This window comes from Lathamus discolor, chromosome W, assembly GCF_037157495.1.
Source record: "Lathamus discolor isolate bLatDis1 chromosome W, bLatDis1.hap1, whole genome shotgun sequence".
NCBI lineage: Eukaryota > Metazoa > Chordata > Aves > Psittaciformes > Psittacidae > Lathamus > Lathamus discolor.
The window spans coordinates 1,243,971-1,387,733 of NC_088908.1; the positions used below are offsets into that span (position 1 = coordinate 1,243,971).

General features: G+C 48.7%; 2 protein-coding genes, 1 long non-coding RNA gene and 1 pseudogene across 5 annotated transcripts; 1 reads left to right on the forward strand and 3 right to left on the reverse strand.

The window, feature by feature from the left end:
* Positions 1–8,245: 8,245 nt before the first annotated feature.
* On the reverse strand, positions 8,246–28,231 carry LOC136004251 (uncharacterized). 2 transcript variants are annotated; one of them, XR_010608332.1, is made up of 3 exons: positions 27,377–28,231; positions 11,301–12,570; positions 8,246–10,344 (listed from the first exon to the last, which is right to left on the reverse strand). It is a non-coding gene; the product is annotated as an uncharacterized LOC136004251 (long non-coding RNA). The 2 variants fall into 2 exon arrangements; XR_010608331.1 differs by having other exon boundaries at positions 10,733–12,570.
* LOC136004248 (E3 ubiquitin-protein ligase ZNRF1-like) lies at positions 27,364–61,317 on the forward strand. 2 transcript variants are annotated; one of them, XM_065660576.1, is made up of 5 exons: positions 27,364–28,270; positions 58,700–58,795; positions 59,353–59,458; positions 59,563–59,653; positions 60,352–61,317. In XM_065660576.1, the coding sequence occupies exons 1-4, from the start codon at positions 27,844–27,846 to the stop codon at positions 59,618–59,620; spliced, it is 687 nt and encodes a 228-aa protein (XP_065516648.1). In that variant the 5' UTR covers positions 27,364–27,843; the 3' UTR covers positions 59,621–59,653; positions 60,352–61,317. The 2 variants fall into 2 exon arrangements, with proteins under 2 accessions (XP_065516648.1, XP_065516647.1); XM_065660575.1 differs by lacking the exon at positions 60,352–61,317 and adding an exon at positions 60,048–60,164 and having other exon boundaries at positions 27,366–28,270.
* Positions 61,318–62,126: 809 nt separating this feature from the next.
* LOC136004427 (probable D-lactate dehydrogenase, mitochondrial) lies at positions 62,127–63,533 on the reverse strand. The gene is given in 4 exon segments (XM_065660914.1): positions 62,127–62,543; positions 62,545–62,687; positions 63,091–63,251; positions 63,322–63,533. Coding segments are annotated over 4 exon segments (933 nt in total).
* A 3,349-nt stretch (positions 63,534–66,882) lies between these two features.
* LOC136004428 (breast cancer anti-estrogen resistance protein 1-like) lies at positions 66,883–78,432 on the reverse strand (annotated as a pseudogene).
* Positions 78,433–143,763: the final 65,331 nt, after the last annotated feature.

Here is a 143,763-nt window from a genome sequence, read left to right on the forward strand (position 1 = left end):
AGGTTTGTGGTTGGGTTTAAACCACGACAGAAACATGTGCTGCAATTAAGCAAGCCAAGCAGTTAAAGCCTCTTTGGTATGGAGGACAATGGCTGAAGTACAAATATGGGGAGGCCTGGCAGATTGACTACATCACACTCCCACCAACCCGCCAAGGCAAGTGCCATGTGCTTACCATGGTGGAAGAAACCACCAGATGGCTGGAAACATACGCTGTGCCCCACACCACTGCCCGGAACACTATCCTGGGCCTTGAGAAACAAGTCTTGTGGTGACATGGCACCCCTGGGAGAGCTGAGTCAGACAATGGGACTCATTTCTGAAACAATAGACGCTTGGGCCAAAGAGCATGGCATTGAGTGGGTATATCACATCCCCTACCATGCACCAGCCTCTGGGAAAATCAGACGGTACAACGGGCTGTTAAAAACCACACTGAGAGCAATGGGTGGTGGGACTTTCAGACATTGGGATACACATTTACCAAAAGCCACCTGGTTGGTCAACACCAAGGGATCTGCCAACAGGGCAAAAGATGAAAATAAAGGTGCTCCTCTGGAGTACTGCTTTAGCAAAGCACTCTGGTACACGTCTTAATTCTCTTCTCAGCTGTCCTGAACCCAGGATAAGCAGTTTTCGATTGGTCAGGGAAAAGGGGAAGCAAACAGATGAAAGCTCTTGTTCCAGTCTATCCACTACAGCCTGAAAAAGCAGAAAGGGTTATAGCACCGGCCACACCACCATGATAATCCTTCTGAGTCAGACCCAGAGTGTGAAACAAGCGTAGCAATAGGTCTGAGTCTACTGTTTGGATCCACTGTATTGAGCCATGCCTAGTATAGCATGCTCTATGGGAAAAATACCTACCAGATCATTTGTAGTGCAGTAAGGAAAGACAAATCAATGTTATCTCTGAATAGCAGCCTTTCAGAGAAGAAGAAATACATTGTTATTAAAAAGGAACTATGCAGAATCAGGACATCACCCTTTTTAGACAGATGAGATATGCCATCTAAGTAAGACAATAATACCATTGCAGAGTTCCCACTTAAATTCCCTTAAGTTAATTACTTTTACAAGCCTATTGACAATCTACATGCTCAGTGATGTTGCCTCTGTGATCCACCAAACAGGACACTCCTTGATCTATTAAAAAAAAAAAAAAAGGAAAGAAAAATAATACAGTGGCTGCAGCTCCTGAATTTAACTTAAAAACAAAAAAAAACCCAAACCCCCCAAAAACCAAAAAAAAACCCCCACCAAAACCCAAAACATCCTCAAAGAAACTTGCATCTCTAGCTTTAAAATCTGCTGACAAAGAAACCCTCAAGGCTTTAGTTTGGCTTTCAGTAAGTCCAAACACTTGAAAATATTTCAGGAATGAGAAATACTTTGTGTGCCAGTGTCTGAAGAAAGCAAGCACAGCGACCTGAAGGATTATAAACCCTATTGCTCAATAATCATCTTTCCTAATAATCACATTGATCCCGTGCTATCAACAGGACTTGATGTAGGAAAAATGCTAGTTTGACAAACCTTTATTTAGAAAACTGAGAATATTATATCATCATTAAGTCATACTTGGACCCCCATTAGCCACCTGACCTTGTACAGTACTATATTTTGGCTGGAAGTGAGACTGATTCAAAATTCAACACAATTATTTATTGAACCATTTATAACTTGCTGGAAGCTGAAAATTACTATAAAGGAAAATCCTCATCAAATTCATTTTTATTAGGCTCTTGCAGGAACTGATTGCTGGTACTAAACCATTTTAGTCTAAAAAAAAAAAAAGTAAAAATCACAGCTAACACAAGCTGAAAGCTGTGTGGGGATTGGAAAAGCAGCATACATGGACAGGTCCCCACTATAAATCACAGCCATCCCTATGCAGACAGTAAGGCCAAAACCATCACCTTCGGAAGTAAAAGAGGAAGGCAGTTTTGACAGCCTTTCCAATGGAAGTGGGAAACAGTTACTTATCAGTTGAGGATGCTCCCCCCAGGAATCTTGCGAGAGGAGCAGTGCAGTGCCTTCCTCCATGGAGTACTGAGATTACACACACTCTTTTTAACCCTGGAAAGACTATGTTGAAATACTTGCCCAGTTCTGGTGTGCCCTGCTCAGAAGCATGCTGAAAGCTGCAGCCATAATGATGCAGAAAGCATGCCTGACAGCCAGACACTGAAGTTCAGTGCAGACAGTTTTTCCAGTGATAGATACATGGCTTGACATGATTACATCAAAGACTTGTTCCTGTGCAAATACTGAAGGGCTCATCAGTCTAAAGGGAGATCTGTGGCAATAATAATCCAGATGGGTTCAGGTACTGAGCAAGGGTAGCACTAAGGGAATAGGCAGGGAAACATTTTACCAGTTCTCCAATGACAAGCTGGAATCTTTACACTGGAAAACTTGAAAAACTAGACAGACATCTCTAGAAAGATCTATTCTAATTCAAACAACAATTAACTCAGGGCATCCTGCAACAGAATCATACAGGCCTGACTAGGTTAATAATACAGATCTCTTTGCCTCAGCTTATCATAGAATCACAGACTGGTTTGGATTGGAAGGAACCTTTAAAGCTCATCTAGTTCCAACCCCCTGCCATGGGCAGGGACACCTTCCACTAGATCAGGCTATTCCAACCCCTGTCCAACCTGGCCTTTATAAGGTCATTACTTTCTACATAACAAATAAAACACCATTATTTGAAAGCAGCTGTGTTAGCGTAAGAATAAACACATAACCACCGGAATGGTTATATGAGGTGCTTTATTGCAGTGCTGGGAAACCAGGGGCATGGCCCAAATCTGGCTTCGACCTCATCACATCGTGTTCGCAATTTATACACTAAAAATTTGGTCACTAATACATATTCAACACGGATTACATCATTAACTAATACATATGCATCAAGGATTACCACATCAGTCTATTATGACATCAGCCTCTTCTGCGCTTGCGCAGCCCCCTCTGGTGGTCACATTGATGAAGGAGTCTTCTTCGGATGAAGTAAGAAGTCTTCCTCACCTTGTCCTTTTCACCTTTCTGTTCTTTGGATATATCCCAACCATTGTGTGGATGCCAGCATTCTCTTATTCTCACTTGACTGCCCTTGGTGTGTCCATAATTTCTGCTTCGATAGACTTTCACAATACTTTCTTAAATCCACCCATATACCCTTCACCATATATGGTTATGTTAGCTCTTGCCACCAAGCCTACCATTGTATCAGGTGTTGCAATTGCACCCCAATCAGGGGATCTCCCTGTCCTCGTTGAACTGCAATTGCCTCTTGACAGGTTTTCTCCCAAAATATGTTCCATGACAACAACTGTGAAGGGGTGAGGATTAATTTCACAATACTTTTAATATAACAGTAATTCTGTTCCCCAACTATATGACAACATTTGCCTAGTGGGTTCAGACTGAATGCCTGTAGAAGAAACCGTTTGCCTTAACTGAGATAGCAATTTCCAATTTAGTGGAGACATTTTAGTATTTATTGCCTGACCTTGAGTGTTAATCTGGTACTTAACAGGAAAGGCGAGAATCTTTTTCTGCAATGCCTGCGAACAATCAAAATTATTGTTTGACAGAGTCTCTCTCTGAATAGATTTCCAATCTATCACTTGGATTTGCATTTGTCTACCTGTGCTCTGCAACTTTATCTCTTTTCTAAAGTTGTTTACCCTGTTTTGCACGGCTACAAACAGCAGCCTGCTCAGCAGCAGCTACAGCTGCCTGCCTGCTTCAGCAGCAACCATAAATATCTGTCAGTAACCGCACTTTTGTATTAACTCTTTCTTGCCTGAAATGTTAAACCAGTATCTGTTAAAAACTTTTACATGAACATAATAACAAAAAAAATACATAGAACACCATCTGCCCTCATCACACACACACACATACGTATGCATATGGGATCACACAAGCACACTTCACACAACTATAATATTTGACACACAAAATCCAGACAATCATTACTTGCTCTACAAAGTTCCACATACAGAACGTGGCACAAGGACCCTGTGAAGACTCTCAGGAAACCAGCTCCAAGAAGCATCATCGCAGTGCGAGGTGGCAGGCTCAGCCCTAGCGAGCGTCCCCGCAGAGGCTCTGCCTCCCCCACATCGCATGAGGCTTGGGCTTTTATACTGACCAAAATGCGCACTCATTCTGACACAGGTGGCCAGCCTATGTCAGAAGTGGACAGCAATATCTATAAAGGTTTCCAAGCATCAATAGAATCATAGACATATTTGCCAACTTCTAGTACATGAGTATCACAGACAGACTGTATCACATGAGTTGTATATGGGACCCCAAGTCCACGGTCCGCCACAGTCCACTCGATATCTCTGATAAGGGCATACGAGAGATTTTTCCACCGCGGGTCTTGATCCAGCACATATATTACAGGGAAAGCACACAATACATCTGCATCCCCCACCCATCTTGTTTCTCCCTTTACAGCTGCCCATTTATCATGAGGATCTGGGGGATATAAATCAGGCTTCTTTTCCGGCTCCATGTCAAAAGGATCATCCAGGTCAGCATCAGAATTAACAGGCGTCAGAATCTCAGGAGCAGCAACAGCAGTCTGATGAGCACGCACAGGTTCCTTCTTGGGGTCAATAGGGTCCGGGTCAAAAAGACTGTCTTCATCTCTGTCTTCAGTCTTTGCAGCCGCGGCGGCAACTGGCAGAGGCTCAGGGGTGGCCAGTTTTCACGACCATGGTATTGTCACCGTTCAAGCGAAAACAAGTATCACGTCGGGGTCACCATTTGTCGTGAAAGGAAGACTTGGACGACTCAATATGAGTTAACAGCAAGCTTCGTTTATTGAGCTTCTACCTTCGGTTAATATAACAGTAAATATGCAAATACTAGGCACTTGATTGGTTCTGGCACAAATAAGGCATTGCGTAAGCTCTACATTTTTGTAGCTACACCATGCACCCCCCCACCATCCTCTTTCTCATGCACTTATCGCTTAGTGTCCTTGGCTGTGATTGGTCATAGTATGTTGCTGTTTGCCGGTGTCCTTCAGTTCCTTATTATCTGGTGTGAGAAGTCTGCACCATGTTCTACACAGATGTCTTGTTTCAGCTCGTTGATGGGAACGTGACCTTTTTCGACAAGCCAATCCCCCACACTTCTCTTGTTATTTTCTCTTATTGTTATCATTGGTGGTAGCAGTAGTGGTTTGTGTTATACCTTAGTTACTGGGCTATTCTTATCTCAACCCATGGGAGTTACATTCTCTCGATTCTCCTCCCCATCCCTCCGGGAGTGGGGAGGGTCAGGGGGAGGGAAGGAAAGAAAGAGGGAGAAAGAGAAACAAGGGGGGGAGTGAGTGAACGAGCTTTTGTGGTTGGGTTTAAACCATGACAGTTGCAAAGCCTTATAGGCATTTTCTCCACATAACCAATACCACCCTTTCTCTTCAGGAACATTCCAATAACCAGTTAAAGGTTTTCAAAGGTGCAGTTGCATTGACCAGCTGCAATATGGATAATTTCCTACTGACATGTTGATTAAGAGTTTTGTTAGTGGTTACACATTTAACTTCTGACATATTTGAGGATTGTATCCTTAAAACCTGTAAATTTGTATGGCCCTTGTTGGTCTAAAGAGGATCTCTCCATAATCTATTCCAATTTGTCTTAAAGGGGATAGGGAGGCCAATTAAAGGAATACCCAATCTCTCTCCTGATTTAGGTAGCTGAGTACAGATCCAACAATCACTCTTGTTTAAGACATTAGTAACATTTTGTTTCAATCTCAGATACAGATTTTGATTCCATGCTTCTACACCTATTATTATACAAGTCCAAATTATGATTGATGTAGTCTCATATGTGTGGGTCCTGAAGACTTGACGTGCCGTACTTCTTCTCGGTTCTGATGTGTTTCTAGTTCTTGAATAATGTATCCAAGTAGGTTATTCCTTTATCTTCACTGCTGTAAAGGTGGTCAATATTATCTGGTACGTTCCGCTCCACTTCTCCTATAGAGGATCTCCTGAAAAATTCTTAACATAAACCCAGTCTCTGGATCTAGAAGGGTGAGTCGGATAATTCACGCCTCTCGCTCTTGTCCCCAGTATTCTCTTATTTCTTCTAATTGTTTTCCCAGATTGACCAGAAACTGTTGGAGATAGCCTTCTCCCACTTCCAGAAGACTTTCTCCTTTAAACTGGGATTGATATGGTCTTCCATATAAAATTTTACATGGCCTAGCCTCTTCTTTCGACCAAGGTTTAGTTCGAATCCTTAATAGAGCCAGTGGTAAAGCTTGGTACCAATATTAATTCATTTCCTGACATATTTTATCAGTCTGTTCTTTGATCAAATGAACCATCTTTTCTACTTGCCCGCTGGCCTGAGGACTTGGTAAACCCAGGACAAACATGAAGTTACCAATCAATTTCTAATTTTTTGCTAATTTCTTGTAACTGTTTTGGGCTAAAGTGCGAGCCTCGGTCAGAAGAAATTGCCTCTGGTACTCCAAAACAAGGTATTATATCGTTTAATAATGTTTTAATTACTTGTCTTGCATTATTTATTCCACAAGGGAATGCTTCTGAAAAAGTATCTGTCAATACCAACAAATATCGATAACCTCTTTTCTAGGTAATTCAGAAAAATCTATTTGCCACTGTTGTCCCAGATAATTCACTTTTCCAATTGTCCCTACCTGATTCCTGTTTTCAGTCTTAGGGTTATTTTTCAGACATAGGTGACATTGTTTTGTCACTAATTGCACTATGGTACAGAATTTTCATCATATGATCTGTTTGTTTAAATGTTTATACAAGGCATTACTTCCCCAGTGTGTTTTATGTTCTTCTTGTATCAACTTCCATAATTGATTATAGGGGATTGTGAGGTATACAGGAATGATTCGTGTCAGCAACTTAGGAGTTTTTGTCACCATTGCACTTTATGGGGAATCGGAACCCCTTGTGACCATTGTGCCTTGTGTGGGACCTATAGGAATGATCATGATTATGATAAATGTTCCTGTCAATACAATGATGAGAAGGAGGAAGAAACAAAGGAATAATCCCTCTTACTCAACCATTTTGTTTTTCAAAAGGTGCTTTGTTTAACTGCTTGAATGCTTTAAGGGGGTTATGTAACTAAGATATAAGATACATCCTGTTACAGGATAAGTAACCAGAGAAGGAATGGAATTTATGGTGCTAAGATGGTGGTTAATCGCATGTGAAAGACATCTCCCCGTTAATGTATTACCAAGAAGTTCAGCAAGGTCTTCACCGGAGAAAGACCCCAGCAACAAGAAAAGAATAATGGAAAGGGGCCACGTCGGCATCCGGGTACAGAAGAAGGGATTGGCTGAGACCCCAGATCAAGAAGTATAAGAGACTAGACCCCAAAGACCCCGGTGTGCATCTCTGGTGGAGCGGAGTCTCCCCGGCGCACCCAGTGCTGCTTGCTATTGGCTCTCGATATTAATCAATTGTAATATAATCAATTGTAATAAAATAATTGAATCAGATCATGGCTAAGATGAAATTTTTATGACAAAATTGGTGACCCCGATGTGATCTCTGTGGCTGCTCGGGACTATAACTCTTATGAGGGGAGCCCCACAACTTGTGGCTCGGGAGTAGTAGTCCCAGACAGTCTCGTGAGATCAACGAACAGAGAGGCAATAACCAAGGAATTTGAGCTCCCGGAAAACTGCAGTATAAAATACCCGTAATTCTTGTGCACGAAGATCTGGACGAGAACAACGGACTCTGAGTATCGTTCGGTTGGGTGGGGTGCCGGTGTGTGTGTGTATGAATGGCATATATGGGAAGTTTTCCTCTATCTGGGATCTGACTACCCAGTTAAGAGACGGTATGTGGAAGTGAATGAACTGAGACACAGGCTGAGTAACGTGAATCTATGGAAATACGGTCCAGGATACAGAAGACCTGTGAAGCGAGTGTGGACCTCTTCTAGGCACGTTTCCAATCTCCCGCGAGGGACTTGGCCGCTGAAGGAGGGAAGTGATATTGGTTGATTGAAAGGAGACAACACCCGGCGGGGAAATGGGTCAGAGTAGGAGTCGTAACTCTCACCCAGGAAGGGGCCCACGGAGAGGTCCCAGGAATAAGGCAGGGAGCGAACTACCAGAAATACCCCCAGACAGTCCCTTGTATTAGCATAAGAATAAACACATGGTTATATGAGGTGCTTTATTGCAGCGCTGGGAAACCAGGGGCACGCGCCCAAATCTGGCTTCGACCTCGTCACATCGCGTTCGCAATTTATACACTAAAAATTTGGTCACTAATACATATTCAACACGGATTACATCATTAACTAATACATATGCATCAAGGATTACCACATCAGTCTATTATGACATCAGCCTCTTCTGCGCTTGCGCAGCCCCCTCTGGTGGTCGCATTGATGAAGTAAGGAGTCTTCCTCGGATGAAGTAAGAAGTCTTCCTCGCCTTGTCCTTTTCACCTTTCTGTTCTTTGGATATATCCCAACCATTGTGTGGACGCCAGCATTCTCTTATTCTCACTTGACTACCCTTGGTGTGTCCATAATTTCTGCTTCGATAGACTTTCACAATACTTTCTTAAATCCACCCATATACCCTTCACCATATATGGTTATGTTAGCTCTTGCCACCAAGCCTACCATTGTTAACATTGGTTACTGAATAACTACGGTACGAAACTACAAACAATAGGACAAGGGGCAATGGGTGTGAACTGGAGCATAGGAAGTTCCACGTTAACATCAGGAAGAACTTCTTTACTGTAAGAGTGACAGAGCACTGGAACAGGTTGCCCAGGGAGGTTGTGGAGTCTCCTACATTGGAGATATTCAAGGCCCGCCTGGACAAGTTCCTGTGTGATGTACTTTAGGTTACTCTGCTCTTGCAGGGGGGTTGGACTAGATGATCTTTTGAGGTCCCTTCCAACCCTTGGGATTCTGTGATTCTGTGAATACTGCCAAATTACAGTATTTCCAAAGCCACACTATTGATTTATTAATTTTTCAAATATAATAATTTCTACTATTTATATAGTTATCGTAAAAATCTCTCCCCTTTCTCTAACATTTCCCCCCTTTGAAAATACTTCACTCAACTTAAGTAAGTATTTTCATTCTCTTAGGTAGCTGTCTCCTGATAAGTAGGTGGAGGTGTAGGGTACTTCAGATGTTCCCTAGTTACTGCTCCTATGATTCGATGGGTCCATGCACTGTTTTGGGCTATTTCCTTTCGGATACAAAGATACATCAGATATAGCATGAAAAATACAATCAGTATCACAATTATAGTTTGCACGAGGTAATGGACCCATCCTGTGAGGTGAAGGCCCAAACTATCAAAGAGTGCTCCAATCCAATTTTGTTCAATATATTCTCTTTCTTTTTCCGCTTCTTGTTCAACTTTAGTCAATTGGGAAATATTGTATTCTATGTCCGCAGTTACATTAGGAATATGAATACAACAATGGTCTATTCTGTCTTTCAAATATTCACAAACACCATGTTCTTTAATCAGTAACATGTCCAATGCCATTCTGTTCTGCAAGGTCATTTTAGTCGTTGCTTGTAACTGCAAATTTATATCTCTGAATCCCATTTTTGTTATTATAGCTAATCTTTCTGTCTGACCAATCAGATCATAAATCATTTCTCTATTCCGATATGCTGCAAATTGAGCAAACAAGGATTCCATAGCCCATCCTACTTTAGTTCCTGTGGAGGGTTCCTGCCAAGTATGGCTTTCCATAGAGGATCTCATAGGGGCTTACTGACATTCCACTTCTGGGTTTTACTCTGATTCGTAACAGAGCTATAGGTAATGCTTGTGGCCATTTTATTCTGGCCTCTTGACATATTTTACTGATTTGTCTCTTTATTGTTTGATTCATCTTTTCTACCTGTCCACTAGATTGGGGCCTCCAGGGGTTATGTAAGTTCCATGATACCCCTAATAGTTTACTAACTTCTTGTACTATGGTTGCAACAAAATGTGGACCCCTATCTGACGATATCCCTAAAGGGACTCCAAATCGTGGAATGATTTCTCTAAGCAACCATTTCACCATTTCCTTTGCCTGATTGGTGTGACAGGGAAGGGCCTCTGGCCATCCAGAAAAGGTTTCAATCCCTACTAGCAGATATTTGTACCCTTGTACTTTTGGTAGTTCCGCAAAATCAACCTGCCAATAATCTCCTGGTTCCACTCTGTCACTGTCTCCCTGTAATGAGATGTCCAGAGCTGCTGCAGGTGAAGTTGTATTTATTGTCTTACACAGATGAAATACGCTCTACAGATCTGTATGCTCTAAAAAAAAAAAAAAAAAAAAAAGAACTGTCGTGGTTTAAACCCAACCACAAACCTCGTCCACTCACTCTCCCCAGTTCTTGCCCTCCCCCTGCTTCTGGAGGGACGAAGAGGAGAATCAAAAAAAAAATGCAACTGCCACGGGTTGAGATAAGAACAGCCCAGTAACTAAGGTATAACACAAATCACTGCTGCTACCACTAATAATAATAGTGCAAAAGGAAATAACAAGAGGAAAGAATACAACACCTCAACACCAGCCGACCGATAACTCGCCCCACTCCCCCCAGCAGAGCACCGACCGATACCTTCTCCAACCCTGCAGTCCCAACCCTTCCGGGTCCCTCCAAGTTACATCCTGGGCATGACGTGCTGTGGTATGGAATACCTCTTTGGTCAGTTTGGGTCAGGTGTCCTGTCTCTACTTCCTCCCGGCCTCCCCTCCTCCCTGGCAGAGCAGGAGGCTCAGAAAGTCCTTGGCCAGACCAAACATTCGAGCAGCAACTGAAAACATCGGCGTTATCACCACTGTTCCAAGGCTAAAAGATCAAAACACAGCACTGTACTAGCTCCTAAGAAGGAGAAAAATGACTGCTGCTGCTCAAAACCAGGACACACTCCTATCCTAATTCTTCCCATCTTAACTTGTCTTTTTACTACTGGATTATTTTTAAGCAGATTTCACATTTTGACCCCACTGCTTTTGCCATAGTTAACATCTGTGTGGAAATTATTCCTCGCCTTAAATAAGTTACCAATGCTTCTGCACCCCAATGACATTTCTGGTGTTCAGTTTGTAGGATTTTTCGCATTATTGCTGGTGGTACTATTACCTGTCCAGTTGTTGTTGTATACCACCCTTCAGAATTCTTTTGAGCCTTCAAAAGTCCTGCCAGCTTTTCATCTTCTTTTGAATAATTAGGATCTTGTGAAAGATAGGTATGGAGTGGGCTTACCTTGAGAAGTATCAGGGCCATCACGTTCCATACCTTTTGGGCAACTTGTCGAGCTGTCTGATCTGCCAGTGTATTTCTTTCCGATATCTTCGAAGTTCCTCCTTGGTGTGCTTTACAATGCATAAAGGCTACCTGTTTGGGTTTTTGTACAGCAATTATCAGTTTTAATATTTCTTCTTGATATTTTATATTAGTCCCTTGTGAAGACAACAGTCCTCGTTCTTGCCACAATGCTCCGTGTATATGTACTACACCAAACGCATACTTTGAATCAGTCCATACATTCACCTTTTTACTGTAGCTCAGTTCCAACGCTCTTGAAAGAGCTATCAGCTCTGCCTGTTGAGCTGACGTCCCAGGAGGCAATGCTTTTGCTTCAATTACCTTTTGTTGCATTGTCACAGCATATCCTGCATACCGTGTCCCGTTCTCCACAAAGCTGCTTCCATCTGTGAAAAGTTCCCAGACTGGCTGCTCAAGAGGTACATCTTTTAAGTCCATTCTGGTTGCATATGTATGCTCGATGACCTCTATACAGTTATGTTCAAGAGTTCCTTCCTCTAGGTCAGTTCCTAGAAAAGCTGCGGATCCAGTTGTTTTGAAAAATATCCTACTGGTCTTTTCCAGCTTCCAATTTTCTGCGTTAGTACTCCCAATGCCAATCTCTGTCTCTCATGGACAAATAACTGAAAGTCCTTTAACGCCTCCTTCAGTCTTTTAAAGGCCTCTTTCTGTGGTTTGTCCCAAACAAAAGCATGTGATTTTTGGGCTTCATACAGGGGTTTAGCAATGAGTCCATAATTCATTATCCACAACCTGCACCATCCTGCCATGCCCAAAAATGTCCTTAGCTCATGTAAATTCCGTGGTTATGGAATGGCACAGATTGCCTCTATGCGATTTATTCCCAGCTTTCGCTGTCCTTGTGAAATTTCACATCCTAGATACAACACAGTTGTACATGCAGTTTGTGCCTTTTCTTTCGAGACTTTATAATCATTCAGGCCTAGCTGGTTCAGGTTTTCAATAGTCACTTTTATGCATAATTTCTGTTCTGTCGCAATAAAGATGTCATCTACGTATTGCAATAGGAGATATTGTGATCTTGGTACCCGTACCTTTCCTTGAGTAGTCCATGTCTCCAGTTCCTTAGCCAATTGATTCCCAAAAAGGGTTGGACTGTTTTTGAATACTTGTGGTAGTCTGGTCCACATTAGTTGTGGTTTTCGTCCGCTCTGTGGATTCTTCCCATTCAAATGCAAACAGTTTCCTGCAATTTTTATCAAGAGGAATGCAGAAGAAGGCATCTTTTAAATCAATCACTGTAAACCATTTATATTTTTCCTTCACAGATGTTAACAGTGTATAAGGATTTGCTACTACTGGGTGGATATCTTTTGTTATTTCATTTATTGCCCTCAGATCCTGTACTAACCTATATGCACCATTTGGTTTTCTTACTGGAAAAATTAGTGTGTTATATTCTGATTCACATTCTTCCAAAATTCGATATTTCAAAAATTTCTCAATTATTTTTATAATTCCAAATCTTGCCTCTAGCTTCAGTGGATATTGTTTAACTCTTACTGGCCTAACCCCATCTTTTAGTTCCACTGTTACTGTCCTGCTTTTGATTCGGGGACTTGCATTATTAATTCACCATTCTCAAAAATAATCCTTGCATCTAACTTAGCTAATAAGTCCCGTCCTAAAAGGGGAATGGGGCATTCAGGTACATATAGAAATTCGTGTGTTAATTCCTTCCCTCTAAATCGCAGATCTAGGGGCTGCAAGAATGGCCGTATTTCCTCCTTCCCTGTGGCTCCCACAATTGTTGTAGTTCTTTCCCCTAACCCCCATGTAAATCATTTAAAACTGAATATGTAACCCCTGTGTCTATTAAAAATTTTCTAACACTTGGGGTTAATGATTAAATATTGGGGCTCTTGGCCATCCCAAGAAGGAAAGAGTAAGGAGAAAATGGTCCATTAGTGTATGGAAGTGTTGACTAAAGAGGAAATTCGGCCTGATCATTTGTACTGGCCAATATTTGGATCTTTTGATGATTGTATTTGCCAGGCTTTAAATTTATATGTTAATGGCAAAGAACCTTTCAGTCAAGAGGAAAGTGATTATGCTGCATTATGGAAAGGATCAACTATAATGGTTTTGTTATTTCCCTTAAAAGAAAAGAAAGGAAAGGTAAAAAAAACCCTAAATAAACCATCATGGGAGCCATTAGATAATTTACCACCCCCTTATCAAGGGCAAGACTCGGGAAGTAATAGAGAAGGCATTTACCCTCCGATACCACCCGACCCTGCTCTGTCGCTCCCCCATCCTCCCCTCCCTCCAGTCGCACCAGGAACAAGATAAGAACACAAAAAGGTGATAATCCTCAGAAGAATGTGGAGGAAAGAGAAACCTTATTCCCCCTCCAAGAGGTTCCGATGGGAGGGAATATAAGAGGAATCGGATTTGTAGCAGTACCCCTGAACACCGTCGATGTAAGATCCTTTAAAAAGGAAATGGGTCTGTTGTTAGATGACCCTCTGGGGGTTTCTGAACGATTGGACCAGTTCCTAGGTCCTAATATTTATACATAGGAAGAGATTGCTGTCACTGGCAACAAGCAGCACATTCACATTCAGGGTTAAGAAGGGGTTAAACCAGAAGTGCTGTTGCAGAGGCAGGCATCTGTAACCCCTGCAGAGCAGGGTGAGCAGCTGTGAGAGAGAGGGAAAAAAAAAAAACAAAACACCAAAAAAACCCACAACAAAACAAACGGAAAACCAAGGGGGAAAGGAGGGGAGCTCACGCAGTTCCTGTGATTGAGCATGAGATGGGTGCTGGGGCAGGCAAACAGGTGGGAACAGACATGTTGACAGACGGGACTGAGGGGTTGTTGAATAAATGTGGACGGGAGTGAAGGAGGAAGCATGGGGAGTGTATAGGAATCGGGAACAGGTAGAAAAGAAAAAGGTGGGTCGTGCTACAGCCACGGCTGCGGTGGTTGCTTTGAAACTGGTGGAGGACGAACGTCGGGCAGAAGTGGGGGAGTGGCCTCCTCTTCTGTGGAACCGGATCGGTGTGTGTGCTATGAGGAGTTTGGACGCTGGGAGTGAGACTGCCCTGGTGGGGGGAGTGCCATGGGGTGGCTCCGGTGACTGAATTGGAAAGTCGTGACTGAACCTGGGGACACCAAGCTAACTATCAAGAAAATTTAAGCAAGTAACTGAGAGAATTCATATTGACTCCTGTAGATATGATATGGGAAAAGCAGGTACAACTGAAATCATTTCAGTAAATAATAGAATAAGGGCCAATACCAGTCCATGTCCTATTTGCAAACATTGCAACCTATATATTAGGGCCAGGTGTCCCAATTGTTCAAAATATATTATTACTCGTAGAGGAGACCAGGAACAATTTTTAAGGAATCAATTGCAGTTCTTTTACATTTGGTGTGAAACTACAACCTCATTAGAACAGTTGTTGTGGGTCAAATATTATTGCCATAATAGCCAACTGGAAATATACCTCTGACTTACCAGAGAGGGCAAGACCGGAGGGAATTGGTGCAGCAGCTGGAAAGGTCTGCCGAGGGCTGCAACCCCTGGGGCTGTGACTGCTGAGCACTATGATCCTGACTGGACCTCTTTTGGTTTTGGTTCTGATAGGAACCACCTGGGAAATCACCGTGGCCTCTAGGGACATTCACAACTGTAGTGAATGTATCACTACAACCAGACGAGGGAGGATAACCTCTCAAACACTGATCTATCACACCGTGTATGAATGCAAAGGAACAATAATCAGTAACTGTATACACAACTGTCCTGGGTTCAGCAGTAGCAGTTATTTTTCTCCTTCTTAGTAGCTAGTGTAGTGCTGTGTTTTGATTTTTTTGGCCTGGGAACAGTGCTGATAACGCTGATGTTTTCAGTTGCTGCTCAAATGTTTGGTCTGGCCAAGGACTTTCTGAGCCTCATGCTCTGCCAGGGAGGAGGGGAGGCCAGGAAGAAGCAGAGACAGGACACCTGACCCAAACTGACCAAAGAGGTATTCCATACCACAGCACGTCATGCCCAGGAGGTAACTGGGAGTTACCCGGAAGGGCTGGGGGACTGCAGGGTTGGACAAGGTATCGGTCGGTGCTCAGCTGGGGGGAGTGGGGCGAGTTATTGGTCGGCTGGTGTTGAGGTGTTGTATTCTTTCCTCTTGTTATTTCTTTTATCATTATTATTATTGGTGGTAGCAGTAGTGATTTGTGTGATACCTTAGTTACTAAACTGTTCTTATCTCAACCCGTGGGAGTTGCATTCTTTTCGATTCTCCTCTCTGTCCCTCCGGGAGTAGGGGGAGGGCAAGAAGGGTGGGAGTGAATAGAGCGACTGTGTGATTTATGGATGACTTTTGTTTAAACCACAACAACAACCAAACTCAATACGGACTTTGTAGAGGAGGGGAAAATAAAACAGTATGTTTCAATCCAAAAGAACTCCCTTATCAATATTGGATAGAGTTGCAAACAGGGGGAGCTGCTGTAAATTGGAAACCTGAATTGAGCATACCCCTCGGTAGTAATAATAAGGTCCCTAACCTCTATTCTTCTGTATCTGTGATTTTTCATGTCTGTAAAGCAATTAACAGAGATCTGGATACCGGAGGATGTGGAGATATAGGATGGAGAAGATATTATGGAAATCTAGCCAAATATATTTGTATGACGAACGGAAACCCCGGTTGCACCCCCCAATTGGGAGGCCACCTTTGTGGATATGGATGGGACTGTGTATGTTGGGCTACCACAAATTGAGGTTATGAATATCATTGTCCTGAATTGGAAACCTTTATTCAAAATGTCCCAGTAAAGCCAGATTGTGGACCACACGAATGTACCCTACTCAATCTAACTATCATGAATATTGGAAAATGGAAAAATAAGAAAATTAAGGAATTTGGAATTAAAATATGGGCTACAGGAAAGGATCCAGGAGCTATAGTCCAAACTAAAATTATGGAAAGTGTTAAGGAATCAATACAACATCATTTTTTATTCAACTCATTTTATCATGAAATGGAAACAGTAGTCCAATATGAAATTCCCACTGTTGCTAAAAATCTCTTTGTAAAATATAGCTAAATCATTGAATGTAACCAACTGCTATGTTTGTGGGGGAACTAACCAGGGAGAGAGATGGCCCTGGGAAGCAATGGAGAGTAACATAAGCGATCCTGTAATCTGGAGAAATCAAGAAGGAAATAATAGAAGGCAGCAATGGATCTTACAAACAAATATAATTGCAAAAAAGTTGTTGGCAAATTTTAGAAAATGATGGCAAACCAGTAGGAAATTTGCTTTGTGAAGGAGGTTATATATGGAACAGAACAAAGAAAGACTGGAAAAATGGGGAGGTCCTATAGAAATGAATCACTGGACTAATGGAACTAATATACCAAACGGATGGCCCACTCCAGATGGACATTATTAGATCTGTGGTAAAGTAGCCTTTGCATTTTTACCTAAAAATTGGACAGGATCATGTGTATTGGGAACAATCAGACCTAGTTTCTTTTTTATTACCTATAAGCCGAGGAGAATGTTTGGGAGTCCAATTATACACAGAAACAGATGAACTAAGGAAATGATATAAAAGGGAACTGCAAATTGGTAACTGGAAGGACAATGAGTGGCCACCCGAACGAATAATCTCTTACTATGATCCGACAACTTGGGCAGAAGACAGGTCCTGAGGATACCGGACCCCTATATATATGCTGAATAGGATCATAAGATTACAAGCTGTAGTAGAAATAGTAGTAAATAAAACAAAAGATGCATTAGGATTAATTGCGAAGCAAAATACCAAGATGAGAACTACAATATATCAGAAGAGATGAAAAAGACAGCTCATGTTCCAGTCCAAACATGGAATGAAATCAATTTTGGAGGACTAGAATCTTGGAGACAATTTTTAACGGGGATTGGATTACTAAAGTTGGTACAGTGGTGTTGGGAATATTCGAGGGATTGTTAATTATTCCTTGTATAATTCCATGTTTTACCAAACTTATACATACGGTTGTACAAAATATGCAATTAACCGCCGTACCTTTAGAAGCAGAATTAGTGAATAAGGGAGGAACTCACTCATTAATGATACTAAAGACCAAAGCAACTCCAATAGAATCCACGGCTCGAAAAGCGGTTACTAGATTAGAAGCCAAAACACGAATCAATGTTACAAGAAAACAAAGGGGGGAATTGTGAGGTATACAGGAATGATTCGTGTCAGCAGCTTAGGAGTTCTTGTCACCATTGCACTTTATGGGGAATCGGAACCCCTTGTGACTATTGTACCCTGTGTGGGGTGTATAGGAATGATCATGATTATGATAAATGTTCCCATCAATACAATGATGAGAGAGAAGAAGATACCAAGGAATAATCCCTCTTACTCAACCGCTTTGTTTTTTAAAGGGTGCTTTGTTTAACTGCTTGGAACCCCTTTGTTGTTTAAAGAGTGCTTTGATTAACTGCTTGAATGCCTTAAGGGGGTTATATAACTAAAGAGATAGATACATCCTGTTACAGGATAAGTAACCAGAGAAGGAATGGAATTTATGGGGCTAAGATGGTGGTTAGTTGCATGTGGAAGACATCTCCCCGTTAATGTATTACCAAGAAGTTCAGCAATGTCTTCACTGGTGAAAGACCCCAGCAACACGAAAAGAATAATGGAAAGGGGCCACGTCGGCATCCGGGTACAGAAGAAGGGATTGGCTGAGACCCCGGACCAAGAAGTATAAGAGACTGGACCCCAAAGACCCCGGTGTGCGTCTCTGGTGGAGCGGAGACTCCCTGGCACACCCAGTGCTGCTTGCTTATTGCCTCTCGATATTAATCAATTGCAATAAAATAATTGAATCAGATCGTGGCTAATACAAAATTTTTATAACAGAAGAGATTCTACAGGTACGTAGCAAACAAAAAACAGACTAGGGACAACATAGGCCCCCTGAGGAAGCTCTGGGGAGAACTGTCTACACAGGATGTGGAAAAGGCTGAGGTTCTGAATCACTTTTTTTCCTCGGTCTTCACTGGCAAAGGCTCTGACTGCACCACCCAAGTCTTAGAAGGTAGACGCAGGGACTGTGAGAATGAAGACCTTGGGCCCACTGTAGGAGAGGATCTGGTTCGAGACCATCTTAAAATTTAAACATGCACAAGTCCATGGGACCTGATGAAATCCATCCACGGGTCCTGAAGGAGCTGGCGAATGAAGTTGCTAAGCCACTGGCCATCATATTTGAAAAATCATGGCAGTCAGGTGAAGTTCCCGACGACTGGAAAAAGGGAACTATAACCCCCATTTTCAAGAAGGGGAAAATGGAAGACCCAGGGAATTACAAACCAGTTAGTATCACCTCTGTGCCTGGCAAAATCTTGGAGCACATTCTCCTGGAAGGCATGCTAAGGCACATGAAAAACAACAAGGTAGTTGGTGTCAGCCAGCATGGCTTCACTAAGGGGAAATCCTGCCTGACCAATTTGGTGGCCTTCTATGATGGGGCTACAGAATTGATGGACAAGGATAAAGCAGTTGATGTCATCTACCTGGACTTGTGCAAAGCGTTTGACACTGTCCCACACAACATCCTTGTCTCTAAATTGGAGAGATATCAATTTGATGGATGGACCACTCGGTGGATAAAGAACTGGCTGGATGGCCACATGCAAAGAGTTGTGGTCAATGGCTCAATGTCTGGCTGGAGACCAATAACAAGTGGTGTCCCTCAGGGATCGGTGTTGGGACCGGTCTTGTTTAACATCTTCGTCGCTGACATGGACAGTGGGATTGAGTGCGCCCTCAGCAAGTTTGCCGATGACACCAAGCTGTGTGGTTTGGTTGATACGCTGGAGGGAAGGAATGCAATTCAGAGGGACCTCGACACGCTTGTAAGGTGGGCTGATGCCAACCTTATGAAGTTCAAACATGCCAAATTTAAGGTCCTACATCTGGGTCGGAGAACTCCCAGGCACAGCTACAGGTTGGGCAAAGAAGAGATTCAGAGCAGCTCTGCAGAGAAGGACTTGAGGTTGCTGGTCGATGAGAAAATGAACATGAGCTGGCTGCAGTGTGCGCTCGCAGCCCAGAAAGCCAGCCGTATCCTGGGCTGCATCAAAAGGAGCGTGACCAGCAGGTTGAAGGAGGTGATCCTGCCCTTCTACTCTGCTCTTGTGAGACCTCACCTGGAGTATTGTGTGCAGTTCTGGTGTCCTCAACATAAAAAGGACATGGAACTGCTGGAACAAGTCCAGAGGAGGCCACGAGGATGATCAGGGGACTGGAGCACCTCCCATATGAAGATAGGCTGAGAAAGTTGGGGCTGTTCAGCCTGGAGAAGAGAAGGCTGCGTGGAGACCTAATAGCAGCCTTCCAGTACCTGAAGGGGGCCTATAGGGATGCTGGGGAGGGACTCTTCGTCAGGGACTGTCGTGACAGTACAAGGGGTAACAGGTTAAAACTTAAACAGGGGAAGTTTAAATTGGATCCAAGGAGGAAATTCTTTCCTGTTAGTTTGGTGAGACACTGGAATCGATTGCCCAGGGAAGTTGTGAGTGCTCCATCCCTGGCGGTGTTCAGGGCCAGTTTGGATGAAGCCTTGTGTGGGATGGTTTAGTGTGAGGTGTCCCTGCCCATGGCAGAGGGGTTGGAACTAGATGATCTTGAGGTCCTTTCCAACCCTAACTATTCTATGATTCTAAGGTCGTTGTAAGGAAAGGGTTAAATCGCAAGAAGTTCGTTGTAAGGAAAGGGTAAAGTTGCAGAGCAGGGGTAGACAAATGCGAATCCAGGTGATAGATTGGAAATCTATTCAGAGAGAGGCTCTGTCAAACAATGATTTTGATTGTTCGCAGGTGTTGCAGGAAAAGATTCTTGCCTTTCCTGTTAAGTACCAGATTAACCCTCAAGGTCAGGCAGTAAATGCTGAAATGTCTCCATTAAATTGGAAATTGCTATCTCAGTTAAGGCGAACTGTTTCTTCTACAGGCATTCAGTCTGAACCCACTAGGCAAATGTTGTCATATATTTGGGGAACAGATTTGCTCTTAATCGAGGATATTAAAAGTATTGTGAAATTAATCCTCACCCCTTCGCAGTTGTTATGGAACATGTATTGGCAGGAAGCCTGTCAAGAGGTGGTTGCAGTTCAACAAGACCAGGGAGATCCCCTGATTGGGGTGCAATTACAACACCTGATGGGAATTGGGCAGTTCTCCACTAAGGAGGCTCAAGTCCAGTTAGGTCCAGAATTGTTAAAAGAATCTATGAGACTAGCCTTATGAGCTCTATCACAGATTAAAGATACTAGTGCAGCTCCTGCCTCCATGAAAGTGACACAGAAAAAGGACGAGCCCTTCAGTACCTTTGTGGATAGGGTAGCTGATGCTATAAGGAAGTCAGGTACTCCAGAATACATGCATGGTATTTTACTGCGTCAGTGTGCAATACAGAACTGTAATGATGCTGTAAGGCAGATACTTGTTCAGTTACCTGCAAATGCCACTGTAGAAGAGATGTTAGAACGTATGACACGGGTACCTATGGGGCATCAGGCAATGTTGGTTGAGGCGGTAAAAGCAGTGGGAGAGGCAATTCAAAAAAAAAAAAAAAAAAAAGAGGAAAAAAAAAAAGTCAGTCGCAAGTATTAGCAGCCTTGGCACCTTTGCAAGCCACCGGTATGGTCAGGGGTCCTTGATGTTTTAGATGTGGTCAAAATGGGCACATGAGAAAAGATTGCCACAACTCGGTTTGGTGCCCTAATTGTCAAATGGACAACCATTGTGCTGCTACCTGTCGACGTAAACAGAACCGGTCGGGAAACTGGCAGCAGAGCGCCAAGACCCGTCGCAAAATGATCCCAAGCACGGGTCCCTCAGCCCCCATGCCTTAACGTGTGTACGCAGCAAGTCAAACTCCATTGCCTTGCAACCAGCCACCGCCGGCAGCCTCGGAATGGACTTGGCAACCGCAGTAGATACTACCTTATATGATAAGACCGTGTCATTGCTCTCTACCGGAATATATGGTCCTTTGACTTTAAATAATAAGCCTATAGGAGCCTTGTTACTGGGGAGATCATCATCCGCGTTGAAAGGACTATTCATTGTTCCAGGTGTCATCGATGCTAATTATATGGGTGAAATTAAGATTATGGCAAAAACTGACTATCCTCCTCTGCATATACCAAAAGGCACACATATAGCACAAGTTGTGCCTATTTCGCAGTTAATATCAGGAGCACATCAAACCGTTCGTGGCACCGGTGGTTTTGGATCTACTGGAGGACTCGCCCTATTTTCTCTATCGATGGCGACCCGCACAGAGATTTCAGCGATATTAACTTGGGGAAATCACTCGATAACTTTGACTGCATTGCTTGACTCTGGTGCTGATATTACCATAGTTTCTCTAAGTAAGTGGCCATCCGCTTGACCGTTAAAAGAAACATTCAGGCATAATAGATGTTCAAGAGCGGATTTCCTTAACATTGTATACGTTAAATTATTTATGTATCTTTGGTGATGAACAAACTCCAGCGGTTGTTAAGCACTTTGTACAAACAGAAGCACAAAAGATAAAGCTTTCTTTTAAGGTGTACTATCGAGATCCTAATACAGGGTTGTGGCAGGGACCGGCAGAAGTAATATATCTGGGCCGTGGTTACGCCTGTGTTTCTGCTCCCGCAGGACCCTGGTGGGTACCATCCAAGTGGCTAAGACCGGCTGCTGAGGAAGCTCCAGTGACGGTATCTCCGAGCTAGGGTATGGACCCTGACTCGCAGGCCCGGGAGGAGCGTCGCCTGCGCTGAGCACTACAGCCACTAATGGAAGAACTTAACTCCTTAATCAACACAGAGCTTTCGTTGAGCACAGTCGCCCTCCTAGATCCGGTCCATGGCCACAGACATATAGTGGTACAACCGAGACTGGAGATACAACAAGTGCTTCGACAACCCTGTAGTTTTTGTCATCAGTGTGACCCTACAGTAGAGTTCTATTGTGGTGGTTGTCAGTCTATAAGGTATCTTTGCCAAAGTTGGCTAAAACAAAAGGCCTTTTGTGTAGCTTGTCGGAACAAATTTTATCGCAAAAGTGACCCGCTTATAGCGCTTCGGAAATATTTAGCTGATTTTAGAAGTACAGATTTTGAATTACTCGAGTTATTTGAAAATCGAGGTTCGCTTCATAGAGCTGCATATACGTTTGCTTTACAAGCTGCTTCGCCGTGATAGGACTAATAATTATAGGGGGTTTGTTGCTTTGTTGTGCTTTGCAATGTTGTTCTGCTTGTTTACAATGACTCCTGACTCAGTCCTTATTCCTTCATAAAGAAAAAGGGGGAATTGTGGAGACATGGCTAACAGAGAAAGGCCACGTTCCCATCAACGAGCTGAAATAGAACATTTGTTTAGAGAATGGTGCAGACTTACTAGCACCAGATAATGAGGAACTGAGGGACATCTGGAGGGAAGCGCCATGCTCTGACCAATTACAGACAAGGACACTAACTAATAAACAAGATAAGCACATAAAAATAGAGGATATAAAAGTACACAGTTTAACCACAAAAATAATGAGCTTACGCAATGCCTTACTTATGCCAGAACCAATCAAGCGCCTAGTATTTGCATATTCATGTATTATCGTTGCTATATTAACCGGAGGTAGAAGCCCAATAAACAAATCACGCTTATGGATCACAGTGGTCGTGTCTTGATTCCTCCCTGTTGCAACACAATTTACTGAACATTTCTCCTCTGCCTCTAACTGCTTTTCCTCTTCCATTAGTCCCTCCACCAGTTTCTACTTGCCCCAAAGCAGCCACCATAGCCATGGCTATAGCACGACTCAGCTTTTTCTTCTCTACTTGTTCCCGATTCCTATATGCTCTCCATGCTTAACATTCTCAGGTCCTTCTGCTCTGTTGCCAGTGACAGCAACCCCTTCCTCCTTATCAGTAACAGATGGGGCAGATGCTGAGGGTGCTGCTCTCTGAGGTACCTGTGATACATAATCCTCCAACCTATCTTCCTGATTACTGTTTTTTAAGTTTAAACATCATTCCCCCAATATCACAACCTGAACAACATCTCTCCACCTTAGCTTTCTGTTTTTCCCTGTCCTTTTCCAAAGCCAAAATTAAGGGATCTGGTGGAGCTATTTTAATTTCACATTCCGTCTGCCACTCTGGGTGGTTTCTTAAAGTGAAAAACATATCTGCATACATCAATTCATTCCATTTTCCTTGTCAGCTTAAAAATAACATTAATTGCAACAATGTATTATAATTCAAAGTCCCATTTTTGGGTCATTTTTCCTGATCCTCTAAGGTATATAACGGCCACCACTGGTTATAATATTTCATTCAAGTCTTTTTATTTACCGAGACCCTGGGGGATCATCCTAATTCTTTCCAATAAGCCACACCCCAAAGGGCTCTTTTCTATTATTTCTCCACTCTGTAGATTTTCCGTTATTTTTCTTATACACGCTATACACACACACACTTACACAGGATCCCAAAAATTCCACTCGTTCACAATTTTTAAAACAAAGACAAAAACATATGCCAAGTATACAAATACTAATTAGCAGCATGATAAAAATAAAACCAGTTTGCCATTCATTAATTACTCAAGCACAGCATCAAATACTGGTTTTCAGAAATTGGGTCAGATACCAGAAAAATACAACTGCGTTCCAGCATGTGACATCTCCTATGCATCTCCTATGCTAGGAGGAGCTATCCCCCGTGTCTCCTGGTGCCGCAATAAAGAATACCTGCTTGTCAACTTAAACTTTGTTGGCAGGTTCCTGGAGATTTCTCCAAACCACCATTTCAGTTTGTTTTGGGGTAGAGATTTTGGAGAGAGCATGGTCTACAGGCAGAGCCCAAGCCTGGTACAGGATGATACAGCCAAGGTGTTTCAATTTCTCAAGCTCAGGTTTCTCAGCTGCAAAAAATGGTTGAGCAGACTACTAAGAAAAGCTCAAGGACAAACATGTAAATGAGTTAAGCTTGAAGCAGCAGCCTAGCAGCCACTGCAACTCTATGGTTTCATATGTGAGAGCAGGCAGGTCAGAAAGGTCACATCAGATTGAACCAAAAGGACCAAAATACCCGTGGTTAACCTCTCTATTAAGGTATAAACCTGCACAACAGTGAGATTGAAACCAACTACTGCAGAAGAGGATGGAAACATTTGTGTTCTCCCCTCTCACATACCAGTCATTGTGAATAAGCAATCAAATCAGGCCACATATCTCCTGAGCCAGATACAATCTGAATCTGTGACCTAGGAAGGCATACATACATGTGTATCATTACCTGTTTCCTGAGAGCAAATCTTCAACAGCAGACAAAACTGCTTCAACATTTCTTCCAGGAGGAAAACTGATATAAAGCTTTTTAGGTATAAAAGCAAAAGGCTTTGTGAGGTTACAGAGGGTAGGCTGGATGTAGCACAGAGGATTCGATGCCCCTATTTGTGATTGTGAACATGGGGTTGACATTGCTCCAGCACAAGAGGACAAACTAGAAGACAAGAGAGTTTGTAGACCTATTCTTCGCATTTTTCTGGGTTTCCTGCTGAAGTAGCTCATAGTTTACCCACCATATCCAGCTGTGCTGATATAAGGAAAGCAAGTGACTGGAAAACATAGGGTTAAAATACTTTTAGCCTAACTTAGGTCTCAGACAGAGAACAATGTAAGTCTGTGGTGAGATAACAGAATTTAGTGACCCTACTAACATGAGTGAATTATTTCTCCCCATCCTTCTACTTATCAGTTAGTTTGGAGACAGTGACTCCCAAACATCTGCTAGCTTCGGATAATCCTTGTCTACCCGTCCTGTTTTGCTTGCAATAAATTTTGTACGAAGGTCACGCTGTTCTAAAACTTTCTCAGCTATCAGAAAATTACAGATATGGCTGGTTTAAGCTAGTTTTGTGATTACTGAGGCATCCAACTGTGCCAAAGGTGACAAGTACATCATGAGGAAGACTGCTTACTTCATCTTGAAGACCCCAGCCCACATGAGGAAAACTACTTACTTCATCTGTCCCACACAACATCCTTGTCTCTAAATTGGAGAGATATCAATTTGATGGATGGACCACTCGGTGGATAAAGAACTGGCTGGATGGCCACATGCAAAGAGTTGTGGTCAATGGCTCAATGTCCGGCTGGAGATGAGTAACAAGTGGTGTCCCTCAGGGATAGGTGTTGGGACCGGTCCTGTTTAACATCTTTGTGGGTGACATGGACAGTGGGATTGAGTGCGCCCTCAGCAAGTTTGCCGATGACACCAAGCTGTGTGGCCCGGTTGATATGCTGCAGGGAAGGGATGCCGTCCAGAGGGACCTTGACACACTTGTGAGGTGGGCTGATGCCAACCTTATGAAGTTCAACCATGACAAGTGCAAGGTCCTACACCTGGGTCGGAGCAATCCCAGGCACAGCTACAGATTGGGCAAAGAAGAGATTCAGAGTGGCTCTGAGGAGAAGGACTTGGGGGTGCTGGTCGATGAGAAAAAGAACATGAGCCGGCTGCAGTGTGCGCTCGCAGCCCAGAAAGCCAGCCGTATCCTGGGCTGCATCAAAAGGAGCGTGACCAGCAGGGCGAAGGAGGTGATCCTGCCCTTCTACTCTGCTCTTGTGAGACCTCACCTGGAGCATTGTGTGCAGTTCTGGTGTCCTCAACATAAAAAGGACATGGAACTGCTGGAACAAGTCCAGAGGAGGGCCACGAGGATGATCAGGGGACTGGAGCACCTCCCGTATGAAGATAGGCTGAGGAAGTTGGGGCTGTTCAGCCTGGAGAAGAGAAGGCTGCGTGGAGACCTCATAGCAGCCTTCCAGTACCTGAAGGGGGCCTATAGGGATGCTGGGGAGGGACTCTTTGTCAGGGACTGTAGTGACAGGACAAGGGGTAAGGGGTTAAAACTGAAACAGGGGAAGTTTAGATTGGATCTAAGGAGGAAATTCTTTCCTGTGAGGGTGGTGAGACACTGTAATCAGTTGCCCAGGGAGGCTGTGAGTGCTCCATCCCTGGCAGTGTTCAAGGCCAGGTTGGATGAAGTCTTGGTTGGGATGGTTTAGTGTGAGGTGTCCCTGCCCATGGCAGGGGGGTTGGAACTCGATGATCTTGAGGTCCTTTCCAACCCTAACTATTCTATGATTCTATGATCTTGAAGACCTCCACCCAGGACCACTGGAGGGCAGCGCACAAGCGCCAAAAGGAGGAGACTTAGGATAATGAGTTCCTAGAACTAATTGTAATATCCCCACTGCTCTCTCGGGAACCTAATGAATATGCATGTTTGTGTGTAATAAATATCTGCTCGGTTAACCCCTCTGTGTGCAAGTTAAGAGGAAAGATCCCCCTTGCACCCAGCGCTGTAATAAACGTAACTGCTTTATAAGTCTATACTTTATAACTGTAGAGTCTGGTTTCGTGCTTCACTGCTGCTGGCGAAAGGCTCCGCAAGGGCAGGGGCAGGGGCAGGGGCGAGGGCAGGGCAGCAACCCCCAGCTACAACAGCTCCCCCAACCTAGGCATCTCAAAATTCCACCACCACATTCTGGGTGCTCCAGCACGCCACCATCTTGGGCCGCCCCGGTACAGGCGGGGCTCGCGGCAGTGCGCCTGCGTACAACTGTGCGCCACGCGGGGGATGACGGGAAATGTAGTCCTACTGCGCTCACTCCACACACATCCCCAGTCCCGGTGCGCTTGGTGGGACCTTATGGTGCGGGCGGCTCTCGCGCGGCTCGACTTCCTCAGAGCGCTTAGTTGCAGCGACTTTCGCGTGGTAACGGCCCCGCTGCAGGCCCGCGGAGTGAGTGAGGTCGAGGGCTGTGCTCCGCGGGGAAAAGCCCACCCGGGGCGCCATGTCTCTATGACCCGCGTGGCCGCAGCGGCGAGTGCCGGCATTGGCCGGCAGCAGCGTAGGGGTTAAAGGCGGGGGGCCGGGGGAGGAGGCGGGAGCATGCGTATTACCGGTCTCTATTGTCTCCGGCGCGGCGCCGAACAGCAAGGTGGCTGGTGGCGGTTAGCAGCGAGGCCGTGCCTAGCGGAGCGGGGCCCTGTGGCCCCGCTGCCACATGGGCAGCAGCTGATTGTCGCCCGGCTGCTTGGCCGCACCCCGGGCAGGAGCGAGGCGGGTGGAGCGACCTGGCTGGCGTCCACACACATCCCAACTTCCCTCGCCGTCTTGGTCTCCCCTTCTTCTACGCGGCCCCGGAGCCCTCGGCGGTCCTTGCCGGCAGTGACGGCGGCGGCCTCGGAGCGCCCTCGCCCCTGCGGGCTCGGCGCGGGGAGGATGTCTGGGGCGGGGATGGGTTTTCGCCCGTAGTTGCCCGTACCTTCCCTGCTTCCTTCCGCCCTTTCTCGCTTCCCGGGGGCGGTGCGGCCCCGTTCCTCACGGGGGGCTGTCTCTCGCCTTCCTCCGGCCCTGCGGTGCCCATATGGGGGGTAAGCAGAGCACGGCGGCCCGTTCGCGAGGCCCCTTCCCGGGGGTGTCGACGGATGACAGTGCCGTGCCACCGCCGGGAGGAGGGGGGGGGCCGTCCCCCTTCGGCCATTACCGGGCGGCCGGCGGCGGCGCCATGGGGCTGCGCAGCCGCTCAGTCAGCTCGGTGGCTGGTATGGGCATGGAGCCCGTGGCGGCTGGCGCCGTCCCCTTCGGGCTGTACTCGGCTGCGGCAGGGGAGGCCGAGCGGGCTCCGGGCGGCGGCGGTCCGGTCTCCGGCTCCACGTACGCCCATGGCAACGGTTACCAGGAAACGGGAGGCGGTCACCATAGAGACGGGATGCTGTACCTGGGCGCCAGGGCCTCGCTGGCCGACGCGCTGCCCCTCCACATCGCACCGCGGTGGTTCAGCTCGCACAGTGGTGAGTGCTGGCTCCCCGGAGTGTCCCTACGGCTTCCTTTCAATGGGTGCTTGGGTGTGGCAGTGGGCACATTTCGCCTGGGACCAGGGTGGGAGGGGGTCTGCCCCGTTTTGGCTGGCTGGTCAACGCCCCTTATGTTAAGCTTGAAGGAAGGACCCTCATCCCCTCCCTGGTGCTAGGGATGGTGTCTGTGTCAAGGTCGAGAGAGGAAGCTTTCTGGAAGGGAGGTGGCTTGGCTCCAGGATGTGAAGCAGTGGATATCCTACACATACATTCTCCCCACTTCGCCCTGGTGGAAAGTGGTCTGAGGGTGCTGTAGCTTGAGCACTGGGTTTTGAAGACCAGGCTGAGCTCCTCATGCTGCTTCTGAAGGTATTTGGGGGGTGCCAGTCAGGTATAGTGGTTCCCACACCTTAGAAGCTGGGAAAGGGGTAGAGAAAGCCTCTGAAAGTGAGGTGTAGGATTCCCCCCCCTTTATTTTCATCTGATAAAGGGCCAGGGTGAGGCCACAGTGGGTTTTCTCACTGAAGCCAGCTGGCACCGTTGTGGTGCTGTGGAGGAAGCATAGGAGGAACTGCCTGCCTCTTTAGTGGGGCTGGGGAGCTTGCAGGAAACATGTCAGGTCAAGGGAGTTGTAAGGTTGTCCCCATCTTCACCCTCCAGGCTGGACCCTTCCGTGGGTCCTGGTGTGTGGAGAAGGAACTCTGGCTGTGAGTAGGGCTGTGTCACTGACCTAGTTTTGGCTGGGTACAGGGAGCAAGATGGGAGGTCCTCCCTTTCCCTCCTTGCTACAAGGGAAGTAATTTTAGGGATGTCTCCTTGTGTTTCCTGGAATAGTCTGGGATTTCTCTCCCACCCATCCCCTTTGCAAACACTAAGTGTTCTCTTTGCATGACATGATCTGGGAATTTCATAATACCCCTTGGGACAATGCCTCATCAGTTGAAACTGAACCAGCGGACAAGAACAAAGTGCAAAATGAGGCTTGTGTGGGCCCATTTTCCTCCTTCCATCTTGGGATTTTCCCCCATTACCCAGTCTCCAGAGGCTGCTCTTCTCAGTTAGATGAAAGCTCTATGTCTTGCATTACATCCTCAATGGTAGAACACCCTGGGCCCTCTTCCTATTGGTCTGGATAAGCCGGGTTCTTGCAGTCCTTCCTGGCAGATGGAGAGTGCTGGCTGGCGTGTGAAATCAAGTGCTTCTGCAAACTTTCTTGCTCCGTGACCTTGTGCAGACTGTGCTGCCGCTCTGGGTTTTAAACACAGAAAGAAACTAAGGCACAGCATCATTCCAGGTATTTCACAAGCCTCTGTATGAACGAGTGCCATGGGGCCTTCTGCTGTGCCTGGTGCTGGAGGGAGGAGGGTTTTGTTACAGAAACACCCTGGAGCTAATCCACACGTAGAGGTAGTCCTTTTGAGAGTATCAGTTACATTAAATGATAGTTCTCAAGCTGCAGTGCTGAGAGGCAAAGACCTGCTCATAAAAATAAACCAGCTGCAAAATGGACTAAGCTTTTTCTGACAGCTTGAGTGAGTTAGTGCAGTGCTGTTAAGTTAAAGCCAGTGCCTTGGAAGATTGCAGCACAAGCTGTGGGAAGTGCTGCAGGAACTGAGTTTCTCTGCTGCCTCTTTTGAAGCCCTCTGAGAATGTTTGAGCTGTGCTGAAGCAGCAGTGAGAGCAGTTCAGTCTGTGCTGAAGCCTCTCTTGGTGGTGGTTCTTCCTCATTGCTAGCTAATAGTAAAAGGAGCAGAGGATGCTTAAAAACCATCCTGAAAACCATAGCAGCTGGTTAACCTATAGCAGGGCAGGCAGGAGCTACTTGCTTCTTCCCCCTTGTCTCCTCATCAATCTGCTCCTCTCATGGTGCTGAGCCACTCCGTTAGCCACTGGAAAATGTTGAAGCAGCAGCGCTCCAGTAAATGGAGAGGAGTTTTGACATTGCTGTGCCTGACTGTCCCTGCTCCTTTTGAAATATGACTCAAGGGTGGGAATGAGGGGGGTCACCAACACACTGAACCCACTCAGCAGGATGTGTGCCTGGGGATCCCTGGGGTCTGCCTGAATTGCTGTACTGCCTCAGGAGAGGAACCCCCCAAACTCTGTGACTTAACAGGTCTGGAGAGTGGATCCTTGCCCTGCCTGCCCCTTTTCTCCTGCCTCTACACAGGCTAGAGACTTGGACAGTGCCAGTGAGGAAGGTTGTGCACATAGGCTTGCGCTTCCAGGAGTACTTGGGTTTGGGAGTAGAGCCAGGAGCCTCAAAGTGCAGCTTAGGCTCTGTGGGGACCACAGTGGGACAGCAAGGAGCCCTGACTTAACAGCAGTGATAAAATGCTGCTGTTGCAGCAGCATGTTTGTGATAACAGGAGCATGCAGATAGGCTTGGCAACTTGCTGCTCCCTCTATCTGTGATGCTGGACCTATCAGCAGGGACCCTGAGGATTGAGATGGGGTGGGCTTGAGATCTTTTCCTTGGCTGGTCTTGACTCCTTTACCCCCTCTGCAGTTGAAGGCTTGCAGAAGAGCCAGGCTTGCCCAGAGAGGGAGAGAGAAGTGCTGGGAAGCCTGTGCAGGGGGAGGTTGTGAAGTGGTCCCCAGGACCAGCATGTGCTGCAGCATCACTGTAGGGAGCTGTGTGTCATGACAGTCAGCAAGAAGAGCCCACTGCTGAATCCTCCCGGCTCTGCCACAGCTGCTGGGGTGCAGGGACAGCAGGAGCAATTGTGTACTGATTGCCTTTGCCCTTCCAGGGTGAGGGAAGGAAAGCTGCTGCTCTTAGGAATGGCAAAGCCTAAATGTCTTTCAAATGGGGTGGGTGAAGGGGCTCTGACCTTTTTGGTAAAGCTTGTCCCTCCCTCTAAGGCAACAGCACATCCTTGGATAAGTGGATCCTGCTTCCTGATGGGGATTTTCCAAGGCGTGTCTGGATCCACGCAAGCAATGTAACTGCTCCAGCACCACCTGAAGCTGCTCTGGGATTTCCCTTTCTGCCCAGAGTTTGAGATCTGCTTCCTGCTTATGCAGGTGGAAGATGACAAAACCACTTTTGCAACTTTGGAGTTAGCTTGTAGTGCTTGACCCCATCTCTGTAGCTTCATGACCATTAGGACTTCTCAGGGAGTTTGCAGAAGCTGTAAATAGCTTTATCTGTAATTCCCCCTCATCACCCAAAGCCCTTGAGTGTTTGAAGCTTTAATAAATCCATATCTCTTCATATGCTGGCTAGCCCAGGGAAATGCCTAGCTCATCCTTATGTGCTGTGCCATCAAGAATGTTGCAAGCTTTCCATGCACTGACAAAACAAGCTGTTTGTCCTGGATGCTGGCAGCAGCAAGGTTAGGAGGTCTCCTTTGCCAAAGGAGCTGCTACTTTCTCAGCAGCAACTTTCCTGGAGCAGGAGGACCCCACCTGGAGAAGATCAAAGGGTAGCTGGTGCAGAGATGGTAGCCAGGCTGTTGAGTTGGGTCCTTCTCCAGGCAGCTTTAGAGAGTGAAACAAGCTGGAAGTGCTCTTTAATCTGGTTCTGGAGTAAGGGATGTGAAATAGGGATCACTTGTTGGAGGATGAGCTGAAAGTCTTGTGTAAATACCTGTGCTGGGCAGCCCTGGTTTCTGCCTGGCTGGGGAGAGGCATGTCTGTGGTGATCCCTTGTTGTTCTCTGCCAGCTTCAATCCTGAGCCTTTTCTCACTTGGCAATCCTCACTCCTGGGCTAGTCCTGCCATTGCAGTCTCCACCAAAACCAGAAGCCTTAATTCTAGCTGGCTAGTCAGTGAGTCCACTTTCAGCCCTGACTTTCCTGACACCAGCTTTTCAACGTGTAGAAATTGTATGTGCTTCCCTCCCCCCTTATGGGTGCTAGGCCAGGGGAAGGGCACCCCAAGGTCTGCAGGAACTTGTCATTATGAATCTATTTTTGCCAGTGGAAATTTCCAAAGGAGGCTGTCCTCAAGCTGTCTTTTTGTGTTTGGCACTAGTGACTGCCTGGCAGCTGGGTCGGGCACCCACAGCATTGCCAGGCCTGTGGATCATAGAATCATAGAGTGGTTAGGGTTGGAAAGTATCTTAAGGTTATCTAGTTCCAATCTCCTGCCACAGGCAGGGACACCTTCCACTAGACCAGGTTGCTCCAAGTCCTGTCCCACCTGGCCTTGAACACTGCCAGGGATGGAGCATACACAACTTCCTTGGGCAGCCTGTGCCAGGGCCTCACCACTCTCACTGTAAATAATTTCTTCCTTATATCTAACCTAAATTTCCCATTCAAGTCTGAATCCATCACCCCTTGTCCTATCATTATAGTCCCTGATGAAGAGTCACTTTCCAGCATCCTTGTAGGCCTCCTTCAGATACTGGAAGGCTGCTCTGAGGTCTCCACACAGCTTCTCTTCTCCAGGCTGAACAGACACAATTTTCTTAGCTTGTGAGGGATCTTTTGGAAGTGGTGCAGGATTTTCCTAGCCTGTTTTGAGGGATCATTTGGAAGTGGCTGTGATGACTCCTCAGGTTGGTGATATTCAGCTGTCTGACTCCTTGGGTCTGGAGGGGTTGCTCTTCTGCTTCAGCCTTCTCCGAGCTAGCTGCAGGGCAGCATACACCAGCGAGGTGGTGGAGTTGCTCTTTATGTGAGAGAACAACTAGAATGTATTGAGTTCTGCCCAGGGGCAGATGAGGATCAAGTGGAAAGTCTGTGGGTATGAATTAAGGGACTGGCTGGTACAGGTGATACAGTTGTGGGGGTCTATTATAGACCTCCTGATCAGGACGAAGGAGTTGATGAGGCTTTCTACAGGCAGCTGAAAGCAGCCTCACGACTACATGCCTTGGCCCTCATGGGGGATTTTAACTACCCCGATATTTGCTGGAAGACTCACACAGCCAGTCATTCACAGTCTAGGAGGTTCCTCCAGTGCATTGATGATAACTTAATGCAAATGGTGGACAAACCAACTAGGAGAGCAGCGCTGCTGGATCTAGTACTCACCAACAAGGAGGGTTTGGTTGAAGTGGCGATGGTCAATGGCAGCCTTGGCTGCAGTGACCATGAGATGGTGGAGTTTAGGATCCTGTGTGGGAGGATCAGAATACCTAGCAAGGCCAGAATTCTGGATTTCTGAAGGGCTAACTTTGGCCTCTTCATTCAATTGCTAAGGGAAGTTTCATGGGAAAGGGTATTAGGTGGTAAAGGGGCTCAAGATAGTTGGTCAGCATTTAAGGACCACTTCTTCCAAGCTCAGGATCAGAGTGTCCCAATGGGTAGGAAATCAAGTAAGGGATCTAGGAGACCGGCGTGGTTAAACAAGGAATTGCTGGGCAAACTCATGTGGAAAAAGAGAATCTATGGATTATGGAAGGAGGGGCTAACCACTTGGGAGGAATATAGGACAGTTGTTAGAGGATGTAGGGAGGCAATTAGGACAGCTAAGGCCTCCTTGAAAGTTAATCTTGCAAGTTGGGTTAAGGACAATAGAAAGGGCTTTTTCAAACACATAGCGGATAAAACTAACACAAGAGGCAATATAGGCCCACTGCTGAACGAAGTGGGTGCCCTGGAGACAGAGGATTTTAAGAAGGCAGAGGTGCTGAATGCCTTCTTTGCCTCTGTCTTTACTCCTGCAGACTCTCCCCGGAGGCCCAAGATTCCTGTAGCCCCAGAAGGAGTCAGGACAAAGGAGGAGTTTGCTTTGGTAGATGAGGATTGGGTTAGGGATCAGTTAAGCAGTCTGGACATCTGTAAATCGATGGGTCCGGATGGCATACACCCACGGGTGCTGAGGGAGCTGGCGGAGGTCATTGCTCGGCCACTCTCCATCATCTTTGGTAAGTCGTGGGAAACAGGAGAGGTGCCTGAGGATTGGCGGATGGCAAATGTCACACCAGTCTATAAGAAGGGCAAGAAGGAGGACCCAGGTAATTATAGACCGGTCAGCCTTACCTCCATCCCTGGAAAGGTGATGGAACAACTTATTCTTGACTCCATCACTAGGCATATCAAGGATGAGGGGGTCATTAAGAGCAGCCAACATGGTTTTATGAGGGGAAAGTCATGTATGACCAACCTTATAGCCTTCTATGAGGAAGTAACTAGGTGGGTGGATGATGGTAGAGCGGTAGATGTGGTTTTTCTTGATTTCAGTAGGGCATTTGATACTGTCTCCCACAGCATCCTCATAGATAAGCTAAGGAAGTGTGGGCTCGATGATCAGGTAGTGAGGTGGATCAAGAGCTGGTTGAAAGGAAGAAGGCAGAGAGTTGTGGTCAATGGCGCAGAATCTAGCTGGAGGTCTGTGACTAGTGGAGTTCCTCAGGGGTCAGTGCTGGGACCGGTGCTGTTTAATATTTTCATCAATGACCTGGATGAGGGAACTGAGTGCACCCTCAGCAAGTTTGCTGATGACACAAAACTGGGAGGAGTGGCTGACACACCAGAGGACTGTGCTGCCATTCAGCGAGACCTGGACAGGCTGGAGAGTTGGGCGGGGAGAAATTTGATGAAATTCAACAAGGGCAAGTGTAGAGTCTTGCACCTGGGGAAGAACAACCCCATGGACCAGTACAGGTTGGGGGGTGACCTGCTGGAAAGTAGCGAAGGGGAAAGGGACCTGGGGTCCTGGTGGATAGGAGGATGACCATGAGCCAGCAATGTGCTCTTGTGGCCAAAAAGGCCAATGGCATCCTAGGGTGTATTAGAAAGGGTGTGGTTAGTAGGTCAAGAGAGGTTCTCCTCCCCCTCTACTCAGCCTTGGTGAGGCCGCGTCTGGAATATTGCGTCCAGTTCTGGGCCCCTCTGTTCAAGAAGGACAGGGAATTGCTTGAAGGAGTCCAGCGCAGAGCCACAAAGATGATTAAGGGAGTGGAACATCTCCCTTATGAGGAGAGGCTGAGGGAGCTGGGTCTCTTTAGCTTGGAGGAGACTGAGGGGTGACCTCATCAATGTTTACAATTATGTAAAGGGTGAGTGTCAGGATGATGGAGCTAGGCTTTTTTCAGTGATGTCCAGTGACAGGACAAGGGGCAGTGGGTGTAAACTGGAGCATAGGAGGTTCCATGTGAACATCAGGAAAAACTTTTTTACTGTGAGAGTGCCAGAGCACTGGAACAGGTTGCCCAGGGGGGTTGTGGAGTCTCCTACGTTGGAGATATTCAAGGCCCGCCTGGACAAGTTCCTGTGTGATGTACTGTAGGTTACCCTGCTCTTGCAGGGGGGTTGGACTAGATGATCTTTTGAGGTCCCTTCCAACCCTTGGGATTCTGTGATTCTGTGATACACCCAGGGCAAGAGGCAGCAGCTACCTTGGAAGAACAAAGTACTGAATACCAGCAGATGGGAGACTGGAAGGCATATCAGGCCTGCAGCCTGATGAGGTTTAAGTGTGTCAACATTGGCATTGCGTGTGAGGAGCTGGCAGTGATTATCTCTGGTCTCTGTAGTGAGAGCTGTGCTGCCTTGACTCCAGTGCTATCCAAAATCTCTTTGCCTTGCCCAGGAGCCAGGCACTAATTGCTGTTCATGATAACAGCTTGGCTGGGCATGCTCTTAAGCTTGTGCTTAAATCAGCATAGGGGAGCTGGGTGCCCTCTTCCCCCTCCACACACGTGTGTTCCAGAGATGCTGAGTGGGATGCTCTCATGCTCCCTGGGCTGACCCACTTCCCAGGCAGGATTGTCTTCCCAGCCCATGATGTAAGTTTGTCCCATGCTGGTTTGTTTTGTTGTTTGTTCTGGTGACTGGAATAACTAAAAGCTTCTCTTGTTTATTAATGTGCTCTCAGGGCTCCTGTGCTCCCTCTCATTTGCTGGCTGGAGGATCAATCAGCTGTAGACATCTTTGGTGGAGGAGTGGTACCTAGGCTGGTGCTGGGCCAAGGGAGCTGTGGAGAGTTATGGGAAAATGCTGCTAAATGCTGAAAATTAATTTCAAGAGAAACGCAGGGAGGGAGAAAAAAAACCACTTTGGAGGGAGGGGGAGAAAAAAAAAGCCTTTTTTTTTCTCCCATGTAATCTCCCTATGACAAATCAGACAAGCAACAAAGAGATCTTTGAATGAATTCCCTCTGTAGGAACTGGTTCTGTGGCACCCCAGCCAGCCGGTGGGCAACCATGAGGCACGTCTCATTGCCTCTGCTGCTGGTACACCAGATGTGCTGAATACTTGGCTTTGAGTAAATGTGACCTGGCTTTTTCCTGGTTCCCTTGAAAATTGAAATCAGTGATAGGACAAGGGACAATGGATTCATACTTAAATGGGAGATTCAGGTTGGATATAAGGAAGTTCTTTACTGTGAGGGTGGTAAGCCACTCATACAGGTTGCCCAGAGAAGCTGTGGCTGCCCCATCCCCGGCAGTGTTCAAGGCCAGGTTGGACGGGGCTTGGAGCAACCTGGTCTAGTGGAAGGTGTCCCTGCCCGTGGCAGGGGGTTGGAACTGGGTGAGCTTTAAGGTCCCTTCCAACCCAAACCAGTCTGGGATTCTAAGATTTATACAAGTGATGCTGTAAAGCAGCAGGCCCTGATGCAGAGCATTTTGCCCTCCTGCTCTAGTACATCAGGACATCAGCTTCTGTCTGTGGAGGTAAACCCATTTTTTTCTTGCAGATAGAGCAGGAGTGGTTAAAGTTGGGCCTTGGATGTCTCACCTACACCAGTCCCACCAGGCAGGTTTCAAATGCAGGTGAACCCACTTGAGGTTTGGGTCTCCTCACCTGGGAATGCTCCTGTTTTCTCTTGCAGGTGCTGCTTTGGCCAAGCTCTTTGCCTTGGTGCTTTCTGGTGGGAGGCCATCAGGAGGTGCAGCTGCAGGAAACTCTGCTGGCCTGGGGCCTCTTCTCCTGCAGCTGCACAACATTTCCCATGGGCAGAGCCCAGCTATTGGTGGGTTTCCTGCCCTGCCAGGATGTGAGCAGAGGAGGGGAGTATGAGCAGGGATGGTGCTTTGCTGTTGGAGAGGCTGCAGTGCATCTCCGAGGTGGAGCTAACTCCTCTCCCCTCCTTCCCCACAGAGCTGAGCTGCTCCAGGTGGTGTCAGCAGCAGGTTGCAGGTTGGGGAAGTTCCTGGCTCTGTGCACTCATGCACACTCAGGCAGCTGTGGGCCTCCCATCAGCAGTGCAGAAATGAGACTGTGCACCTTGTGCAACAGTCTGGTGGTGCTTTGTAGAGGAGCAGAGAGATGCAGTGGAAATACTTACACTTTTGCTAGTTTTAACAGAAATTCCCCAGTGCTGTATATTCCTGGTGAGGCTGGGTTGAGTTATAGCCATGGTTCCTGAGAGACTGTCACCTACCAGGCACAGATATGGGGCTGGTCCTGGTGAGGGAAGCACAATGACACAGGTGAAGAATTGCTCTGAAAGCTGCTCAGACCTGTTTCCTGGCCCTAGCAGGTAGGACTGCGTGACAACAGTGGGTATTTTTAGAGGCCAGTTGCCTGGAATACAAGAGAAGGAAAGCAGCAGGCAGGCAGGAGAACTGAGTGATGCTTCCCCTGTCCTGCATCCCTGCCCAGCATTTTATTTTCTGGGGCTGCTGGCTTTAAGGAGTTTCCACATCCTCTGTGCCTCTTTACCTGTTGCTGCCTCAAAAGGCAGCTGGCTTCATTCTCCCCTTGACTTTCTCCATCGTTTCTCTGATTGTGGCTCAGTGGTAGTGCTGGGGGCACTACTCTTTGCATTGCAGCTTGGTGTGGTGGGTGTTTGGGGGATTGGATTTTTTGGGGAAGTCTTTGTCACCAGCGAGGGAAAACCCACAGTTCCTCCTGCAGCCAGGGTAATTGCAGTAATCCATTTGGGAGCTTTCCCTACATAGTGATGGAGCTGCATTTTGTCAGCAGTGCTGCAGGGAAATGGTTTTGCCTTTCAATCCATCCATCCATCCATCCAAGGCCTGTACATCTGTGGCTGGGGAAAATGAAGGGGGAGAGTTGATGGCTTAAATTGCTGTCTGCAGGGAGGTCGAGTCAGGCCGCAAAACTGACCTCAGTCCACACTGACGTCTGTTAAGCTCTTGAGCAGGATAGGGTGAGGCTGAGCACCCTGCCTGAGCTGCCTTGGCCTTCCAGGTTATACCTACCCAGATCTTGCTGCTTTGAGCTGTTGTCCATCTGCTTATTTATTGCAATGTTGATTTCATAGCCCTTGAAGTCTGCTGTTTGCCTGGATCTTACCCTTCCAAGGGTGGTTGTAGACACCTTTGACTTCTTTTTGCTTACCTTATGAAGCAGACAGCACCCTTGTGGCTGGTTCTGGGTGAGTATTTCATGGGGAGCTCTGCTTCCCAAGGCCCTGCACAGCTTTGGAAGTGGGGGTACACTGTGTTCCCCTGGGTGTTGCATTGGTGTTTTTTCTTTCTCCTGGGGAAGATAGAGCTTGAAATCCCACAGCTGGGATTTTTGTCATCTGCAGCCCCCCTGTTTCCTTCCTGCTCCCAACAGCCGCTGGCTATGGGACAGCTCAGCCCTTCCCGTGTTTGAGGGTGGCATGTGTTGAAGCGAAGGGGGGAGTCAGGAGCAGAAGAGATGGGACAGCCAGGCAGGGTTGTTCCTGCCTGTGGCATGGTGTGCAGCCCATCTTGCCTTGCTAACAGGATCTGGCATGGATGTATGTCTACGGCTGGAGAAGAGGAGCTCATGCTGACTGGCTGGGCAGTTTGGTGCTGTTGAGCATCCCTCCCCTCCTGTACCATGCACAGCAGAGGTGTGTGATCATCCTGCAGGTCTGCACCCCACCTTTTCCCTCCCTGCTGTCCTGGTAGCTGGGAGCATTCACTGGGCATACCTTAGCAATTCCAGACCCTCCTGTGGAGCAGGGAGATGCTCTTTGCCGTGCATCTCTTCCTACCATGCCAGGGGCAGCTGAGGTTAGGGTTTGCTCTGCAGTGTGCTCCCACCTAGGGCTTTTTCCCAATGGTGTCTTTCTGCAGAAAAAAACAGTGTTAACTGGCCACAGGCATTTCCCAGCCATGTGCTGCCTGTGGCTGTAGCTCTGTGTGCATTTTGTCTCTGCTGCCTGCTACTTAAAAATTGCCCTTTCTCTACCCTGAAAAGCAGTGCCTTGTGCTTCCTACACACCCCAGGGGCTGGGAGTCTTGCTGCCCAGGGAGGATGTGTCTCAGGAGCCAGATGGAATTGTTTCCTGGCAGGAGGGGGTACATGGGTGAGATCAGTGCTGTGCTCTGCTCCCTCTGTCAGCATCACAAAGCCGGGGCATGTCATCATGTCTCTCTGGAGTGTCCCTTCATCCTCCCCAGCAAGATCAGCTGAAGCTGAGGCATGATGGAGCCTTAGCAGCATCAAGACATGAGTGTTATGCTTTGGAAAAACCCAGGGTTCAGGAGGGAGGGAGCTAGGGAGCTGCTGTGTCACCCCACATCCTCGGATCCGGTTTGGTTTGGGAGTAGCTTAGGTCAGGCTTTTGCACTTGAGCCTTCTGGAAAGCAGGAGTTCCTCTGGCAGCTTGGCAGCAGATGGAGCCCACAGCAGGGACTCCATGGGTGCCTCCCAACGATGGTTTGGGAGTGACTCACACCTGGTCCCCATGTGACATTTCCTTGCTGCTGCTCCCTCCCAGCCAAAGCATCCCAACTCTCCCTTTCAGCTCTGCTTTCCAAGTCTTCACATCCCACTTTGCTGCTGGAAGATCCCCTGTGATCCTTCATTTGGACTCCCAGGACACCCCCCACCCCCCCATTGCCCTGTTGGCTCTGTGCATCTTGCAGATGCTGCTGCCTGCAGCAGGGTTTGTGGTTGGGCTTCCTCCTTTGTGCAATAAAGAGTCAGGAGGGAAGAAGCAGGTGCATAGGTAAGCCCTTTGGAAATTTCCAGGTGCCTACAGGATTTCTCTCCTCTTTGGGCAGTGAATTTGAAACCCAGAGCCTCCCTCAGGAGGTAGTGAATTAGTGCCTTGCTGCTCTTGTGTGCCATGAGATGGCCTCAGGCTGGTTTTGTGACTAGCAGGAGCCCTGAATGAGCTAGAAACTCAGTAAATTCAAGCCCTGCAGCCCCATGTCAGGAGTCTAAAGTGTTAATGCCTTTGCTGGGCTGTTGCCTGGGATCCCTCTGCTTAACTTTGCTTTTCTCTGGGATGCTAAAATTAGCTTTGGGCTATACTTCCTTATGAAGCCTGTTCCCAGCAACCGGGGGTGTATTTCTGCAGTGAAGTAGGACTGGCAGGCAGGGTGAGGTTGCCTTTCTCATCCAGGTCTGGAGGAACTGATTCTGCAGCATAGACTGGGCTATAGGAGGGAGATGCTCCCTACCTGTAGCATAGGTACCTGTCCTGGGTTCAGCTGTCCACACTACAGGCCATGCTGGAGGTGTCTTGTATGGCTTTGGTGTGTCCATCTGCTGAGGCTCAATGGCTTTGGGTGCTCTGGAGAAGATGTCCCTGTGGGGTTCCCTCACTTGTGTCTCCTGCCCCTTTCCAACTCTCTGGCTTTCCTCAGCCCCAGTATTGCAATCTGTTCTCCTTCTTCCTGTCCTTCCCCCCCCCCCCCCCCCCCCCATGCCCATAAGAAACCAGCTGCCTAAAAAAAATACAATATAGTAAAATATCTCTGCCTCCTGGCTTGCAGCAAGGCAACCCTAGGCTGCTGCAACATGATGCCACCCAGCCCCTCCACTCATGTCCTGCATCCCTTCGGCCCCGCATCCCAGCTGGAGCACTGATGACTTTTCTTTGCTGCTGCATCTGCTTTTTGTGGCTTGAGTTGGGTGGGAGGGGGCAGAGGCATCTCCAAAGCCTCAAGTGTTAGGGTGGTGCTAATCGCCCATGGCATGTCCCTGCTGCCCTTGGCTGGTGTGTGGCCAACCTAGTGGCAAACACCTGCAGCACAGGGACTTTGCCAGGAGCCACTGCAAGTCAGGGACAGCTTTTCTTAGACACTGCAAAACCTTGCCTTGCAAAGAAGCAGCTTCTTTTTGGGGTGCTACTTCACATTACAAACATTTATTTTCTCCTGGCTCAGCAAGGTGGACTGACTCCGTCAGCAAGGAAATGGTAGGGTGGGACAGGGATGGACCATTGCCAAGGCCCACTTAGCTTCTTTCCAAGCTCTGCCATCCAGGGATGTCCCATCCCAGCCACGTCCTTGGTGCCTGGCTGATCATCTGGGGCTGGCTCACTAGCATCATGCAGCCCTGTCTCCCTTCCATCCCCAGGAAGGTGGGATGTTTGTTTCCACCCTGGAGCCATCCTTTATGCTCTCCCACCTCCCTGCAGCCTTGAATTGGGAGAAAGGACACTCATAGGGGCCTTTTTCAGAGCTGGCAAATGAGGCTGCTTAAGTGCTTTTCTCCTTCCTGCCTATGTGTCCCTGCTCATGTCAACTCTTGTGCTGTGCAATAGCCCAGCACTGTCACTACATTCACCCAGTGCCCTGGGCCGCAGAGCCATGTTGGGCTTTGGCTCCTGCATCTGCCAATGCAGCTGATGCTGTTTTCTTCTGTAAGGGGAGGTGGGTTTGGGCCTGATTCTCCTGGGTGCCTGTCGTGGTTTAAACCAATCCACACAGGTCGTCCACTCACCCCCCCCCCCGACCCTCCCCACTCCCGGAGGGATGGGGAGGAAAATCAGGAGAATGTAACTCCCACGGGTTGAGATAAGAACAGCCCAGTAACTAAGGTATAACACAAATCACTGCTGCTACCACCAATGATAATATTGATAAGAGAAAATAACAAGAGAATACGATACCACCGCCGAACGAGTTCGACCCCCCCGAAGAGCCAGAGCCTGCCCCTTCCGGGTAACTTCCAGTTCCCCCTCCGGGCATGACGTGCTATGGTATGGAATACCTCTTTGGCTAGTTTGGGTCAGGTGTCCTGTCTCTGCTTCCTCCCGGCCTCCCTCGTCCCCAGCAGAGCATGAGACTCACAGAGTCCTTGGCCAGAATAAACATTACTTAGCAACAACTAAAAACAATCGGTATTATCAACTCTCTGCCCAGGCTGGAAGTCAAAACACAGAGCTTGCACCAGTTACTAAGAAGGAGCAAAACGGCTCCTGGTAAACCCAGGACAGTATCCACCCCTTATTCCATACCATTCACATCATGCTCAGATCCCACATTTTTCAGTATACCATCAGTCTTATCCCAGTACACTCTTAGTGCATAGACCAGTCCTTATAAAGCTGCTGAGTCCATTCGGTCCATGATGTCAGGTTCCATCCTTTGTAACAGTCTTTTCAGGGCAGGAAAAGCTGTGTGCAGTGTTGGATTGTTGCCTGCTGGTGATGATTCTTCACTGCAGAACTTGTCTGGTTCTATCAGAATTCATTCTTTGTTGGGATGACGGTTGGAGGGAAGTCAGGGCCAGTCTCTGGTGACCTGAAGACATCTAATTGATGGTCTCTAAAAGTATTACACAGCAGGCAACAGCACACAATTAAGTTCATTGGCTGTTTTCCCCTAAAATCAAATCCCCTTGAGGTATACATCGGACTTCCCCGTTTTCCTGCATTACCCACCAAGTATATCCGGGTCCCTGAGCAAAAGCAATCCCACGAGTGGGTTTGCCTTTACCTGAAGCAGGAATAACCTAGACTGTCTTCCCCAGCAAATTCTTCGTATGCACCACAGGAACTTTGTCCCCCTCTACAATATGTAAAAGTTCTGACTGGGCTGGGCCAGCTCTATTGACCGATCCTCTAGTGTTAACCAACCAGGTGGCCTTTGGTAAGTGTGTATCCCAATGCTTGAAAGTTCCCCCACCCATTGCTCTCAGTGAGGTTTTTAACAGCCCATTGTACCGTTCGATTTTCCCAGAGGCTGGTGCATGGTAAGGGATGTGATATACCCACTCAATGCCATGCTCTTTGGCCCAAGTGTCTATAAGGTTATTCCGGAAATGAGTCCCATTGTCTGACTCAATTCTCTCTGGGGTGCCATGTCGCCACAAAATCTGTTTCTCAAGGCCCAGGATAGTATTCCGGGCGGTGGTGTGGGGCACAGCATATGTTTCCAGCCATCCGGAGGTTGCTTCCACCATGGTAAGGACATGACGCTTGCCTTGGCGGGTTGGTGGGAGTGTGATATAGTCAATCTGCCAGGCCTCCCCATATTTGTACTTCAGCCATCGTCCTCCATACCAGAGAGGCTTTAACCGTTTGGCTTGTTTAATTGCAGCACATGTTTCACAGTCATGAATAACCTGGGCAATAGTGTCCATTGTTAAGTCCACCCCTCGGTCACGGGCCCATCTGGATGTTGCATCTCTGCCCTGATGGCCTGAAGCGTCATGGGCCCACCGGGCCAAAAATAATTCACCTTTATGTTGCCAATCTAAGTCCATCTGAGCCACTTCAATCTTAGCAGCTTTATCCACTTGTTGGTTGTTCTGGTGTTCCTCAGTGGCCCGACTCTTGGGTACGTGTGCATCTACATGGCGTACCTTCACCACCAGGTTCTGCACCCGGGCAGCGATATCTTGCCACAGTGCAGCAGCCCAGATGGGTTTACCTCTGCGTTGCCAGTTGCTTCGCTTCCATTGCTGCAACCACCCCCACAGCGCATTTGCCACCATCCATGAGTCAGTGTAGAGATAAAGTACTGGCCACTTTTCTCGTTCAGCAATGTCCAGGGCCAACTGGATGGCTTTCACCTCGGCAAACTGACTTGATTCGCCCTCTCCTGCAGCAGTTTCTGCAACTTGTTGCCGAGGACTCCATACGGCTGCCTTCCATCTCCGATGCTTTCCCACAATACGGCAGGACCCATCAGTAAACAAGGCATACTGTTCTTCTCTTTCTGGCAGTTCGTTATATGGTGGGGCCTCTTCAGCATGCATCACCTCCTCCTCTGGTGACATTCCAAAATCTTTGCCCTCTGGCCAGTCCATGATGACTTCTAGAATGCCTGGACGACTAGGATTTCCTATTCGAGCACGCTGTGTAATTAGTGCAGCCCATTTACTCCATGTAGCATCAGTTGCATGGTGTGTAGAGGAGACCCTGCCTTTGAACATCCAGCCCAGTACAGGCAACCGGGGTGCCAGGAGGAGCTGTGCTTCAGTGCCAATCACTTCCGAAGCAGCTCGAACCCCTTCATAGGCTGCCAGTATCTCTTTCTCAGTTGGGGTATAGCTGCCCTCAGATCCTTTGTACCCCCGGCTCCAAAAACCAAGGGGTCGACCTCGAGTCTCCCCTGGGGCTTTCTGCCAAAGGCTCCAGGTAGGACCATTTTCCCCAGCTGTGGTGTACAGTACATTTTTGACATCTGGCCCAGTCCGGACTGGTCCGAGGGCTACTGCATGAACTATCTCACGTTTAATTTGTTCAAAGGCTTGTTGTTGCTCAGGACCCCATTTAAAATCATTCTTCTTCCGGGTCACATGATAGAGAGGGCTTACAATCGAACAGTAATTTGGGATGTGCATTCTCCAGAACCCCACAGCACCCAAGAAAGCTTGTGTTTCTTTCTTATTAGTTGGTGGAGACATTGCTGTTATCTTGTTGATCACATCTGTGGGGATCTGGCGACGTCCGTCTTGCCACTTTATTCCTAAAAATTGAATCTCTTGTGCAGGTCCCTTGACCTTATTCCGTTTTATGGCAAAACCGGCTTTCAGAAGGATTTGGATTATTTTCCTCCCTTTCTCAAAGACTTCTTCCGCTGTATCGCCCCACACGATAATGTCATCAATGTATTGCAGGTGTTCTGGAGCTTGCCCCTGTTCCAGTGCAGTCTGGATCAGTTCATGGCAAATGGTAGGGCTGTGTTTCCACCCCTGGGGCAGTCGATTCCAAGTGAACTGGACCCCCCTCCAAGTAAAAGCAAACTGTGGCCTGCACTCTGCTGCCAAAGGAATTGAGAAAAATGCATTGGCAATATCAATTGTGGCATACCACTTGGCTGCCTTTGACTCTAATTCATACTGAAGTTCTAGCATGTCCGGTACGGCAGCACTCAATGGCGGTGTGACTTCATTCAGGCCACGATAGTCTACTGTTAGTCTCCACTCTCCGTTGGACTTTCGCACTGGCCATATGGGGCTATTAAAGGGTGAGCGGGTCCTGCTGATCACTCCCTGACTCTCCAATCTACGAATCAGCTGATGGATAGGAATCAGGGAGTCTCGGTTGGTGCGATATTGCCGTCGGTGCACAGTTGTGGTCGCGATTGGCACTTGTTGTTCTTCAACTTTCAGCAACCCCACAACAGAAGGATCGTCTGAGAGACCAGGCACGGTGGACAGCTGCTCAATTTCCTCAGTCTCCAAAGCAGCAATACCAAAAACCCATCGGTACCCTTTGGGGTCTTTGAAGTACCCTCTCCTGAGGTAGTCTATGCCCAGGATGCATGGAGCCTCTGGACCAGTCACAATGGGGTGCTTTTGCCATTTCCTCCCAGTTAGGCTAATTTCAGCCTCCAATACAGTCAACTCTTGGGATCCTCCTGTCACTCCAGAAATATAGATGGGTTCCACCCCTTGACAGCTTGACGGCATCAGGGTACACTGTGCACCGGTATCTACTAAAGCCTTATACTTCTGTGGGACTGATGTGCCAGGCCATTTGACCCACACAGTCCAGTAAATCCGATTATCCCCTACCTCCACCTGGCTGGAGGCAGGGCCCCTCTAATAGTCATCACAACTTTGAACACTTAAGTCATATTGAAAGGGATTATTCTTCGCTATCAGAGGAGCTGGAGTAAAGTCAGCTCTTCCACTCCATCTGGGGGCCTGCTCACCAGAGACTGAAGCCGCAGCTCTCATGGGGTGATGAGTCTTGGGCCTTGCTCCCCTCTTCAATTCGCCCACTCGTTCCTCCAAAACTGAAGTAGGTTTTCCGTCCCACTTTGTCATGTCTTCTCCGTGATCCCGCAGATAAAACCATAGGGTGGCCCGTGGCGTATACCTCCTGTATCTTCTCTCTCGAAGAATAGGACGCCTTTTGTTAATAGCTGAGACGTGTGTTGGTACACGTGAGGAACTGGATAAATCAGATAGATCGTCCCTCAATTGTTTGAGATCCTGGGACAGTTTTTCCACAGCTGAGATGATGGAAGGGGTGAGGTTGTCTTCGAACTCTCGGAGTTTATGAATCATTTCATCCACTGTCAGTGGTACTATATCATTCCAGGTTACTGTTGCCAATGAATGGGCATATGATGACGGTGCATTCCGTGTTAGTTTTCGCCACATGGGTCGTGTACATTCGACTTCATCTGGGTCTATGGGTACATCCCCATTATTCGGCTTGATGTGATAGATCATCTCTACGATGGCTGATTCCCTCAGAGACTGGATGCCTTTGTCTAAAGTAGTCCACTTAGCCGAACGACTCATAACATCATCCTTGTATGGAAACCTTTCTTTCACAGCTGCCAAGAGCCGCCTCCAAAGACTGAGGGACTTTTTCTCTCTTGCAATTGCTTTGTCAATTCCCCCTTCTCTAGCAAGTGATCCCAGCTGCTTGGCTTCACTACCTTCTAGTTCGTGACCATCGGCCCCATTGTCCCAGCATCGGAGCAACCAGGTGTTGATGTGCTCCCCTGGTTGACGGGTAAAATCTTTTCGCATATTCCGTAGCTCAGTTGAGGTCCGAGGTCGAGAAGTCACCTCTTCTTCTTCTTCTTCATCATCATGCGATGATGACTCCTCCTCAGATTCTGGACCAGGTGGTGAATACATTGTTTCTTCATCTTGCTTCACCCTTCTTGCCTCCTTTTTGCTTTTTCTCTTGCGTACAGGGGCAACTGATATTGGTACAAATTGATCCTCTGTTTTAGCTACAGTGATTTTCACTGTGGTTTGAGTAGCAACTGTACTTGTCGCTGGGAATGGTGTAGCTGCTGTGCTTGAAGCTGGGGTAGCCGTGCTGTTTGTTGCAGCCAAAGTTTGGGTAGCAACTGTACTTGTCGCTGAGGATGGTGTAGCCGCTGTACTTGGAGCTGGGGTAGCCATGCTGTCTATTGCAGCCAGAGTTTGGGTAGCGACTGTACTCGTCGCTGGGGGTGGTGTAGCTGCTGGACTTGGAGCTGGAGTAGCTGCACTGACTGTTGCTTTGCCCTCAGATGCAGGGGCATTTTTTTCCTTTTGAAGGTGCTGGATAGTGTTGAACAAGGCCCTGTAAGCATAGGCCAAACCCCAGCACGTTGCCGTGATTTGTCCGTCTCTGGTATGGCCAGACTGACCACACACCTCATTTAAGTGTTTTACTAATTCTTCTGGATTTTGCACTTGTTCGGTGGTGAAGTTCCAAAGTACTGGAGGAGCCCACTGACCTAGATACTTGCCCATGCTATCCCACACACCCTGCCACTCATGGCTGTCCAGCCCCGGGGAAAATCTCTTGGTCCTCCTATATCGTCGTTTAACCCCAGACAAGGCCCAAACCTGACTCTGCTTAATTCTTGAAATCAGACGAGATGGTTGTGGGCAAAACACACTCCGTATGCGGGCCAACATGGAAATCCCCATCACAATCAGGAAACAGGTCTCAACAATATTAAAAGGCCATTCAAGAACTTCAAAACTCTCAAATGATGCTGTAGCTGGTCTGAGAGGGGGGCTAAGAGGGTAAAAGAGTGTTTCCTTCGCAGGTTGACCACCCGAGAAGGAGAAAAAAGATGTGAAATTGCTAAGCACTTGTATTATATACCTCCCAAAGTATAAAGGTGGTGACCACACTGGGAGCATAAGACCGATCAGTTTCATGATCAATGATTCTATTGTATTGCAAGTCATTATAAAAAAGTACAATGAGATAAAAACCTTAGCCCACGCCCCACACTTGAAAAACATTACCACAGCAAATACCGGCTGTATGTAATGTACAGACTTTCTGAACCTGTGAGACCCAGAGGAACAGCTTTGAGAGCCAATAAATCAGCATTGTGACGAGTGACTATTAATCCGGTCAGATCTGTCGTTATCTCAACCCTTCGTGCCCCACGTTGGGCGCCAAAAAGAACTGTCGTGGTTTAAACCAATCCACACAGGTCGTCCACTCACCCCCCCCCCCCGACCCTCCCCACTCCCGGAGGGATGGGGAGGAAAATCAGGAGAATGTAACTCCCACGGGTTGAGATAAGAACAGCCCAGTAACTAAGGTATAACACAAATCACTGCTGCTACCACCAATGATAATATTGATAAGAGAAAATAACAAGAGAATACGATACCACCGCCGAACGAGTTCGACCCCCCCGAAGAGCCAGAGCCTGCCCCTTCCGGGTAACTTCCAGTTCCCCCTCCGGGCATGACGTGCTATGGTATGGAATACCTCTTTGGCTAGTTTGGGTCAGGTGTCCTGTCTCTGCTTCCTCCCGGCCTCCCTCGTCCCCAGCAGAGCATGAGACTCACAGAGTCCTTGGCCAGAATAAACATTACTTAGCAACAACTAAAAACAATCGGTATTATCAACTCTCTGCCCAGGCTGGAAGTCAAAACACAGAGCTTGCACCAGTTACTAAGAAGGAGCAAAACGGCTCCTGGTAAACCCAGGACAGTGCCCTGGCCTCCAGGCACTCAATGCAAGTGCTTTGTTGGCAGAGGGAACATAGTCCTTGGTGTGACAGGTTCTTGGTGTGACTGTGGGCTGCCTTCTGGCCCCATTGCAAGGAAGCATCACCAGCTGCTCTATCAGCCTCTGAGCAATGTATCACTTCCATGGTGGGTGATGCTCTCAGAAGATGATACTGTTCTGGGTTCAGCAGTAGCAGTCATTTTTCTCCTTAGTAGCTGATGCAGTGCTGTTTTTGACTTTCAGCCTGGGAACAACACTGATAACACTGATGGTTTTAGTTGTTGCTCAGTAATGTTTACTCTGACCAAGGACTTTCTGAGCCTCATGCTCTGCCAGGGAGGAGGGGAAGCTGGAAGGAAGCAGAAACAGGACGCCTGACCCAAACTAGCCAAAGAGGTATTCCATACTACAGCACGTCATGCCCAGTATATAAACTGGGGGCAGTTACCTGGAAAGGCTAGATCACTGCTCGGGTTGGGCTGGGTATCAGTCGGTGGGTGGTGAGCAGTTGTATTCTCTCCCATTGATATTCCCCTTATCATTATTATTATTGGTGGTAGCAGTAGTAGTTTTGTGTTATACCTTAGTTACTGGACTGTTCTTATCTCAACCCGTGGGAGTTACATTCTTTTGATTCTCCTCCCCATCCCTCTGGGAGCGGGGTGAGGGGGGGGTGGGGGAGTGAGCAAGCAGCTGTGTGGTTCTTAGTTACCACCTGGGTTTAAACCACAACAGTTCTTTGTGGCACCTAATGTGGGGCCCAAATTGTTGAGGTAATGAAAGATCTGAGCAGAGTGTGTCTAATTGTATTTGCGATAAGCATTCATTGCTTCGGATTAATAGTTGCTCATTACAGTGATGATTTATTGGCTCTCAAAGTTGTTGTTCTTGATCTCGGAGTTTCAGCATGTTGTACCTTACTTACAGCCAGTATTTCCTGTGTTAGTGTTTATCGTCTAGGAGGCCTGGTCTAAGGTTCTTATTTTGCTGTACTTTATATGGTAATGACTTGTAATACAATAGACTCATTGATCATGAAACTGGTCTGGCTTGCGTTCCCAGTGTGGTCATCACCTTTGTACTTTGGGAGGTATATAATGGAAGTGTTTATCAATTACACATCTTTTGTTTCCTCCTCGAGTGGTCAACCTATGAAGGAGACATTCCCTTACACCCCCAGCTACCCCACCAGACTATTTACAGTATCATTTGAGAGTTTTGAAGGTTTTGAATGGCCTCTGAATACCTTTGAGACCTGTTTGCTGATTGTGATGGATATCAGCATGTTGGCACACATACAGAGTGTGTTTCATCCATGACCATTTTTTCTGATCTCAAAAGTTAATCAGGGTCAGGTTTGGGTCTTGTTTGGGGTTAGATGATGATATAGGAGGACCAAGAGATTTTCCCCAAGGCTGGACAGTCATGAGTGGCAGGGTGTGTGGGAGAGTATGGGCAAGTATCTAGGCCAGTGGGCCCCTCTAGTGCTTTAGAACTTCACCACCGAACAAGTGCAAAATCCAGAAAAATTAGTAAAACACTTAAATGAGGTGCGTTGTCATCCTGGTCATACCAGAGAGGGACAAATCATGGCAACGTGCTGGGTCTTGGCTTACGCCTACAGAGCCCTGTTCAACCCTATCCAGCACCTTCAGAGAGAATAAGATGTCTCTGGATGTGATGGCAAAGCAACAGACAACACAGCTACTCCAACTCCAAATACAGCAGCTACACCAACCCCAGTGACAAGTACAGCAGCTACTCAAGCTCCGACAGCAACAGACAATGCAGCTGCTGGTGCTACTCAACCTCCAAGCACAGAGGCTGCACCAACCCCGACAACAGATACTGCAACCACTCCAACCACAGTGATAGACACTGCAGCTAAACCAAAGGACCAATTTGTGCCAATATCTGTTGTCCCTGTGCACAAGGAGAAAAGCAAACAAGAGGCACAAAGAGCAACCCGTACAGTGAAGAAATATGAAGAACCAGTGCACTTACTACAGGGGGCAGCATCTGAACAAACATTATTACATGAATCAGAGGAAGAGGAAGCAGAAGTGACTTCTCAACCCCGGACCTCAACCAAGATACATAATATGTGAAAAGATTTCACCTGTCATCCAGGGGAGCACATCATCACCTGGTTGTTCCAATGCTGGGACAATGGGGCTGACGGTCACAAGCTAGAAGGTAGGAAAGCCAAGCAGCTGGGATCACTTGCTAAGGAAGGGGGAATTGACAAAACAGTTGCATAAGAGAAATGGTCCCTAAGCTTTTGGAGGCATCACTTGGCAGCTGTGAAGGAAAGGTGTCCCTATAAGGATGATGGTATGAGTTGTTCAGCCAACTGGACCACGATAGAGAAAGGCATCCAGTCTCTGAGGGGATCAGCCATTCTAGAAATGATCTATTGTGGGCCAGATGCCGGGAATGCACCCATAGATTCAGATGAAGTCGAATGTATACGACCCACGTGGCAGAAATTTACAGGGAGTGCACCATTATCATATGCCCACTCATTGGCATCAATGACCTGGCATGACGTAGCACCACCAGCAGTGGATGAAATGATTTGTCAACTCCAAGAGTTCAAAGACAGTCTCATCCCTTCTATCATTTTAGCTGTGGAAAAACTGTCCCAGGAGTTCAAACAATTGAACGAAGATCTCTCCAGCTCCCCACGTGTACCAACCCACATCTCAGCTATTAACAGAAGATACCCTACTGCCTAAGAGAGAAGATATAGGAGGTACATGCTACAGGCCACCCTATGGTTTTACCTGCGGGATCACGGAGAAGACATGAGGAAGTGAAATGGAAAACCTGCCTCAGTTCTGGAGGAACGGGTGTGTGAATTGAAGAGGAGAACAAAGGTCAAGGATGATCATTCCAGAAAAGCTGCGGCTTCAGTCTCTGGTGAGCAGTTTCCCAGATGGAGTGGAAGAGCTGATTTTACTCCAGCTCCTCTGATAAAGAAGACTAATCCTTGTCTCCAAGATGTAAGTGAACAATCTTCTGATGATTATTAGAGGGGCCCTGCCTCCAGCCAGGTGGAGGTAGAGGACAATCAGGTTTACTGGACTGTGTGGATCAGGTGGCCTGGCACATCAGTCCTACAGAAGTATAAGGCTCTAGTAGATACCAGTGCATAGTGTACCCTGATGCCATCAAGCTGTCAAGGGGTGGAATCGATCTGTATTTCTGGAGTGACAGGAGGATCCCAAGAGTTGACTGTATTGGAGGCTGAAATCAGCCTGACTGGGAGGAAGTGGCAAAAGCACCCCATTCAGCGAGACCTGGACAGGCTGGAGAGTTGGGCGGGGAGAAATTTGATGAAATTCAACAAGGGCAAGTGTAGAGTCTTGCACCTGGGGAAGAACAACCCCATGGACCAGTACAGGTTGGGGGGTGACCTGCTGGAAAGTAGCGAAGGGGAAAGGGACCTGGGGTCCTGGTGGATAGGAGGATGACCATGAGCCAGCAATGTGCCCTTGTGGCCAAAAAGGCCAATGGCATCCTAGGGTGTATTAGAAAGGGTGTGGTTAGTAGGTCAAGAGAGGTTCTCCTCCCCCTCTACTCAGCCTTGGTGAGGCCGCGTCTGGAATATTGCGTCCAGTTCTGGGCCCCTCTGTTCAAGAAGGACAGGGAATTGCTTGAAGGAGTCCAGCGCAGAGCCACAAAGATGATTAAGGGAGTGGAACATCTCCCTTATGAGGAGAGGCTGAGGGAGCTGGGTCTCTTTAGCTTGGAGAAGAGGAGACTGAGGGGTGACCTCATCAATGTTTACAATTATGTAAAGGGTGAGTGTCAGGATGATGGAGCTAGGCTTTTTTCAGTGATGTCCAGTGACAGGACAAGGGGCAGTGGGTGTAAACTGGAGCATAGGAGGTTCCATGTGAACATCAGGAAAAACTTTTTTACTGTGAGAGTGCCAGAGCACTGGAACAGGTTGCCCAGGGGGGTTGTGGAGTCTCCTACGTTGGAGATATTCAAGGCCCGCCTGGACAAGTTCCTGTGTGATGTACTGTAGGTTACCCTGCTCTTGCGGGGGGGTTGGACTAGATGATCTTTTGAGGTCCCTTCCAACCCTTGGGATTCTGTGATTCTGTGATTGTGACTGGTCCAGAGGCTCCATGTATCCTCGGCATAGACTACCTCAGGAGAGGGTACTTCAAGGACCCAAAAGGGTACTGATGGGCTTTTAGTATTGCTGCTTTGGAGACTGAGGAAATTGAGCATCTGTCCACCTTGCCTGGTCTCTCAGACGATCCTTCTGTTGTGGGGTTGCTGAAGGGCGAAGAAGTGCCAATCGCGACCTCAACAGTGCACCGGCGGCAATATCGCACCAACCGAGACTCCCTGATTCCCATCCATAAGCTGATCTGTAGACTGGAGAGTCAGGGAGTGATCAGCAGGACCCACTCACCCTTTAATAGCCCCATATGGCCAGTGCGAAAGTCCAACGGAGAGTGGAGACTAACAGTAGACTACTGTGGCCTGAATGAAGTCACACCGCCATTGAGTGCTGCCGTACCAGACATGCTAGAACTTCAGTATGAATTAGAGTCAAAGGCAGCCAAGTGGGATGCCACGATTGATATTGCCAATGCATTTTTATCAATTCCTTTGGCAGCAGAGTGCAGGCTGCAGTTTGCTTTTACTTGGAGGGGTGTCCAGTTCACTTGGAACCGACTGCCCCAGGGGTGGAAACACAGCCCTACCATCTGCCATGGACTGATCCAGACTGCACTGGAACAGGGGCAAGCTCCAGAACACCTGAAACACATTGATGATATTATTGTGTGGGGTGATGCAGTGGAAGAATTTTTTGAGAAAGGGAGGAAAATAATCCAAATCCTGCTGAAAGCCGGTTTTGCCATAAAACAGAGTAAGGTCAAGGGACCTGCACAGGAGATTCAATTTTTAGGAATAAAGTGGCAAGACAGATGTCGCCAGATCCCCACAGATGTGATCAACAAGATAACAGCAATGTTTCCACCAACTAACAGAAAGGAAACACAAGCTTCCTTGGGTGCTGTGGGGTTCTGGAGAATTCACATGCCAAATTACAGTTCAGTTGTAAGCCTTCACTATCATGTCACCTGGAAGAATAATGATTTTAAATGGGACCCTGAGCAACAACAAGCCTTTGAACAAATTAAACGACTGACAGTTCATGCAGTGGCACTTGGACCCGTCCAGACTGGCCCCGATGTGAAAAATGTACTTTGTGCTGCAGCTGGGGTCACTTTAGAAAAATGAGGAGTGAATTCATTTTCCAGGAAATGTCAGGTCTGAATATCTTGGCTCTGCAGGTTTCCTTCACTTGGCTGGTGAGGAGGACAATTCCTCCATGATCCTTCTTGGGGCAGTGCTGGAGCTCATGAGGGGTAAAGGAAGGGGATGACTCAGAGTCCCTTCACCCAACCCCACATACTTCTATGCTTCAGATTGACCAACTGGGCCCATAGATGGGGTCTTTCAGTCTTTCTATCCTTTCTGATCACTAGTATATTATTTTAAAGGTGATCCATCTCTTCCAGCTTCCACCTGATCCCAGTTCAGCTGGTGAGGTCAGGGAAGCTGCAGAAGGAGTTGGGATGCTCTGGGTTTGCTCAGCAAGAAGGAGACACTAAGACTCTACTTCAGCTGCATGCTTGGACCAAATATTCCCTGTGTTCATCTTGTGCTTGGGCACATCCTCACCTGGTATAAGCTAGCTCCCTTGGTCAGAGGCCCAGGATACCCTCTGGACACATGGAGATGTGCTGTGCAGCTGAAGTGGACACCAGGCAGCCTGGGCCTTATCCCTGAGTCCCCTGGTGATCAGGTTGTCCCATGGGGTGGTGGCACGGAGGGAGGGACCCCTCCTAAGGTAAGCATATTCTGGGGATGCTGCTATACGCAGGGCTTCTGGTTTATCCCGCTGTGGTAGCGGGGTCCTGGGCAGCTGGCTATGGCTTTGGTGAGTGCTACTCTGTACATGGTGGGTTGCTTGTGCCTGAGCTGCTGCTTCCCCCTGCCTTCAGGGCACATAATCCCTCACCAACATCTTCCGATTGCTGGAGGCACACCAAGCTAGCAGAGGGTTTGGTGATTGAATGTGGATATGTCATGTGCCTTTTCCTGTGGTCAGGAAAGTTTGCAGTTCCTGTGGATACCATCCTGCCCATCACCAAGGGGAGCAGCCACTTCCACTTGCAGGATGTGGTGTGGTTGACCACATTGTAGTGCTTAGTGGCTTCTCTAAGCTGCACAGGTTGCTGTGGGCATTACTTGTAGGCACAAGTGATGGGAATTTCCTGTCCCAGCTGTGTTTGAGATATTTACAGGTGGGTTGGAAAGGTGTCTTGACCCTACCACCACCACCAAAGCTCTGTCAGCCTGTGTGGCGGTACTTTTGGCACTGTGAGAATTAACTGTGGAGCTTTTTCGGCTTGCATAGGACCTGCTGGAGGTTTTCAGAGGTACCCAGCTCTCTAAAATTAACCATGTAACCTTCCTAAAAATATTCAGAGGGCAGTAGCCCCTGGAGAGCACCATTGCTGCTTGCTCTCAGCTTCTAGACCAAGCCATCAGAGAGCTGAGATTACCTGCTAACCTGTCTCTCGAAGCCCTGGGAAGCTCTTGGCTTTCTCAAAGTCTTGTGCAGGATATGAGTCCAGGTCTGGATCTAAACCTGCCTTTCTGGGCCAGCCTGTTTCCCCTCTTCTTCCTCACTTGCTCCTGGTGAGAGCTGGTGCCTGCCTGCACATCTCTGTGACATGCAGTGACATTGCCAGCTTCAGGTTTAACGTGCTGCAGGCAGGAGCATCACCAGCTGCCCAGGGTGCCTTGGGAAGGAAGAAGGGTCCATGGCCTTTCCCTGGAGCATCCCTAAGCCCTCCCCATGAATGTGGGAGGCCCAGGCGAGGAGAAGTAGCTGGGCCCTTCCTCCTTATTTTATTTTATTTTATTTTTTTTTCATATGCATGTGGGAGGAGGGTGAAAAGGGCTTGAGGAAGAGGGCGAGAGCAGAATTTTCCATGAGCAGCTGTCAAAATGTAATCTCCTTCATTGCTTGGACTGACATCTTAGACAGAATAAATTAACAGGGATTTTGGGGAATGTGGAAAATCCCATAGCCGGGAGGAGGGCCAGCCATGGTGGGGGGCAGCCCTTTCATCTGTAGGACCAGCTGTGGGGACCAGCTCTGGGCCCCAGCTCTGGCCTGAGCCACAGAGGGATGCTCTGTGGCGCTAGGCTTCACTGTTGGGTGTCCCCTGGCCTCACTGGGTTTTCCATCCACAACATTCCCCCAAAGGTCACCCAGAGAAGGGGTGAAGGAGCCAAACCCCCTTCCCTGCCTCCCCTTTCCCAGGCTCCAGTGCCTGCCATGGAGGGGGGATGCAGGCAGTTTGCAATGCCAAGTACAGCTGGTGCGCAGGGTGTCCCCCTGCTCCAGGGGCCTTTCCATGCTGGCTCCTCACTCCTGCTTGGACCCAGGAATTTATGGAATTGCATTTTCACTGAGCTGCTCTGTCCTATGAAATGCAGAGCCAGGAAAGTGTGTGCACTTGGCTCAGCTCCCAGACCCATGCAGCAGCCGGCATCTGTACCTGGAGCACATCACACATGTGCTGGAGTTTGAGCCTGGGCCCCTCCATCTGCGCAATGTCCCTACACCATTGTCACAGGGCCGTGGTGGCACTGGGGGTCACTGTTCCCCTGCCAGCTGCTCTGGGAGCACTGAGGAGCATGATAGATGTTCACGCCGGCTATTTATAACTGTGCCAAAGCTACCCCAGCTAGCAAAAAGGCCTGGAGCCATGGCAACAGTGCTCACCAGAACCTGTAAAGGGCCCTGCTCTTTCCCTGACTCTTGCTGCTTTGTGTCCTGGGCTGGGTGGTCTCATTCAGGACCCTCTCCCTTTGCCCTGGTTGCACATCTCACTGGATCCCTTTGGATGCTGCTGAAGCTGGTTGATCTGGTGCAGCCATTTAAAATAACACATTGGCACAGAAAAAGGGGGGGGGGGGATGACGGACACAGAGAAAATGAGGTCTTCCATTGTGGTGCATGGGAGATGGTACCTCACCTCTGCAAGTGCCTTATCCTGACACCAAGCTGGCAGCTGGAATGCCTTTCCCAAAGGGAGCCCTTTGCAGCCACCCTGTGCCAGGGGCTTGCCACTGGGAACCAGTCCCCAGAGCTTTGCTGGTGCTGGGAGACCATCCTCCTTCAACCAGGATGGGTTCAGCTGGAGACGGGTAGGCTGCCAGGGGAGCTGAGTGACAGGAAAGGTGTCTTGCAAGGGGAGGCTAGTTGGGTCTTGCAGGAGGCAGGCTGGGAGGCTATCTGAGCCTGCTCTATAAATACACCAGGTGGATAAACACTTGGGAGAAGGAAAAATAACACCCAACTATTTCAGCTAATGGGCACTGCTGCCACAAGGTATAAATCAGTCAGGAGTAAAATTAGGCTGGAGAGAAGGCAGGTTGGGGCTGCTGCCCATGAGGCTCCAGCTGCTGGTGTCGCCCTTTCATCTAGGCCTTGGTGCAAACAAGGCTGGACTCACATCAGAGATCCTGTGGCAGGGATGTGTCCCTGCAGTGACGCCCTGCCAGAGGGGCTCCCTGTTTTAGCAGGTTCCTTTAGAGCCAGTCCCCTGCTATCCATGATGCTCATCCTTGCTGTGCCCTCCCTGGGAATAACCACCCTCCAGAGGGGCAGGAGTTGGCATCCCTGTCCTAGGAGCTGGGAAGTAACTGCTCTCATTAGCAGCAATGATAAATACAGATTATCTTGGCTGTTTGCATGGCAGAGGTCTGACCTGCCTACCCTTAAAGCCACCCCACTTTCTCCTTTCCAAGAAGCAAAAAATATGTACTTGCCACATCCATGTGGTAGTAACCAAGAACCTGCTTCATCCTTAGAAAATTTGTGTACATTCCTCTCCTTTCCTGAGCAGCCTTTGCATATATATGAAGAAAGCTCTTAAGCAGCACTGCAGTCAAATCTGATCTGGTTTTAGAAGTCAGGCCCTTAAATTACCCTCTCTGCAGGCAGGGAGTTGATAGATATTCTGGTGCAAACCCATGGTGGCATGCATGTGTTTAGCTGCGGCAGCTTGTGCCCCACTGCACTGGGCAGTGATAAACTCTGTGGTCTTGAGTTGGCCGCAGTGGGACAACAAGAGTCCTGGGTGGGTGACCTGCAGGACTGGTTGGGGTTTTGCTCCCTAAGAGTTTGGGGTTTAGTAAGCCTGGGTTTGGGGCATCCTGGCTTGGTGGTGCTGGGGATGATGCCATGGCAGTCTGTATGTCTTGAGCTTGTGGTGGCACCAGTGGGATACCCTGGCACCAGATGGGCTCCATCCTCATGCCCAAGCAAGGATGCAGAGCAGATCTGGCCAGCTTCATCCAAGAATCTTAGTTGCCAGGCAGTGTCAAAATCAAGCTGCAACACCAGCCTGCAGGGTCCCCTGCTCCTGGAGCTGGTAGCTGGCATTGGAGGGCTAAGCACCCACCTCACTCCTGCCAAAGGCTGGAGAAAGCAGCAATGTGGGCTCATGGCTCTGGCCTGCCAGTCCTCTGCTGCAGCCCTACAGCAAACCCTCCTTCCTTGCAGCTTTCCTGGCTTGCTGTGGCAGCAGGGACATCACCATCCAGGCACAGAGATGTGCCCCTGCCCTTGCCAGCTGCCGGTGCTGTGTGCCCCTAGCTGCTCTCACCCTTTAAGGCCTGGCAGCAGCTGGTGACCATGTGTGCTCTGCCTTGGCACACTCCCCACACCCTCTGCACAGCAGGCATGGGGATGACCAGCACGCTGGCTCAGGCAGCTATCCCCTCTCAGGTGGCTGTCCCCCATGCTGGCACTGCTGGCAGCCAGCACAGGATGAGGGGCTGCCTGCTGCTGGGATGTGGGATAGACTCTTCTGTTTCCTTCACTAAGGGCTCTTTCTGCTCTCCTTCCAGGTTTCAAGTGCCCCATTTGCTCCAAATCAGTGGTTTCTGATGAGATGGAAATGCACTTTATCATGTGTCTGAGCAAACCTCGCCTCTCCTACAATGGTAAGAGCCAGCTTCTGCAAGGGACACAGTGTCCTGCTGGCTTGGGATGACTCCAGGCAGGCTGGAGACACCGAAGGCTGCATGATTAGGCAGTTTGGATGGGCTTGCCGAAGGGCTGTGCTCCAGTGGGATGGTGCAGCTCACAGTCCCTGCTCAGCTCTGCTCTCCTGACATGGCTCAACCACACTGCTTGCGCCTTTGGGACCCTTTGGGGGACAGTCCCCTCCCCGTGTTGCAGTGTGCTGTGCCAGAGGGACCTGTCCTGTCTGGGTGTCCTGCCTGGGGTAGGGGACATGTGTCCTCCTGGGTTGCCCCTCAGAAGTGTCATTGCTTTCCTCACTTTTTTTCCTCGCTGGCAGTGAAGCTTACTGGGATGAGCACTGCTCCTGCATCTCCCATCCTCTTGATGCTCACCCCCTACTAAGTGGTGCCTTTTTGGAAGCCAGCCCCATCCTAGCTGCCTCCACAGAAGTGGCTGTGGGCTTCCCTCCATCCCGGGAATGGGAATACCTCCACAGTGGACCACATCTCACTGCTGCCCTCTCCTCTCCTCCCAGATGACGTGCTGACCAAGGACTCTGGCGAGTGTGTGATCTGCCTGGAGGAGCTGCTGCAGGGGGATACGATAGCCAGGCTGCCCTGCCTCTGCATCTATCACAAAAGGTACTGCACAGGGACCGGGGACACAGCCAGGTGGGTGGCAGGGGGACAGCCGGGGACATCCCGAGGCTCAGCAGCATGGTGGTGACACACTTTCCTCTCTGCAGCTGTATAGACTCATGGTTTGAAGTGAACAGATCTTGCCCAGAGCATCCTTCCAATTGACCTACTGGGTGTGCTTGCTGATTTCTCTCGAAGGTGAGCCTGCGGTGTGCTGGACAAATGAGATTTTCCTGTGCTGGGTTTAAATCCTGGGCTGGGAGGGTGGAATGGGCTGGCTGTGGCTCCTAGAATCATAGAATTAACTAGCTTGGAAAAGACCTTTAAGATCATCAAGTCGAACCATTACCCCAGGACTGCCAAGACCACCACTAGACCATATCACTGCAGGCTTCATCTACGTGTTTTTTTAACACTTCTAGGGGTGGTGATTCCACCACTGCCCTGGGCAGCCTGTTTCAATATCTGATCACCCTCTCGGTGAAGAAATTGTTCCTAATATCCAATATATATAAACCTCCCCTGGCACAGCTTGAGGCTGTTACCTCTTGTCCTGCTCCTCACCTGGGATCATCTCTCTCTGCCTTTTCAGGGCACCTTGCTATACCTGCTGTACCTCCTCTCCCCATCCCCCCTGCCCCTCCTGGAGTTTTGGGCTGACTTTAAATTCCTCAAGAAGACAGAAATAAAACTCAGAAACTTGAACCCACTTGGGACAACAGTGATTTTTTTTATTATTATTATTATATTTAAATTTGGTTTGTTGGATTTTATTGTATTTTTTTGCCCTTTTTCTGTTTTTTATTATTATTATTATTTAAACAATTTAAAATAAAGAACCATCCAGGAGAAGACAAGTGTGAGACCAGTGGAGTGACTCACTCTCCCCTCCACAGTTGCTGGTCACCAGGAGAACTCTTCCTGCCAGGGAGGCCCCAGGGACACCCTCGGCTAAAACCCTGCCATGATGTTTGGCTTTTCACCCCAAAACAAAAGGGGGAACTGTTGGGGGAAAACAGCTGGCCAAACAGAACACGTGGCATTCCTCATCGGCAACCCCCACCTGGACCTGCCCATTGGTTCTGCTCGGTGGTTTTGCACTGACTCAACAGGAATTTTCTCCTCTTTCTTGTCTCCCCTTTGGAGATCTCCACCCTAGGCCCAGCAGCGTGAGATGGGGGACTCTGCCCCATGCTGGGAACGGGGATGCTGCTCCCCTCTGCTGAGCCGCAGGGGTCTGTCTATCAAGTGTTTACAATGAGTAACAACAAAAAAAAAAAAAAAAAAAGAAGAAAAAAAAAATGGTAAAGAAAAAGAAAAAAACACCAGCCACAACTGAAGCTTTGTGTTGACTGTCACGTTCTTTGATTTGAGCTTTCCTGCCCCAGTGATGTTTACAGACTGGTCACTCTTTAACTCAGCTATAACCACTCAGACTGGAGAGCTGCAGCATCCCACTGCCCCTCTGCCACCCCTTGCTGGGCTTCCCTTGCTAAAACTCCTTCCTTGCTATCTCTTGGAGTTGAACCCTTTTGAGGAGGGGATGGGGAAGGTCCCCGATGGCCTCTCCCTGGCCACCCCTGGCCATGGCAGTGGCTTTGCCAGAGGTGCCAAGACGGAGTCAGTTCCTGACAGTGATCCCCCAGCCCATCCCCAGGTGCGGTGGGTATGTTTTTGCTGGTGAGGCCTACCCTGCTGGTGGCTGTGCCCCTGCAGGAAACCTTTCTGTATTTATATATTAAAAACAAGGGTAAAAAAACCCCAAACCTTCAAAGAGTTCAGAGCTTGGGGGGGGCTTCCTTCATTAGTCAAGGTGTTTTGATATGGTATTAAAACAATGTTCAATAAAATAGTCACTGTTATTTTATTTCACTGGCTTTCTTGGTGAAGCAGAGGGTGCTGGTGCCCCTTTCTCCATAGCTACCTTGGTGTGGGGATGGCCAACGTAGCCTGGAAAGCTCTCAACCCCACAGCTCTGGGGAAGGGGCTAAAGTGGGACCCCACCAGTTCCCCCACCCTGAGGGTATGCACTGCTTGGGGCAGGGAAACCCTGGGGATGGGTTGGGGTGTCCTGTCCCCCCAAAAGACATCACAGTGCATGGAGACTGCAGGTGCAAAGGGGTTTATTGAAGGTCTCTGACCCACAGGGGTGGGGATGGGGGATTTGGGGGAACACAAGGGGTGCCAGCCTGGTGCTGGTACCACCCTCAGAGCACCTTGATGGGGCTCATGAGGTTGTGGGGGTCCAGTGCATCCCTGATGCTGCACAGGGTATCCAGCCCCTCTTGCCCCAACTCCTCCAGCAGCAGCACCCACTTGCCCAGCCCCACACTGTGCTCCCTCGTTCAGGTCTCCCCCCACCGCCAACACTCATCTACATCCATGGCCCCCCCCCCCCGGACCCCAGTCCTAGGCTCTGGGCACCCTCACCCTGGTGACACCAAGGTCCCCCAATCCCTGGCCCTGGGCATGAATCCTTTGCTTCAGGACACACCTGGTTCCCCATCCCAGATAGTGGACACCATCACTCACCCCAGAGCCATGTCATGGCCCCCCAGCACTGTCCTTCTTGCCAGAACACTCCTGGCAGTTCCCCATCCCTTGTCCCTGAGCACCTGTGCCCACCATGGCACCCAGCTCTAGGCACTCTGTCACCAGGGCCACCCCAGCCTCATCCCACGCTGGTGCTGTGCCTACCCATCTTCCTCTGCTGCTTGGCCAAACTGCCAGGAGCCATGGAGCTCCAGGAACAGCATGGGGAGCAACCTGCCACCAGCACCCAGACCCCCAGCCTGTGCACCATCCCCTGGCACCCACCAATGTGTGCCACAAGTGTGATATTCTGCAGGACCTGCATGGTGCAATCCATGACTGCCTGCATGCTGGGGAAGGCAGTGGCAGCACTAGCCTTGGGCAGCGGGTGCAGGTGCAGCATGGCCTGTATGAAGAAGCCCAGGGTGCCCTTGGAGTCCATGAACAGTGGACAGGGTGCCAGCCACCCTCTTCCTGCATGGGGTTGGTGAGTGAGTGCCAGTTCAGCTGCAACCCAGCCCGGACCCCCCTGGTGCCCACCTGGGCTGGCACCTGGCACCTGCAGTGTGGAGGAGACACCTGTCTGACAGCACCACATGCAGATTCAGCACATTGGGGTGCATGGTGCCAAAACACACCATGTTAGTGCCTGAGGTGCCTGTGGCCATCATGCCACATAGTGAGGCATTCGCACCAGGGTCTGTGAGCAGGGAATGGGGAAAGGTGGCTTGGCATGGGGACGGGGCTATGGGACATCCTCATGGGACCCCATGTTGTGCCTGGCCCTGTGCCAGCCCCAGTGCACCCCTGGGACCATGGGGACAGCATGGGATTATGGCACCCACTCCCCCATGGACACCTCTGGGACCATAGCATCTCAGTGGGGACCCCCATCACCCTTGGGATCAAAGCACACCCATGGGTACCCCCAGCAACTCTGGGATGACAGCATGCCCAGTCCCATGAGCACCCGAGACCATGGCAACCCCAGCTCTATGAATACCTCTAGTGCACCCCTGGCCTCATGGGTACACCCAGCACCGCCAGTGCCACCACACTCAGCCCCAGACACCCCCCTGCCTGCTCCCTGGTACCCATGGTACCAACAGGGAACCAGAGCCCAGTGCTCTGTAGGTGGCTGTTGAGGGCCTCGCAGGTGACACCGGGCTCCACTGCCACCTGGAAGTCCTCAAGGCTCAGCTCCAGGGCATCCATGCAGCTCAGGTCAAAGCAGATGCTGCCCTGCCATGGGGCACCACAGGGGCTGGGCACGGGCTGCACTGGCAGCCCCAGGCAGGGGTTGGGCAGGGGTCAGGGGGGGTCTGTACCTGCACGGTCTGTACCTGCCTATGCCGAAGGGCACCATTGGCACACAGCAGCAGTAGCAGTGTGCAGCCAGCTCCTGTACCTGCCCCACCACGTGTGGCCACACCATGGCATATGGGGGGGGGGTTGTCAGCTGGGGACAGGGGCACCACTGCCACCCACCTCCTTCCACAACCTCCTCACCATGGCCCTTCTTCTTCTTCCCAACCCTCTCCTCCATGTCCCTTCTTCCTTGCCCCAGACCCTTCCCCCCATTGCCCTTCCCCTCCATGGACCCTCTCCCAGCCCAGACCCTTCTCCATATGTCCATTTCCCTCCACATGGCCCTTCCCCAACCCCAACTCTTCCTCTTCCAAGACCCTTCCCTTCCCCACAGCTCTTTCCCTTTGAAGGACCCTTCCTCTCCCCAGACCTTTCCCTTCCCAATGGCCCTTCCCATCCACAGGACACTTCCTCTCCCCAGACCTTTCCCTTCCCAATGGCCCTTCCCATCCACAGGACACTTCCTCTCCCCAGACCTTTCCCTTCCCAATGGCCCTTCCCATCCACAGGACTCTTCCTCTCCCCATAGCTCTTCCCCTCTCCTCTTAGGTATCCCGGCCCCCATCCTTCGTCCCTGCCAGCAGCACCGTTCCTATCACTTGTACCCCTAGCCGGGGCACCGGGAACTCCACAGAGACTGATGGGGACTGACAGGGATCCTGGAGAACAGCCCTGTGGGTCCCGGGCTGGCAGGTCCCTGGGGTGTGGCTCCCAGCTCCTGGGGCATGGGGAGCAGGAACACAGAGGGGACTCACAGGGAACCTGGGGAGCAGGAACACAGAGGGGACTCACAGGGAACCCAGGGAGCAAGAGCACAGGTCCTGGGCTGATGGGGACCTGGGGAGCAAACCCCAACCCCAGGGACAGATGGGTGGCAGGGTCACCCCAGGGACCAAGGACACTGTCCTGGTTTCCATTGCTGTAGTGTCAATTTTCTTTCTAGTAGCTGGTACAGTTGATGGATGCAGGCCAGGGTCAGGGACACCCGAGCAGCCGTGAGGACACCCAGTGCGGCCAGTTTGGGCAGAGCAGGGCAGGGGCCCGGGAGCTCCCCGGGGAGGCTACGGCCAGGAGGGAGGGATGGAGGTAATAGGCGGATTGACTCCACAACTCGTTAAAGTTGTAAAGTAGGTATGCTTTATTCAGCGCTGAGGTGCATGGGGATCGTTCCTCCAAAGTATGCACACCCAGGGTAGTTTTTCCCTCTAAATTTATTCTCTTAAGGCATACATATGCATTAGATTACTGATAAGCCTATACGTATTTAGTATCTATCCCCACTTCGTATTATAATGAGCTAGAAGGCCCTTTGCGCCTGCGCAGTGCCCCCTCTGGTCATGGGCAGGGGTCTCAAGATGAAGTAAATGAGTCTTCCTCTTCTTAAACTTTTCACCTTTTAGTCTTCACGCATGGCCTTAGGGTTTGGTCGGTATCCCATCCATAAACCATCTGCTTCTCCCCCTTGTCAGTAGAATCAGGCGTCTGCTTTTCCTTATCAATAGAACCAGTAGCTAGTGCCTTTGTTCTGCTTAGTAGGCATGATAGGTATTTACAGCAGACAATACTTCTGTTTTAAGCAAATGAATTCCTCTAACCCCTTGTACATTGGTCAACCCTCTGCATCAGAGGGACCCGTTTCCGGCACCACAGCCCCATCAGCCAGAGCCACCTTAATGTGGCAGTGGCAGCAGGAGGGACTGGGCAGGGCCCCACTCCTGACCTTGGGTGAAGCCACCATGTGATGGGTTCGGGGGTGGGGGGGTGGGGGGGTGGGGTGGGAAGAGACAGTGGGAATCCGGTGTGATCAAGCTGCCCTCAGCTGTGGGTCCCAGGTCCACAGTCCCAAGTCAGACCCTCCTTCCACCCCCAGCATTTCCACTGCCCCCCGACTTCGTGGAGGCCCTGAAGGCTATGATCAGGGCCCCCAAGGTATCCACGGCCATGGCTGCAAGGGAGCAGCAGTCCATGCGCATGTGGGTGTGTGGGCCAAGGACCCTGGGGAAAGGAATGGGAAGGAGCATGGGAGAGGAAGGGCCAGGGGGAAGGAAATGGACATATAGAGGGGAAGGGTCTGGGGAGAGGAAAGGCCATGGTGGGGAGATTGTGGAGGGGGGGAGGTTAGTGGCAGCAGTGCCCCTGTCCCCCCCGGATGCTGTGGCAGGGCTGCATGCAGTGGGGCAGGTACAGGAGCTGGCTGTGCTCTGCTACTGCATGCCCATGGTGCCCTTCAGCACAGGCACAGGCCTGGAGGGCATCATCAACATCTCGCAGGTACAGGCCCCCCTAGCCCCTGCCCAGGGCTGCTGGTGCCAACCATGCCCAGTCTCTATGGTGCCCCATGGCAGGGCTGTGTCTGCTTTGACCTGAGCCTCAATGACTTCTTGGTGGCAGTTGGAGCCTGGCATCACCCAAAAGGCCCTTAACAGCCACCTGCAGGGCACATGGCTCTGGTTTCCTGCTGGCACCATGGTGCATCAGGGATCCAGCTACAATCTGACCCTGATCAGTTGTGGGCTCCAAGGGCATCATCATGAAGGCCACACTGCACCTGCACCCAGTGGCTGAGGATACCACCACCTTTCCCAACACCCATAGAATCATATAATAGTTTGGGTTGCCAGAGCCCTTCAGTGTCCTGCACAATTCAGGCTCTGCAGGTCTCCATGCCCATTGTTGCTGAGGGCCAATGGAGTTCCTAGATGAGATGATGGTGCTGGGGGTGCTGGTGGTGGCCACACTTCTAGAGCTCCACAGGCCTTGGCACAGACTGCAGGCACTGGGGCTTGAGAACCTTAGCCAGGAGAGACTGGACATCCTGAACCCCACTGAACCCACCCCACAAACCCATGAACGGGTATGGAGGTAGTCCCAATGCCAGTAGCAACCCCCTGAAGTCAGGGCTAGGTGGCCCCAGTATCCCCCTTCATTTTCACCCCTAACCTTCTCATCCCCTCTCCTTTGTACCTGCAGCCTCTATGCACAATGATAACGTGGTTTTTTTTTTTTGGGGGGGGGGGGCATACAACAGTACACCCCAACCTTCTCAATGGGTTCCCTCCCCCCAGCAGGCAAATGCAGATATCCACAGGCTGGGGGGGTCCAGGCAAATCTTTATGCTGCTGAGGGCAGGGGGCTAAGTTTTGGGAGCTGCAACTCCATAGCTCTGGGAACCAGCAGAAGCTTCCCCTGCATTTAAAAGGCACCAATTCCACTTTGCATTTCAGTTACAGCTGGTACAGGAGCAACCCCCAAGATGTGAAAACATGTAGGTCAGACCCTTCCTGCTCCAGGCCCTGTCACCCCCCTGGGGATCCTTACCAGAGCCCCAGTGCACAGCAGAACCTGTCCCACCACATGCAGTAGCCTCCACACCATTAAGATCTGGCGCCTTGGGAGGTCCCACAACAGTGGAGCAACCATCAGCATCATCCCAAATTGTCAGGCATATCCTTATCCTGATTCAACAGGGACACAGCCCCACAACCTCAAGGCTGGGGGTTCTGTATGGAGATGCAGGGATGAGCAGGCACAAATCCACCTCCCAAGCTTTGCTTCATTATGGGCATGGCTCCAAAAGCTCCTGGCTTCTGGACAGAGGGAGGAAAAAGAGAAAAGGGGATAACGATTGCAGCCCCTCACCTCTTTAGCAGTAGAGCCCCAAACACCCAGTGCACATGGGGAGTCTCTACGTACATTTGTGTATACAAGGTAAAGAGGGCTGTCGTGGAGGGGGATATATTTCTGGGGACAGGGTGGGGGCAGCAGCCCTGCACCATCACATGGCTTCCAGCTGGCCCAGCACTATCCTGAACTGCTGCGTGCTGTTGGCAAGGTCCTTGACACATTCCACCATGTTGTTCAAGGCAGCAGAAGAAGGGTAGTGGAGGGTGGCTGCCTTAGCGGTCACCACGATCTCCTTGAGCATCTCACAGAGGAGGCTGCTGTAGTGCATCACCTTGTGCTGGACATCCTGGGCCTTGGCCTGGCAGGACAGCATGTCCCCAATGAAAATGAGCTTGTGGGAACGGAGGATGATGAATTTGCTGTGGGCCACAAAGATCCTGGGAGGTTGGTTGGTGATGACAGCAGTGAAGAAGGTACCAGCGGCATTGGTGAGCGTGGTGAGATTGGCCTTGCACTGCTCCAGGTAGAAGAGAAGGAGCTGGCAGTCAGCAGGACACCAGCCACCCTGTGCCAGGCCACAGTGCTGGGGGGGTTGGGGCTCCAGTTGGACATGTCCTCAATGGAACATGTCACCTCCTGCTCCAGCTGCTTCAACTGCAGGAAGGATGGGTGTGAGGCAGAACAGCCATCAAGCCAGTGCTTGCTCCCCTCCCTGGAGCCACCAGCATGGCTGACAGTGACCACCAGCCCCAGGTGACAGCTGTGCCCCAGGGAAACAGCAAGGGACTGTGCCAGTCCCAGGACAGCTGTGCCAGGCTCCTCTCCACAGTGATGGTGTGGGAGGTGAGCCAGAACCCACCACAGGGACAACCATGCAAGAGGGGGCCATGGTCTAGGCCAAGGGGGTACAAGCAGAGCAGTACCCAAGGCCCCTGCCTGCCATGAGAGCTGTGCCCAACAGCACCTGCCTGCCCCAGCACCATTACCTGCTGGTGCTCCAGCTGGTCCTTGCTCTGGCAGATGATGTTGCCTTTCTTCAGCAGCTCTTTCTGGGTCTTCTCAAACAACTCCTTGCCCTGCAGGGAAGGAAGGGGCATGACACGGAGGTCAGCAACACCAGCCTTGCCAGGACCAAGTCCTCCCCTGCCCTGGGACACCCCTGGTCCCTGTAGTGCTCAAGCCATAGTATAAAACCAAGATGTGGGTGGCAGAAGCACCATGCCAGTCAGAATTGTCCAATCCCCCCATGTCAGGGACCACTGGCACAAACCCACCTATGGAGAACATCCCCACTGCCTGCACTCACCTGGAGATGGACATAGTCATAATCCTCCATCCAGTCACTCTTGCTGTTCTCATAGGGCCTGTCAGGAGACTCCTGGACCAGCAGCTTGGGTGGGGAGGGCAGGGACCGTGACAGAATGCTGCTGGCCTTGTTGGAAGGATGAGGGGGACCTGTGGCTGCCACTCTCCACCGCTGGTTTTGTCTGTTTGAAGAGGAGGTATTGCCATGCAGAAAGGAGGCATTGCCATGCAGAAAGGAGGCCAACTGCTTAGTGTCATTGGGAATGCTGTGCAAGTGCATGACAAAGTGCTCCAAGTCATCTGTGCCCAGCTTACTGCTGGCCAAGGTGCTCAGGGCCCAGTGGCAAGCATCCAGTGCTTGGCTGTGCCACACCAGAGTCTGGTAGACCTCCTCCATCTTCTGCAGCTGCTTGCTGAGCTTGGTGTAGAGGGAACAGTCAGAGGCCTGGGCAGCATTGCCTATTGCCCCCTGGGCAAACTAGCAGGTCCCTGAGGGCTGTCCGGACACCCTCAGCTGCCCCACAGATGCTGGTGGCGTTGGCCTCCATGTGCTCAAGGCTGCACCAGTTGGCACTGATGAAGGACATGAGGTAGGAGATGGCACGGCCAACACAGTGCTGGAGCTTGGCCAGCATCTCCATGGTGGCATCCACATCCAGGGAAAGCTCCTTGCCAGCTCCCTTGGCCAGCTCCTTCATGGGCACTACATCCAGCAAGGATATGGAGATGTTGCTGTGGGTGCTGCCTGTGCTGGAGACTGAGAGGTGCTTGGCATTGGCACCCTTGGCCACTTGTGGAACATCATAGATGTACTCACCCTCTGTGTCCAGGGAGCCCTTGCCTGGGGCATGCAGGTCCCAGGGCAAGTCGTACACCTGGGAGAAGACGAACCCCCCCAGCTTCTTGAGGCTGAGGGGTACATCATAGGTCTCTTGAGAGAGCAGTGGATTACAGGAACCTTTCCCAGCCGCCAGTGGTACATCATAGATGTCCTCTGGCAAACAGGGCTCCTGCTGGGACAGGAGCAGGTGGTGGGAGGGGTCAAAGGCTTTCTGCTTGGCAAAGGCAGGGGGCACATCATAGGCCTCCTCCCAAGCTGGACCACCCAGCATGTCCTTGCTCACTGAGGGGGGGGGGACGGGGACATTGTACACCTGCAAGGGCAGTGGCAGGCAGAGTCAGCATTACTGGGAGAACCAGCCTGGGTCACACCTGGATGCGAGGCATGCTGTGCTGTACATCACCACCAGCTCCAGGGATGTAAGACAGTCCTGGGTGAGCACCAGGACAGAGCCACCCCAGGGGTGCTCCTGCCCCCAGGGAGGTTGGCACAGCCCTGCTGCAGCACCCCAGCCTCCCACATCCCCTGTGGGGTGGGAACCAAAGTCCTAGAGCAGCCCAGGAAGGAAGAGACCTTGCAAGATCATCTAGTCCAACCTCATCCCATAGATAAGATTCTCTAGGACCCTGTTCCCTCACATCTTGAAAGCTTTCAGTGCCATGTAGGCCACCAGATCCCTGGGAAAGACATTCCACAATTGTTTTTACTGTAAAATGTGCCTCTTGTATGGAGAAGCTTGGACCTCCCCAGCAGCACTTACAATTTGGTGCAGGTTCTCCTCCACCGCTGGGAGGGGGGGGGCACATCATAGATCTCCTGCCCCAGGTCCTGCCCATTGGGACCCTTCACTGCCATAGGTGGGGTGTCATAGCCCTGGAAGGGGGGATGACACAGGACTATGTATCAGGGATGGTGTGAGTACTAGCCTCCTCCCAGGGACCACTGGGAAGGACAGAGGTGCCAAAAACAGCACCAAGGCTCACAATGTGCCCAGCTTTGTGTGTCATTCGTCCAGATTTGGATCCCACACTGTGACAGAGCATCTCCCTGCCCCCCAGCCAGCCTCACCTCCTGGCTGAACTGGCTCAGGACCTCCCCTTGGACAGGCAGCACATTGTAGATCGCCTGGGAGCCCATAGAGAGGAGGTAACAAGGGAAATAATACTCATCCTGCTCGCCCTTAGGGGAGTCATAGGCATACACTTGCCCCACATGGATGGGCACCAGCACCTGGCAAGAGGGAAAGGGTGGGCACCACCAAGCATCCCCAGCCTGCCTCCCACCCCACATCACCCCTCCGAAACGCAGCAATGGGGTGGAAAGATGGGTACTGGGGCTGTCTGGCACCGGGAAACCGGTGCCCACGGGAGGGCGCTGCCTGGCTAGGCTGCGCTGCCAGGACCGGGATGATCTGTTTATGGCGGCGAGCACCGGCAAGAGACAAAGCCCAGCGGCACGTCCGCAGCGTGCAGGAGTGAACAGCTGATGTGGACACCGAGCTGCAGGCAGGGATCTGCCAGCTCCCGGCGTGTACAGCAGGTCACCGCCCATGGCTCAGTGCCTCCCACCTTGCTGTACCATGGGACACGAGAGCAGCACAGAACCAAACCCAGAGGGTCACGGCACCCCGGGGCAAGAGGGGCTGAGCCACTGGCAGAGGTGCCAGGCTAGTCCTCCATTTTAGGATGCTCCCCATGCACTGGCCGTGATCTGGCAGCCCCACAGCCCCTCACCGGCTGCTTCCCGGGGGGCGAGTGAGAGCAGCATTCCCAGAAAACACAACGCCGAAAGCACCTCACTCCCCCAGAATTATGTGCCTGGGAAGGGGCAGATCCAGGAAGAGCATGGTGCCCAGGGTGCAGCCATTAGGCTGACATGGACAGGGTCCCTGTGCTGAGGACAGGCTGGTGGCTCATCCTTGCCAATAAACCCAACTGACAAGCACCAGCAGGCTCCTTGGCTTGGCTGGAACATACTGGCACTGTCTGTCTGCCTGCCCCTGCCAACACTCTCAGGAGGAAGGAGAGATCACAGCACCATGCCAGGTACCACATCTACCTCCATAGCTGCAGGACCTGGCCAACGGACATCTCCAGGCAGCTCTTAGGTTACCAGCAGCCCATACTTGTACCAGACACCAGTAGATCCCATGCTAAAGACCAAGAGGACCAGAGTGCCAAATGCTGTGCCAGCCCCGAGCTGGGTAGTCCACACTAACATGAGCACCTCAGTCACTGCAGGGACACCCCCCGCCCCAGGACACACACTCCTGCCTGTGGTGTGGACAAAGATGCCCCCCCCCCCCCCCCCCCATATGGGCAAAAGGACTGCCTGCTCCCAAAGACAGTGGTGGGCTGATAAGAGCCCTGTTACCCACTTGCGACCACAGAGAGTCCCACAACCATGCTACCACCCCCTCTAGTCCCACCATCTTACCTTTTCCTGGGGCTTGTGCCCTTCCCAGCTCCTCATGTCCAATGATGGACCTGGTCGATGTCTTGAGCCTGACTGGCCGAGTAGGGAAACTGGTGGATGTCCGGGGGGGTGGGGGGGTGGGGGGGGGGGAGGGGCTGGCAGAACCCCCAAGGCACACCTTTGCTGCTTAGTCCAGGGAGGGGGGCATCCAGTAGATCTCCTGGCCAAGGCTGCTGAAAGCATAGGGAGGTGTCTGCTTCAGGTAGGCAGGTGGCTGCTTAGCCAGGGCAGGTGGAAACTGTCTAGTAGGTGCTGAGCCTGGGTACAGACACTGCTGTCCCTTGCTGGGGACTGGCATCAGGTAGATGCTGTCCCCTTGGGGGTCATAAGCAGGGTGCATAGGCTTGTACTGCGAGGCAGGCAACAGCAGGGTGTAGCCCCCTTGGTAGTGTCAAGGCAGAGCCAACTGGGACACTGGCAGCTGAGTCAGTGACTGCCCCCAACGCAGAGCCAGGCACTTGCTGCTGCTTCTTGTCATACATCCCCACCAGTATCTTGAGGTGATTCCCAGGGACAATGCCCTGTCAGCCATGGAGCGAGCAGAGCCACCAGCCTTTGTGTGTTGCACTCCAGCACCATCATAATATCACCCCTGTGGAAGGAGAGCTCATCCAGGGACTCGGCCACATTGTCATACAGCGTCTTGGCCAGCACGTTCTGCACACCCCGTGCCAGGGTGGTGAGCCACGGGGAGCCACCCCAGCAGATCCAGCACTAGGATAAAGCCTCAAGGGCTTTGCTGAGCAGGTCCCATCAGCTGGATCTCTCTGCTCCAACTGCCTTTTCCTTCCCAGCTGGAGTTCAACCCATCCTTCCCAGAGGTGGTGCTGGTGTGAGGTATACAGGAATGATTCGTGTCAGCAACTTAGGAGTTCTTGTCACCATTGCACTTTATGTGGAATCGGAAACCCTTGTGACCATTGTACCTTGTGTGGGATGTATAGGAATGATCATGATTATGATAAATGTTCCTGTCAATACAATGATGAGAAAGAAGAAGAAACCAAGGAATAATCCCTCTTACTCAACCGCTTTGTTTTTTAAAGGGTGCTTTGATTAACTGCTTGAATGCTTTAAGGGGGTTACATAACTAAGAGATAGATACATCCTGTTACAAGATAAGTAACCAGAGAAAGAATGGAATTTATGGGGCTAAGATGGTGGTTAATTGCATGTGAAAGACATCTCCCCGTTAATGTATGACCGAGAAGTTCAGCAATGTCTTCACTGGTGAAAGACCCCAGCAACACGAAAAGAATAATGGAAAGGGGCCACGTCGGCATCCGGGTACAGAAGGGATTGGCTGAGACCCCGGACCAAGAAGTATAAGAGACTGGACCCCAAAGACCCCGGTGTGCGTCTCTGGTGGAGCGGAGACTCCCTGGCACACCCAGTGCTGCTTGCTTATTGCCTCTCGATATTAATCAATTGTAATAAAATAATTGAATCAGATCGTGGCTAAGACGAAATTTTTATAACACTGGGAAGGGGCCAGGCCCTTCCAACTCCCCGGTATTGGGGGGCCCTCCTCCACCTCTCCCTCCCCTTCCCACCACCAGGGAGGAAGTGCCATGGCAGTGAGGCAGCCACACCCATCGCCAGCTGCCACAGGACCCCTTCAGCCATGGCCACCCTCATGGGGGACACAGGCTGTGCCACCGCAGCATGCCCGGGACACTGCACAAAGGCCTCTGGCCTCACCAGTGCCATGACAGCAGCACAGACCACAGCCTGCCCCAAGATGGCAGGACTGACCCTGGCAGTGCACCCGCCGCCCCACAGGCCTTGCCTGTTCCCCCGCCAGTCTGGTAAGGAGACCTGTAGCCCCAAGGGGATCTTCCCATGGGGCCTGGAACACCATGGGGACTGATGCAGAGGGTTAACCAATATACAAGGGGGTTAGAGGAATTAGCTTGCTTAAACAAAAGTATTGTCTGTTGTAAACACCTATCATGCTTACTAAGCAGAACAAAGGCACAAACTACTGATAAGGGGAGAAACAGAGATCTGGTTCTACTGATAAGCAACTATTGACAAGGAAAAGCGAATGTCCGAGTCTATTGATAAGGGGTAGAAGCAGATGGTTTATGGCTGGGATACCGACCAAACCCTAAGGCCATGCGCCAAGATTAAAAGGTGAAAAGTTTAAGAAGAGGACTTCTCAGACTCATTTACTTCATTTTGAAGACCCCTGCCCACAAGAGGAAGACTCATTTACTTCATCTTGAGACCCCTGCCCATGACCAGAGGGGGATAGATACTAAATATGTATAGGCGTATCAGTAATCTAATGCATATGTATGCCTTAAGGGAATAAATGTAAAGGAAAAACGACTCAGGGTGTGCATGCTTTGGAGGAACGATCCCCATGCACCTCAGCGCTGAATAAAGCATACCTACTTTACAACTTTAACGAGTTGTGGAGTCAATCCGCGTATCAGGACAAGGCCTCCCTGACCCTGGGGAGGGACTCTTCGTCAGGGACTGTAGTGACAGGACGAGGGGTAACGGGTTAAAACTTAAACAGGGGAAGTTTAGATTGGATATAAGGAGGAAATTCTTTCCTGTTAGGGTGGTGAGACACTGGAATGGGTTGCCCAGGGAGGTTGTGAGTGCTCCATCCCTGGCGGTGTTCAAGGCCAGGTTGGATGAAGCCTTGGGTGGGATGGTTTAGTGTGAGGTGTCCCTGCCCATGGCAGGAGGGTTGGAACTAGATGATCTTGAGGTCCTTTCCAACCCTAACTATTCTATGATTCTATGACCCAGTACAATAGTGATGCAGAGGGTTGACCAATGTACAGGGGGGTTGTACAAGGGGGTTGTGCAAGAGGGGATAAAGGAATTTTGCCTCTTTAACAGAAAGCATTGTTTGCAAATACCTGTCAAGCTTGCCATGCAGTACCAGGACAATAGGCTATTGATAAGGGGGAGAAACAGTCCAATAAGGGGAAGAAACAGATTGATAAGGGGGAGGAACAGTTACTTATTTCCAGTGAAGACCAGCTTTGTGGTTTGGACTTTGACCGGACCCCTAAAGAGCATGCGTGACAGCTAGAGGTGAAAAGTTCAGGCTCAAGGAAGACTCATTTACTTCATCTTGAAGACCCCTACTCACAAGAGGAAGGCTCATTTACTTCATCTTGATACCCTCATCCATGACGGGGGGGGGGGGGCACTGCACAGGTGCAAAGGACATTCTAGCTCATTATAACATGAAGCAGGGATAGGACATGAATACGTATAGGTGTATTGTGCAAACTTATGAATATATATAACTTTAGAGAATAAATGTAGAGGGAAACAACACTGAGGCATTGTCCTGGGTTGAGCAGCAGCAGTCATTTTTCTCCTTCTTAGGAGCTAGTACAGTGCTGTGTTTTGATCTTTTGGCCTGGGAACAGTGCTGATAACGCCGATGTTTTCAGTTGCTGCTCGAATGTTTGGTCTGGCCAAGGACTTTCTGAGCCTCATGCTCTGCCAGGGAGGAGGGGAGGCTGCGAGGAAGCAGAGACAGGACACCTGACCCAAACTAGCCAAAGAGGTATTCCATACCACAGCACGTCATGCCCAGGATGTAACTTGGGGTGACCCGGAAGGGTTGGGACTGCAGGGTTGGAAGAGGTATCGGTCGGTGCTTGGCTGGGGGGAGTGGGGCGAGTTATTGGTCGGCTGGTGTTAAGGTGTTGTATTCTTTCCTCTTGTTATTTCCTTTAGCATTATTATTATTGGTGGTAGCAGTAGTGATTTGTGTTATACCTTAGTTACTAAACTGTTCTTATCTCAACCCGTGGGAGTTGCATTCTTTTTGATTCTCCTCTCCTTCCCTCCAGGAGCAGGGGGAGGGCAAGAAGGGGGGGAGTGAGTGGACGAGGTTTGTGGTTGGGTTTAAACCACGACAGTTCTTTTTGGCGCCCAACGTGGGGCACAAAGGGTTGAGATAACGACGGAGATGATCAGATTAATAGTCGTCACAGTGCTGATTTATTGGCTCTCAAAGTTGTTTCTCTTGCTCTCAGAGCTTCAGAATGTAGTACATTACTTAGAGCCGGTATTCCCTGTGGTAGTGTTTATCAAGTGTGGGGCTTGAGCTAAGGTTCTTGTTTCACTGTACTTTATGGCAATGGCTTGTAATATGGGTGGGCTCCAAGAGCAGGGAGGGATGGACGTGGCCGTGGACTTGTACCCGGCCGTCCCGCTGCTCTTCACCGCCCTGGCCCTTGTCCTCGCCTCTGTCTTTGTGAAGCTGCGGGGAGCCGAGGGGGAGCGGCCCCGGGAGCCGGCGGCGGCCGAAGCGGCCCGGGAGAGCGGCCCCGGGGACCAGGCGGCGGCGGGAGCGGGACCGGAGGCCGGGAGGAAGGCGGCAGCCGAGCAGCGGGAGGAGGCGGCCGAGGAGCCGAGCCCCGCGGAGGAGCCCAGCCCCGCGGAGGAGCCGAGCCTCGTGGCGGCCGAGAGCGTTCCCCGGCAGCCGCCCGCAGAGCTGCAGGAGGATGCAGGAGCCCAGGCAGCATTTCCCAGCACGGCAGAGGAGGAAGAGCTGCACCCAGGAAAAGAGAAGCTGGTGGTGGGAGAGCCGGCAAGCACAGCAGCTGCACCAGCCCCAGGGACAAGTACAGCAGCGTCATTGGAGAGTTCTGAACGGTTCGAATGGCCTTTGGGTACCCTTGGGACCTGCCTGCTGGTTGTGATGGGGATCAGCATGTTGGCACACACACAGAGTGTGTTCTACCCACGACCATTTTGTCTGATCTCACAAGTTAAGCAGAGTCAGGTTTGCTTCTTGACTGGGGTTAGACCACAATATGGGAGGACCAAGAGATCTTCCCCAAGGCTGGACAGTCATGAGTGGCAGTGTGTGTGGGACAGTATGAGAGAGTATCTGGTCCACTGGCCCCCCCCAGTGCTTTGGAAGCGTCGGAGATGGAAGGCAGCTCTATGGAGTCCCCAGCAACAAGCTGCAGAAACTGCTGAAGGGGACAGTGAATTATTTTGAGGCTGGTGGGCCCATGGCACTTCAGGCCATCAGGGCAGAGATGCAACATAGAGATGGACTCATGATCGAGGGGTGGACTTAGCAATGGACATTATTGCCCAGGTTATTCACTAGTGTGAACACTACACACAGCCTCTCCTGCTCTAAGAGACTGTTACAACAGATGGCGCCTGACATCATGGACCAGATGGACTCAGCAGCTTTATAGGTCCATGCACTAAGAAATGATCTTTTTCTCTGTGTATATGTAGATGCATATATATATATGTAAGAGTGATGGCATATTGAAGATGTGGGATCTGAGCATGACGTGAATGGTATGGAATAAGGGGTGGATAATGTCCTGGGTTGAGCAGCAGCAGTCATTTTTCTCCTTCTTAGGAGCTAGTACAGTGCTGTGTTTTGATCTTTTGGCCTTGGAACAGTGGTGATAACGCCAATGTTTTCAGTTGCTGCTCGAATGTTTGGTCTGGCCAAGGACTTTCTGAGTCTCATGCTCTGCCAGGGAGGAGGGGAGGCTGCGAGGAAGCAGAGACAGGACACCTGACCCAAACTAGCCAAAGAGGTATTCCATACCACAGCACGTCATGCCCAGGATGTAACTTGGGGTGACCCGGAAGGGTTGGGACTGCAGGGTTGGAAGAGGTATCGGTCGGTGCTTGGCTGGGGGGAGTGGGGCGAGTTATTGGTCGGCTGGTGTTAAGGTGTTGTATTCTTTCCTCTTGTTATTTCCTTTAGCATTATTATTATTGGTGGTAGCAGTAGTGATTTGTGTTATACCTTAGTTACTAAACTGTTCTTATCTCAACCCGTGGGAGTTGCATTCTTTTTGATTCTCCTCTCCGTCCCTCCAGGAGCAGGGGGAGGGCAAGAAGGGGGGGAGTGAGTGGACGAGGTTTGTGGTTGGGTTTAAACCACGACAGGCATGCATGCCTTTGGAGGAGCTATCCCCCATGCGTCTCAGCGCTGAATAAAAGCGTACCTACTTTACAATTTAATGAGTTGTGGAGTCTATCTGTGTATCAATAGGGTAGGCCTGTAGGCTTAAATTATAGGTTTAAGCTGACATATCAAACACAGTAATGTGTAAAACTTTAATGCAGTAGAATACAGCAACTTGTTTTAACTTGCTGACACATAGGGAATAAGGAATATCCAGCTGATGGGGGGAAGAAACATCACGGGTCTGATAACAACTACCAAGGAAGCAGTAAATAAGACCAAGGATGCTAGCCTTCTATATAACAGACTGGAACAGAACAGAAGCAAGTACATACTAACTGCTAACTCAGCACTAAGACCTTGCAAGCATGTGCAAGCACTGAGGTCATTCAGTAAACACAATGAAGAAGACTATCAGTGACCTCCAGAGACCCCCCACTCAGCAAGAAAGCACATGCATAATTAGGATGCAAATATTATAATTAGTTCCTGGGAAATCTCATTAATATGCAAATCATTTTTTCAGGAAACACTATGATGATACATGAGTATGCAAAACATAGAGCTGCTGCCGGCAAATAACAGGAGCACTAACCTTTGCAAAATGATTCACATGTGCACCCGGCACTACAGTAAAGAATACTGTTTTCTGAAACTCCAAATTGAGTCCTAGAAAGTTTCTCTAACCGACTTTTACGTAACAGGCCAAGGTCACTCGAAGTGGCTCGGCCGCCCCGGGGGGGGGGGGCTCAAGAAAGAGAGATTGCTACCTTCTCCGGGCTCCACCGTGCCAGTCCCCCCACCCCATAAGTCCTCACTCCCGGGCCCCATGAGGAGCGTCCCTCCCTACCCGGTCACCCCATCCGTGGGACTGCTCATCAGGTAGGTCATTTTTCCCATGGGGCCTGTCGTGGTTTAAACCCAACCACAAACCTCTTTTACTCACTCCCCCCTTCTTGCCCTCCCCCTGCTTCTGGAGGGACAGAGAGGAGAATCAAAAAGAATGCAACTCCCACGGGTTGAGATAAGAACAGTTTAGTAACTAAGGTATAACACAAATCACTACTGCTACCACCAATAATAATAGTGCTAAAGGAAATAACAAGAGGAAAGAATACAACACCTCAACACCAGCCAACCAATAACTCACCCCACTCCCCCCAGCCAAGCACCGACCGATACCTCCTCCAACCCTGCAGTCCCTCTACCCCTTCCGGGTCACTCCAAGTTACATCCTGGCCATGCCGTGCTGTGGTATGGAATACCTCTTTGGTCAGTTTGGGTCAGGTGTCCTGTCTCTGCTTCCTCCCAGCTTCCCCTCCTCCCTGGCAGAGCATGAGGCTCAGAAAGTCCTTGGCCAGACCAAACATTCGAGCAGCAACCGAAAACATCGGCGTTATCACCACTGTTCCAAGGCCAAAAGATCAAAACACAGCACTGTACTAGCTCCTAAGAAGGAGAAAAATGACTGCTGCTGCTCAACCCTAACGCCAATCAACCTCAACCAAAGCCGACAGACAGCGTAGTAGTACCGCCGTAGGGGTCATTATAGCGCGTGCCCACCTGGGCCCGGCGGCACCACCCGCGCCCATTGGCTGCGCCCAATCCGCGGGGGGCAAGGCTGCGGCGGCGGGCGGGGCTTGGACAGGGAGAGGAGGGGCGGGCACCAGGAGGGGGTTCGGCACTAGCGACGGGGACGGGGACACCGACACCGGGGGGTGTGCCACCGTGCATCTCAGGGTGCAGAGGGGGTGTGGTGGGTGTGTAACGGGTGTGCAGTGGATGTGCACTGGGGGTGTAACGGGGGTACATGGGCATGTGACAGGCGTGTAACGGGGGTGCAATGGGGGCGTTACAGGAATGTAACGGGCTTGGAGCACATACATCTGTGTGTAACGGGTGTGTAGCAGGGGAGGTGTGTGTGAAAAGTATGTAACAGGTGTTCTGGGCAGGTAATGGGTATGCAACAGCAAGGGGGTACCAGGTGGGTGTAAGGGGCAGGTAACTGGTGGGTGTAGGTACAATAGGTGTGTAAGGCAGGGGATGATGTATGCAATGTATCTAATGATGGGTATGTGTGTGCAAGAGCTTTCCCTCAGCTGCATGTCCCACCTCAGCCCAGGTGCTGCTGCGGGGTGATGGTCCATTGTGGCACACATGGCACGCTGCAGCATCCAACATGCTGCCCACCCGACCTGTTACAACAGCCCAGACACGTGGCCCACGGGCACCCTGGCAGCCAGCAAGTCTGTGCTTGACACTGCCCCACACTGAGCCACAGCTCATTCGCTGCCGACATTTGCACAGAGCCAGAAGTGGGCTGGGAGGGTGGCTGCAGGGCAAGTGGGGAGCTCATGGGGGGCACGTGTATGAGCTGCAGGGAACGTGCGAGCTGCATGGGCACACACGAGCTGCAGTGGAGGAATAGGACCCGTGTGACACGCACAGACCTGCACAAGCTGCACAGACACACATGCATGGCCCAGCACAGGAGCGTGTGAGAGCCAGGTGCGCACAGGCAGTACAGGGAGGGGACCTGGGGGTGCTCAGCAAGCATGCAAGGCCTGCGCATGAGCAGGGAGCCAAGGGGAGGCGCACAGGGGTGCCCAGCAGCCACGGGGGTGCACACACAAGCTCCAGAGCCACAGGGCAATGGAGCAAGCAGTGCGTGCTGAGGCAGGCAAGGAATGCACCCCTGCCTGTGCACGTGCTCCTGCCATGGCATTCCCTCTCGGCTCTGTTCACCTCAGGGGTTACCTTTGGGCCGCACCAATGTGCTGCAGCAGAGCTGAGGCCACATTGCAAACACGTGCCCTACCACAAAAAGTGAGGCTCATTCTGCTGGCTGAGAGCCACCACCACCATTCCTCAGCACCAGCAACCTCCCCTTGCTGTCCCCTGTTTGGAGGCAGGTTCCCCAGTGCATCGCTGGCAGAAGGGGAAACTGAGGCACAGCTGGGGGTAGAAGATATCCTGCGGGGGGGGGGGGGGGGGGCTGTGGCTGTGCCCGCAAACTGTAGCTGCCTCAGCAGGCACAGGACTGTGGTTTCCTCTTGCCAGTAGCAGTAGTGGCAGCTCAGGGGATGAGCCCTGTGCAGCTGATCCCATGAGGCCACGGTGTGTTTGCTTCAGAGCCCCTGAGACTGGTGAGGTTCTGCCAGGCCAGAATCAAGGGTGTCTCCTGGGATCCCCAGGGTGATCCTGCCACCTCATGGCTTCAGCTGGGTGCTGAGGAGCCACAGGCTCCCTGCTTTGGTACTTAAAAGCAGCAGGGATTTTATTTTCCCCTCCCTGTGATGATGCTTAGATCAAAGCATCCCCTGTCAATATTCAATCCTGGCCATTTTCAGTGCAACAAAGCCAAAATTGCTGCTTGCATCTGCTGAGCATCCTGAACTGTCAATGGCTCCTGCGTCCCCTGCTTCCACAGCTGAGTTCCTGGGGGGTGACAGGCACCAACAGGCCTCCCTGCGGCTTCTCCCACCTCTAAGAAAATGAAATGGCAAAAACAAAGATCAGAAGTGGAGCATTATGGGGCCCCCCACTGCAATGGGGATGCTCATAGCTGGGTTGGTGCCATGGTTGGTTGCTGGCAGTGGGGTATAGCGAGGGCCCCACACTGTGGTTTTTCATTGGCTCTGGTGGACACAGGGCTGGGCATTTCGGGATGGATGCTGCTTGGGATGCAGGTTGTCTCAGCAACAGTTGCTATGGAAAACACTTCAGTGGCAAAATTTCCAGCCATATTCATGTGTCTGTCATTGTCTTCTGGAGTGTCCCTGGCATCCAGGCACAGCCAGCTCGGCACCAGGAAGGCTCTGCTGCACCTGTGTCAGGCCTGGCTTTTCCTGGCATGGGAAAGTGTTGGAGGACCCCAAAGTGGGGGTTCAGGGGAGCACAGTGGGTGTGCATGGGATGGGGGGAGCAGGTGAGCGTGCTGTGCCAGGTTAATTGGCTAATTGCTGATTAACGCCCCATCATCCCCACTATGCCCCAACCACCAGAGGGTATGCGTTTCAGTGATCCCACACCTGGGGTACAGCTCCAGGACAGTGGGACATCCTGGGAAAAGGGGTGGTGCTGGGACATTTGAGGGGCTGGAGCCATCCCCAGTGGAGACCAGCAGCTCTGGACCAGGCTGCCTGCTCCTGCCCACTGCACTTACCTGCAGCCCTACCAGGGCTGTGCTTCGGAAAGCTGCCTCCTGGAGCAGCAGTAGGATTACACAAGACTGAGTCTTCTAGCAATGAATGGAGAAATAAATCCTGTAAGGCAGGATGGTATTTATTAGCCTTCAATATTCTGGAAATAATAAGGACATTTCTCTGGCTTGTATTATCATGGGACCCAACAGTATCACAACAAGGATTTATCCCCACACCTCTCCATGGTGCTGGGTCAGTTTTAAGCTGCAGAGAGGAGATGATGGAGGAGACCACTGGCCCTTCCAGAGAGCAGGATGGCAGGGCCAGGATGGCCGGGCACCCCCTCATCTCTGGAAAAGCCAAGGTGGAGTGCTGGCTTCAGGCTGCCCCAATAGTAGCAGCTCTGTTCATCTCCCCGTTCATCCCTTGGCGAGGGCTGGGCTGATCCTTGCTCCTGGCTGGGGCTATGCCACTGCCACTGGTTGAACTTCAAACACTGGTGCCAACACCCACCACTGGCGTGAGGATGCCCTGAGTGGGGACCCTCGCTCAGATGGGTGAGAGACCCACGAGCTGCCCCATTACTCTCCGTTAGTCCTGAACCTACCACAGCCATGCTGTGCTGCCGGATGGGACATTGCTACAGGGAAAAGAGGTGGGAGAGGCTGAAAGCAGCAGCTTGGAGAAGAGGATGTGGTGCCCCGAGCATCACCAGCCCTTCCCAGCACCAGGTCCCCATGGGGAACTGCTGCCCCGCTGTGGGGAGATGCCTCCTGGGGCCAGCCATGCTTTGCCTCACAGTGCCTTGGCCAGCCCAGAATCCCATTGCAGGCCTTGGGATGGCCTGGCAGGGTGCCATGGGATGCACCTTGAGAACCAGACATGTATTCCTGCATTCCTACCACCTCAGCAGCTGTAAATGCACACCATTCCCTGCCCCATAGCAAGCTCCCTGGGAAGCTTCCCCAAACCCCACTGAACAGCTCTGTAACAGTTTCACCACAGCTCTGGAGCATGGCCACTGTGGCAGAACCCCAACTGACAGGGCACACAGACACAATTGCTGCCTTGTTTGGGGCCCAGCCACACAAGGGGCCCCTTCAGGCAGCCAGGGAAGGGAGAGCAACTTGGGGCAAGGTGATGCTTGGGACATGAGGGACTTCCTGGAGTGCCAGTTATCCCCAGTCCCTGGGTGGGTTCTGATCCACAGAGGATACATGAGCTTCCTGGAGAGGATGGCTCAAGGTGGGAACATCTCAGAAGAAGGACCTGCACCTCCTGGGAGCTTTGCTCCTTCCAGATTTCTCAGGGCTGGCTGGGATGCTGAGGGCTGGCCAGGACCAGGGCCACCCCCCTTTGTGGGAAGGTAGCTGGGAATGAAAATAGCAAGTGGGGGGGTGGGGGGGTGGGGGTGGGGGGGGTGGGGGTGGTGGGGTGGTGGGGTGTTGGCTTTTTAGTTTTTACTTCCTAAGCAGCCAAGCTGTGTTTTCTGGAGACCTGTAAATCACTCCTCATCTTCAGGAAAGAGAGGTGAGGAATACATGATCCAACCAAGCAAAAAATGCAGGACACTTGGGTGTGCATGCAGAGGAAGCTAGGAATCAGCCGCAGGCTGGAGGCTGCCTCTGGCCATCCCACAGAGCCAGTCCCAGCTTGCCAGAGCCCTACTCATCTCCAGGATTCCAGAAGCTGAGAGCCCAGCAGAAAGGAGAGCTGAAGCTCTCAGCCACTGCCATGAAACCACACTTTTCCAGCAGGTCGGGTTGCTTCCAAGATTTCAAAATTTTCCACATTTGCTCAGCTGAAGGGAAGGAAAAACCCCAGAGAGGCTGGATAGTTTTTGGAGAGCAGAGCTGGGGCTGACAGGCAGGATCCTGTAAACTGGAGGTGTCCTGGGTTCAGCAGTAGCAGTTATTTTTCTCCTTCTTAGTAGCTAGTGTAGTGCTGTGTTTTGATTTTTTTTGACCTGGGAACAGTGCTGATAACGCCGATGTTTTCAGTTGCTGCTCAAATGTTTGGTCTGGCCAAGGACTTTCTGAGCCTCATGCTCTGCCAGGGAGGAGGGGAAGCTGGGAGGAAGCAGAGACAGGACACCTGACCCAAGCTAGCCAAAGAGGTATTCCATACCACAGCACGTCATGCCCAGGATGTAATGGAGAGTTACCAGAAGGGCTGGGGGACTGCAGGGTTGGACGAGGTATCGGTCGGTGCTCAGCTGGGGGGAGTGGGGCGAGTTATTGGTCGGCTGGTGTTGAGAGGTTGTATTGTTTCCTCTTGTTGTTTCCCAGTTTACCAGCATGCCCGTGGAGTCTGTGCTGGACAGATCTCACTAATGGACCGTTAGCATGTGTGGAAATCCAAACCCAACCCCCAAGTCACCTAGAGCCTGATGCTGCTGGAGGGCCCTCTCTGGACACAGCCTGGAGCTCTTTAAGGCTTTTAAGAGCAGGGCTGGATTTGGTGCCTCTGGCCTTTGGGTTCTCAAAAGGTTTCCCTGTTGCATCTGCCAGCCAGGAGCCCTGAGCTGAAACCTCCCCACAACAGTGCCCTGGACAGGGACTTCAGTTGTTTTTGCAATCAAAACCACAGCAGCAACTGGCTTGGGAGCATTTGGAGATGAAAACCTGTCATCACCCCCTTATTTTGTTTGTGTCCAATTTCAGGCTTGTTGAAGCAGGTCTGTAACAGCTGATTCTGTACAGAACAGGCTGCAGCTCCCCCCAGCACATGGTGTTTTGTTCTTATCTATCCTGCAACACAGCCACAGAGCATCGGCTGACTCAGCAGCTGACATGTGAGTCCAAAGCTGAGACTGTGGGCAAGGGGCTAGCGCAGCATCGCTTGCCCCATTAGCAGGAATGATGGGGCTGGTGTCGCTCTTCCACCAGCACAGCACCAGCACGGGCTGCCCACTGAGCAGGTTCCGAGCATCCATGGGAAGGCACCTCTACTCTGAGGATCTGCACAGAACAAACATTGGGAGTTGCCAAACTCAGCAAGCACCATATCAGAAGGAATGGCAAGATGATGGTGCATTGCTGGCCTCCAGCTCCTCCTGCTCCACACCCTGTCTGCTCTCCCAGGCAGCTTCACTGAATGGCCATGCTTCTCTGAGTGGCTGTGCCATGGGAGGGTCTCCTTACTCCTGCAGCACTGCTACAGGATGACTATGTTGTCCCCATCAACCCCCAGTTCTGGATTTAATCCCAGGCACCTCTGAGCAGGGATTTTCACCATCGCATACTCTCCTTACTGTATGTGACCCTTAATTTCTCTGTTCCCTGCTTCCTGCACAAACCATGCTGCCAGCATACAAGAGTGTTGGGATGGAATACTTTATTCATGCGAACGTTCAGATCCTGGCCCGTCCTGCCTGCTGCAGTGTCATGGTTTAAGGCCAGCCGGACAGAAACATGCAGCCGCTTGCTCACTCCCCCCCTTCTTCCCCTGCTCCCAGAGGGATGGGGAGGAGAATCAAAAGAATGTAACTCCCACGGGTTGAGATAAGAACAGTCCAGTAACTAAGGTATAACACAAATCACTGCTGCTACCACCAATAATAATGATAAGTGAAATAACAAAGGGAGAGAATACAATCGGTCACCACCCACCAACTGATACCCAGCCCAACCCGAGCAGTGATCTAGCCCTTCCAGGTAACTGCCTGTCGTGGTTTAAACCCTGTTGGCAAGTCAGCCACGCAATCTACTCCCCCCCCCCCCCCCTTCTTCCCTCCCCCTCGCTTCTGGAGGGATGGGGAGGAGAATAGAAAGAATGTAACTCCCATGGGCTGAGATAAGAACAGTCCAGTAACTAAGGTATAACACAAATCACTACTGCTACCACCAATAATAATAATGATAAGAGAAATAACAAGGGAAGAGAATACGATACCACCCGCCAACCGAGCCCGACCGAGCAGTGAGTGCCCTTCCGGGTAACTCCCAGTTACATCCCGGGCTTGACGTGCTGGGGTATGGAATACCTCTTTGGCTAGTTTGGGTCAGGTGTCCTGTCTCTGCTTCCTCCTGGCTTTCCCTCCTCCTTGACAGAGCATAAGACTCACAAAGTCCTTGGTCAGACTAAACATTTGAGCAGTAACTAAAACCACTGGTGTTATCAGCACTATTCCCAGGCTGAAAGTCAAAAGCACAGAGCTGCACCAGCTACTAAGAAGGAGAAAAAATGACTGCTACTGCTAAACCCAGGACACTGCCCCCAGTTTATATACTGGGCATGATGTGCTGTGATATGGAATACCCCTTTGGCTAGTTTGGGTCAGGTGTCCTGTCTCTGCTTCCTCCCAGCTTCCCCTCCTCCCTGGCAGAGCATGAGACTCACAAAGTCCTTGATCTGGGTAAACATTACTTAGAAACAACTAAAAATGTCGGTGTTATCAGCATTGTTCCCAGGCTGAAAGTCAAAACCACAGCACTGCACCAGCTACTAAGGAGAAAAATGACTGCTGCTGCTGAACCCAGGACATGCAGCTGCTCCCATCTTCTTGACAGCATGAACAAGGAAGGACTTCTTCATGGGCTTGCTTAACACCCCCTCCCCCAGCATCATCAGACCCCCCAAGCAAGTACAGACAGTTTGGCTTTGTCCAGGCAAGAGCACAGCATGGTGGAGCAAGGAGGCTGTGGGGCTGGCAGAGCAGGGAGAAGGGCTCAAGCACACAGCTTGTGAACACACAGCACCCATGAAATCTTCCCACAACTCCACTGTCACAGCTGAATATGCCAGCACCCTCCCAGCCTTAATAGTTCCTCCTGCTGCCAGAAGCACCGAGTGTTGGCAAAGGATGGATGCCACCATATCTTCTCCTTGGAAAGCTGCCTACCAGAATCATGTTGGTTCCTTTTATCACATTCTGGGCCATTTAACCCTCAAAGTGCCCCCTGCCTACCGACAAATACCCTCCCCAAACTATTACAGTATAAGGAAAAACCTGTACCTTGAGCCATACAGGCTGAGTCTTGGGTAGAGAATGGTTTCTGTGCTTGGTGGTCCAGTGGTGGCTGGCAGTCCCTAGCCAGCACTTGGGCACAGAAGGGAGCAGGATTCCCTGTGGCCATCCCCAGCACTTCAGGGCTTCATCCTGCTCAGTCTGAGGTCGTGTTCGATTTCAAATTGCCTGTGATCCACGCACTCCAGGAATGCTTTCCTCTTGATGTACCTGCAGGGAGGCAGAGGGTGTTAAGCAGTGCCTGTAGCAGCCAGTGCTGCCACCAGCCTGGGGCAAAGCTGACCCGAAGATAGGAGCAGGGAAGGCATCAGCTGCTTCCCTCTCTCTCCATGAGCTGGTCACTGCACTGAGTGTCTCCCATGGACACCAGAGCTGCTCTGTGGCCTGCTGGGTGTCTCCTGGGGGACTCACAGAGGTCTGGGGTGAAGGGATCCCACAGACTGGAGAACTGGTTGAAAGGAAGAAGGCAGAGAGTTGTGGTCAATGGCGCAGAATCTAGCTGGAGGTCTGTGACTAGTGGAGTTCCTCAGGGGTCGGTGCTGGGACCGGTGCTGTTTAATATTTTCATCAATGACCTGGATGAGGGAACTGAGTGCACCCTCAGCAAGTTTGCTGATGACACAAAACTGGGAGGAGTGGCTGACACACCAGAGGACTGTGCTGCCATTCAGCGAGACCTGGACAGGCTGGAGAGTTGGACGGGGAGAAACTTGATGAAATTTAACAAGGGCAAGTGTAGAGTCTTGCATCTGGGGAAGAACAACCCCATGTACCAGTACAGGTTGGGGGTTGACCTGCTGGAAAGTAGTGAAGGGGAAAGGGACCTGGGGGTCCTGGTGGATAGGAGGATGACCATGAGCCAGCAATGTGCTCTTGTGGCCAAGAAGGCAAATGGCATCTTAGGGTGCATTAGAAAGGGAGTGGTTAGTAGGTCAAGAGAGGTTCTCCTCCCCCTCTACTCAGCCTTGGTGAGGCCGCATCTGGAATATTGCGTCCAGTTCTGGGCCCCTCTGTTCAAGAAGGACAGGGAATTGCTTGAAGGAGTCCAGCGCAGAGCCACAAAGATGATTAAGGGAGTGGAACATCTCCCTTATGAGGAGAGGCTGAGGGAGCTGGGTCTCTTTAGCTTGCAAAAGAGGAGACTGAGGGGTGACCTCATCAATGTTTACAAATATGTGAAGGGTAGGTGTCAGGATGATGGAGCTAGGCTTTTTTCAGTGATATCCAGTGATAGGACAAGGGGCAATGGGTGTAAACTGGAGCATAGGAAGTTCCACGTTAACATCAGGAAGAACTTCTTTACTGTAAGAGTGACAGAGCACTGGAACAGGTTGCCCAGGGGGGTTGTGGAGTCTCCTACACTGGAGATATTCAAGGCCCGCCTGGACAAGTTCCTGTGTGATGTACTGTAGGTTACCCTGCTCTTGCAGGGGGGTTGGACTAGATGATCTTTTTAGGTCCCTTCCAACCCTTGGGATTCTGTGATTCTGTGATATGGGCTGGCTGCTTCTGGTTCCAGCTCTCCTCTTATAGCTGAGTGTCCTGGGTTCAGCACTGCACCAGCTACTAAGAAGGAGAAAAATAAATGCTACAGCTGAACCCAAGACACTGAGAAATCATAGAATCACATAATGGTTTGGGGCATCATCCCTGTTGCCACCCCATACCCCATCGCAGCCCCAGCCTATCTCTGCTGACACAACTGGGTCAGCTCATCTCCATCAGGTGCAAGGGGCAGAAGTGTAATGCAGATGTTGTGCTGGCCATGAGATATTTTTCTGCCTCCCTGCTCCTCACCACCAGAGGAGGGCTGAGCAGAGGCCCTGTCCCCACAGTGGCTCAGGAAAGGCAGGCAGGGGAGTGCTGCTTCCCTTCATCCCTGCAAGGAGGGAGGTGACCCGCTCCTGGGACCAGGCTCAGAGAGGCCATGGTAAGGAAGTCAGAGGGGTCATGTTGAATATTAGTGTGTTATATTGCTGGGTGTGTGGTTTTCCTCCCCCTCCGCTGCTAAACATGGAACACAACTACAGCCAGGAAGGCAAGGGACAGGGGTTACAGCTTGCAACCTGGGAACACCCTGACTGCTTGGGCACCAACACCCCAAGCTACTGAATTTGAAAATCCTTCAGCCTCTCTGCAACACCCTTCTCCCAACTCCAGCAAGTGGTCAGTGCCTTCCTCTTCCTCCTTGTCTGCTGTGCCTCTGTTGGGCAGGGACTGGCTTCTGAGGGATGGATATGGATCATGAACCAGGAATATGGTCTCATTGCCACAGCCAGCAGTTCTGCATGGAAGAGGAACTGTGTGATATTACCCCATGGTGTTGTCCTTGGCCAACCACAGAAAAGCACTGCAGTGGCTGGAGCAGACCCTGCAGGGCACTGCCTGTGCATACACTGGGGTTTATGGGTGTCATGGTTCAAGCCCAGCCAGTAACTCAGAACCACGCAGCCACTTGCTCACTCCCCCCATTCTTCCCCCCCGCTCCCGGAGGGATGGGGAGGAGAATGAAAAGAATGTAATTCCCATGGGTTGAGATAAGAACAGTCCAGTAACTAAGGTATAATACAAAACTACTACTGCTACCATCAATAATAATAATGATAAAGGAAATAACAAGGGGAGAGAATATAAAACTAAAAGGGGAAAAGGAAAAGAAAACAATAAACCCAAGTGATGCACAATACAATTACTCACCACCCACCAACAGACACCCAGCCTCACCAGAGCAGCGATCTGGGCCTTCTGGGTAACTCCCCCCAGTTTCTATACTGGGCATGACATGCTGTGGTATGGAATACCCCTTTAGCTAGTTTGGGTCAGGTGTCCTGTCTCTGCTTCCTCCTGGCTTCCTGGCAGAGCATGAGACTGAAAAGTCCTTGATCGGGGTAAGCATTACTTAGCAACAACTAAAAATATTGGTGTGTTATCAGCTTTGTTCTGATACTAAAGTCAAAAACACAGCACTGCACCAGCTATTAAGAAGGACAAAATATGACTGTTACAGCTGAACCCAGGACAATGGGGCAGGCAGCCTGGGAACAAGCCTGGCCGGCTGTACAGCATGCACATGGAAGCTGGAGGTGCTGATGGACAGAAGCAGGGAAGCAGCAGGTCTGCAGGGGTGGCACTAGTCCCCCTGCCCCACTGCACCCTGAACCCTGTGCCCAAGCTGCAGCTGCATCTCTGGTTCCCAGTCTGGCTCTGTGCAACTGACAGCAAGGCGGTGCCAAATGGCCGTGTAAAGTGCGCAAGCTGGGCACAAACACCCGTCCTGTGCTTGTCTAAATAACCTTTGCTACCTGAATCAGTAGCTTACTGCAAATTACCAGCCCATGTGGAAACAGGGCAGCTGTGGTCCACAGCAGAAGAAGGTAAATTTGTGGGGAGAAGAGGCTGTCCCTACTAATGAGAGCAGCTGTAAACTGCTCTGGGGAGGGTTTCGCTGGTGCTGCCTGTCCGTTGCCAGGCACCAGCAGTCACCAGCATAGGGGCTGGCCCAGGGCTGCTCCCCACTGGGCCTATCCTACAAAGATGGCCCAATTAAGAGGCCGCTCCACATTTCCATTTATAAAGCACTTCAAAGAGATCAACAGTAAAGGGGATAATTGCCTCTGCTCCTTACTTTACACTCCTGTCAAATCCAGGACAGGCCTTCAGGATCTGACACAATCTGCACAAACCCAGATCCTGCTGCTGGGGCAATGCAAATCACTGTATGAGGCTGGTGATACAAGGGGTGGAAAATCAGAGGAAGGGGTGAACACAACCACAAGGCAACACACATTCCCTCTGCCTTGGGAATCCCAGGGTGAGGCTGCAGCTTGCTGATAACCAGCATCAGCAGCAGAAACATGCCACAGCCCCAGAGAAGGGCCAGTAGGTCTGAGGCACAAAGAGCTTTGGGCTGTGAACAGCAACTTCTGCAAGGCTACCAGAAAAAAGAAATTCAGCCTGCCTTCCCTTCTGAGCAAAAATAAATGCCTCTTGCCTTCCTCAAGACATGCATAGATCATCCTTGTACTGTGCAGGCACGCGTGGCATCAGGCAGACAGCTCCAGGAGCAGGTTGTGGCTGTCCTGGTCAGGCAGACATTTAGTTACAAAGCAGGACAGAGGTTTCTAATGAACATTGTCACCAGGGATTAAAGGCAGCACCTGCTCCCTCCTGCCTGGGTTGAAGGGTTAACAACAGCTCATTACAGTTTTCATAGAGATGGATAAATGATTGCTCACTGAAGGGTGAGCAGAGACTACCTTATTAAAGGAGAAGAGGTGGCTGTGGAAGGATCTACAGGTTCTACTGCAAAGTGACCTGAAGCAGGCAACAGCAGTGTCTGTGTGCTCTGCCCCCTGAGCAGGCTGGCTGCTCTGTAATGGTGCAGCACACCTCACACCACAGGCATGCTGGTGAAACCCTTTCAAGGGCTTCACACCTTGAAGGTGGAAGTAATTTACAGTGAGCAGATACTCAGGTGATCCCCTGAGTACACGCCTGACTGGCACAAACAGATTTGTAAGGAGTATCTAAAATTATCACAGCATCCCATTTCTTATTTGTTTAATGACAAAACCTTTTAACAATATAGCCCAGTGGATTTTTCCAGCCTGGGATGTGACAGACAGCAAAACCTAAAGCTCTTCAAACTTATAGAAGCTCTTAAAAATCGCTGCTCTGCTTTGCTCATCTTTTCAATGTGCTGATCCCTTCTTCAGCCTTCAAGGAGCATTATGTTGGTGTCTCCAGAAAGGTTTGCTAGGTGTGAAGAGCAAGCTGTCCTGCTTGAATGGGGTGGGAAAAGAAAGCACTGCTTAAGAAAGATCAACATACTGGGTTTGAACAAGCAAGAGATGCTACAAAACGCTCATGCAGGGCAGCCTGGCCTGTTTGGGGTGTGTACAGTCCAGCTGAGAGTGATGGACCCTGACTCAGGCTGATTCCACTGGCTGTGGAAAGAAATGGTGTGTCCCAGCAATTGGCAGGAAATGGTCTGGCTTTTAATGGTGGCACTACTGCCCAGTCCAGAGCAGTGAAGGCCTAAAGTTGTTACCATACTTGGCACCCACTCAGGACATCTGCATAGGGCAAATTCTCAGTCCACATCCCATCAGGACAAGCCAGCCAGGTGCCACAGACAGAAACAGGACTGTTCCCTGGAGGTGGGCTCTCCCAAAGCAGCCTGCAGCTTCTGATGGGGCTTTGTGGGAGAAGCTCACCCTCCTCCTCCATCTCAGAGCCTGGTACATGGCCTGGCACTGCCTCCAGACTCCTGGTGTGGTGTAATGGATGGGAACCTAGCTGGGAGTTGATTCCCTCTCATGACTGAGAACCATAACAAAGGATATTGTTTGCTACAGTGTATTCAGCAGAGTATATATGTTTGTGTTCATCGTGACTGTTTGTCAGAAAGAGGCAGGAAAACATAGGTGTGCAGCTGTTCTTGGGACGCCTGGCCAGCGCTCTCAGAGTGGACAACGGTGAGATCATGAGAAACTGCACAGTCCCACGAGTAAACAATTAGAGATTTGGCATAAAGCCGGTTGTTTTGATAAGGGTATAAAAGCGGGACCCTCTTGTGGCCATGGCAGAAACCTCACCTATGGATGGATGCACCAAGTAGGAATTTTCCCAATTACCTGAGACTCCTGGTATCGGCTGCAATGGAGCTTCCCAGCTGGAAGTGTGGGCCTGGATTATGATTCAGTGTAATTGGTGATGTATTTCTTCTTAATCTCTATTCTCTCTATGCAGTAATGATCTAATGCATTGCTAAATTTCTTCGGTACTTTACTTATATACCTATATCTCTGATTTCCCTTATTGTACTTATTCGCTATATATAGAGAGATATTTACCTAATTCACATTAGTGCGCTTGCTTTTAGTGTGCTTATTGGCTTTAGTGTGCTTGTTTAGTAAGCTCTGTGTATTATACAGCTAGTGTGTGGTGATTTTGTTGCGTACCCTCTCTGTCAGCAGAACAGGCAGGCAGGCTGCCAGCCGAGGATTTAAACTCCTTCAGGGAACTGCAGCAGTTACACAGTAAATGCATTAACCATGGGAACAGCTTCCCAAAGGATGTGTTAGATTCCAAATTGTAAGTCTTTCCACTGTGAGTGGATGACTCTCAAACATGCAGTCTGTAGTTCAACTACAAGTGCTCGCAGGGACCTTTCAGGGAATGACATGACCCCAGTGAAGGCAGGGGCTTGGACCAGGCACCAAGGAGCTGCTTCTGACCTTCAGGCAACAAACCTGACCTCTGCACCTCGCCATGGCAATTCAAGACTTCTCTTGGCTATTCCCCTTTTTCTATGTCTCTGCCCAGCCCAGTTTTCAGCTGTTCTGTGATCTGCCCCAGGCCAGCTAAATTCCCTTTGACCCGACCTGTTGAGCAACCCTCTAAACTTTGTCACCCCTCTAGCTGGTTTTGTTGTGGTTTTTTTGTTTGTTTGCTTTTTTAGTTACAAATAAGATCTCCTAGTGAAAGTTTCTCTATTTCTTTGCTTCAGATTCTGTTTTCCCAGCACCAGGTTCTTGGTGAAACTCCCAGTAAGGACCAGTGAAAGCTTTCACAGCATGTTCCAAAACCAGGCTCTGCAAATAACCAGGTTCAAGGAGGTCATGCTGAATGTCCCAGGAGACCAGCAAGAAACAGGAAACTTTCTGCAGGAAATAAAATTAAAAAATCCCTTATCTGCCTCAATCACAGTAATATTTGGATAAAATGTTCTCATTCCTATCTGGGCTGTCATCTGGCAGCCCTTCTCTCAGGTCTCTAGCAACACTCGGCTGATCCACATGTGTACCTTGGTGAAAAGGGTTATTGTATCACATACAAAGTCATCCCTCCTTTTCTCATCTCTTGGCTTTTGAATTTCTAGTTCTTTTCAGGGTCTATAATCAGGGATTTGAGGAGTTGATTTCTACCCAATAAAACATCATAGCTCCCTCCAGGATAGCTCTGCTACAGCACTTCTTCTGTGATTCCTTTCCTTCCATTCACCAACCTAAACCCTCTCCATGAGCAGAAAAGCCCAAGCAGGGTAAAGCCTTGCCAAGGGAAGAAACTCTCCCATTATTCTCATCCAAGAAAGTGGCACAAAGGAAGAAAGACCAGAAGGGATGGCTTGCATCCCTGAGTCACGGCAGAGCTGGAAAAAGCTCATCTCGAAGAGGACAGAGTGCCAGCACTTTTTTTAACTGAGCCAGCAGCTGCAGAATTAAAGCTTTATTAAAAGTCTATTTTGCCCTTGCTGCTGCAAAGGAAATCATCTCCCTTCTCTCCCCTCCCAAATAAAAAGCCAAAGTCTGCAGGCAGACATCTGGTAATGTCGCCTTAGAAAGAGGTGGCAGCTTGACTCATCTCAGTGGGATGTGGTGCATGGAGCAGCTTTACTTCCAATTCAGGTTACAATAGAAATATACTGCTCCCATGGCTGATCCTTACTTTGAGGTTTTATTATGAGCAATACAACAAACCTTTAATATTCTCCGATTACAAGTGTCTGGAGCAAGAAAGGAATAGATAGGTAGGGAAAACAGGTGGCCTGGATTTTGAGGCTGTAGGCACCACTTATTACTCCCAGACTCCTATTTACATCTGCATGCAAAAGCCCTCTCTCCTAGAGATACACACACTGTGTGACAGGTCAGAAAGGCTCCCTTTAAATGGCCTTCCTACAATATATTTTAGCATGATTCTATGATTCTAAGCCTATCTCAATTTATAGATTACCCTGCTGGTTCAGTAATTTAGGCTATTTGATGTTTAGCATAGAATCACAGAATCATAGAATAGTTAGGGTTGGAAAGGACCTCAAGATCATCTAGTTCCAACCCCCCTGCCATGGGCAGGGACACCTCTCACTAAACCATCCCACACAAGGCTTCATCCAACCTGGCCTTGAACACCACCAGGGATGGAGCACTCACAACCTCCCTGGGCAACCCATTCCAGTGTCTCACCACCCTCACAGGAAAGAATTTCCTCCTTATATCCAATTTAAACTTCCCCTGTTTAAGTTTTAACCCCTTACCCCTTGTCCTGTCACTACAGTCCCTGACAAAGAGTCCCTCCCCAGCATCCCTATAGGCCCCCTTCAGGTACTGGAAGGCTGCTATTAGGTCTCCACGCAGCCTTCTCTTCTCCAGGCTGAAAAGCCCCAACTTCCTCAGCCTGTCTTCATACGGGAGGTGCTCCAGTCCCCTGATCATCCTCGTGGCCCTCCTCTGGACTTGTTCCAGCAGTTCCATGTCCTTTTTATGTTGAGGACACCAGAACTGCACACAATGCTCCAGGTGAGGTCTCACAAGAGCAGAGTAGAGGGGCAGGATCACCTCCTTCGACCTGTTGGTCACGCTGCTTTTGATGCAGCCCAGGATACGGTTGGCTTTCTGGGCTGAAAGCGCACACTGCCGGCTCATGTTCATTTTCTCATCGACCTGCACCCCCAAGTCCTTCTCCGCAGGGCCGCTCTGAATCTCTTCTTTGTCCAGTCTGTAGCTGTGCCTGGGATTGCTCCGACCCAGGTGTAGGACCTTGCACTTGTCATGGTTTAACTTCATAAGGATGGCATCAGCCCACCTCACAAGCATGTCAAGGTCCCTCTGGATGGCATCCCTTCCCTCCAGCATATCAACCAAACCACACAGCTTGGTGTCATCGGCAAACTTGCTGAGGGTGCACTCAATCCCACTGTCCATGTCAGTGACGAAGATGTTAAACAAGACTGGTCCCAACACCGATCCCTGAGGGACACCACTTGTTACTGGTCTCCAGCCGGACATCGAGCCATTGACCACAACTCTTTGTGTGCGGCCGTCCAGCCAGTTCTTTATCCACCGAGTGGTCCATCCATCAAATTGATATCTCTCCAATTTAGAGAGAAGGATGTCGTGTGGGACAGTGTCAAACGCTTTGCACAAGTCCACGTTGATGACGTCAACTGCTTTACCCTTATCCATCAATTCTGTAGCCCCATCATGGAAGGCCACCAAATTGGTCAGGCAGGATTTCCCCTTAGTGAAGCCATGCGGGCTGTCACCAAGCACCTTGTTGTTTTTCATGTGCCTTAGCAGGTTGTCCAGGAGAATGTGCTCCAAGATTTTGCCAGGCACAGAGGTGAGACTGACTGGTGTGTAATTCCCCGGGTCTTCCATTTTCCCCTTCTTGAAAATGGGGGTTATATTTCCCTTTTTCCAGTTGTCGGGAACTTCACCTGACTGCCATGATTTTTCAAATACGATGGCCAGTGGCTTAGCAACTTCATTCTCCAGCTCCTTCAGGACCCGCGGATGGATTCCATCAGGTCCCACAGACTTGTGTGCGTTCAGATTTTGAAGATGGTCTCGAACCAGATCCTCTCCTACAGTGGGCCCAAGGTCTTCATTCTCACAGCCCCTGCATCTACTTTCTAAGAACTGGGTGGTGCAGTCAGAGCCTTTGCCAGTGAAGACCGAGGCAAAGAAGTCATTCAGAACCTCAGCCTTCTCCAAATCCTGCGTAGCCAGTTCTCCCGAAAGCTTCCTCAGGGGGCCTATTTTGTCCCTAGTCTGTTTTTTGTTTGCTACATACCTGTAGAATCCCTTCCTATTATCCTTAACATCCCTGGCTAGGTTTAATTCTAACTGGGCCTTAGCCTTCCTAACGTGGTCCCTAGCTCCCTGGACAACATCCCTGTACTCTACCCAGGCCGCCTGTCCTTGCTTCCATTTTTTATAAGCCTCTTTTTTCCTTTGAATTTTCCTCAGCAGCTCCTTATCCATCCAAGGAGGTCTCCTGGCCCTCCTGCTGCACTTCCTTCTAGTTGGGATGCAGCACTCCTGAGCTTGTAGCAGGTGATCCTTCAATATCAACCAAGAGTCTTGGGCCCCCCTGCCCTCCAGGGCTATATCCCACGGAACTTTACTAAGCAGGCTCCTGAAGAGGCCAAAGTCTGCTCTTTTGAAGTCCAGGGCAGTGAGCTTGCTACACGCTCTTCTCACTCTCCTGGGGATCTCAAATTTGACCATCTCGTGATCGCTGCATCCAAGGCTGCCCTGGAGTACCACATTCTCAACAAGCCCTTCCCTGTTGGTGAGTACAAGGTCAAGCATGGCACCTCTCCTTGTCGGCTCCTCTATTACTTGCAGAAGGAAGTTGTCTTCCACACAATCGAGGAACCTCCTGGATTGCTTGTGCCGTGCAGTGCCATCGTTCCAACAGATGTCAGGGTGGTTGAAATCCCCCATGAGAACAAGGGCCTGCGAGCGTGAGGCTTTTCCTATCTGTCTGTAGAGTGCTTCCTCCACAGGTTCTCCTTGATCAGGCGGCCTGTAACAGATTCCCACAGTAATGTCTCCCAGAGCTGTTTTCCCTTTGACCCTGACCCACAAACTCTCTGTAAACTGCTCACCTGTCCCCAGACAGAGTTCCATACTCTCCAGCCTATCCCTAACATAAAGGGCAACTCCCCCTCCCCGCCTGCCAGGCCTGTCCTTTCTGAAGAGCCTGTAACCTTCCATTCCAACACTCCAGTCATAGGAGCCATCCCACCATGTGTCTGTGATGTCCATTATATTATACCCCCGTAGATGTGCACACATCTCTAATTCCTCTTGTTTGTTCCCCATGCTACGGGCGTTTGTATAGAGGCATCTGAGACGAGCTCCAATTGAAGCCGGCTCGTTGGCTGGAGCAGCTGGAATATATCTACATTGTTCCGAGCATTTATTATAGGTTCTGGCAACTGACTGGGTATGTTGGAATGGAATGATGCCCCCCTCCCCCAACACATCCAGTTTAAAGCCTCCTTGACCAGTCTAGCTAGCCTCCTACCAAAACTGTTCTTCCCCTTCTTTACCAGAGCAGCTCCACCAGCCCCCAGTAGATCTGGCCTACTAACTTCAGTCCTATGTTCAAGACACCCATTTAGAAGTGCACATTTCTGGGAAGGCTGAAAACCTGCTTTTGATTTACAAAATCACTGTAGGGTCTCTAGTGGCTTGGGTATTTGTCAGAGGCAGGTGTTCTGTATTAGTCACATTCTTCCTTCTCTCCCTACATTCAGGTTTAATGTCAGCAATGAAATACCAACTGCTCCTGCAGCATTTAAAATCATAGAATCAACTAGGTTGGAAAAGACCTTTAAGATCATCAAGTCCAACCATTACCCCAGGACTGCCAAGACCACCACTAAACCATATCACTGAGGTCCTCATATACAGAGTTTGTGAACACTTCCAGAGACAGTGATTCCACCACTGCCCTGGGCAGCCTGTTCCAACGCCTTATCACCCTCTCTGTGAAGAAATTTTTCCTAATATCCAATCTAAACCTGTTAACTGTCCCTTCTTCCCCAGGTGATAAATTGTCTTTTTTTTTTTTTTTTTTTTTTTCCTGAGTTCAAGCAATATTTCCCTGTTCAGCCAGGCTGGTCTCTTCCCTCCTGGTTTGATTTTCAGCACATAGGGACCGCCTGCTCCTGCACCTTAAAGATTTCATTCTTGAAGAGCGTCCAGCCTTCCTGGACCTCTTTGTCCTTCAGTAATGTTTCCCAAGGAATTCTACCAACCAGTGTCCTAAACAAGCCAAAGTCAGCCTTATGGAAGTCTAAAGTGGAGGTTTTACTGACCTTCTTCCTGACTTCTCCAAGGACTTTCATTTCATGATCACTTTGCCCAGGATGGCCTCCAACCATCACATCACCCACCAGTCCTTCTCTGTTTGCAAACAGCAAATCTAGCCAGGCATCTCCCCTAGTTGGCTCACCAACTGGCTAGGTTAGGAAGATATCTTCCACACCCTCCAAGAACCTCCTGGATTGTTTTTTCTCTGCTGTGTTGTACTTCCAGCAGACATCTGGTAGGTTGAAGTCCCCCATGATAACAAGGGCAAGTGATCCTAAAACTTCTCCCAGTTGTTTGAAGAACACTTCATCTCTAGCTTCATCCTGGCTAGGTGGTCTATAACAGACTCCTACCAGGATATCAGCTTGGTTGGCCTTCTCCCTGATCTTCACCCACAAACATTCAGCCTTCTCACTCACAACATTGTTAGGCAGTCAATGCACTCCCTGACATACAACGCAACCCCACCAGCTCTTTTTCCTTGCCTATCCTTTCTGAAGAGCCTGTAGCCATCCATTGCAGCATTCCAATTATGCAAATCATTCCACCATGTTTCTGTGATGGCAATTATATCATGATTTCCCTGCTGCACAATGGCTTCCAGCTCCTCCTGTTTGTTGCCCATGCTGCGGGCACTGGCATAAATGCATTTAAGTTGCCCTGTGGATCTGGACTCCAGCAGCAACATGCTGCCCTGTGGCTTATGTCTAGTGAGCCTGGTGTTATCCTCTTCCCCCTTCAAACCTAGTTTAAAGCTCTCTCTATAAGCCCTGCTAGCTCTTGGGCTAGGATCCTTTTCCCCCTTTGGGACAGGTGTACCCCATCTGCTGCCAGCAGACCTGGTGCTGTATAGACAGACACATGGTCAAAAATCCCCAAATTCTGGTGCTGACACCAGTCACGGAGTCAGGAATTAATTTATGCAATTTTTCTGATGTCACCATTGACACTGTTTGCAGCTGGCAGGAGGGATGAGAACACTACTTGGGCTCTTGAACCCTGAACCAGTCACCCCAAGGCCCTGAAGTCCTTCTTGAGTCCCCTCAGGCCTCTTGAAGAGATTTGTTCATTGCCCACCTGGAAGACTAATAAACAATAGTAGTCACAAGGCCATACCAGATGAGCAAGTTTGCTGGTGACGTCCCTTACCCTGGCCCCAAGGAGGCAGCAGACTTCTCTGTGACTCTGATCAGGCTGGCATATGGGGCCCTCTGCTCCCCTCAGGATGGAGTCACCAATCACCACCACTCATCTTTTTTCTTCTAGTACAGCTGGTCATAAATCAAGGTATTATTGGACTTTTCTGTAAGAACTCTTTTAACCTGGATGATCCCTTATCATTATCTTCCTCACTTTCCTGATCCTGAAGTACCAGGGCCTCATATCTATTGTAAAGGAGCACTTGGGAAGGTCACACAAGCTGGGAAGTAATACACCGTCTACTCCAAAGCATAACCTGTTGCCAACCTCCCTTGTCTCCTAGGTTCCTTCCATCTGCCCAATAGTAAGAAGGTAGGGGATCCAGATGAAAACCATCCGCGGGTCCTGAAGGAGCTGGTGAATGAAGTTGCTAAGCCACTGGCCATCATTTTTGAAAAATCATGACATTCAGGTGAAGTTCCTGACGACTGGAAAAAGGGAAATATAACCCCTATTTTCAAGAAGGGGAAAATGGAAGACCCAGGGAACTACAGACCAGTCAGTCTCACCTCTGTGCCTGGCAAAATCTTGGAGCACATTCTCCTGGAAGGCATGCTAAGGCACATGAAAAACAACAAGGTGCTTGGTGACAGCCAGCATGGCTTCACTGAGGGGGAATGCTGCCTGACCAATCTGGTGGCCTTCTATGATGGGGCTGCGGAACTGATGGACAGGGGTAGAGCAGTTGATGTCATCTACCTGGACTTGTGCAAAGTGTTCAACACTGTCCCGCATGACAACCTTGTCTCTAAATTGGAGAGACATCAGTTTGATGGATGGACCACTCTGTGGATAAAGAACTGGCTGGATGTCTGTATGCAAAGAGTAGTGGTCAATGGCTCAATGTCCGGCTGGAGACCAGTAACGAGTGGTGTCCCTCAGTGATCAGTGTTGGGACCGGTCTTGTTTTCAATCCCACTTCCTCATATCTTCTCCGTGATCCCGCAGGTAAAACCATAGGGTGGCCCGTGGCATATACCTTCTATATCTTCTCTCTTGAGTAGTAGGGTGCCTTTTGTTAATAGCTGAGATGTCAGTTTGTACACATGGGGAGCTGGATAGATTGGATAGATTGTCTCTCAATTGTTTGAACTCCTGGGACAGTTTTTCCACACCTGAAATGATGGAAGGGGTAATATTGTCTTCAAACTCTTGGAGTTGATGAATCATTTCATCCACTGTTGATGGTGCTATGTCATTCCAGGTTACTGCTGTCAAAGAGTGGGAATATGATGATGGCGCATTCCATGTAAATTTCCGCCACATGGGTCATGTGCATTTGACTTCATCTGGATCTGGTACATCTTCATCTGGTGCATCCCCAGCATCTGGATTGTGATAGATCTTCTCTACAATGGCTGATTCCCTCAGAGACTGGATGCCTTTGTCTAAAGTAGTCCACTTGGCCGAACGTCTCATAACACTGTCCTTGTATGGAAGCCTTTCTTTCACAGCTGCCAGGAGATGCCTCCAAAGGCTGAGGGACTGCTTCTCTCTTGCAATTGCTTTGTTAATTCCCCCTTCCCTAGCAAGTTATCCCAGCTGCTTAGCTTCCCTACCTTCTAGTTTGTGTCCATCGGCTCCATTGTCCCAACATTGGAGCAACCAGGTGATGATGTGCTCCCTTGCTTGATGGGTAAAATCTTCTTGCATATTCCGTAGCTTGGTTGAGGTCTGGGGTTGAGAGGTCACCTCTTCTTCTACAAACCCACTTCTTTTGACTCAAATTGCCTAGAGAATGATGCTAAAGCCTGGAGTCCCTCCTGCAAAGCACAGCTCCTGGCAAAGAAAGGGCACCGAGAGTTTGGATGGCAAAGCTCTCCTATTTCAGGAACAGATCTGACTCCAAATAATCTTCTAGTACAACTTGGGACCCTGTACTTTTACTGGCTAAAAGGTATACAAGCTGATTGAGGTCCCCATCCCAACATAAGACGGTTTAGGATTCCTGCTGAATCCCCAGCTACCCAGCTCCTAGGGTTTCCAATAGGATGAGGGGCTTGGATCTTCTTCCAGGAGCCATCTGTCCTACAGTGCAAGTAGTGACAATAAACCTGTGTATTGTGAAGGTTCCCCCCCCCATGTACTATTCCTAACTGTAAACCATGAGGGCGATCCACCACCATCACCAAATGTACAGGCACCCTCAAAGCTTTCCCTGTCACCCTGAGAATGTGATTGCTGGGAAGCTGACCCGGCTTGCCTTAACAGGTCTCTAGTTCACGGTTGTGCCCCAGCACAGACTGGGGTTATGTTAACTGGCAATCTAGGCTACAATAAGACACAGGTGTGGAAGGGGGAGGAAAAGCACAGCAAATGGGAGAAGAGACAACTGCAGGGTTTGCTTTGGGAATCCTAGACAGAACATTCTCTGGGAGTTTCCAGAGCTGTCCCAGGTTCCCTTGGTTTGTAAGTTTGATACAGAAAATTAAGACTTTATAATGCAGTGGCTGATATCCAGCCACTCCCTTCCCAACCTGTCATACATCAAGCAAAGCAGAATCTCTGGCACCGACGCACACGTGTAGGGAATGTGTCAATTTCTGTCCAGATTTTAAGCCCCAGGACACCACACTCAAGGTTTTACACAACCTGTGGCAGAGCCTGCATGGATTTATATTCTCAGTCCTGTCAATATTATCTCATTGCCTCCTAAAGGAAGACCATAGCCAGAAATCCCATGGACAAAGACAACAGTCATTTCTTTGTTTCCTGGTGTCCATGGTGCCAATGCTGTTCCACTCAAGGTCCCCCAGACCTGACACTGAAGTCTCCTACTTGTTAAAAACAACTTCAGCAGCTAAGGACAATGCATCATGAATAGCTACTGACCTGGCACAAGAAGAGCACAGCAGGTCATGGAGCAAGAAGGTATCAAAGCAGAGCAAAGGATCCCCATGCCATGCAGAGACAGGAAAGCACTCCTTGTAACAGCAGTGCTCCCTGCTTCCCATCCAGCTCACCTAGTGCTAAAGGAAGGAGTCAGAAGGCAATTATTTTCCAAGGAGACATTTGTTTATAACAAAGGAAATTGAGGACAGTCAGCTCAAACAGCTATGACCAAAAACCTCTTCCTAACGTTCACCAACACTTTTACTTCCAAAGACTTTGGAGAAAAGTCAGTATGAGAAACCCTACCCATTTGTCTGAGGGCAGATATTTTATGCCCATAAAAGATTCAAACCCTGCCCTGCAATCACAGCACTGACCAGGGGAAAGCTGCTAAGCATCTTCACTGTCCCATAGGACTAATAAAGCTTGAAAAGTTTTTAAAGAGTCCTTGTTAAATGCAGTGGCCATGAAACCATAAAGTGAGGAAGGAGACTGCTATCTTGTACAGTCTGCAGAGCCAGCCCAAAGCACACAACCTGTTTTGCACGCATCTGTTGGCAGAGGCCATGTAATTCTCTAGAAGGGGGTTTGTTTCCAAAACAAATGCTACAAACTCTTCTATGACTCTGGGAAGTAGAAAGCTGTCCTGGGTTCAGCAGTAGCAGTCATTTTTCTCCTTCTTAGTAGCTGGTGCAGTGCTGTGCTTTTGACTCTCAGACTGAGAACAACGCTGATAACACCGATGTTTTTAGTTGTTGCTCAGTAATGTTTACTCTGACCAAGGACTTTCTGAGCCTCATGCTCTGCCAGGGAGGAGGGGAAGCTGAGAGGAAGCAGGGACAGAAAACCTGACCCAGACTAGCCAAAGGGGTATTCCATATCACAGCACATCATGCCCAGTATATAAACTGGGGGGAGTTACCTGGAAGGGCTACATCGCTGCTCAGGTCGGGCTGGGTATCAGTTGGCGGGTGGTGAGTGGTCACATTCTCTTCCCTTGTTATTTCCCTTATCATTATTATTACTGGTGGTAGCAGTAGTGGTTTTGTGTTATACCTTATTTACTGGACTGTTCTTATTTCAACCCATGGGAGTTACATTCTTTCGATTCTCCTCCCCATCCCTCTGGGAGCGGAGGAGAGGAAGAAGGGGGGGAGTGAGAAAGTGGCTGCATGGTTCTGAGTTACCAGCTGGGCTTAAACTATGACAAAAGCAAAATCCAGCTCCCAATTGTCGTGGTTTAAACCCAACCACAAACCTCTTTTGCTCACTCCCCCCCTTCTTGCCCTCCCCCTGCTTCTGGAGGGACGGAGAGGAGAATCAAAAAGAATGCAACTCCCACGGGTTGAGATAAGAACAGCCCAGTAACTAAGGTATAACACAAATCACTGCTGCTACCACTAATAATAATAGTGCTTGTAAGAAACTATGAATTAGGATATTGTTTATTAAGATTTATGTTAAGCCCAATGTAAAGGTTAGGCAATAAAAAGTATGAAATCGCTTACATAGACTAACAGTCGCCAACCGCAATCGCCTATCGCTTATGCAAACATAGCAGATGTTGCCTAAAGATAGCTGTAAGATGTTCCAGGAAATGGCAGAGATAAGACGAACAAAGGACATAGGAGTAGAGGGGTCAACAATGGGACAAAAGAGGAAGACTTCTCACTTCGGCAGAAAACGACCCCCTAACAACAGCTGAAGCATGCGCAGAGTACCTCCACTACTTCATGAACACGGAAGTAAAGATGTATAAAAAGGGACTGTTTGAACTGCTCAGGACGGCAGTTGGCGGAGCGCAGACTCCCCTGTCGTCCAGCGCTGTCTTTGCTCATATTCTACTTGCTATAATTAATAAAATTTTAATTGGATTATGATCCTTTGTGGTCTCAATTTATAACAGTGCTAAAGGAAATAACAAGAGGAAAGAATACAACACCTCAACACCAGCTGACCAATAACTCGCCCCACTCCCCCCAGCAGAGCACCGACCCATACCTCCTCCAACCCTGCAGTCCCACACCCCTTCCAGGTCACTCCAAGTTACATCCTGGGCATGACGTGCTGTGGTATGGAATACCTCTTTGGCTAGTTTGGGTCAGGTGTCCTGTCTCTGCTTCCTCGCAGCCTCCCCTCCTCCCTGGCAGAGCATGAGGCTCAGAAAGTCCTTGGCCAGACCAAACATTCGAGCAGCAACTGAAAACATCGGCGTTATCAGCACTGTTCCCAGGCCAAAAGATCAAAACACAGCACTGTACTAGCTCCTAAGAAGGAGAAAAATGACTGCTGCTGCTCAACCCAGGACACCAATGTAAACAGCCAAACAGCTCTGGTGAGGCTCTCTAGTGCATGCATGTGAGTGGGAAAGAGAGCCCTTCCAGCTTTACAAAGGGTTATTGCAAACAGTAGGGAGGGAGGAGGGATTTTGCACATTAGGAAAAATACTGTGATGGTGCTTGTCCTTAAAGTGAACGTTGCATAACAAAAGGCATTGGGCTGCATTGTCTGTTTAGCACTTAACCATGCAGTGTACAGTGAGACCGAGTCCCTGGTTAGCAGGGGGTACATGGCAGGAACTGTTCCTGGCTGCAGCACAGGTCAGCGTACTGGGTGCTGTACAAGCCACTGCTTAACCACCTTCATTTTTTTCTGACTCAGTGCTCTCCCAAGGAAGTTTAATAATCCCATCTTTCACATGCTTACGCCTCTGCTGGTTTTATGTAGAGCTTCCCTGGGCAAGCTGTAGGAGCAGGGATGCAGCTCCAGATGAGTCAGGAAGGTTAGAGTAGTGGAAGGGGGGTAGGGGAAGACAAGCCACTGAATTCCCAGCGGCTTTGCATTATGAAAGTTATGAGCTGCAATTAGCAAGCCTCTGGGGGTTCGCTTTAACCCCATCCTTGCTGCCAAACAAGCATCTCAACTGTTCTCCTGACAGCATACATATTACCGATGACACACAGCATGCTCAAATGCAAGGCAAAACAGGCCTGAAGAACAGCCTTTACTTTCTTTCAGTCAGTATTTTCCAAACTGTGCAAGTTTCTTCTGCACTTGCATTCATAGGTGCTGCAAGCTGGCCTGCTACTTTCAGGCCTGCAGCTTAAAAGACTCCTTCCACTAGAGCAGGTTGCTCCAAGCCCTGTCCAACCTGGCCTTGAACACTGCCAAGGATGGGGCAGCCACAGCTTCTCTGGGCAACCAGCGACAGTGCCTCACCACCCTCACAGGGAAGAATAAATAGTAGATGCTAGGAAAAGAGAAGGTATAAAATGCATCTTCCCCTGGGATTCCCAATAAAAAACAAAACAAAAACAGTCTCAAACAGAAACTTCAAACAAATCAGTTCACTCTCTGCCTCAGTGTGTACAAGTGCATCTCACACACGTCCTCACACACCCAGAGGGATGTGGGCTGCCAGCACAACACCAGTTATCTATCTGCCTCTGCAGAGGGTCTTTTGGTATGGCAACTGCCCCAAGGACTGTACTTGCTCTACAAATTCAAGCACTTCAGGGCAAACCCAACACATCAGGAAGGCTTTGAAACTCCTTGGATAGGGAAATAAGGTACTCCATGGCTTGGCAGACTAGATTAAAGCCCCCTGGAGAGCTTGAGACAGTCTGAAGCTTGTTTAAGGTGCCCTTTCAGCTCAGCCTGTGCACCAGTTCACTCAAGGCTCACAGTTTTGCACAGGAATAAGTAAGGAAAGTGAAAGAACTGGGGGGCTCTACCGCCACCTCCACACTAGGAGAGCAAAGTGAACCCCAGCCATGCTAAGCATCCTCTTAGCCAGAAACCAGCATAGAAAAATCCCCAGGGCTGGGGCAGGCATTTGCTTAGCCTCTCTCAGGCTTTTTCTGGAAACAAACAAAAGAGCAGTTGCAGAGACAGCTGCCAACTGAAAAGGCTGGACTCTGAAGAGACCATGAGCCATTCGAGAGGTCGGAGTCACACCAATATTACCTTTAAGACAGGGAGGAATTGATTCGGAGAAATCTCCAGGAACTCAACAATAAAGTTTAAATTGACAAGCAGGTACTCTCCGGCGCCTGGAGACACGGGGCATAGCTCCTCCTAGTGTGTCTCATCCGAGCAACAACCAGGCTGTGATTATATTATCTTTAAACATACATCTTCATTAGATTACATACATATTCATTGAGTTACTTATACATGTCCTGGGTTCATCAGTAGCAGTCATTTTTCTCCTTCTTGGTAGCTGGTGCAGCACTGTGTTTTTACTTTTGGCCTAGGAACAGAGCTGATAACACAAATGTTTTAGTCTGACCAAGGACTTTCTGAGCCTCGTGCTCTGCCAGGGAGGAGGGAAAGCTGGGAGGAAGCAGAAACAGGACACCTGACCCAAACTGACCAAAGAAGTATTCCATACCACAGCATGTCATGCCCAGGATGTAACAGAGAGTTACCCAGAAGGGCTGGGGCACTGCGGGGTTAGACGAGGTATCTGTCGGTGCTTGGTTGGGTGGGGTTGGGCGAGTTATCGGTTGGCTGGTAGTGAGGTGTTGTATTCTCTTCCCCTGTTATTTCCTTTAGCATTATTATTATTGGTGGTAGCAGTAGTGATTTGTATTATACCTTAGTTACTAAACTGTTCTTATCTCAACCCGAGGGAGTTGCATTCTTTTTGATTCTCCTCTCCGTCCCTCTGGGTGTAGGGGGAGGGCAAGAAGAGAGGGAGTGAGTGAACGACTGTGTGATTTATGGCTGACTTTGTTTAAACCACGACAATACATTACATCATACTTCTAGAATTCCTCTTGCATACACACTAAAATGTGGTAGTGGGCTTTGGGACCCCTGGTGGTTATTTCTTTATCATCTTCCTCTTTATCACTTCGTTTTAGGATCCTTATCATGTCAGTAACCACCAGGCTGGTTCTGGCCACTTCTTGGGCAATGCTTATTTTAGTCATTTCCTTATCTCTATAGTTGCTAACAAAGCCTAAGGTCCTTGAAGTTACTTATTTACAACCCCATTATTCAATCAACCCCATTCTTCAATCCCCCCTTTTCTTGTCCTATTGCAAAATCTTTTGCAACTGAATTATTTCATTCTTATTTAAAGTTTCCTGAGGTATTTCCCTGTTTCTACTTGATGCTTAATTTTTTTTCTCTTCCATTCTTCATAGTTCATCATGGATTGTTTGCAACACCAGAAAAAAACAAAAGCATTGTATCACGCCACAAGTGATTACGATTTAACTTGTGTTGTGTTTTCTTTTTTTTTCTACTGTGAGGATAATGAAACCTGCTTTAGATGACCCTGCTTAAGCAGGGGATTTGGACTAGATCATCTCGTGCCAACCACAGGCTGCTTGGCCTGCCCTTCTGTCCTGGATGGCCCTCTTATAACAGGGGAGGCCATCCCTCACATCAAGGTCTGGCATGGCATGTGTCCCCACCACTCAGCGCCATTCTTCAATCAACCCTATTCTTCAGTAGCCAGCATTTTAGTTGGTAGGTAACCCTAACTGCTTGACTTCATATCTTGATATGAAGCCAGCCAGCCTGGGCATGCCTGTTTTCTATGCCCAGTCCTGCACAAGGCTGACAGCGTGCAGATCAAAGTTTTGGCTAACAAATGTGGTGGAAAATATTGCTGTGTTGATTTTCCATGAATGAAACCACTAGTATGTGAAAAACCTACGGCAACAGTGATGAAAGGAATAGTAATGGACTAAGGAAAGAGTTAAGAGTTTTCTTCAAATTATGCGTTGTCTTAACTTAGAATAGGGAACAGGTATGTTCTTGTTCTTGACAGTTAAACTGTAACCCAGAATAGAACAGGTAACCGAAACACATTGTTCAAAATCAGAGACCCTTTTCCCTCAAGAAGATGAATGTCTGACAGGAACTTGTTTCAACTAGTTTCTATAAGACTTGAGGTTGCCAGCTGGGGAAACTGTGCCAAGGGTGAAAAGTGCATGGTGAGGAAGACCTCGGCCCAAGACCACCAGATGGCAGTGCGCAGGTGTAGAGGGGAGGGGAATGGTATTAATGAATTCTTGGAACTAATTGTAATAATCTCCTCCTATGCTTGTGAAATCTGATGAATATGTATGTTTGCGTGTAATAAATATCTAGCTTGTTGAGCTCTTGGTGTACGAGTTAGGAGGAGGAATCCCAGCACTGCAATAAACATGCCTGCTTTAAAACTCTTTGTGAGTTATAAAGTTCTGTTTCGTAAATCAACAGGACTGCCTGAAAGCAGGGAGCATCGCTGTGCTCTGACTGCCACTCCAGCCTTACATCTGGTTCATGTTTTATGAAGAATGATTCAGCTGAACTCGTTCCTTGACATGAGAAAAATTGTGGGAAAGCAATAGGATGTAACAAGCATGTGGTATAGTGGAGACACTCAAGGGACATAGTGCAGCTCAGTTAATATGCAAGAAAGCACTATAAAAGCAAAATAAGACAAGAGTGGTGAAGAATGGGGTTGATTGAAGAACAGGGTTGATTGATTGAAGAATGGGGTTGTAAATAAGTAACTTCAATGACCTTAGGCTTTGTTAGCAACTATAGAGATAAGGAAATTACTAAGATGATAAGCATTGCACAAGAACTGGCCAGAAACGAAGTGATAAAGAGGAAAATGATGAAGAAATAACCATAGAACTCATTCGGATCCCTGTGGGAGCAGACAAGGACCATCTTTATGAAAGGTATTCTTTACTTTTGTATAGTCTGTAAGATGCAGGGGGCATCTTACATAAAAAATAAATTGGGTTGGTAAGCATGCACAAAGTCTGGAAGCCTTCCTTAAATCAAGATAGGAAATCTTGTAGGTAAAGGTATATATCTGGCTGCTAGCATCCGTTTGGTATACACTCGCAAGATGCCAGGGGCACCTTGTGGTTTAGGTCCTGCAGGACACAGGGGGTGTCTTGTGACTTAGGTTTTTGATTTTCCTGGTATTTGACTTATTTCGTGGCTCATTATGGTAATGATCATAGTATTGGCAACAGGACATTGTAACTGCGTTATTAATTGCTGTTTATTTAACTGAATTTAGTCTCTGTCTCAAGTATTGTGCGGAGTGTGTCTGTGGGATCCCTAGTGCGTGTGAATGCGGAAACCCCCCCCCAAAACCCAAACTAAACCAACCAACCAAACACCCCCCCCCCCCATACTACTATCAGAGCAGGGAAACCCCATTGAACAAATTGTTAGAAAAAGGGGCAAAATTTTTACGATAACTATATAAGTATTAGAAATGATTATATTTGAAAAATTTATAAATCAATAGTGTGGTTTTGGAAATACTGTAATTTTGCAGTATTGTTTGTAGTTTTGTACCATAGTTATTCAGTAACCAATGTCAACAATGGTAGGCTTGGTGGCAAGAGCTAACATAACCATATATGGTGAAGGTTATATGGGTGGATTTAAGAAAGTATTGTGAAAGTCTATGGAAGCAGAAATTATGGACACACCAGGGTAGTCAAGTGAGAATAAGAGAATGCTGGCGTCCACACAATGGTTGGGATATATCCAAAGAACAGAAAGGTGAAAAGGACAGAGCGAGGAAGACTTCTTACTTCATCCGAGGAAGATTCCTTACTTCATCAATGCGACCACCAGAGGGAACTGCGCAAGCGCAGAAGAGGCTGATGTAATAGTCTGATGTGATAATCCTTGATGCATATGTATTAGTTAATGATGTAATCCGTGTTGAATATGTATTAGTGACCAAATTTTTAGTGTATAAATTGCGAATGCGATGTGACGAGGTCGAAGCCAGATTTGGGCGCGTGCCCCTGGTTTCCCAGCACTGCAATAAAGCACCTCATATAACCATTCCGGTGGTTATGTGTTTATTCTTACGCTAACATGGGTTCAGCTGTAATAGTTATTTTTCTCCTTAGTAGTTGGTGCAGTGTTTTGTTTTGGTTTTAGTCTGAGAATGCCGATAACACACCAGTGTTTTTAGTTGTTGCTAAGTGATATTTACTCTGATCTAGGGCTTTTCAGTCTCATGCTTTGCCAGTGAGGAAGGGCATGGGAAGCCAGGAGGAAGCAGAGACAGGACACCTGACACAAACTAGCCAAAGGGGTATTCCATACCACAGCATGTCATGCCCAGTATAGAAACTGGGGAGAGTTACCTGGAAGGCCTAGATCGCTGCTCAGGTCAGGCTGGGTATCGGTCAGCAAGTGGTGAGCAACTGTACTGGGCATCAATTGGGTTTATTGTTTTCTTTTTCTTTTCCCCTTTTTGTTTTATATTCTCTCCCTTTGTTATTTCCCTTATCATTATTATTATTATTGGTAGTAGTAGTTGGTTTGTATTATACCTTAGTTACTGGCCTATTCTTATCTCAACCTGTGGGAGTTACATTCCTTTGATTCTCCTCCCCTATCCTTCAGGGAGCTGGGGGGAGGGGAGAAGCGGGGGGAGTGAGCAAGCAATTGTGTGGTGCTGAGTTACTGGCTGGGCTTAAACCACAACAGAGGGGGATAATGGGAAGGCTGGCAAACTCTCACATCCCTGGGAACAAAGGGCTTCTGACCTTTCTAGCAAAGCCTGCTGAGAGAACTGGGTGGGTTGTTTTATACTCCTGCCTTTAATTACAGCCAAGTGTTCAAGTTATTCTCCTCCAGCTACCCCCATGTCCCTCACAAACACAAATCTAGCTTTTAATAGCACATCCGGTATGGATGTTAAACACATTCAGGAAATGTACGTTCAGCCCCTAACATCCCTTCCCCTGGACCAGTTGTACTGCAAGGGTTTCTAATGTGGAGTTGTGGAGCCTAATGCTTGGTTTTGTAATGGCTGCTTTCCTGGATTACATCTGTTTAGAGAAGGGAAACTGAAAAAATTCAGGGTAGGCTGGCTGCATCCAGAAATAATGCAAGCTGCCTGCAAGGTTAAGAAAGAAAAGCCAAATGGAGAGGCCACTCTAAGCTGCTTGAATGGCCTGCACACAAGGCAAGGCTTTTTTCTTTTCCCTTTTTTAAATAGCTGACAAAGCTCCCCGGGGGCTGACAGCAGCTCACAGCAAAGTGGGTGTCCACATGACACAGGGTTAACCAATGCACAAGGGGGGTAGTACAGGGGGGTCCAACTAATGTACAGGGGGTAGTACAGAGGGGTTGTACAGGGGGGTGTAAAAGGGGGTTAGAGGAATTCCCTTGCTTAAACAAAAGTACTGTCTGTTGTAAATACCTATCATGCCTACTAAGCAGAACAAAGGCACTAAGTACTGATAAGGAGAGAAGCAGATGCCTGGTTCTATTGATAAGGAAAAGCAGACGCCTGATTCTACTGATAAGCAGCTACTGATAAGGAAAAACAGATGCCTGATTCTACTGATAAGGGGGAGAAGCAGATGGTTTATGGCTGGGGCACTGACCAAACTCTGAGGCCATGCGTGAAGATTAAAAGGTGAAAAGTTTAAGAAGAGGAAGACTCATTTACTTCATCTTGAGACCCCTGCCCATGACCAGAGGGGGGCACTGCGCAGGCGCAAAGGACCTTCTAGCTCATTATAATACGAAGTGGGGATAGATACTAAATACGTATAGGCTTATCAGTAATCTAATCATAGAATCATAGAATAGTTAGGGTTGGAAAGGACCTCAAGATCATCTAGTTCCAACCCCCCTGCCATGGGCAGAGACACCTCACACTAAACCATCCCATATGTATACGTTAAGGGAATAAATGTAAAGGGAAAAACGACCCTGGGGGTGCATACTTTGGAGGAACGATCCCCATGCACCTCAGCGCTGAATAAAGCATACCTACTTCACAACTTTAACGAGTTGTGGAGTCAATCCGCGTAGCAATTTGGCGAGCCAGGCAGGAGGCCTCTGTTTGGCTGCAGGATCGGCTGAGGGGCGGACATCCTAGGCGCCCCAGGCCGCTTGCCTGGAGGAGCTCCGCTTCTCATCCGCTCACTGCGGGGACAGACAACAACCTGCGCCGGCTGCGGAGAGGCGGTATGCTTGGAATTTAGGTACTTTAGGGGGCCTGTAAGGTGTATGCGTGGCTCGGGGCTGCTGGTAAGGCGTGCAGAGCCGTCTGGGGCACAGCGAAGTTCCCCTTGGCAGGTAGGGCTTGCAATCAGGGGGCTTGTCGACCGATAGAGTGTCTTCAAGCGATCCTGAAGGCGGATCGGGCGAGTCCGGGTTTTCGCTGCATCCCAAGTTTTGGGAGCCAGGACAGACCAGCTAAGGGAAGCAGGTGAAGGGTAGGCGAACCCATCAGGTCTCCGCTGCATCTCAAATTCTGGGAACCAGGATGGACCTGCTACCATAAGAAGCAGGAGAAGGGTAAGCGGAACCATAGTGTGTGTGGGATTCCATGTGTGTTTGTGTTTCTGTGTGACTGAGATGTAGCATAGATACTGTGATGAAAATTTCATCTTAGCCATGATCTGATTCAATTATTTTATCACAATTGATTACATTGCAATTGATTAATATCGAGAGGCAATAAGCAAGCAGCACTGGGTGCGCCGGGGAGTCTCCGCTCCACCAGAGGCGCACACCGTGGTCTTTGGGGTCTAGTCTCTTATACTTCTTGGTCCAGGGTCTCAGCCAATCCCTTCTTCTGTACCCGGATGCCGACGTGGCCCCTTTCCATTATTCTTTTCTTGTTGCTGGGGTCTTTCACCAGTGAAGACATTGCTGAACTTCTTGGTCATACATTAACGGGGAGATGTCTTTCACATGCAATTAACCACCATCTTAGCCCCATAAATTCCATTCCTTATCTGGTTACTTCTCCTGTAACAGGATGCATCTCAACTCTTAGTTACATAACCCCTGTCCTGGGTTTACCAGGAGCCGTTTTGCTCCTTCTTAGCAGCTGGTGCAAACTCTGTGTTTTGACTTCCAGCCTGGGCAGAGAGCTGATAACACCGATTGGTTTTAACTGTTGTTAAGTAATGTTTATTCTGGCCAAGGACTCTGTGAGTCTCATGCTCTGCTGGGGACGAGGGGAGGCCAGGAGGAAGCAGAGACAGGACACCTGACCCAAACTAGCCAAAGAGGTATTCCATACCACAGCACGTCATGCCCAGGGAGGTAACTGGGAGTTACCCGGAAGGGCACTCTCTCTCTTCGGGGGGGTCAAACTCGTTCAGCGGTGGTATCGTATTCTCTTGTTATTTTCTCTTATCAATATTATCATTGGTGGTAGCAGTAGTGATTTGTGTTATACCTTAGTTACTGGGCTGTTCTTATCTCAACCCGTGGGAGTTACATTCTCCTGATTCTCCTCCCATCCCTTGGAGAGTGGGGAGGGTCGGGGGGTGAGTGGACGAGCTGTGTGGATCAGTTTAAACCGACAAACCCCCTTAAAGCATTCAAGCAGTTAAACAAAGCACCTTCTGAAAAACAAAGCGGTTGAGTAAGAGGGATTATTCCTTGGTTTCTTCCTCTCTCTCATCATTGTATTGACAGGAACATTTATCATAATTATGATCATTCCTATAGGTCCCACACAAGATACAATGGTCACAAAGGGTTCCGATTCCACATAAAGTGCAATGGTGACAAAAACTCCTAAGTTGCTGACACGAATCATTCGTGTATACATCACACTACGAAGCGAGTGTGGAGTCCTAATCCGCGATTCCGTGTCTCCACAAGGGGAGTGGCCGGAGCTGCACAAAGCGTTTATGTTTTCCTGTCCTGTGTCTGGTCTGTGTATAACCATCAAGCAGCTCAGAAAGCGGGGGAAGGTCCGGCTACCCCTCCCGCAGTGGATAGCTTTACGAAATACAAGGGAGAGGGAATTCCCTATGTGCCTTGTGGGAGTGTAACTGTATGTGCCGGGTGGCATTTCATGTGGATGTTGTGGCAGTGCTTTTGGTGTAGATTCCACTTTCAGAGCCACTCAGGGTTCCGGTGGGGCAGATACTGCTCGGGGTGTCATACAAAACACTGGCAGGTGGGAAATTATAGTTACCCAATCGGTTATTCTCTGGGACCAGAAATAAAAAGATTACTTTGTGGAGAAAAGCCACAAAATCCCAGAGGACTTCTGGGAAGTTAGAAAGGAAAACTGAGAAAGGGCTTGTAAAAGGTATCAAAGAAAATTTGAGGAGAAATGGCTACAAAGGAGAAAGTAAAATGGGAATACAAGAATTAGTGTCTTTCTTTTTGGGACAATCCACAGGGTATATTAGGAAAAAAATTCGTAACCCCACATATGAATGCATAATAACTTTTGAACAGTGGAACCTGCCGTGGATACTGGGGCAGTGTAAATTTTGCTGGAACCAGAACTATGATCTAACGACAGGGGAGTTGATCTGCAGAACCTAGAGATATTATTTTACTGAATCCCCTGAGAATATAATAAAATTTGTGTGTAGGTGCTCTCATATTTTTTTAAGTGCATTTGCAGAGCACTGGGAAAGAGAAGCTATAGAGATTTGTAAAAGATTGTTTGAAATGGGAGCCGGTCAAAACAAGGGAATTCTGAAGAAAAGCCCATTGGGTTACATTTTGGCACATTGGAAAGAACTGGGAGGGTCTTCTGGGGACTCGGTAAACAAGAAAATGTAGATAAAATATTGTAACCAATGGTGGCCTTTATATACTTTGGAAGATCAGGAAAAATGGCCTAAAAATGGAACTCTGAATTATAATACATTTTTACAATTAACGTTGTTTTTGAGGTGGCCAGGAAAATGGGATGAAGTAATGTATGCAGATGTGTTTTTCACTTTAAGAAACCACCTGGATTGGCAGACAGAATGTGAAATTAATATAGCTCTGCCAGATCCCTAATTTTGGTTTTGGAAAAGGACAGAGAAAAACAGAAAGCTAAGCTGGAGAGATGTTGTTCAGCCTGTGATACTGGGACAGTAATCAGGAAAATTATATATCACAGGTACCTCCGAGAGGAGCACCCTCTGCCTCTGTCCTATCAGATATTGATAAGGAGGAAGAAATTGCTGTCACTGGCAACAAGCAGCACGTTCACATTCAGAGTTAAGAAAGGGTTAAACCAGAAGTGCTGTTGTAGAGGCCGGCACCTGCAGGGTGAGCAGCTGTGAAAAAAAAAAAAAAAGGGAAAACCAAGGGGGAAAGGAGGGGAGTTCACGCAGTTCCTGTGTTTGAGCATGAGATGGGTGCTGGGGCAGGCTAACAAGTGGTAACAGACATGTTGACGGACGGGACTGAGGGGTTGTGGAATAAATGTGGTTGGGAGTGAAGGAGGAAGCATGGAGAGTGTATAAGAATCAGGAACAGGTAGAAAAGAAAAAGCTGGGTCGTGCTATAGCCACGGCTGTGCTGGTTGCTTTGAAACTGGTGGAGGAGGAATGTCGGGCAGAGGTGGGGGAGTGGGCTTCTCTTCTGTGGAACCGGATCGGTGTGAGTGCTATGAGGAGTTTGGATGCTGGAAGTGAGACTGCCTTGGTGGGGGGAGTGCCATGGGGTGGCTCCGGTGACTGAATTGGAACTAGACTGACGGGGACCAGGGGAATCAACCCCACCTGGAGTCTTGCATGCAGCTCTGGAGTCCTCACTACAGGAAAAACATGGATCTCTTGGAGCAGGTCCAGAGGAGGGACACAAAAATGATCAGAGGGATGGAACACCTCTCCTATGAGGAAAGGCTGAGAGAGTTGGGTTGTTCAGCCTGGAGAAGAGAAGACTCTGGGGAGACCTCATTGCATGTCCTGGGTTTACCAGGAGCCGTTTTGCTCCTTCTTAGCAGCTGGTGCAAACTCTGTGTTTTGACTTCCAGCCTGGGCAGAGAGCTGATAACACCGATTGGTTTTAATTGTTGTTAAGTAATGTTTATTCTGGCCAAGGACTCTGTGAGCCTCATGCTCTGCTGGGGACGAGGGAGGCCGGGAGGAAGCAGAGACAGGACACCTGACCCAAACTAGCCAAAGAGGTATTCCATACCACAGCACGTCATGCCCAGGGAGGTAACTGGGAGTTACCCGGAAGGGCACGCTCTCTCTCTTCGGGGGGGTCGAACTCGTTCGGCAGTGGTATCGTATTCTCTTGTTATTTTCTCTTATTAATATTATCATTGGTGGTAGCAGTAGTGATTTGTGTTATACCTTAGTTACTGGGCTGTTCTTATCTCAACCCCTGGGTGTTACATTCTCCTGATTCTCCTCCCCATCCCTCCGGGAGTGGGGAGGGTCGGGGGGGGGGTGTGAGTGGACGACCTGTGTGGATCAGTTTAAACCACGACATTGCAGCCTTTCAGTTCTTAAAAGGAGCCTATAAGAAAGATGGGGAGAGACTTTTAGCAGGTCCTGTTGTGATAGTGATACACGGATAGACTACATAACTCGTTGAAGTTGTAAAGTAGGTATGCTTTTATTCAGCTGAGGCGCATGGGGGATAGCTCCTCCAAAGGCATGTGCACCTCAGTGTTGTTGATACAGAGGTTTAGCTAATGTACAGGGGGGTTGTACAGGGGGATTGTACAGGGGGGTTGTACAAGGGGGTTAAAAGAATTCTGCTTGCTTAACAAAAGTACTGCTTGCTCAGCAAACACCTGTCATGCTTACTGATTAAAACCAGCTTTGCAGTTTGAACTTTGGCCAGACTTATGATTAAAACCAGCTTTGCGGTTTGGAGTTTGACCAGATTCCTAGAGAGCATGCGTGACGGCTAAAGGTAAAAAGTTCAGGCTCGAGGAAGACTCATTTACTTCATCTTGAGAACCTTGCCCACGACCGGGGGGACACTGCGCAGGCATTCTAGCTCATTATAATACGAAGTGGGGATAGGCATATCATGTAACCTTATGAATATATATATGTCCTGGGTTCAGCAGTAGCAGTCATTTTTCTCCTTAGTAGCTAGTGCAGTGCTGTGTTTTGATTTTTTGGCCTGGGAACAGTGTTGATAGCGCTGATGTTTTTAGTTGCTGCTCAAATGTTTGGTCTGGCCAAGGACTTTCTGAGCCTCATGCTCTGCCAGGGAGGAGGGTAAGTTGGGAGGAAGCAGAGACAGGACACCTGACCCAAGCTAGCCAAAGAGGTATTCCATACCACAGCACGTCATGCCCAGGATGTAATGGAGAGTTACCCGGAAGGGCTAGTTGACTGCAGGGTTGGAGGAGGTATCGGTCAGCGCTCCACTGGGGGGAGTGGGGTGAGTTATTGGTTGGCTGGTGTTGAGGTGTTGTATTCTTTCCTCTTGTTATTTCCTTTAGCATTATTATTATTGGTGGTAGTAGTAGTGATTTGTGTTATACCTTAGTTACTAAACTGGTCTTATCTCAACCTGTGGGAGTTGCATTCTTTTCTACTCTGGGAGTAGAGGGAGGGAAAGAAGGAGGGAGAGTGAGTGGACGAGCTGTGTGGATCGGTTTAAACCACGACAGTATAACTTTAGAGAATAAATGTAGAGGGAAACAACACTGATATGCGCATGCTATGGAGGAGCTATCCCCATGCGCCTCAGCGCTGAATAAAAGCATGCCTACTTTACAACTTTAACAAGTTGTGGAGTCTACATGCGTGTCAATTTGGCGAGCCAGGCAGGAGATCTCTGTTGACTGCAGTGTCGGCAGGGGGAGGATATCCTAGGCGCCCCAGGCCGCTTGCCTGGAGGAGCTCCACTTCTTGTCCCCTCACTGCTGGGGCAGACAACAACCTGTGCTGGCTGCAGAAAAATGGTATGCTTGGAATTTAGGTTTGTAATCTTGGGGGTCTATAAGTCGTATGCCTGACCTGGGGCTGCTGGGAAGGTGCGCAGAGACGTCTGGCGCACAGCATAGTTTCCCCTTGGCAGGTAGGGCTTGCAATCAGGGGACTTTTCGACTGATAGAGCGGCCACTAGTGATCCTGAGGGTGGATCGGGTGAGTCTGGGTTTTCGCCGTATCCCAGGTTTTGGGAGCCAGGACGGACCTGCTGATGGCCATAGTGGAAGCAGGTGAAGGGTAGGTGAGCCCACCCGGTCTCCGCTGCATCCCAGGTTTTGGGAGCCAGGACGGACCTGATAATGACTGTGTAGGAAGCAGGAGAAGGGTAAGCGGAACCATAGTGTGAGTGTGTCTGTGGGATCCCGTGTGTGAGAATTTTGTGTGGCTGAGACGTGGCACAGCTACGAAGCGAGTGCAGAGTCCTGATCCGCGGTTCCGTGTTCTCCGCGAGGAGAGCGGCCGGAGATGGATGAAGTGTTTATGTTTCTTGTTTTGTACATCTTGTCTGCATGTAATCATTAGGAAGTTTAGGAATTGGGGGAGGGTACGGCTACCCCTCCCACAGTGGTTAGCTCTACGCCAAATAGCTAAACCAGAATTCCTGGTGCGGCACACAGAACAGGTCCTTAGATACCAGGAAGGGATTCCATGTGTGTCCTGTGGACTTGTGACTATATATATTATAGGTGGCATTTTGTGTGGATACTGTGGTAGTGTCCCTACTGTAAAGCTTACTTCTATAGCCACTCAGAGTTCCAGTGGGCTAGATACTGTTCTGGGTGCATTAGAAAATATAAAAAGGAAAATAATCAAAGATACCAGACTGACCATTTCGTAGGACCAAAAATTAGTGGATTGATCTGTGGACAGAGCCATAGATTCCCGGGAATCCATCGGGAAGTAAGGAAAGAAAATTGGGAGAGGGTTTGCAAGGAATATTGGAGAGAACTCGAGGGGAGACAACTACGAGATTGAAAGTAGACATGAGAACAAGTCAAAGTAAAGAAATTTTGAAAAAGAGCCCCTTGGGATGTGTTTTGGCACACTGGAAAGACATTGCGGGGCCCGGAGGGACGGAGAATAAGAGAACTCTAATTAAATACTGCAATCAGTGGTGGCCTCTCTATAAATTAGAAGATGGGGTAAAGTGGCCACTTAATGGAACATTGGATTATAATACCATGTTACAATTAATGTTGTTTTTGAGGAGAGAATGGAAATGGGATGAAGTATCATATGCAGATATGTTTTTCACCCTCCAAAACCACCCGGAGTGGCAGAGAGCCTGCATAATAATACCACCTCAGGATCCCCTGGTGTTAGCCCTGGAAAGGGATGTCAGGGAAAACAAAAACAAGCCCAAACGATGTTGTTCATCATGTGATATTGGTCAGAGGTGTATTAAACAGGATAAAATTCATCGAGATGCAGATCAGGAATCAGTAGACGTATTTAAACCCCCACCAAAGAGACAGGTAGACATGGATTCGGAGGACACCATTACTCCCCCAGGGAGTCCGGTCTCCTCACGAACCCAACATAAACATATCCTACAGGCACCTCTTTGGAAGGCAGTAGGACCTGAAAGAAATGCGATGTTAATTAAAGTACCTTTCTCCACCCTGGACTTGGAGGTGTGGAAGAAGGTAGCTAAGGATTATCGAAATGATCCCGTGAGCGTTACAAAATATTTGCAGTTTATAGTGAAGAAGCATAATCCAGGCTGGAATGACATACAGCTGCTATTAGAAGCAATGACAAAAACAGAAAAACAACTGATATTAAAACCAGCGGGAGATCTAGCTGAAGGTTACTACAAAATGAGACAACAAGATGTGAAGGAATTTTTTCCTCTCCAGGATCCAAAATGGGATCCAAATCAGGATCCAAATCATCAGCAGAACGTGAAAGGCTGCAGGCTTATCAAGAATGGATTGTTAAAGGAGTTGAGAGGGCTATTCAAAAAACTATAAATTGGTCAGCGTTATATGCAGTAAAACAGGGCCCACATGGACGGTGCTGCCTCAGGGATTCAAAAACAGACCCACTCTGTTTGGAGAACAACTTGCAAAAGATTTAGAATCCTGGGAAGCTCAACCAGAAGAAGGAAAATTATTGCAGTACATGGACAACATCTTAATTGCTACCCAGACAGAAGGAGCCTGTGTGGCTTGGACGCTAAGCCTTTTAAATTTTCTGGGACTCCAGGGATAAAGGGTATCTAAGAAAAAGGCTCAGGTAGTGAAACAGAGAGTAATTTACCTGGGTTACGAAGTCAGTGCCAGACAGCGAACTTTGGGACAAGATCGTAAAGAAGCAATATGTCCGGCCCTGAAGCCCCGGATGATAAAAGAACTGCAAACCTTCCTGGGAATGACAGGGTGGTGTAGACTGTGGATCTATAGCACAGGACTTGGGTCCGTATCGGCAAGCAGTTGCTTATTTTTTTAAGCAATTGAACTCTGCAACCAAAAGATGGCCTGGGTGCCTTAAAGCCGATGCAGCAGTCCTGCTAAATATCCAAGAAGCATGCAAATTTACCCTGGGCCAGAAAATGGCAGTGCTAGTGTCCCATACAGTGTCTGCAGTACTGGAAGTAAAAGGTGGGCATTGGCTTTCTCCTCAGAGGTTCCTGAAATATCAAGCCATCATGGTGCAGTGAGATGATGTAGAGACAGTGGTAACTAACATTGTCAACCCAGCTTCTTTCCTCAGCAGAAACGAAGGAGAACCTGTACATCACGATTGCCTGGAAACCATTGAGGCTACATATTCCAGCCGTCCAGACCTGAAAGATACTCCTTTGGACAACGCAGAAACCTGGTTTACTGATGGAAGCAGCTATGTCGTCAGTGGAAAATGGCATGCTGTATATGCAGTCACCACCTGCAGAGAAGTAATAGAATCTGGACCTTTACCAATAAACACTTCTGTACAAAAGACGGAATTGTTCGCACTAACTAGAGCTCTGGAACTAGCAAAAGGACAAAGTATAAACATCTATACAGACTCAAGATATGCATTCAGAGTTGTGCATGCACATGGAGCCATTTGGAAAGAAAGAGGACTGTTGAACTCACAGGGGAAAAACATCAAACATGCACAAGAAATAGTGAGACTGTTGGAAGCAGTCTAACTGCCTGAGAAAGTAGCAATCATGCACATTAAGGCACACCAAAAGGTGAGCTCAGAGCTGGAAGAAGGGACTGAGTTGGCGGACAGAGAGGCAAAAGTGGCAAGGGGTGAGGTAATTACTGAAGGGGCCCTGATTTCTGATGGGAACATCTCCGTGGAAGGTAAGCCAAATTATAATAAGGAAGATAAAAAATTAATTACAGATCAAGATGGCGTATTCAATGAGGAGGGGTGGGCTAACACACCACAAGGGAAAATAATTCTTCCCTCATCATTGTGATGGCTCTAGTGAGGAATGAACATCAAAAAACACACTGGGGAGTGGATGCCTTGCATAAATATTTGATAAACAAAATTATGGCTAGAAACTTGTCGTAGTTTAAACCCAACCACAAAAGCTCGTTCACTTAACCCCCCCCCCCCCCAACCCTCCCTGCTCCCAGAGGGATGGGGAGGAGAATAGAGAGAATGTAACTCCCACAGGCTGAGATAAGAACAGCCCAGTAACTAAGGTATAACACAAATCACTACTGCTACCACCAATGATAATATTGATAAGAGAAAATAACAAGAGAATATGATACCACCGCTGAATGAGTTCAACCCCCCCGAAGAGAGCCCGTGCCCTTCCGGGTAACTCCCTGGGCATGACGTGCTGTGGTATGGAATACCTCTTTGGCTAGCTTAGGTCAGGTGTCCTGTCTCTGCTTCCTCCTGGCCCCCCCTCATCCCCAGCAGAGCATGAGACTCACAAAGTCCTTGGCCAGAATAAACATTACTTAACAACAATTAAAAACAATCGGTGTTATCAGCTCTCTGCCCAGGCTGGAAGTCAAAACACAGAGCTTGCACCAGTTACTAAGAAGGAGCAAAATGGCTACTGGTAAACCTAGGACAGTGTCCACCCCTTATTCCATACCAGTCACGTCATGCTCAGATCCCACATTTTCAATATACCCTCTCTCTAACATATATATATATATATATACATACACACACACACAGAGACAAAGAAATCATTTCTCAGTGCATGGACCAATCCCTGTAATGCTGTCTAGTCCATTCGGTCCGTGATGTCAGGTTCCATCCCTTGTAACAGTCTTTCAGGGCAGGAAAGGCTGTGTGCAGTGTTGGATCGTTGCTTGCTGATGCTGATTGTTCCTTCACTGCAGAACTTGTCTGGTTCTATCAGAATTCATTCTCTGTTGGGATGATGGTTGGAGGGAAGTCAGGGCCAGTCTCTGGTGACCTGAAGACATCTAATTGATGGGCTATAAAAGTATTACACAGCAGGCAACAGCATACAATTAAGTTCCTTGACTGTTTTCCCCTAAAATCAAATCCCCTTGAGGTATACATCGGACTTCCCCATCTTCCCGCATTACCCACCAAGTATATCCGGGTCCCTGAGTAAAAGCAATCCCACGAGTGGGTTTGCCTTTACCTGAAGCAGGAATAACCCAGACTGTCTTCACCAGCAAATTCTTCATGTGCACCACAGGAACTTTGTCCCCCTCTACAATATGTAAAAGTTCTGACTGGGCTGGGCCAGCTCTATTGGCCGATCCCCTGGTGTTGACCACCCAGGTGGCCTTTGGTAAGTGTGTATCCCAATGCTTGAAAGTTCCCCCACCTGTTGCTCTCAGTATGGTTTTTAACAGTCCATTGTACCGTTCGATTTTCCCAGAGGCTGGTGCATGGTATGGGAAGTGATATACCCACTCAATGCCATGCTCTTTGGCCCAAGTGTCTATAAGGTTATTCTGGAAATGAGTCCCATTATCTGACTCAGTTCTCTCTGGGGTGCCGTGTCGCCACAAAATCTGTTTCTCAAGGCCCAGGATAGTGTTCTGGGCAGTGGCGTGGGGCACAGCATATGTTTCCAGCCATCCGGTGGTTGCTTCCACCATAGTAAGCACATGGCGCTTGCCTTGGCGGGTTGGTGGGAGTGTGATATAGTCAATCTGCCAGGCCTCCCCATATTTGTACTTCAGCCCTCGTCCTCCATACAAAAGAGCCTTTACCCGTTTGGCTTGTTTAATTGCAGCACATGTTTCACACTCATGAATAACCTGGGCAGTAGTGTCTATTCTTAAGTCCACCCCTCAGTCACAGGCCCATCTATATGTTGCATCTCTGCCCTGATGGCTTGAAGTGTCATGGGCCCACCGGGCCAAAAATAATTCACCTTTATGTTGCCAATCTAAGTCCATCTGAGCCACTTCAATCTTAGCAGCTTTATCCACTTGTTGGTTGTTCTGGTGTTCCTCAGTGGCCCAAGTCTTTGGTACATGTGCATCTACATGGCGTACCTTCACCACCAGGTTCTGCACCCGGGCCGCGATATCTTGCCACCGTGCAGCAGCCCAGATGGGTTTACCTCTGGGTTGCCAGTTGCTTCACTTCCATTGCTGCAACCACCCCCACAGGGCATTTGCCACCATGAGTCAGTGTAGAGATAAAGTACTGGCCACTTTTCTCATTCAGCAATGTCCAGGGCCAGCTGGATGGCTTTCACCTAGGCAAGCTGACTCGATTCGCCCTCTCCTGCAGCAGTTTCTGCAACTTGTCATCGAGGACTCCATACGGCTGCCTTCCATCTCCGATGCTTTCCCACAATACGGCAGGACCCATCAGTAAACAAGGCATACTGTTCTTCTCTTTCTCACAGTTTGTTATATGGTGGGGCCTCTTCAGCACGCATCGCCTCCTCCTCTGGTGACATTCCAAAATCTTTGCCCTCTGGCCAGTCCATAAAGACTTCTAGAATGCCTGGATGACTGGGATTTCCTATTCGAACTCCTTGTGTAATTAGTGCAGCCCATTTACTCCATGTAGCATCAGTTGCATGGTGTGTAGAGGAGACCCTGCCTTTGAACATCCAGCCCAGTACAGGCAACCGGGGTGCCAGGAGGAGCTGTGCTTCAGTGCCAATCACTTCCGAAGCAGCTCAAACCCCTTCATAGGCTGCCAGTATCTCTTTCTCAGTTGGGGTGTAGCTGGCCTCAGATCCTTTGTGCCCCTGACTCCAAAAGCCGAGGGGTCGACCTCGAGTCTCCCCTGGAGCTTTCTGCCATAGGCTCCAGGTAGGACCATTTTCCCCAGCTGCAGTATACAGTATTTTTTTTACATCTGGCCCGGTCCAGACTGGTCCGAGGGTTACTGCATGAGCTCTCTCGCGTTTAATTTGCTCAAAGGCTTGTTGTTGCTCTAGACCCCATTTAAAATCATTCTTCTTCCGGGTCACATGATAGAGAGGGCTTATAATCGAACTGTAATTTGGGATGTGCATTCTCCAGAACCCCACAGCACCCATGAAAGCTTGTGTTTCTTATTAGTTGGTGGAGACATTGCTGTTATCTTGTTGATCACATCTGTGGGGATCTGTCTATGTCCATCTTGCCACTTCATTCCCAAAAATTGAATCTCCTGTGCAGGTCTCTTGACCTTACTCCGTTTTATGGCAAAACCGGCTTTCAGCAGGATTTGGATTATTTTCCTCCCTTTCTCAAAGACTTCTTCCGCTGTATCGCCCCACACGATAATGTCATCAATGTATTGCAGGTGTTCTGGAGCTTGCCCCTGTTCCAGTGCAGTCTGGATCAGTCCATGGCAAATGGTAGGGCTGTGTTTCCACCCCTGGGGCAGTCGGTTCCAAGTGAACTGGACACCCCTCCAAGTAAAAGCAAACTGCAGCCTGCACTCTGCTGCCAAAGGAATTGATAAAAATGCATTGGCAATATCAATCGTGGCATCCCACTTGGCTGCCTTTGACTCTAATTCATACTGAAGTTCTAGCATGTCTGGTACAGCAGCACTCAATGGCAGTGTGACTTCATTGAGGCCATGATAGTCTACTGTTAGTCTCCACTCTCCGTTAGACTTTCGCACTGGCCATATGGGGCTATTAAAGGGTGAGCGGGTCCTGCTGATCACTCCCTGACTTTCCAGTCTATGAATCAGCTGATGGATAGGAATCAGGGAGTCTCGGTTGGTGCGATATTGCCGCCGGTGCACTGTTGTGGTCACGATTGGCACTTGTTCTTCGCCCTTCAACGACCCCACAACAGAAGGATCGTCTGAGAGACCAGGCAAGGTGGACAGATGCTCAATTTCCTCAGTCTCCAAAGCAGCAATACTAAAAGCCCATCGGTACCCTTTTGAGTCTTTGAAGTACCCTCTCCTGAGGTAGTCTATGCCGAGGATGCATGGAGCCTCTGGACCAGTCACAATGGGGTGCTTTTGCCATTTCCTCCCAGTCAGGCTGATTTCAGCCTCCAGTACAGTCAACTCTTGGGATCCTCCTGTCACTCCAGAAATATATATGGGTTCCACCCCTTGACAGCTTGACGACATCAGGGTACACTGTGCACCAGTATCTACTAAAGCCTTATACTTCTGTGGGACTGATGTGCCAGGCCATCTGATCCACACAGTCCAGTAAATCAGATTGTCCCCTACCTCCACCTGGCTGGAGGCAGGGCCCCTCTAATAGTTATCACAACTTTGAACAATTAAGTCATATTGAAAGGGATTATTCTTCGTTATCACAGGAGCTGGAGTAAAGTCAGCTCTTCCACTCCATCTGGGGGCCTGCTCACCAGAGACTGAAGCCGCAGCTCTCATGGGATGATGAGTCTTGGGTCTTGCTCCTCTCTTCAATTCGCTCAAATGTTCCTCCAGAGCTTAAGTAGGTTTTCCATCCCACTTTGTTATGTCTTCTCCGTGATCCCACAGGTAAAACCATAGGGTGGCCTGTGGCGTATACCTCCTGTATCTTCTCTCTCGAAGAATAGGGTGCCTTTTGTTAATAGCTGAGACGTGTGTTGGTACACGTGAGGAGCTGGATAAATCAGATAGATCGTCCCTCAATTGTTTGAGATCCTGGGACAGTTTTTCCACAGCTGAGATGATGGAAGGGGTGAGGTTGTCTTCGAACTCTCGGAGTTTATGAATCATTTCATCCACTGTTACTGGTACTATATCATTCCAGGTTACTGTTGCCAATGAATGGGCATATGATGATGGTGCATTCCGTGTTAGTTTTCGCCACATGGGTCGTGTACATTCGACTTCACCTGGGTCTATGGGTATATACCAGTTATTTGGCTTGATGTGATAGATCATGTCTACGATGGCTGATTCCCTCAGAGACTGGATGCCTTTGTCTAAAGTAGTCCACTTGGCCGAACGACTTATAACATCGTCCTTGTATGGAAACCTTTCTTTCACAGCTGCCAAGAGCCACCTCCAAAGACTGAGGGACTTTTTCTCTCTTGCAATTGCTTTGTCAATTCCCCCTTCTCTAGCAAGTGATCCCAGCTGCTTGGCTTCCCTATCTTCCAGCTCGTGACCATCAGCCCCATTGTCCCAGCATTGGAGCAACCAGGTGATGATGTGCTCCCCTGGTTGACGAGCAAAATCTTTTCGCATATTCCGTAGCTCGGTTGAGGTCCAAGGTCGTGAAGTCACCTCTTTTTCTTCGTCATGTGATGATGACTCCTCCTCAAATACTGGACCAGGTGGTGAATACATTGTTTCTTCATCTTGATTCACGCTTCTTGCCTCCTTTTTGCTTTTTCTCTTGTGTACAGGGGCAACCAACATTGGTACAAATTGTTCCTCTGGTTTAGCTGCAGTGATTTTCACTGTGTTTTGAGTAGCAATTGTACTTGTCGCTGGGGGTGGTGTAGCTGCTGTGCTTGGAGCTGGAGTAGTTGTGCTGACTGTTGCTTTGCCCTCAGATGCAGGGGCATTTTTTTCCTTTTGAAGGTGCTGGATAGTGTTGAACAAGGCCCTGTAAGCATAGGCCAAGACCCAGCACGTTGCCATGATTTGTCCGTCTCTGGTATGGCCAGACTGACCACACACCTCATTTAAGTGTTTTACTAATTCTTCTGGATTTTACACTTGTTTGGTGGTGAAATTCCAAAGTACTGGAGGAGCCCACTGACCTAGATACTTGTCCATACTATCCCACACACCCTGCCACTCATGGCTATCCAGCCTCAGGGAAAATCTCTTGGTCCTCCTATATCGTCGTTTAACCCCAGACAAGACCCAAACCTGACTCTGCTTAACTCTTGAAATCAGACAAGATGGTTGTGGGCAAAACACACTCTGTATGCGTGCCAACATGGTGATCCCCATCACAATCAGCAAACAGGTCTCAACAGTATTAAAAGGCCATTCAAGAACTTCAAAACTCTCAAATGATGCTGTAAACTGTCTGAGAGGGGGGCTGGGAGGGTAAAAGAATGTCTCCTTCACAGGTTGACCACCCGAGAAGGAGAAAAAAGATGTGAAATTGCTAAGCACCTTTATTATTTCCTTCTCTCTAAATTGGTGAGATATCAATTTGATGGATGGACCACTTGGTGGATAAAGAACTGGCTGGATGGCCGCACACAAAGAGTTGTGGTCAATGGCTCGATGTCCGGCTGGAGACGAGTAACAAGTGGTGTCCCTCAGGGATTGGTGTTGGGACCGGTCTTGTTTAACATCTTCGTCGCTGACATGGACAGTGGGATTGAGTGCGCCCTCAGCAAGTTTGCCGATGACACCAAGCTGTGTGGTCTGGTTGATATGCTGGAGGGAAGGGATGCCATCCAGAGGGACCTTGACACGCTTGTGAGGTGGGCTGATGCCAACCTTATGAAGTTCAACCACGACAAGTGCAAGGTCCTACACCTGGGTCGGAGCAATCCCAGGCACAGCTACAGACTGGACAAAGAAGAGATTCAGAGCGGCCCTGCAGAGAAGGACTTGGGGGTGCAGGTCGATGAGAAAATGAACATGAGCCGGCAGTGTGCGCTCGCAGCCCAGAAAGCTAACCATATCCTGGGCTGCATCAAAAGGAGCGTGACCAACAGGTCGAAGGAGGTGATCCTGCCCCTCTACTCTGCTCTTGTGAGACCTCACCTGGAGTTTTGTGTGCAGTTCTGGTGTCCTCAACATAAAAAGGACATGGAACTGCTGGAACAAGTCCAGAGGAGGGCCACGAGGATGATCAGGGGACTGGAGCACCTCCCGTATGAAGACAGGCTGAGGAAGTTGGGGCTTTTCAGCCTGGAGAAGAGAAGGCTCTGTGGAGACCTAATAGCAGCCTTCCAGTACCTGAAGGGGGCCTATAGGGATGCTGGGGAGGGACTCCTTTTCAGGGACTGTAGTGACAGGACAAGGGGTAATGAGTTAAAACTTAAACAGGGGAAGTTTAAATCAGATATATGGAAGAAATTCTTTCCTGTTAGGGTGGTGAGACACTGGAATGGGTTGCCCAGGGAGGTTGTGAGTGCTCCATCCCTGGTGGTGTTCAAGGCCAGGTTGGATGAAGCCTTGTGTTGGATGGTTTAGTGTGAGATGTCCCTGTCCATGGCAGGGGGGTTGGAACTAGATGATCTAGAGGTCCTTTCCAACCCTAACTTTTCTATGATTCTATGATTATATACCTCCCAAAGTATAAAGGTGGTGACCACACTGGGAACATAAGCCAGATCAGTTTCATGATGAGTCTATTGTATTACAAGTCATTATAATAAAGTACAATGAGACAAGAACATTAGCCCAAGCCCCACACTTGAAAAATACCAACACAGCAAATACCAGTTGTATGTAATATACAGCGTTCTGAAACTGTGAGATCAAGAGGAACAGCTTTGAGAGCCAATAAATCAGCATTGTGATGAGTGACGATTAATCCGGTCAGATCTGTCGTTATCTCAGCCCTTTGTGCCCCCACATTGGGTGCCAAAAAAGAACTGTCATGGTTTAAACCCAACCACAAAAGCTCATTCAGTCACCACCCCCCCAACCCTCCCCACTCCCATAAGATAAGAACAGCCCAGTAACTAAGGTATAACACAAATCACTACTGCTACCACCAATGATAATATTGATAAGAGAAAATAACAAGAGAATATGATACCACCGCTGAATGAGTTCGACCCCCCCGAAGAGAGCCCGTGCCCTTCCGGGTAACTCCCTGGGCATGACGTGCTGTGGTATGGAATACCTCTTTGGCTAGCTTAGGTCAGGTGTCCTGTCTCTGCTTCCTCCTGGCCCCCCCTCATCCCCAGCAGAGCATGAGACTCACAAAGTCCTTGGCCAGAATAAACATTACTTAACAACAATTAAAAACAATCGGTGTTATCAGCTCTCTGCCCAGGCTGGAAGTCAAAACACAGAGCTTGCACCAGTTACTAAGAAGGAGCAAAACGGCTCCTGGTAAACCCAGGACAAAACTTATATGCTACCATTCAAAAAGTAACTTACCAATGTGATCTCTGCCTTCAAACATATTCCAAAAATATTCCTAAACCCAAAGTGGGCCAAATTGGTAGAGGTAATGGACCAGGACAGCAGTGGCAGATTGATTTTACGGAACTGCCAAGAGGAGGGGGGTATAGACATTTGTTGGTATTAACAGATACCTTTTCAGGGTGGCCATAAGCCTTTCCAACCAGAAGTGTGAAAGCCCAATAGGTAACAGAATCATAGAATAGTTAGGGTTGGAAAGGACCTCAAGATCATCTAGTTCCAACCCCCCTGCCATGGGCAGGGACACCTCACACTAAACCATCCCACCCAAGGCTTCATCCAACTTGGCCTTAAACACTGCCAGGGATGGAGCACTCACAAACTCCCTGGGCAACCCATTCCAGTGTCTCACCACCCTCACAGGAAAGAATTTCCTCCTTATATCCAATTTAAACTTCCCCTGTTTATGTTTTAACCTGTTACCCCTTGTCCTGTCACTACAGTCCCTGACAAAGAGTCCCTCCCCAGCGTCCCTATAGGCCCCCTTCAGGTACTGGAAGGCTGCTATAAGGTCTCCACGCAGCCTTCTCTTCTTCAGGCTGAACTGACCCAACTTTCTCAGCCTGTCTTCATATGGGAGGTGCTTTAGTCCCCTTATAATCCTCATGGCCCTCCTCTGGACTTTCTCCAACAGCTCCATGTCCTTCTTATGTTGGGACACCAGAACTGTACACAGTACTCCAACTGGGGTCTCATGAGAGCAGAGTAGAGGGGCAGGATCACCTCCTTCAACCTGTTGGTCATGCTTCTTTTTATGCAGCCCCAGGACATGGTTTTGGCCTTGCTGGCGACTAATTTCCCTCTCCTGCTTAAGAGCAGGACGATATTTTCCTTCTGTTTCCTTCTGGACCAGCACCCCCCAGTCCTTCTCTGCAGGGCCGCTCTGAATCTCTTCTTTGCCCAGTCTGTAGCTGTGCCTGGGATTGCTCCGACCCAGGTGTAGGACCTTGCACTTGTCATGGTTTAACTTCATATGGTTGGCATCAGCCCACCTCACAAGCGTGTCAAGGTCCCTCTGGATGGCATCCCTTCCCTCCAGCATATCAACCAGACCACACAGCTTGGTGTCATCGGCAAACTTGCTGAGGGCGCACTCAATCCCACTGTCCATGTCAGCGATGAAGATGTTGAACAAGACCAGTCCCAACACCAATCCCTGAGGGACACCACTCGTTACCGGTCTCCAGCCGGACATTGAGCCATTGACCACAACTCTTTGTGTGTGGCCATCCAGCCAGTTCTTTATCCACCGAGTGGTCCATCCATCAAATTGATATCTCTCCAATTTAGAGAGAAGGATGTTGTGTGGGACAGTGTCAAACGCTTTGCACAAGTACAGGTAGATGACATCAACTGCTTTACCCTTATCCATCAGTTCTGTAGCCCCATCATAGAAGGCCACCAAATTGGTCAGGCAGGATTTCCCCTTAGTGAGGCCATGCTGGCTGTCACCAAGCACCTTGTTGTTTTTCATGTGCCTTAGCATGCCTTCCAGGAGAATGTGCTCCAAGATTTTGCCAGGCACAGAGGTGAGACTGACTGATCTGTAATTCCCCAGGTCTTCCATTTTCCCCTTCTTGAAAATGGGGGTTTTATTTCCCTTTTTCCAGTTGTTGGGAACTTCACCTGACTGCCAGGATTTTTCAAATATGGTGGCCAGTGGCTTAGCAACTTCATTCGCCAGCTCCTTCAGGACCCGTGGATGGATTTCATCAGGTCCCATGGACTTGTGCACATTCAGGTTCTTAAGATGGTCTCGAACCAGATCCTCTCCCACAGTGGGCCCAAGGTCTTCATTCTCACAGTCCCTGCGTCTACCTTGTAAGACCTGGGTGGTGCAGTCAGAGCCTTTGCCAGTGAAGACCGAGGCGAAGAAGTCATTCAGAACCTCAGCCTTCTCCAAATCCTGTGTAGCCAGTTCTCCCGAAAGCTTCCTCAGGGGGCCTATGTTGTCCCTAGTCTGGTTTTTGTTTGCTACGTACCTGTAGAATCCCTTCCTGTTATCCTTAGCATCCTTAGCCAAGTTTAATTCTAACTGGGCCTTAGCTTTCCTAACCTGGTCCCTAGCTTCCCGGACAACATCCCTGTACTCTACTCAGGCCACTGTCCTTGCTTCTACTTTTTATAAGCCTCTTTTTTTCCTTTGAATTTTCCTCAGCAGCTCCTTATCCATCCAAGGAGGTCTCCTGGCCCTCCTGCTGCACTTCCTTCTAGTTGGGATGCAGCACTCCTGAGCTTGTAGCAGGTGATCCTTGAATATCAACCAAGAGTCTTGGGCCCCCCTGCCCTCCAGGGCTATATCCCATGGAACCTTACTAAGCAGGCTCCTGAAGAGTCTTTGTTACAGGAAATAATACCACCGTACGGAGTCCCAGCCACTGTATCTTCTGACAGGTGACCACATTTCATTTCAAGTGTGGTACAGCAAATTAGCAAATATTTGGGTATTGATTGGCAACTTCATACCCCCTGTCATCCTCAGTCGAGCGGCCAAGTGGAGAAAATGAATCATGTGATCAAGCAACAAATTGTGAAACTAGGCCAAGAAGCAAGTCTACCTTGGCCCCAGGCACTCCCATTGGCCCTGCTGAGAATTCAGACTAAACCAAGAACACGAGAAGGGTTGAGTCCCTTCAAAATTTCATATGGCAGACCATATGGGGTTCAACAAGGAGCATGTCTCCAAGCGGGAGAGGAGATTATGGTCACCTATATAACAGAATTAGGGAAACAACTTAGAAAAATTGAAAAATATGTGACTGGAACTCGGAGCAGGGGATTGGATAGTCCAGTACATAATATACAACCTGGATTATGTGTATGTAAAGTCTTTCAAACCTGCAGGAGAAGACCTTGAACCAAGATGGAAAGAACCGTTCCAGGTGTTATTCACGACTTTCACTGCTATCAAAATTAAGGAGCAGAATGCCTGAATTCATCATATTCGAATAAAGAAAGCTCCAGGAGCCCCTTGGAAAGTCATACCAGGCGACAACGAACTGAAAGTAAAGCTTACTTGAACAAGATAAGTGTACCATGAGTACAACACTCAGAAATTTCTGGAGTGGAATTACTCTATATGTGATAGCCGTGTGCTTAGAAGGAGAGGGGATTACCGAATCAGATGTACAAGAACTATTAAAACAGCCTCTACCCCTAGACGTAATGGTCCTACATGGAAACCAAACAGAATATCCCTTTAACCTTATGTGGAGACATGGCTAACAGAGAAAGGCCACGTTCCCATCAACGAGCTGAAATAGAACATTTGTTTAGAGAATGGTGCAGACTTACTAGCACCAGATAATGAGGAACTGAGGGACATCTGGAGGGAAGCGCCATGCTCTGGCCAATTACAGACAAGGACACTAACTAATAAACAAGATAAGCACATAAAAATAGAGGCTATAAAAGTACACAGTTTAACCGCAAAAATAATGAGCTTACGCAATGCCTTACTTATGCCAGAACCAATCAAGGGCCTAGCATTTGCATATTCATGTACTATTGTTGCTATATTAACCGGAGGTAGAAGCCCAATAAACGAATCACGCTTATGGATCACAATGGTCGTGTCTTGATTCTTCCCTGCTGCGACAACCTTACATCAGCAGACAAAAGGATATTCTGGGAGAGAGCAAGGACAGCAGGAGACCGGATAACATACTCCTCAAATAGTAAGGTCTGGGGAAACATGGGAGAAAAATTTGAAGTGAGATGACAATTCTTTGACTTTTCTAGCAAAAATCCGCATGAACCCCAGAAACCAACCCTAATTCTAGGGGATGGCACCCGATGTGGAGTAGAGACCTGTGATAGTGAAAAACAACCTAAAAATAGCTGTTGGTATAATTTTACGTTGACACAACCAGCAAATGTAATTTGTATTTGGCAAGATAAAAATAATTCAAAAGGGATCTAATTCAATTTTTTTATAGATATTGGATCTCCCACAACAGCCCCCACTACGAGTATTGTGTCTAAATCCACTATTGCAGCCGTTACGCCACCCAAACATAAACTTTATGGAATTGGTCCATATGTAATAAGAAATACGGGCCAACAATAACTGATATTTAACCCAGAATGGTCTCTCAAATGTGTTGAATTATTAATGCAAACCAATATCTCTGAAATTCAGCCAGCCTGTTCTCCTTTTCTAAAGACATCCTTTGAAGGCTGGACAATATGGTCACAAAGACAAGCACCCTTCAAAGGTAGAAAGCAGAGGGTTTTGACTGGGATGTTAGGAATAGGACTGGGAGTCCTAAATGGAATCGATTCAGAAGTACTAATGAATAAACTGACCACTGCAACCAGTGGCTTGACAAAACTCCAACAACCCCTACAGTCTTCTCTACTAGCATTAGGAACTAGCCAATGGCAAGTTTCAGAAGTGTTAACAAAATAGCAAAAGGTTGAGGAACAGGACCAAAGGTTGATAATAAAAGCACTTGGTATGGCCCAGGACAATGTATCCCTGGCCCTTAGCTGTGTACAAGCACAATTATGGAAGCAATCATTAGCCACCTTAATTATAAGGGAAGGAAGAGAAGGGTTTTTTCCTGTTGAGTTACAAAAATTTGTTTGGGATAATGCTAATGATCTGGAAAGAAAGCTCCAATCTTGGTGGACCCTAGTAAATTTCACCTATGACCCCACTACAAACATGGCTACAGCATTTGTGCTCACTATACGTAATGCCACAATTTACACTATCCACCCCATTACTGCATTAGGATTGAATCATGAGGGAACAACACTTTATCCCTCTGAACATAGGTTGTGGGCTCTGGCTCGGGAGGAAAATGAGAAATGGCAGACTATAAATTTAGAGTCTTGTATTACACGAGAACAACAGGGATTCATTTGTGAGAGTAACACAATTGATGCTAAGGACATATGTCTTGATATAGAACAAGGCATTTGTCATTTCGAAGTTCATCCAGATATTATTCAAAAAACTGCGCTTGTATATATTGGCCAAGGCTGCGTATGTTTATGAACTGCTTGTGCTTTTGTCAAGATAGATAATAACGAAATAGTAGCTGCTAAGAACCGTTCTAATTTGTGTATTTGTAACTTTGTTAAGATTGTCGGATGTGACTTCATGTATTCAGCACCAGTTGTAACCCACCAACCGTATCCTGTGCTGCATCAAAAGCAGCGTGACCAGCAGGTCGAAGGAGGTGATCCTGCCCCTCTACTCTGCTCTTGTGAGACCTCACTTAGAGTATTGTGTACAGTTCTGGTGTCCTCAACATAAAAAGGACATGGAACTGCTGGAACAAGTCCAGAGGAGGGCCACGAGGATGATCAGGGGACTGGAGCACCTCCCGTATGAAGACAGGCTGAGGAAGTTGGGGCTGTTCAGCCTGGAGAAGAGAAGGCTGCGTGGAGACCTAATAGCAGCCTTCCAGTACCTGAAGGGGGCCTACAGGGATGCTGGGGAGAGACTCTTTGTCAGGGACTGTAGTGACAGGACAAGGGGTAACAGGTTAAAACTTAAACAGGGGAAGTTTAAATTGGATATAAGGAGGAAATTCTTTCCTGTTAGGGTGCTGAGACACTGGAATGGGTTGCCCAGGGAGGTTGTGAGTGCTCCATCCCTGGTGGTGTTCAAGGCCAGGTTGGATGAAGCCTTGTGTTGGATGGTTTAGTGTGAGGTGTCCCTGTCCATGGCAGGGGGGTTGGAACTAGATGATCTTGAGGTCCTTTCCAACCCTAACTATTCTATGATTCTATGATTCTATGAAAATCCAATTACACAATGTACCACAAGCTATCACCTACCCCCATTGGAATGAACCTTATGTTGGTGAGGCAATTAACAAAACATCCTGACCTGATAAACATAATAAAAGAAGTCCAGGAAAACGGAAAGAAAACTTTAATTACAGTTCATCATGACACGGAAGAAATACACAGTTTTATTAAGGGTAGAACAAGGTACAAGCCACCATTGGTGGGATGTACTTTTCGGATGGTTACCAACTGCAACTGGTATGCTGAATACGTTGTGTCACCCTATTGTTGATCTTCTAATATTAGTTAGTATTAGTTTCGTATTGTCTATTGGATCATTTGTTTGGAACTCGCGAATGTTACAGTGCATAATGGGTTTGGCCTCTCTGTTAAACGCACATGGTAAGGCACTGAGAGACACCTTCCGCAAGGAACTTGTCTGAAGAGTAAAGGAATTTACTCACTTTATAGAAAAGGGGGGACTGATACAGAGGTTTAGTTAATGTACAGGGGGGTTGTACAGGGGTGTTGTACAAGGGGGTTAAAAGAATTCTGTTTGCTTAGCAAAAGTACTGCTTGCTCAGCAAACACCTATCATGCTTACTGATTAAAACCAGCTTTGCGGTTTGGACTTTGACCAGATTCCTAGAGAGCATGCGTGACAGCTAGAGGTAAAAAGTTCAGGCTCGAGGAAGACTCATTTACTTCATCTTAAAGACCCCTACTCACAAGAGGAAGACTCATTTACTTCATCTTGAGACCCTTGCCCATGACCAGGGGGGGCACTGCGCAGGCACAAAGGACCTTCTAGCTCATTATAATACGAAGTGGGGATAGGACATGAATATGTATAGGCGTATCATGTAACCTTATGAATATGTATAACTTTAGAGAATAAATGTAGAGGGAAACAACACTGAGATGCGCATACTATGGAGGAGCTATCCCCATGCGCCTCAGCACTGAATAAAAGCATGCCTACTTTACAACTTTAACAAGTTGTGGAGTCTATCCATGTGTCATTGTTTCCCTACGTATTAAAATGAGCTAGAAGGTCCTTTGCGCCTGCACAGTGCCCCCCCCCCCCCCCCCCCCCCCCCCGTGGTCATGGGCGAGGGTCTCAAGATGAAGTAAATGAGTCTTCCTTGAGCCTGAACTTTTCACCTGTAGCCGTCATGCATGCTCTTTAGGAATCTGGTCAAAGTCCAAACTGCAAAGCTGGTTTTCACTGCAACTAAGTAACTGTTTCTCCCCCTTATCAGTCTGTTTCTCCCCCTTATCTGCAGCTTATTGTCCTGGTACTGCATGGCAAGCAGGATAGGTATTTGCAAACAATACTTTCTGTTAAGCAAGCAAAATTCCTTTAACCCCCCTTGCACAACCCCCTTGCACAACCCCCTTATACAACCCCCTTGTATATTGGTCAACCCTCTGCATCAATAGGACAGGGGTGATGGTTTTAAACTAAAAGAGGGAGATTCAGGCTGGATGTGAGGAAGAAATTCTTTACAATGAGGATGGTAAAACACTAGCACAGATTGCCCAGAGAGGTGGTGGCTGCCCCATCCCTGGAGACATTCAAGGCCAGGCTGGATGTGGTTCTGCGCAACCTGATCTTGTTGAAGATGTCCCTGTTCATTGCAGGGGGTTGGACTATATGAGCTTTGAATCACAGAATCATAGAATATTTAGGGTTGGAAAGGACCTTAAGATAATCTAGTCCCACCCCCCCGTCATGGGCAGGGACACCTCACACTAAACCATCCCACACAAGGCTCTGTCCAACCTGGCCTTGAACACTGCCAGGGATGGAGCATTCACAACTTCCCTGGGTAACCCATTCCAGTGCCTCACCACCCTAACAGGAAAGAACTTCTTCCTTATATCCAATCTAAACTTCCCCTGTTTAAGTTTGAACCCGTTACCCCTTGTCCTGTCACTACAGTCCCTAATGAAGAGTCCCTCCCCAGCATCCCTATAGGCCCCCTTTAGGTACTGGAAGGCTGCTATGAGGTCTCCATGCAGCCTTCTCTTCTCCAGGCTGAACAGCCCCAACTTTCTCAGCCTGTCTTTATATGGGAGGTGCTCCAGTCCCCTGATCATCCTCGTGGCCCTCCTCTGGACTTGTTCCAAACTATGATTCTATGTTTGAAAGAGTTGGATCATACTAACATCAGGCCCTTTGTCAGAGCTTTCAAACATGCCTGCCAGGTGGGCTTTCAGGTTTCTGAACGCTCAGAGAAAAACCATATACAGGTTTGGTGTCTGTACATTTGCAGTCTGTGGGCTGTGGCGTAAAGGATCTTGTGACAACAGTATGTCCAAACCCACCCCAATTTCCATACCTTCTGCAGGCCTCAGCAGAGCTTCACCACCAATTTACTTGTTCCCACCAGCACATGTTGGTTACTGGCTGAGGTTTATCATGCCAAACCCAGTCCATGCTTCTGCCAGCCCTCTCCCCCTTGTTCTTTGCCCCAGTCTCACATCCTCCAACACTTTCCTCTTCATCCCTGTGATATAACAGCATGTGTCTCATGTGCTGTCACACTCATGTTTTGGCTTTTCCCCCTCTCTACAGGTGCTGCCATTGCTGGAATTTACAGAGCTGCAGGGAAAAAAAGTATTCCCTTTGAAGCCCTCATTTTGGGAGTGGGTCAGACATTCTGCATGGTGATGCTTTCATTTCTACACATTTTAGCCACTCTCTAGCTCTTCCTCAGATGCTATAGATCACAAATCAAAGGAAGAGCAAAGGATCTGCTGCCTGTGCCACCTCTGAAACAGATCAGAGGGAGCACAATGGGAGGTGTGCCTGGGTGTGTGCTTTCTCTGCTGGATAAAGGATACCTGAGGGCCTGCTCCTGCCTCCAGTGTGTCTTGAAATTAAGCTAAAAATTGTGAATGTTGTTACTTTCTGGTAACATTAAATGCCAAGTGAAACTTTATTTCCCTGGAGGATAGGAAACTAAATGGTTTCTGGAGGAGGAGGCCCATCTACCTTTTACCAGTGATGAATTGTAGCAACAAGACATAGCTAAGAGATGACACTAGCTGTTGTGGGGTAGAACCAGTGCTACAGAGTAAAGTGATGCCTTTGGAGCTCTCTTAATGCTTTGACCTCTTGCTGCTTTGTTTGCAGTGAATTCTTTTAATGTAATTTTTTTTTTTTTAATGAGAAAATGTATTTGTTTTCTTCCTAGCCTGAATACCAGCTCTTGCTCATAATGAATATGAAAGCAGCAAAAGGAAAAATTATTTTGGACATATGAAAGTGCAAATTTGTTGCTGAGAACTGTGACTATGAATGCTGCAGTGGGGGAAATAACTGGTGTAAAAAGGATTGCTATCTTTGTGAATTTTATTACAGTGAAGCCCTTCAGGCACTGTGTACCTTCTGCCTGAAAGGCAGAGCATAGCTGATGGGGCACTACACCCCACTGCCCACAGTGGGAATCCCAGGGCATGTGTGTGAGTGTGCACTGTTGCTTCTTAGGCTCTGAAGAATACTCATGGTTTTAAAACTTCTTCATTCTCTTTTTACTTGCTGATCATGTTTACAGTGGTGTGGTAGAATTGGGTGTCTTTGCTGACATGGAAACATTGCTGGCCAGCTTATATAAAACTCAGTACACTGCTTCTTAGGCGACTGTGCTGGTTGGCACTGGGTTGTTGGGATTTGGGGCTTCCTGGGTGAGGAGGCAGGCAGCCCACAGTGTGGTGCCAGGTGGGATTCCTGCAAGGCTCCCGGGAGGATCCCCAGTGATTCCAATGTCCCAGCCCAACCCTTACCAGCAGGCAGTGTGGTCTCTCATAATGAATTGGTTTAGTTTGGTTTGGTTTTAAGTGACTTTTAACTAACTCTTAGATCTGCCCTTTTGCCAGGAGACATGCCACGTGGCTGGGGGCACTCTGGTAGCTGGCTGGGTACTTCCTGGGGGCTTGTTTTTTTGGGAGCCTTGGTGAAGCTGAGGTTGAGTCCCAAGGATGGGGGGTTAGTGTAGCCAGCCCCATGGCTCTGCTGTGGTCCTTTGGTTATTGCCAGCTGGCATGGCATGGGCTGCTGAGGGAAGGCGTCATCTGTATCCAGCCTTGCGGAACACACTTCCTATCCGTGTTTTTGCTGAACTCCTTTGGTTTCCAAACCATCTCGCCTGTTGTACCTGCAACATTTCATAAGGCCAGTTATCCTCCATGAGCCATGTGTCCTCTCTGCTGAAATAACCCTCAGCAGGGCACTCTGTGTATGATGAACAATTTCTCTCTATGTACTAATTTTTTAGGTGCAGTCTGTTGGCAGCTGATGGTGAGAGGTGTTTTTCAGGAGCTACTTACTGAGATTACCCTAATTTTTATCCTATGTTAATTCAGGGAATAAAGCTGTGCACTTAGGGAAGGCTTTAATGTGAATCCTTCTCCTTAGGTGGGTGAGGTCCAGATGGTGCAACAAATTCTAAGTCCTGGATCTCCAGAGGGCCCCATGTACTGTGCTGCACTGCTTGTAGAGAGCCTGTCTTCCTACTGCGGCATCCACCGGAGGAAGGTTGGGCCTCTCCTTTCCTCTTTGCTTCTGCCCCAATGAAAAAGCAGGACTAATGATCTCTCTAGATGTCTTTTTCCCTCCCCATTTCAAATGGCTGCGCACACAGCATGTGTCCAGAGTTTCTGGTTTAATTCACATGAATTATTCTTTGTTTTCCTGGGTGGATTAAAAGTCTCTCATGGGACTTGGACTGGGCAGGTCTGGCCTTACCTTTCAGGTGAGGCTAGAAACCAGTGTCCTGAGCACTTGCTGTGCTCCCCTTTCCCCCACCCTGGCATCAAGTACTAAGCTGATGGCAACTGGGAAAGCACTTTCAGTGTGCCATGTGTGATGGCACAAGGCTGGTTCCTCTGCAGTAATGGGGCTGAGGCACACAGGATGAAAATCTGGGCTGTTATGAATAAAAATTGCTCAATAAAATCACTTGGTGCTGGGTGAACAGAAACCCTCTTGGTTTCTACCCATTCTGATCTCCCAAAGTCTGTTTTGGGGAGAGGGAAGAGGTCTGCTTTACTTGAAGAGTTGACAGCTTGGCCACTGTTTGGAAGTTGAGTGGTTGGATCCAGTGGCACCTCTCTCTGCTAGGCACTGTGAAATTTTCAGGGCTTAGGAGGTGAACAATCAGCTGCTGACTTGTCTTGACAGGGATTAGCACTGGGGGTGTGTTCTTTGGTACTCACAGAGCATCCACTGCTCCCCTGGCTGTCTTCCCCACCTCCCTGTCCAATAAAATAAGATCCGAACAGCAAGGAGAAGTAGTCTCGAATCAGTCAGTGCCAGCAGCTTCCTCCCCTCTCACTGCATCAGCTTGGTCTTCCCTTTATATTCCTTTATCCTGAGTGAGGTGAGCAGAGGAATCCCTTCAGTTTTCAGCAGGTAGCAATAGACTTTGATCAAGCTTGCCCAAAACTTCAAAGAGTTGTAAAACTGTCAATGATGAAGTGTCCCAGGCAATGCCATTGTTAGCGTAAGAATAAACACATAACCACCGGAATGGTTATATGAGGTGCTTTATTGCAGCGCTGGGAAACCAGGGGCACTCGCCCAAATCTGGCTTCGACCTCGTCACATCGCGTTCGCAATTTATACACTAAAATTTGGTTACTAATACATATTTAACACGGATTGCATCATTAACTACTACATATGTATCAAGGATTGCCACATCAGTCTATTACGACATCAGCCTCTTCTGCGCTTGCGCAGCCTCTTCTGGTGGTCGCATTGATGAAGTAAGGAGTCTTCCTCAGATGAAGTAAGAAGTCTTCCTCGCTCTGTCCTCCTTCACCTTTCTGTTCTTTGGATATATCCCAACCATTGTGTGGACGCCAGTATTGTCTTGTTCTCACTTGACTACCCTGGTGTGTCCATTAGTTTCTACTTCGATAGACTTTCACAATACTTTTTAAATCCACCCGTATGCCCTTTACCGTATATAATTATGTTAGCTCTTACCACCTAGCCTACCATTGTTAACATTGGTTACTGAATAACTCTGGTACAAAACTACAAACTGTACTGGAAAATTACAGTATTTCCAAACCCACACTACTGATTTATAAATTTTCAAATATAATCATTTCTAATGTTTAGTTATCGTAAAATTTTGCCTTTTTCTCTAACATTTCCCCCCTTTGAAAATACTTCACTTAACTTAAGTAAGTATTTTCATTCTCTTAGGTAGCTGTCTCCTGATAAGTCAGTGGAGGTGTAGGGTATTTCAGATGTTTCCTAGTTACTGCCTCTATGATTCGATGGGTCCATGCCCTGTTTTGGGCTATTTCCTTTCGAATACAAAGATACATCAAATATAGCATTAAAAATACAATCAGTATCACTATTATAGTTTGTACGAGGGAATGGACCCATCCTGTGAGGTGAAGGCCTAGATCATCAAAAAGTGCTCCGATCCAATTTTGTTCAATATATTCTTTTTCTTTTTCCGTTTCTTTTTCAATGTTGTACAGCTGGGAAATGTCGTATTCTATATCTGTGGTCACGTTAGGAATGTGAATACAGCAGTGATCCACTCTGTCCTTTAAATATCCACAAACGCCATGTTCCTTAAGTAATAACATGTCTAATGCCATTCTGTTCTGCAAGGTCATTTTGGTTGTTGCCTGTAATTGTAAATTTAAATCTCTGAATTCTTTTTTTGTTATTCTGGCTAACCTTTTTGTTTGACTAAACAGGTTGTCAATCATTTCTCTGTTTCGATATGCTGCCACTGGGGCAAGTAGAGATTCAAAAGCCCATCCTATCTTAACTCCTGTTGAGGGCTCCTGCCAAATGTCTTCATCATTATTGTCGTTATTATCTATATCTCTTCTTGTTCGAATTTGTAAGATTTCTAATTTGCCTTTGAATGGTGACTTTTTCCAAATTGGACAGAGTTGGTAATCCTAAAGTAATTTCTTTAGCTGGACCTTCCATGGGTAGGTGGGTAGTCCAGGTTCCGTCACTTGCTGCCCAAACGAAATGTCCCATACTATGCACTGCTGAATATTTACAATCTATATTGTCAACGGGGACTTGTATTACTTTTCCTCCAATTTTCAGTCCTCGGCACGCGCATCCTGCCTTTAAAGCAATCTTGATTGGAGGTATTGTAATTTTCTCAAGGTCAGTGTCACAATCTAAGATTCTGGTACAATTCCACCAAGGAACATTTTTGATTATATTTTGACTAACCCTATTTATGGACAGTAAGTTACTGATGTTTATATTTTCTGTTAAGTTTTGTTTTCCTGTCCATCTAAGACACCAAGAGATGTTCCCAATATATTGGAATTTCTGTAAAATGCTCACTGACCAAATTGTATTCCAGTCTTGTTTTGAACTATTTGTTTTTCCACATTCCCACACCCTTTTTTGCCTGTTTATCTTGATTTCTTTCTTATAAATGCAGTTTCCCCATTCATCTCTTACAGAGGTAAATTGAGCATTTTGGTATCTCTCACAGACTGACCTTAGTACTAAAACTGCAGGATCTCCAAAAACACCTTCTTCTCGATATTCTGTCACTGTCATGTTTTCCGTTACCTCCTTTTCCTGACACGTGATTGCTCTGTTAATTTCTGAAAGTGAGAATGTTATTATTCCCCATTCAGTTGGTTCTCCTGCCGCTTTGGGTATTGGTAAACAAGCTGTTATTCTACTACTTGTGTTTTTCATCTTTGCAAAATCTTCAATCAGTCCTATCATTAAATTTTCCTCAGGATTTCGATGATACAATTGGATTATTTGTGTTGAATTTACTGATCTTTTAGTCCTTTTTCTTGTAACCTTAGTTTCGCTATGGCTAATTGTATATCCAGTCTTATAGAACCATTTATCTTTTTCACAACTACCCTTGTTGGTGTTGGTCCTATTGGAGTGGTTTTTGCGAACTTGCAAGTCAGAATGGCATCTTGTTTTAGGTCGTTTTAAAACTTCTTTCCGAGGGATTGCTAGGATAAAAACAGCTGTCAGCTCTGTTAACGACCATATGAAAATCAAAGTTTTATAATAGAACCCAGGCATCTTATTTACATTCCAGTTTTAGTTTTGTAGGGCCTAGTACCTGTGTTTCCCAGATTTTTGAAACTTTCTTTATTCGTGTATAATGTATCTAAGAATCTATTCCTTTTACCTTCACTGTTGTGAATGTGGTTAGCAATACTTGATATGGTCAGTCCCACTGTTCTTTTAATGGTTCTTTATTCCAGTTCCGGATGTATACTTGGTCTCCTGGTTGGATATCATGTGCTGGATTTTCCAGAGATAGTGGCCTATTCTACACCAGAGTGCTTCGCAGTCGAGTTAAGGTTCTACCGAGAGATAGCACATAATTATAAACATCCTGATTCCCTTTAATATGGGTATTAGGGTTGGGTTCCGGTGTCTCATATAGTTTTCCATAGAGGATTTCTTAGGGGCTTACTGACATTTTACTTCTGGGTTTTATTCTAATTCGTAGCAGAGCTATAGGCAATGTTTGTGGCCATTTTATTTTGGCTTCCTGACATATTTTACAGATTTGTCTTTTTATTGTTTGGTTCATCTTTTCTACCTGTCCACTAGATTGGGGCCT

Coding starts and splice junctions, on each gene's coding strand:
- LOC136004248 (XM_065660576.1), top strand. CDS start 27,844: ATGGGGGGTAAGCAGAGCACGGCGGCCCGTTCGCGAGGCCCCTTCCCG. Junction 28,271..58,699: donor GTGGTTCAGCTCGCACAGTG/GTGAGTGCTGGC, acceptor CTCTCCTTCCAG/GTTTCAAGTGCCCCATTTGC. Junction 59,459..59,562: donor CTCTGCATCTATCACAAAAG/GTACTGCACAGG, acceptor TCCTCTCTGCAG/CTGTATAGACTCATGGTTTG.